General features: G+C 47.1%; 2 protein-coding genes, 1 non-coding gene and 2 pseudogenes across 4 annotated transcripts in view; 1 reads left to right on the top strand and 4 right to left on the bottom strand.

Annotated features, from left to right (window-relative positions):
- Positions 1–14,059, bottom strand: part of cep152 (centrosomal protein 152) — a 110,328-nt gene extending 96,269 nt beyond the window's left edge. For both annotated transcript variants that reach the window (XM_038813447.1, XM_038813448.1), the window contains exons 1-2: positions 13,894–14,059; positions 10,746–10,857 (exon numbers count right to left, since the gene is read on the bottom strand). In XM_038813447.1, coding sequence (XP_038669375.1) covers positions 10,746–10,832 — 87 coding nt within the window. In that variant the 5' untranslated portion in view covers positions 10,833–10,857; positions 13,894–14,059. The remainder of the gene's footprint in view (positions 1–10,745; positions 10,858–13,893) is intronic.
- Positions 14,060–25,232: 11,173 nt separating this feature from the next.
- Positions 25,233–142,306, bottom strand: LOC119974475 (SHC-transforming protein 1-like). Its single transcript, XM_038813391.1, is given in 13 exon segments — positions 25,233–26,648; positions 30,252–30,517; positions 38,172–38,360; positions 41,475–41,547; positions 42,411–42,588; positions 42,788–42,914; positions 43,448–43,499; positions 48,177–48,230; positions 51,458–51,577; positions 53,484–53,547; positions 104,008–104,078; positions 141,440–141,666; positions 141,669–142,306. Coding segments are annotated over 13 exon segments (1,845 nt in total). The 5' UTR covers positions 141,976–142,306; the 3' UTR covers positions 25,233–26,531.
- Positions 78,086–78,173, bottom strand: trnas-gga. The gene is given in 2 exon segments: positions 78,086–78,121; positions 78,137–78,173. It is a non-coding gene; the product is annotated as a tRNA-Ser (tRNA).
- LOC119974476 lies at positions 108,662–109,271 on the bottom strand (annotated as a pseudogene).
- Positions 113,496–114,294, top strand: LOC119974477 (annotated as a pseudogene).
- Positions 142,307–144,179: the final 1,873 nt, after the last annotated feature.

Below are 144,179 nucleotides of genomic sequence, written 5' to 3'. Positions count from 1 at the left end.
AGCACAGATTCACAATGGATTCTGACCAGTCGGGCGAACGGTTAAAAAGGACCGACAGAGGGCAGCACGGTGGCCTAGTGGCACAACTGCCTCACGGCGCTGAGGTCCCAGATTCGATCCCGGCTCTGGGTCACTGTCTGTGTGGAGTTTGCACATTCTCCCCGTGTCTGCGTGGGTTTCGCCCCCACAACCCAAAAACGTGCAGAGTAGGTGGATTGGCCACGCTAAATTGCCCCTTAAATTATTGGGCAATCTAAATTTAAAAAAAAAAAGGACCGACAGAGAAGGGATGCATTCCTGCTTTCCTTGGCAGGGAGGGTGCAGACGATCAAGATGAACGTACTTCCAAGGTACTTCTTTCTGTTCAGATCCATACTGATCTTAATCCCCACAGCCTTTTTCCAAGGGATAGACAAAATTCCTGCCAGCCATGCTAGACACCATCTTTAAGAAGTGGAGACAGGACAGGGGGACGGCAGAGTTCAGCAACTTTTAGAACTATCAAACAGACAGGAGCTCCGTTTCCTACAAATCAACAAGCTTCTCTGCAAGGAGACGATGAGGTATCCATGGGCCCCGAGAGACACACTGCTGTAGGAACTGCTGGACTTGGACAGTATGGAGAAGGGAAACTGTGGGGACATCACAGACGACTGCTAGAAAGGGAGAGAACACAATTGGAGCAAGACGAAAATGGGTGGCCGAAATGGGGACGAACGTAGGGTGGGGACTCTGGAGCGAAGCACTAAAGTAGGGCCAACTTCACCTCCTCCTGCACAAGGCGGAGTCTCATGCAGTTTAAAACCGTGCACAGAGCAGCATCTATCCAGAACCCGAATGAACAGGTTCTTTCCAGAGGTGAAGAATAAATGCGAACAGTGCCAGGAAGGCCCAGCCAATGACACCCACATGGTCTGGGCTTGCCCCAGACTTTATTTGGTTATGGACAGCTTATTCATCAGCCTGTTCCACGACCTGTTCGAAGTCAATAGCGACGAGGAAGAAAGGGGGGGAGCAGCAAGGGTAGACAAGGTCATGTAAAACAGACAAGAACAGGGAAGGGCGGCAAGGAAGGAACTCGGAAGTATCAGGAAGGGACAGTGAAAAAGAGCAAACCTCCCCCCCCGCCCCCGGGCGAAGCTACAGGGACAACTGCAGCAGCCACAAGGCGAAAGATAGAACACAACAATAAAACACCAAGGGCGAAAGAAGGGGCCAGGATGGAGCCAGACTACCAATGGGGGTGGGGGGTGAAATGAAAGGAATATGTATAAACTTGTATATAGAAAATGGCTCATTCTGTAAATCTTATGTATTCTTTGGTATATCTAATTGTTATATTGTTAAAACTAGAAATTTCAAATAAAAACATTTGTAAGTTTTTTTTAAAAATGGAATGTTATAGGTCAGCACGGTGGTACAGTGGTTAGCATTGCTGCCTCAAGGCACCGAGGTCCCAGGTTCGATCCCAGCTCTGGGTCTGTGTCCATGTGAGTTTGCATATTCTCCCCGTGTTTACGTGGGTTTCAGCCCCAAAACCCAAAAGATGTGCAGGGTAGGTGAATTGCCAAGTTAAATTGCCCCTTAATTGGAAAAAAAGAATTGGGTACTCTAAATTTTTTTTTTTTTAAAAAGGAATGTTGTCCAGAGGTTAGGGAGCTGATTATCACTTGAAGCACCTACTCGTGCTCAGTAAGGAGGTTGCATTGCATTTTGGTGGCTATCCCTTGGCTGTTTTAAGAGGGTATTACAACAAGTGCTTGGACTAAATACAGCACTGATTTGGATTTGAAGCCAAGGAACATAGGATTTAGAAGTACATCATTCAGCCCATTAAGAATGCTCAGCCATGGTTGTTCTGGTTGTGGTTTCAACTCCACTTTCCTGTCTGCCCCCTATGTCAAGTGTCAGTGTTTCCCACCCTACCTCCTCCTCTAACCAAAAAGAAAACGACGGTTGTTGGGAAGCGGGGAGAGTTTCATGAAAACAAAATGTCTAACGCTGTCTTGAATAAATGCAAGAACTCAGCCTCAACTGCTCTGTGGAAGACAATTCAACAGAATAACACCCGAGATAAAAAACGTCTCATCTCTACATTTAAAGGGAGACCCGATATTATGTGTTCGTTCCATTCTCTGATAAGGAAATATCCCTTTAACTATCTCTACTTTCACACTGTTTTAATAACTTTGTTCAGGTTTAAAACACTAGTCTTAGACCCACACTTCAACTCATTAAAATTAAATTCAACTATGTTATGATTGCGGTCACCCGAAGGCTCCTTTGCCATGGAGGTTAATGATTAATCCAGTCTCATTGCTCATTATTAGGTCTCAACAGCCTGCTTCCTGGTTGGCTTCAGAACGTACTGATCCAAGAAACCTTCCGGACACTGAACTTTTTCCAAGCTACCTTTACCAAGCTAGGCACTCCACGTGGAAATCAGTGATGCTTTGTGCTGAGTCTTGGATGTGCCTTGCACTTCTAGACAACAACTTCAATGTTATTGTTCATAACTAGCCTTTAGTCTTCTCGTCTGATCTATGCCCACAAGAGCGATTAAGTTGTTGGAATGTCAGGTCTCAAAGATTCTAGTATGATGATCTGCCCGCCTCTAAAAGTGACTTGTGTTAAATGTCCTGGTTAAGGCTAAAATAGCCTCACTTGTTTGTGGACATTTTGAAGTGCATTAGTCCATGCTTTAATGATGGTTTGTCAGTTTCTATAGACTGCAATATTTCAGTTTCTTTTTACAGCTGCTGACATTTGCGTTGCACAGAAAGTACCAGATCAATTGACAGACTTGCAATCCCCTTCATATGTAGCATTGCAGCTCCCTTAAAATTTACAATTTTTGAAACATTCTGGAAAACTCAATTTAGGTCATGAACTGAGACAGTTATGAGGGTGATCTACCACATGAAACCTGTCTAATTCCATAGACTGACAATAGTGCAAGGTCATGGCATGCCAGTAGTCCTGCAATCGTTCGGCCTTTAGCCTCCATGAGGTAGAACATCTGTGATGTTCTTGGAGGATTGACTGCACTCCAAAACGATGGAACCTGCACAATGAATTAGTGAGCCACTGTAGGTTTCACCATTGACTTCCATGGGTGGCAGTCTTTGGGGTACCGGAACAGTGTCATGCGAGAGTTCCTTTAAGAAAAGTGTGTTTTATCAAATGGTTGCAGCGATGTCATTGTGTGGGAGGAGCTGGAATGTGATCCTGCTTTTTATTTTCATTTTGAGCTGGAAGCTCTTTTTGGTTCTGTGTTTTAGTTTTGCTTTCCATTGGAGAGCTGCATTCAAACCAAGCAGATGTATACTGGTCTCTCTCTCTGTATGTTAAACAAGGTGTTCAGATCACTTGATAATTTCATAGAATTTACAGTGCAGAAGGAGGCCATTCGGCCCATCGAGTCTGCACCGGCTCCTGGAAAGAGCACCCTACCCAAGATTAATACCTCCACCCTATCCCCATAACCCAGTAATCCCACCCAACACTAAGGGCAATTTTGGACACTAAGGGCAATTTATCATGGCCAGTCCACCTAACCTGCACATCTTTGGACTGTGGGAGGAAACCGGAGCACCCGGAGAAAACCCACGCACACACGGGGAGGATGTGCAGACTCCGCACAGACAGTGAAGTCCGGTCCCAGGGGAATTCTGGAGGAATGCAACAAAAAAGGGAAAGGAGTTTTAAAGAAACTTGGTGAAAGTTTTTTTTCTTTTTTTGAAGGAAGAATTTTTTGTTTTTTTGTAAAAAAAAAAGATTGAATTAGGAAAGAAGGGTGAAAGGAAAGGAAAAATAATAAGTCAATAAAGGATGGGAAAAGCAGCATCGAGGAAGGGAGGAAACGTGGGCTCGCCATTGAATGAGGACCAGCAAAAGCACTGACAAGATGGCGGATGCCGGACCGCATTGTGGAGCCGCACTACTTACGGTGGAAAAGATGACTGAGGTGATGGAGGTGGAGCTGGAAAAGCAGTTTTCAAAGCACACAAGAGGTTTTGAGGATGGAGATGACGGTCACATTGAAGTCTTTGGTGTAGGAGGCAATTGCCCCGGTGAGGGTAGCTGTGGCAAAGACATCGGCCGAGGTGAGAGAGCAGGGCAAGAAGATGAAGGAAGTGGAGGAGGCCATGTCGCAGCACAGCGACCAGGTCACCTCGATGGGGGACGAGCTGCGGAGGGTGGAGGAGTTCAACAGAGGACTCCGAGCAAAGCTCGAAGACTTGGAGTACCGCTCGAGGCAGCACAATCTGAGAATTGTGGGCTTGCCCGAAGGGACAGAGGGCCCAAGGCCAACAGAGTACTTCGCTAAGAAACTGGTGGAGCTGATGGGGGAGGGTGCAGACCCCTTCCGGTACCAGCTGGACTGAGCTCATTGGTCATTAAGGCCGAAGCCCAAAGTGAATGAGCCACCAAGAGCAGCAATTAACTGCTTCCATAAGTACTGCATGATGGAGAAGGTGTTAAGCTGGGCGAAGCAGAAGTGCGAGATGCAGTGGGATGGTGCTGGAGTTCGGATCTACCAGGACTTGACGATGGAACTGGCAAAAAGACGAGCGGCGTTCGGGCGAGTGAAGGCAGCAGTGTACAAAAAGGGGGTGCGATTTGGTATGGTATACCTGGCGAAGTTGAGGGTGACATATGATGCCAAGGACTTTTATTTTGAGACAGCGAAGGTTGCTGAGGCGTTCGTGAGGGCAGAAGGCTTGGGACAAACGTGAGGAGCGGAGCTGGACAAGAGAATGTGGACTGTGATTGGGGAGCTGAAAAATGCATAAATGCTAGAACTTTCTTTTTACTGACGTGTATTGTAATTTACTTCACTTCACATTGTTACAGAGTTCAAGTTATTGGTTCGGTTGATTGGCATTCTGTGTTGCGACGGTTATATCTTATTTTAGTGAATGGTATGGGTTGGATTGTTGTTTTTGTTTTTTTTTTCCGCTGGGAATGGGTGGGAGGGGATGGTATACCTTGGCGTGGGGAGCCACCCGCGCTAGCTAACTAAAGTTGGCTAGTGATCGGAGGTGAGGTGACAGGAGGGCTGCGGACGTTGGAGCCTGGTTAGCAGGTTTCGATGGGCCTACAAGGCGGGCGAGGAGGGGAGGAAGGGATTGATGTTGGGAGATGTTTTTTCGAGAGGAAATGTAAGGTGGTGTTTTGGGAGCGGGGGGTGGTGGTGTTCGATGTTAATAATGGGTGGGTCAGGTTCATAGGCAGGGCCCGGTGGTACGATGATGGTGGATGAGAAAGGGGGGGGGGGGGGGTGAGAGACCCCCAGTTAGGATAGTCACATGAGGGGGTTAGGAGGTCCGATCAAGAGGTCAAGGGTGCTTGCGCATCAACAGTTTGAAAGCCGATGTAGCAATGCTGCAGGAGACTCACTTGAGGGTGAAGGACCAGGTGAGACTTAAAAGGGCTGGTTTAGTCACGTGTTTCACTCTGGATTTGATAGAATGGCTCGTGGGGTAGCGGTGGCTCATGGGGTAGCAGTAATGGTCAGCAAAAGAGTACGATTCCAGATGGAGGTGGTGGTGGCAGATCAGTGGGGTAGATACGTGATTATGACAGGGGCACTGAAGGGGAGGTTAGTGGCGCTGTTAAGTGTATATGGTCCCAATTGGGAAGATGTGGGATTCGCAAAGAAGGTGTTTGGGGCCATCCCTGACTTGGACACACACAAACTGATAGTTTTGGGGGGGGGGGGGGGGGAGGAGACAGAAGAGAGACGGACGACTGGAACTTGGTGCAGGAGCCAAGTTTGGACAGGTAACAGCCGTGCTCGCTGGTCCCATCAGGGGGGACGAAGGTGTTGGCTGGGCTAATGGTGGAAATGGGAGGGGTGGACCCTTGGAAGTTTCTGCACCCGAGGGAACGGGAGTACACATTTTTCTCAGCAGTCCATGAGGTATACTTGCGGATCGACTTTTTTGTGGTGGGGAAGGCATTGCTGGCTGGGGTTAAGGGGTCGGAATACTTGGCAATTGCAGTGTCAGATCATGCTCTGCAATGGGTGGATATGGTACTGGAGAGGGGGGTAGCACAGATGTTGGGGTGGAAATTAGACGTGGGACTTTTGGGGGACCAAGGGTTCTGTGACAAAATTAAAAAGGTAGTTGAGGAATATGTCGGTTTCAGCTGTATGGGTGAGGTGCCGAAGGCAGTTGACTGGGAGGCTCTAAAGGCAGTGGTGAGGAGTGAGGCCAGGGTGGACAAAGAGGAGAGGTTGGAGCAGCAGAGGGTAATAAACGAGATGTTGGAGGTAGATAGGAGTTATGCAGAAGATGCGGACCCAGCGAAGTTGGAAAAGAGGAAGGAACTACAGATGGGCTTTGACCAACTATGTACCAGGAAGGCGGTGCGTCAACTGAAACGAGCAAGGGGTGCAGTTTACAAACATGAGATAAGGCAGGTCAGGTCAGCTCCGGAGGGAGGCAGCGGTGAGGGAAATTGTTCAGGTGAGGGATAGGGCAGGGAAGTTGGTGTGACTCCGGATCTGATTAACAAGGTCTTTGAGGAATTTTATGAGAGGTTGTACAGGTCAGAGCCACCTGGGGGAGACCGGGAGATGCAGGAATTTCTAGATGGGTTGGAGTACCCGAGGTTAGGGGAGGGGGACAAGGCTACATTAGAAGGAGCGATAGTGGAGCAGAAGATAAAGGATGCGGTTGGAAGGATGCAGTCAGGGAAGGTGGCAGGGCCGGATGGGTTTCCAGTGGAATATTATAAAAAATTCAAGGATAAGCTGGCACCCCTGATGGTGGGGATGTTTGAAGAGGTGATAGGGAAGAGGGTGTTGCTACAAACTTTGGGGCAGGCATCGATTTCCCTGTTGCTAAAAAAAGATAAGGATCCGACAGAGTGTGGGTCGTATAGGCCCATATCACTTCTGAATGTGGACGCAAAAGTATTTGCAAAGGTACTGGCGGGTAGGTTGGAGGAGTGCCTCCCGAAGATGATAGGCGAAGATCACACGGGTTTTGAGAGAGGGAGGCAGTTCTTTTCAAACGTTAGTAGGGTATTGAACGTTGTTATGGCACCGGCAGAGGTGATAGAGCATAAGGTGTCCTTACATGCCGATGACTTGCTGTTATACGTGTCGGAACCGAGTGTGTCGATAGGGGGAATATTGGAGCTGCTTCGAGTGTTTGGGTCTTTCTCAGGGCACAAACTAAATCTAGACAAGAGTGGGTATTTTGTGGTGTCTGGGCCGGGGGTGGAGGTAGGGATGGGTGGCTGCCATTCCGTAGGGCAGGGACTCACTTTAGGTACCTAGGGGTGCAGGTTACCCAGGAGTGGGGGGGGCTCCGCAGGTACAACATTTCTAGTTTGGTGTGGAGAGTGGTGAAAGCTGATCTGTCAAATTGGGATGGTCTCCCTCGGTCACTGGCAGGTCAGGTACAGGTGGTTAAAATGAACGTATTGCTGCGATTTTTGTTTATTTTTCAATGCCTGCCGATTTTCCTGGCAAAGGCTTTTTTCAGAAAGATTGAGGGAAGGATTACTTTGTTCATGTCGGGAGGGGAGGTGGGCAGAGTTAGAAAGGTGCTGCTACAGAGGGGAAGGCAGGCAGGGAGCTTGGGTCTTCCGAACCTGATGTATTACTACTGGGCGGCGAATGTGGAGAAAGTGCGGAGCTGGGTCAGAGGGGTTGATTCCCATTGGGTCAGAATGGAGGAGAGTTTGTGCAGGGGGTCGGGATTGAAAGCACAAGCAACAGCACCGCTCCCAATGGCCCCGGGGAAATACTCAGGGAGCCCAGTAATAATAGCTTCATTGAGAATTTAGAGATAGTTTCGCCAACACTTCGGGTTGGGGGCAGGGTCAAGGGAAATGCCGATTCGGGGAACCACAGATTTGAGCCAGGGAAGTGGGATGGAAATTTTCAGAAATGGGAGGAGAAGTGGATTAAGACACTAAAAGATTTGTTTCTTAGAGGTCGGTTTGCAGGATTGAAGGAGCTGGAAGCGAAGTATAGGCTGGAGCAGGGGGAAATGTTCAGATACATGCAGGTTCGAGATTTTGCCAGAAAGGAGATACAGAGCTTCTCGGTGGAGCCAGCCTCCACATTGTTGGAGGATGTGCTGACGACAGGGGGATTGGAGAAGGGGGTAGTGTCGGCGGTTTACGGAGCTATTTTGGAAGAGGAGAAGGGATCAAAGCAAAGTGGGAGGAACAGTTGGGAGAGGATATGCAGGAGGGGTTCTGGTGTGAGGTGCTCCGGAGAGTGAATGCCTCCACCTCGTGCGCGAGGTTGGGACTGATACAGCTGAAGGTGGTATACAGAGCACACCTCACGAGGGCAAGGATGAGCCGATTCTTTGAAGGAGTAAAAATGTGTATGAATGTTGCTCGGGGGAGGGGGGGGTGCTAATGACATTCATATATTTTGGTCCTGTCCAAAGCTAGAGGATTACTGGAAGGTGGTTTTAGGGTAATTTCTGAAGTGGTGCACGTGAAACTGGACCCGATCCCCAGGAGGCCATATTTGGGGGGTCGGACCAGCCAGAGTTGGAAATGGGTGCAGAGGCAGATGTTGTAGCCTTCACCTCTTTGATCGCCAGAAGGCGGATCCCGATAGGTTGGAGAGCAACCTCTCCACCCTGTGCTCTGGCGTGGGGACCTGCTGGAATTCGTGACTCTTGAGAAGGTTAAGTTTGAACTGAGGGGAAGGATGGAGGGGTTCTACAATTCTTGGGCATTATTAATAATGCACCTTCAAGAACTGTATAACATCGAACAACATTTGGGGCGGGTGGCTGGGAGGGTTGGTGGGAGGGGGGGCTGTATGTGTTAATGTTGACTATGGGTGATCCCCAATTCCTTTTTGTCAATTGTTTATGTGAACATGCGGGCTAATGTTTAGGGTTTTGTGGGAGGATGGGATCGTTGTTATTGATATGGGGATTGACATATTTGTTACGGGTTATTGTTGGGTGTAAATTTGGGAGAAAGCGTGAGAAAGGAGGTGTTTTGGCTTATGGATGTTGTTAAGAAAGTTACTACGGGTTACCTATAGAGTACTGTATCTTTTTGGGGGGGGGTTATCAGTGTTGGTAGTTGGTAAGATGTTTACTGTGGGTGAATAAAATGTTAACTGGATTCATAGAATAAATATAGTTTTGTTTTAAAAATACTTTAGATCTTTGTTGCATCACACCTGTAAAGTAGGCTCTTGTGCTCCCATAACCAAAATCTATGAAAAGTTGTGAACTCCATGATATACTTTGGTGTTCTCTAAACCCTGGCCCATAACAACAGCCAGAGCTCTTTATGGGGAGGGGGTAAAATGTCCTAGCCTTGGGACTCCCTGATCGCCTACTGGAGATGCCTGCTCAGCTGGAGATCAGCCGCACCAACTAAAGCAGTGGTTATCCTATTTTTTTTTTTTACATCTAGAGTACCCAATTCAGTTTTTCCAATTAAGCGGCAATTTAGCGTGGCCAGTCCACCTACCCTGCACATCTTTGGGTTGTGAGGGCGAAACTCACGCAAACACGGAGAGAATGTTCAAACTCCACATGGACAGAGACTCAGAGCCGTGATCGAACCTGGGACCTCGTCGTCGCGAGGCAGCAATGCTCACCACTGCGCCACCATGCTGCCCATGGTTATCCTATTTAGAATTTCTCAAATTGGAAAGTATTAAAATCACCATTAGAGAATCGGAGAATGCTTATACAATACAATCTTTCCAGAAATTGTTTGTGACCAGCAACCAAAAAAGAGGGGTGGGAGCAAGACCGGGGAGGGGAGACCGAAACAAACAAAAGATAAAGAGGAGGGAGAGGGTTGGGGGGAGGGGGGTGAGAAGAGAGACAGGAGAAGGGAAGAGAACACGTACAGAGTGGGAAAGCAGGGCAAAGGAATCAAAGGGTACCAGAGAGAGGAAAACCCAGGGGCGACCACAGCAACAAAGATAGGATGCATCTAGGTGGCCTCAAACAAGCCCCTGGTACGCTTTAATACAATGGAGCCACATGTAAATAGTTACACCGTCGGGTTGTGGTAACCGATGACTGAGGGCCCAATGTTAAACGGCCCCCTATCTGTATACATGTTTCCTGCATACATATACCTGATGACAATGTTTTTCCCTTTTGGTCGGTTTTATGATGTGTTTTCTTTCAGTTTTTTCTTTTTAAACTTTCAATGAACCGATAAAGTTTTTTCTCAAAAGTACCAAATATGGAAGAGCTACAAGATGAATGTTACTTCCAAGACAAAACTAAAAGAACTGTTTTCAAAACTAGCCGAGCAGTTAATAAACAACCACACTAATCTGCACCAAGGTGCTTCGCCTCTGCCAATAGTCCTTTAAAATGTAATTCAGACTATTAGTCCCATTTCTGAAGCAACTTCCCATCCTTCTAATGAAACATTCCTATAATGAAAGTGCTGGATTGCATAGAGTATTTTCTTAATTGCTTATTTGTTAATAAAACAAATTCCGCAGACATATCCCTACTATTATTCTTGTGCGTAATGGGGTCCAGAGCAAGAATCTCATTTAATTAGAGGCTTTTGTCACAACACCAAGATTCAACACCACACCAACAGTTGTCGTACAACACCCAGCTCTAACACACAACCAAGTTTATACAATTTATGCAAAAGGAAATGTCAGCTAAAAGTCATACCAACACGGACAGTTTCAGACCTGTCTAACATTTTTCTATTTCCCAGCCCAAGAATGGAAAGATGGGAGGGAAGGAAACTGGCCTTACCTCTTGCTCTCGTTCATAATCTTCTCTGTCATACTCCTCATCCTCATGTTGGGTTGGCAAAGTCACGCTGTCAAAGTTCATGGACATCTTCAGAGGATTTAGAGAAACAACCCTAACAGAAATATAACAAACTTAATCCTGGATTTCAAATTCAAACTATAATGACATCTGTCTGTGTGGAGTCTGCACGTCCTCCCCATGTGTGCGTGGGTTTCCTCTGGGTGCTCCGGTTTCCTCCCACAGTCCAAAGATGTGCGGGTTAGGTGGACTGGCCATGCTAAATTGCCCGTAGTGTCCTAAAAAGTAAGGTGGGGGGGGGGTTACGGGTATAGGGTGGGTTTGAGTAGGGTGATCATTGCTCGGCACAACATCGAGGGCCGAAGGGCCTGTTCTGTGCTGTACTGTTCTATCTATCTATCACTGACTTCGCAGGAACTACTTAGCTTTCAAAATAATGGTAATATTAACATTTTGAATTGTTACAACTTTAATATTGCAAAATGCAGTAAATTGATAAAATATAGTTTATGGACTCAAACTCCTGTAGCACATTGGTAGTACTTTCACCCCTAGTTCAAGTTCCACATCAGAAGCTGACACTCATTGAGAGAGTATTGCACATTACATCCAAAAGACAGCACCTCCACTATTGATTTGATATTTTTATTCATTCATGGAATGTGGGCATCACTGGCTGAGCATTTCTTTTTTTTTTTTTTTTTCTTTTTTTTTTTATAAATTTAGATTACCCAATTATTTTTTCCAATTAAGGGGCAATTTAGCCTGGCCAATCCACCTACTCTGCACATTTTTGGGTTGTGGGGGCGAAACCCACACAGACACGGGGAGAATGTGCAAACTCCACACAGTCAGTGACCCAGAGCCGGGATCGAACCTGGGACCTCAGCGCCGTGAGGCGGTTGTGCTAACCACTAGGCCACCGTGCTGCCCGGCTGAGCATTTCTTGCCCATCTCAAATTGCCCTTCAATGGAGTGGCAATTTCAGATTGGCCACTGTCTTGGATCTGGAGTCACAAATAGGCCAGACAGACAAGGATGTCAGATTTAGTGAACCAGAAGGGCTTTACAGCAATTGACAATGATTTCAAGGTTGTCATTTGACTTTTAATTGCAGAACTTTGCCAATGAGCACGTTGGAATTTGAGCCCAGGTCCCCTGGGTCTCTGGATTATTAGTCCAATGACAGTACCACTAGACCACCCACCCACCTCCCACCACCAGCCGATGAAGTACTTTGAGGCTCCCTCTGCCTGCCTACTTGAATGGATATAAAAAATTCCATGGCATTAGGTTATCGGAGGTAAGCGAAGGTTACAAGCAGATCAACCATGATCCTTTGAATGGCATAGAATGGCCAAGTGGTCAACTCTTGCACCCAATTTGTATTCAAAGAAGGGCAAAGGATATATCCCAAGTATCCTGGTCAAATATTATCACTTGTTTTACTCGATTATCACAAAAAACAATTATCAGGTCTTTATCACATAGCTTGTGGGAATTTGCTGCGTGCCAGGTTTCCAACATTATAACAATGACACATCAAAAAGAACAGCATAAAGCACCTCGAGATGTCTGGTGGGAAAGTGCTACATAAAGGCAAGCCTTTTGTTTTTTTAATTTTAATATCAATTTGTCAGTGCAAATTTGGTTTCACACAGTGTGAGTCAGATATTAAGGCACACGTGGAATTCAAAGCAAAGAGGAGGAAAACTCTGATTGAATTCCCAAATTGGGTATCCCGCCCTCTCATTGTGCTAAGTACATCCTCCTCCACCAGAGACTCTCCTCCATTGGCCTGACTGATGAGTTCATTCTTCACCTTATTCCCTTTGGTCGACACAAATCATAATAATCAGAGCATCATCAGCCATAGTTTTGCCTACTTTCACATCACGAAACAGGTTCTCCTTAAAAATCCATCATTACCCTTCTTCCTCATTTGATACTTTTTGACATAACATCCGCAGACATGAGATCAGCATGATATCATCTAGCTCCAACTTCCCTCATCATCTCTCAAACCCTCAAATATATTGTCTAAAATTCAGCACTTTATCAGCTGCAGTTTTGTCATTTTAGCTCAAAATACAAATTCTGTATTCCCTTTACAGACTCCATGACCCCTTTCACTGGCCACACCAAGTGGCAAGGATCTGGAATGCACTAGCAGAGGATTATGGAGAAGGCAGGGTCCATTTTGGCTTTTAAACGAGAATTGGAGAATTATCGGTAGCATAATGGTTAGCACAGTTGCTTCACAGCTCCAGGGTCTCAGGTTCGATTCCTGGCTTACTTTGATCTGTGCTTAATCTGTACATTCTCCCCATGTCTGCGTGGGTTTCCTTGGGGTGCTCCAGTTACCTCCCACAGTCCAAAGATGCGCAGGTTAGGTGGATTGGCCATGCTAAATTGCACTTAGTGTCCAAAAAAAGGTGAGGTGGGATAACTGGGTTACAGGGACAGGGTGGAGGTTTGGGCTTAAGTAGGATGTTCTTTCCAAGAACCGGTCCAGACTCGATGGGCAAATGGTCTTCTGCACTGCAAATTCTATGATCTGAAGAGAAAATTAAATTTGGGGAAAAGGAGAGGGGAATGGGACTAGGCGAGATTGTCAAAAATCCAATCAAGGGTTGTGGACTTTGCTGGCACAGCCAGCATTCATTCCCCATCTCTAATTGCCCTCGAGAAGGTGGTGGTTACCCACCTTATTGAACCTCTGTCTCCCCTGTTGTCCAGGATTTTGACCTGTCGACAGTGAAGGAACAGCAATATAATTCCAAGTCAGGGTGGTGTGTGCCTTGGAGGGGAACTTCTCGGTGGTGGTCCCCCTGTGTCTCCTGGCCCTGTTGTTCCAGAGGACAGGGGTTATGGGTTTGGAAGATGCTGCTGAAGGTGTCTTGGTGGGCTAGCAAGTAGAGGATGGGCCGAATGACCATGTTTCGCATTGTAATCATCATTCCATGCAACAGAGTGAATCACAATGCAGTGGAATGGCGCCTAGGTTTAACGATGGACACGGTCACAAATAATAAACTTATTGCCCAGCTGCTTTGGGGGTGGCAACTGCGAAGTTTATTGGTTTTGGGTACAGTTAAAAGTTGTAAAACTGAAAATAGCAGGAACTTACCAAATGTCGAAGCTAATGCCGGAACTTGCGGCCGTTTCATACTGATATTTAACAAGCTGCCCTAGTGAGCGGATTACACAGCGGGAACTGTAACCGGCTCCACTGACTTCAGCTCAGCTTCCCCTCTCCTCCAACCCTGGCCACCATAGGAGCAACCGCCGCTGGCTCAACCTGGCCTTAAAACGTCAGGTGGGTGACGTGCCTTGATTGGCAGGCAGCACGGCCATAGAAAAGCCGGAAATGAGATTCGAATCGGACCGCCCGCCAATCGGAGGACGGTGGGCGGGACATCCGGCGGCAGTCCGGGTTGTCTGTTACTGGAGTGTGGATTATTTTTCCAAACCTGGCGCTCGAGCGCCGCGAAGCGAGGCGGGAAGAGCGCGGCCGCCTCATTGGTTGCCACTCCGTCACGTGCCCCCGTCGCTCGCTCTCAGTGGCTAACGGCCACAGCAGCTGATGACTGACAGGCGGTTGGTCAGAGATTTAATGGGAGAGAGGGCGGACGAGGGGCTTTAAACTGGAGCAAACCCTGCCAACAGAAAAAGCTGGATAAAAGAAAATTACTGCGGATGCTGGAATCTGTATTCCAACAGAAGAGGCTGCACTTATGGACATGTTGAGGAGCACTGGAACAGCGGAAGTTTTAAGGCATTTGCAAACCAATTGCACTGTAGATCTGACAGACTTTTGTCATTTGTTCTGTCAGCAAGGAATGCACATGAGGGACAGAAAAATATCAGGAGTATTTACTCATAGAGTCCCTACATGGTGGCACGGTGACACAGTGGTTAGCACTTCTGCCTTAGCATGGTGGCACAGTGCTCAGCAGGCCTCCAGCGCCGAGCACCCGGGTTCGAACCCGGCCCTGGGTCACTGTCCACGTGGAGTTTGCACATTCTCCCCGTGTCTGTGTGGGTCTCGTCCCCACAATCCAAAAATATGTGCAGGATAGGTGGACTGGCCACTCTTTTGAGACCAACCAACAAAATAGAAGGAAGGAAATAAACTTGGGGACAAAGCAAAAAAGGTTGCTCCTGTTGGGGCACTGCCTGAACATATCAAAGGATTAATGGAAACTTAAAAACATCAAATAAGACTGCAATTAAAGGAGTCAATAAAGCACCCCAACCCCTATGATGCACACTGGGCAAGGAAGGCTTGATGGGTGCCCATGGACACTGCATGCTCCCTTTCTCGGGGCACCCAGCCAGGACTGTAGCCGTGGAAGTGGGGCAGACAGTTTGGTCGGATGACCAAAGAAGGACCTGAAGGCACTGTTGCTAAGTTTGCAGATGATGCAAAGATCTGTGAGGGACAGGTAGTATTGATGAAGCAGGGGGACTTGGACAGGCTAGGAGAATGGGCAAAGAAGTGGTAGATGGAATACAATGTGGAAATGTGTGAGGTTATGCACTTTGGATCGAGGAATGGAAGCATAGACTTTTCTAAATGGGGAAAATGCTTAGGAAATCAGAAGCAAAAAGGGACTTGGGAGTCCTTGTTCACTATCCTCTTAAGGTTAACATGCAGGTTCAGTCAGCAGTTAGGAAGGCAAATGCAATGTTAGCATTCCATGTCGAGAGGGTTAGAATACAAGAGCAAGGATGTACTTCTGAAGCTGTATGAGGCTCTGGTCAGACCCCATCTGGAGTATTGTGAGCAGTTTTGGGCCCCATATCTAAGGAAGGATGTGCTGGCCTTGGAAAGGGTCCAGAGGAGGTTCACAAGAATGATCCCTGGAATGAAGGGCTTGTGATCATAGAATTTACAGTGAAAAAGGAGGCCATTCGGCCATTGAGTCTGCACCGGCTCTTGGAAAGAGCACCCTACTTAACACCTCCACCGTATCCCTGTAATCCTGCAACCCCAGCTAACCTAAGGGCAATTTAGCACGGCCAATCCACCTAACCTGCACCACTTTGGACTGTGGGAGGAGACCGGAGCACTTAGAGGAAACCCGTGCAGACACGGGGAGACTGTGCGGACTCCGCAGAGACAGTGACCCAAGCAACAATCTAACCTGGGACCCTGGAGCTGTGAAGCCATGGTGCTATCCACTATGCTACCGTGCTGCCCTATGAGGGTTGTCATATGAGGAACAGTTGAGGACTCTGGGTCTGTACTCATCGGAGTTTAGAGGGTGAGGATACTGCGAGGCCTGGATAGTGTGAACGCGGAGAGCATGCTTCCACTTCTGGGATAAACTAGAAGAAGAGGACACAATCTCAGACTACAGGGACGATCCTTTAAAACAGAGATCAGGAGAAATTTCTTCAGTCAGAGGGTGGTGAATCTATGCAACTCTTTGCTGCAGAAGGCTGTGGAGGCTAATTCACTGAGTGTCTGTAAGGCAGAGATAGATAAGTTCTTGATTAATAAGGAGATCAGGGATTATGGGGAGAAGGCAGGAAAATGGGGATGAGAAAAATATCAGCCATGATTGAATGGCGAAGCAGACTCGATGGGCCAAGTGGCCTAATTCTGCTCCTATGTCTTATGGTCTTAAGACCCCCTAGGTTGCATGCTGCCTGGACTTTTAAATGGCATGCTTCGCCAGGCCCTGGAGCAGGCTCACAAGGAGGTCCTCCGTCTTCTGTGCCCCTGTCCACACTGAGTACCTATAGATCAGCAGTGTGGGGTTGAAGTTCAAATAAAACCTCAACAAAAGATTTGTCAGAAAACTTAAAAAAACAGTGCAACCTAAAACATGTACAAACATCAATGTAAAATCAATACTTCAATCGAACCATACTGCACAAGCCCGCTCCTCTTCCATCGATATACTACCCGCCTATTTATCCCTCCTACTCTACTCTAATCTCCCCCCCACCCACCCCCCCCCCCCCCCCCCGCTGACGTTCACTCTCCCGCGAAGAAGTCGGTGAATGGTTGCCACCTTCGGGCGAACCCCAGTACAGATCCCCTCAAGGCGAACTTAATTTTTTCCTTACCCAGAAAACTTGACATGTCCGAAAGCCATAGCTCGGTCTTCGGGGGTTTTGAGTCCCTCCATGCCAGCAGTATTCGTCGCCGGGCTATCAGAGAAGCAAAGGCCAGAACATCGGCCTCTTTCTCGCCCTGAACTCCTGGGTCTTCCGAAACCCCAAAAATTGCCACCCCTGGACTCATCGCCACCCTTGTTTTTAGCGCCCGGGACATGATCCCAGCAAATCCCTCCCAGTACCCCCTAAGCTTAGGACATGCCCAAAACATGTGAACGTGGTTTGCTGGTCCTCCCCCGCATCTAGCGCACTTATCCTCTACCCCAAAGAATTTGCTCATCCGAGCTACCGTCATGTGGGCCCGGTGAACGACCTTAAATTGAATCAGGCCGAGCCTGGCACATGCTGCGGTTTACCCTACTCGAGGCTTCTGCCCACAGCCCGTCCTCCATCTCCCCGCCAAGCTCCTCCTCCCATTTGAGTTTCAGTTCCTCCGTCTGGGACTCTTCCCCCTTCATGAGCACCTTATAAATATCTGAGACTACCCTCTCCTCCTTCTCCTCTAGAGACTATTCTGTCTTGGATCCCTATTGGCGGGAGGCGTGGGAAGGATGGGACCTGTCTGCGGACAAAGTCCCGCATCTGTAAGTACCTGAAATAATTTCCCCTTACAAGACCAAATTTCTCCTCCAAGCCCCTCAAACTCGCAAAGCTCCCCTCCAGGAACATATCGCCCACCCTCCTCACCCCCGCCCGCCGCCATGTTCGAAACCCCCCATTTATGTTCCCGGGGGCAAATCGATGGTTATCATATATTGGAGGCAAGACAGACGCAGCCACCTCCCCTACATGCCTCCTCCACTGGCCCCATATCCGCAGGGCCGCCCCCACTACCGGGCTGGTGGTGTATCTGGCCGGCGACAGCAGTAGGGGAGCCGTGACCAGTGCTGCCAAACTGGTGCCCCTGCACGAAGCCGCCTCCACCCGCTCCCAGATAGACCCCGTACCCACCATCCACTTCCTTATCATGGCTATGTTAGCCGCCCAGTAGTAGTTGATCAGACTCGGCAATGCCAGCCCTCCCTCGCTGTGGCTCCTCAAGCATCGCCGCCTTCACCCGCGGGGATTTTCCCGCCCAGACAAAGCTCATGATGATTTTGCCAGTCCTTTTGAAGAAGGACTGTGGGATAAAGATCGGGAGGCACTGGTAGATGAACAGGAATCTAGGGAGGATTGTCATCTTTACAGTTTGCACCCTCCCCGCCAGTGACAGCGGGAGTGCACGATAGCACAGTTGTTTTCATTGTTGCTTCACAGCTCCAGAGACCTGGGCTCGATTCCTGGCTTGGGTTACTGTCTGTGCGGTGTCTGCACGTTCTCCCAGTATCTGCGTGGGTTTCCTCCAGGTGCTCCGGTTTCCTCCCACAAGTCCTGAAAGGCATGCTTGTTAGGTGAATTGAACATTCTGAATTCTCCCTCAGTGTCCCTGAACAGGTGCCGGAGTATGGCGACTAGGGGATTTTCACAGTGACTTCATTGCAGTGTTAATGTAAGCCTACTTGTGACATGAATAAAAGATTATTAAGACCCTGCAGATCTTTAAAACAGGAGCTGCACGTCATAATTCAAGCCGTGCACCTGGCCGAAGAAATGTGTCACCAGGGCACACCATCGTAGAGGGACCTCAACATAAAAGTATCGCTGCAGGGTATGAAAGCAGAAGGTCGCCAACTGATGTGATGGTTAACCAGCGCCTGGCCACCCCCCTAAGCTGGAGACTCAGAACCTCAGCAGCGACCCAGTGCAGTCTCTTGTCCCAGAGGAACTCTACATGCATTCTATGGAACTTTGAGACAAAGTCAGGGGAGGGTATCTATCAGCTGGTTTATGACAAGAACTCGAACCCTGTGAGACAGCACTCCTGCCCAGTGTCTCAAAGAGCAGTGACCTTGGCCTCCAGCTCCTGCCAGTTAGCCGGCCAGGATTCCTCAGCCAGGCAAAGGTAGACTCCCAAGTTGAGGAGGCTGGTCCTGCTCCAAGTGAAAGGCCTGAGCTCCTCTGGGAGGGGGTCCATCTGCCACGGACTGACCAGGAGTCCGGAACATTGGGCCCAGTTGATCCTGGCAGAGCTCGCAGAAGAGTACACAGCCTGGCACTTGTGCATTCTCCGCAGGTCAGCAAGGTTGGTGAACATAAGGAGCACGTCATCAGCGTAAGCCGAGAGAACCACCCCGATGCACAACCCGCGCAGAACCAATCCTGACAACCTCCAAGGGCAGCCCTGATACACTCCTCTCCCAAAGCAAAAGGGTGCCGTCAGAGACTCGTTAACCTTAACGAGACACTCTGCGGCAGTGTATAGAAGTTGGATCCAGGCTGTGAAATGCTTGCAGAGTCCCGAATAAATATTAATGATCCACCCTGTTGAGTGCCTTCTACTGATCAAGGGACAGGAAGGCGCTGGACAGACCAGCCCTCTGGGAATGATGGACCAGGTCCAGACCCAGATGGATGTTGTTGTGGATTGTGCGGCTCACGACCGTGTAGGACTGGTCAGGGTGGATCATGTGGTCCAACCTTGGCAAAGATCTTGTAGCCCATGCTGAGGATGGAGACCGGTCACAGTTTTTAAGGTGGTGGAGAACAGATTACCATATTTGGCAACAGGCTAATGGTGGCCTTGCGCCATGAGAGGTTGTGATCTTTCCCCCAGGACCCCCGCATAGTTGCTCCCCAGGACCTCCCAGAATGCCCTGAAGAACTCCACGGTCAGCCTGTCCAGCTCTGGGGTTTTGTCCCTGGACAGGCTGTTGAGGGCACCAGTAAGCTTCCCCAGGCTTATAGGGGTATCAAGCCTCCCGGCGCCCTCCAGGCTAACCTGCAGTCAGTCCTCCCACAAAACACTGCAAGCATCCTCGCTTGACAAATCTGGGGATAAAGGGCGCTTATAGAAGCTTCAGATTTGGGCCCTAACCCCCTCCGGATCCGAGAAGAGGGGCCCGTCCTCAGCCAGCAGTGTAAGGAGCTGCTGATGGATCCCGCACCTTTTTTCCAGAGAGTAGAAGTAGGGGGAGCTGCAGTCCATGTCTGAGGATCTGGATCCACGACTTCACACAACACACTGTGGGACCCGTCAAATTGCAGGTCCTGCAGGGAGCCCTTCTCTCTGTACACCAGCTGCAGGACCGGGAACTCATCAGACTGACCGAGACGTGACTCCGGGTTGAGTACCTCCTTCTCCAACTCCTCGATCCTGGATTTCTGCCTCTTTATTGATTCCTTTGCATACTCCTGACAGAAAGTACGCAAGTGAGTCTTGCCCACGGCCCACTATAGTCTCAAGGAGGGGAAGCTTCCCTTCTTCCTTCTCCAGCTGGACAAGAAGCGACAAAATGACCCCAGGAATCTGTCTTCCTCCAGCAGCAGAATGTTTAGCGGTAGTACGTGGACTGCGACTAAACACAAAACCGGGCGAGCCCCACCCACACCAAACGGTGGTCCGAGCATGGCACCTGCTGCACAGAGGCCATCGGTACACGAGCAAGTATGCCCTGGAAATGTAGAGGCAGTCAATTCTGGATGCTCCGACACCAAGCCTCACAAAGGTGAAGACGCTGGAGTCAGGATGGAGAGTCCATCAGATGCCCACTAAGTCAAAGAACCCGAACAGGTTCCTTAACTTCACCACTGCACAAGAGCCCTGGGTACCAAAGCAGTGCTTTGTCATGAGGGTGCAATTAAAATCCCACCCCTCGCCCCTACCCCCTCCAGGAAAATGAAATGAAAATGAAATGAAATTTCACTTTCAATGAAAATGCACTTGCCTGTGGCGATGGTGCCAAGATGAGTGGACACTTGCTCGAAGAAAGTTGTCTGCTGCTGGCCAAACTGGGGAGCGCAGACATTCGCAAAGTGAAGTCCCCCCCCCCCCCCCCCCCCCCCCCCACACACACACACACCAACAGTCGGGTGCAGCAACCAGCTTGCCACTGGCTCCTTGTCCCCCAAGATCTCTGGGTGAAAAAGTGGGGCCAACAAGTGGAGCCACCCCACCTAACCGTGTGGTCAGGTTACTCATGTAGAACCCCCATCATCACTCCAAGAGCCATGTGGCTTTGTCTCTCGGGGCGGTGTGGGTTTCTTGCAGGAAGCACGCAGTATACTTCCTGTCCCGGAGGACTGGAACCTGCGGAGAGCATCCCTACTGCCGTTACTGTTGAGGCCGGCTATAGAACATAGAACATTACAGCGCAGTACAGGCCCTTTGGCCCACGATGTTGCACCGTCCTGTGATACCCTTCTAAAGTCCCTCTACACTATTCCCTTATCGTCCATATGCCTATCCAATGACCATTTGAATGCGTTTAGTGTTGGCGAGTCCACTACTGTTGCAGGCAGGGCATTCCACGCCCTTACTACTCTCTGAGTAAAGAACCTACCTCTGACATCTGTCCTATATCTATCTCCCCTCAATTTCACCTCCATGTCAGCAGTAAAGTGCCAGCTTCACCACCACCTTTTTAGTGCTCAGAGGGAGCAGAGGAGCGCGTGCCCCTCCGTTCCCTCTGGAGTCCGGCGAGGAAAGATTTCAGCCAGCGCCACGTCTGCTGCCTCTTTGACGGAGGCACGGGTAGACTTAATGACCAGTGCCATGTCCAACCACCGGTCGAGGGCTAGCTGCACTCTGTTTCGGTGACCGCGGTTGGTATATAGAAAATCCGGAGTCCCCTCGGGGGATGAGTGGCGACTCGGTCAGGCACTAGGGAGTCCACCACCTCGCTACAGGTGGACTCTAAATCTTCCCCCGTGCCCCCCACCAAGCTCCTCCGGGCGATCGCCTTCTGGGACCAAGTCCCCCCACCACATTGGGTGTGGTCGACGCGTCTTTTCTGATCTACACTCTGTCTCGAATTCACACGCATCACCACCGCCCCCCCCTTGTTGACCCGCACTGTAGCAACACCAGGCCCAGTGCACGCTGCTGAGGCATCAATGGGCCTCGGATGAGGTGGAGTGTCTATGGGGCAGACCCATCAACTGGCCCTGGGTCTGCCTCGATCCCACCCCCAGGATCATCGACAGATGGGTTCCTCCCGTGCTGCTCCTCTTGGGGAACTGGGCCACAGGGAGGCAGGCCAGACCCCCATTCCTCTCGGAAAGCCGGACCACCAGACAGATCCAGGAATGATTTCAGGAAAAACTCTGGAATGGAGATGGAATGCCCGGAGGCTTGGGCGGGGGAAAGAGTGAAAACGCATGACTCAGGGGTGGAACAAGCCCTCGGGGGTCCTGCTCACACCCGGTCCAAGGCGTCCTGCTCGGCGGGGGGGGGGGTGGGGGGGGGGGGGTGGGGGGGGGTGGCTGAGACAGCTCAGGGGTGAAATTAGGGGTAAACCTTTTCAGTTTTCTCGTGGGGGCGGGGTGTTATATCGAGGGGCAAGGGTCAGGGCGCCACCCTCTCCGCACTGTGGAGGGGTCACGATGTTTTTCTCACCCCCCTCCAAGGAATGGCGCCACTTATGGGGGTGCCTGCGCCGAGAAAACCTCCATCCTCACATCACGCCCCCTTCCCTCGACACTCTGCCCCCTGGACGCGTCTTTTCGGATCTACACTGTCTCGAATTCACGCGCATCACCACCGCCCCCCCTTGTTGACCCGCACTGTAGCAACACCAGGCCCAGTGCACACTGCTGAGGCTTCAATGGGCCTCGGATGAGGTGGAGTGTCTATGGGGCAAGATTTGTCTGTAGCCCCTGGGCCAGAGTTCCGGGGTGCGGGGTTCTCTAGGGGTCTGGTGTGTCTGGGGCCAATCCCCGCCTTGCCTTCTTATGGGCCTTGCGGCCTTCTGGATGCCCTCCCTCCTCCATGCCGGCAGCTGATTGGTTGGTAGGCATCGGCGTGGTGTCCCGTTGTGGGGATGGGCTTGTAACGTCAGTAGAGGGGGGAAGGGGAGCGGGCAGTGGTGCCAGCTGTGGCCACCTTGGTGTCCATGGTGGCCTTGGAGACAGGGAAATTCTTTTGCACATGCCTCACCTTGCAGGCATGGCACCGTACGCCACAATATACAGAAAGTCTCCCCTTGATGGGAGACTTCGAATTCCCCCTCTATTAGACAAAAGCCTGGCGGCAGAAGGAGTAGATGTGCCTATGGGGGGCATCCTTTAGTCCAAGACGGACCCGCGCCACCTCGGAAAGTACCTCCCCTAGTTGTTGGAGGTGGAGGAGGAGGAGCTCCCCAATAAGGATGTAGGGCGGGACTTTGGACAGTATGACCCTCTCGGTAGTGGCCTCAAAAGGATCCACTGCCTCGTAGGTCCTGCCCACAGTGAACCCCTTTTCAAGGGTGAGGTGGAGCGCCCTCTTGGCCTTCAGGAAAAACACTACCGTCCTGTACATACAAGAGACGGCTATAATGGCTGAGGAGCCAACGACCCCGGCCATTGTATGAATGCATGGCGCTGTGGTGACGGTGGGGTGAGCGTAGCACTTAACCCCCAATTTCCGGGTTAGCAACGGAAGGGTGGCAGGGCTGCGGGAGTAGTGGAGACCGAAGAGGCGACCATCCCCGCATTGGTGACTTTGGACTGCCCTGCCACCGGCCTAGGTGCAGTGGCCATCAAGGCAAGTGCCACGCACACCTGAATATGGGCTTTGTCGTGTTGGTGTAGATTGGAAAATAGACGGGGATAGGTTAGGGCAAGAGCGGGATTGAACAATGTACTCTTCCCCCTAGGAAGGTATGCGGAGGAACGAGGGAAGAGAGAGCAAGGTACACAATGGGAGGAGGAGAATAGTGGCACAGGAGGGTGGGGCACCGTGGATAGATTGGTGCATGAGGTGGGAGATTCCTGTGAAGCTGGACGGTAGGAGGATAGGTGAGCACGAGGTGATTTCAACCTGTGAGGGGGCCCAGCAAAAACACAGTCTGTGCTTCCACCCCAGGAGCACCACACTGATGCAAGTAGGTGCTGGTTTGCGAAGTCTTCAGCCTGAGTAGGGCTCAGCAAAAACACAGTCCGTGCTTCAACCCTGGAACAACAACCCAATGGAATCTGACGTCTTCCCTGCCAAAAGAAGATGCTGGTGTATGGGGTCTTCAGCCTGGAGGGGCTCAGCAAACATACTGTCCACTGGATCTCCTGTTCTGGAACAAGCACACATGATGGAAGAAGTAAAGTTTCATCCTTGCTGAGGGCAGATGTTGATGATTGGAAGAATCATGGTGGGCAGGGCCCTCAGCTCAGGAGGGAACCAGCAAACTTGCAGTCCAAAGGGCTCTGCTCCCACCTCGGTGTTGAAGTCTTCTTCTTCTTGTCCTCCTCTCCTTCCTTCCCTCACCTCTCCTTTCGTCAGGCAGCTCAGCAGCAACCAAACCTGGGACCAGGCAGCAAACTGAGCAGCAGCAACAGAGAAAGAGAACAGCAGCAGCAGCCACTCTCCACAACAGCAACCTCACAACCCCAAAGTCTGCATAGGAGTGCCGGTTTCGGACTGGCCATACTAAATTGCCCTTTAATTGGAAAAAAAGAATTGAGTACTCTAAATTGATTTATTTATTTTTTAAATGTAGAGTACCCAATTATTTTTTTTTTCCAATTAAGGGGCAAATTAGCATGGCCAATCTACCTGCGCTGCACATCTTAGGGTTGTGGAGGTGAGACCCACGCTGACAGGGGGAGAATGTGCAAACTCCATACGGACAGTGACCGGGGGCCGGGTTCGAAGACGGGTCCTCGACCCCGTGAGGAGCCACCGTGCCGCCCATTAAACCCTGTTTATAATGAATCAAGGTGAAATTTCGTTTCATAATCATCAGCCGCTATTGAAATTTCAATTGTACAGAATGTCAGAAGTTATTTTTTACAGGGTGTTGTATATCTGTCCAGATTTGTTACACATTGCAATCATTCCTCAGAGAAGCATGTTTTCAGTAATGTAGCATTCATTAACTGTAGTGAAAGCTATATTTTCCCCCAGCAGAGGGAGACACATTGTTGAGAAATAGGGGAGAAAAATATTTTGAAAATGTAGCTTTCTCTGTGAAGATAGCTTACTGCAGTTTCAGATGGTGACTCATCACAACATTAAAGCCTCAACGCAGCATTTCATATTAATTGTATTCATTTGGGATTATTTCAGAGGATCAATTGCATTTTGGTTCAGCATTTAATATTAAATTTATTATGCCATGAAATTTATCAAAATAATTGGAGTATGGGTGAATTTCCCTTGTTCTAATATATACATTGCATTGGCCCATTTCCAATTTCTTTAATATAAAGTGAGAAAGTTCAAATTTAAAGTGTATAAATAGGCACTCGAGTGGTTGAATAATAAAACAAGGCTGCATACCAATTAGGGCATTGCATTGTAACAAAGCACAAAGCATTATTAGGTAGCAGTGAATAAAATAACCTTTTATTTTACACAGCAGAGCTGCACAAAACTATTTACAAATGATACTGCATTAAAGTCATGCACCATTTAAAAATCTTCAGCATTAAAAATACTTAAGTAACTGATCCGCTTTAATAAACTGTTTCAGTTCGATGGCGTTATCATGCAAAGGAAATATCTTGTCTCCGTTCTTTGAAGTCTGGCACTAAGTCAGACTGTGGCAGACGTGGGAGAAGAACAGTAAAATAAATCTCAGAATCGTGCCATGCTTTGATAAAGGATGAACATAATTGTCACATTTATATTGTACTTCATTATGGAAACCCAGCCAAAATATTAAAAATATTACTCTGCTTCTGGAATTCTAATTTTCTTTCTGTTACCTTTCATAATATACAGCAGGCAATACACATATAGAATTAACAAGCCATGTCCAAAATTATTCACTATATATTATTTACAAAAAGATTTGTCTGGTCCTGCACAGTTTGTTTTCCTAACAGCTTCAGTACACTAATAAGTAACATAACTCAAATGTGAAAAACAAATTTTCATTTGAAATATTTAACTGTTTATTTAATATGTATATATAAATACACATATCAGTGTGTGTATATATACATAATATATTTGTGATAAACCTTTCAACACCTCAAAAGAAAAAATGTAAAGCCCTGTATTGGTAAAGTGCTTTTCAAGCAATAAAAGAAATGGTACTCAAAAATGCAAACTCTATTGGCACAAAGCAAAGTATAGGTAAACTCCATTCCATTTCCTAAAGGTTTTTGCTTCCTAGCATTTTGGTGTAAAGGCAGTGAAACACATTTCAAACAAACAGCAGACCTGTATACAGCAAATTAAACCATTTGGAAAATAAAAGCTTCTTCATTTGCAGCAATATCTCTTTAGAATCAAGGCACATTTTTATGGTCTGCAGTTCATTAGGATTGGCTTTTGCATGTTCTCAATGCCATTTGTGCTTAGAAATAAAGAAAACAAACATTCACACTGTAGATGTGATTACACATTGTTGTTATTTCTTGATTTATGTTCCTCGTTATATACACTGACATGTTAAAGTTATTACTTTCTCACAGCAAACACTTTTAAGTCAGAAGTGCAAAATGATTGTGACCATTGCAGCCTACAATGTTTTCTTTTACATTTTTTGAAAGGAGCTACACAGTCAGTCAGTCCATGGTTTCCCACAAATAAGACAGCTTTCTGAAATATCCTGGCAAGTGCAAATGGCTATATCTGAAAGCAAACTCCTCTGTCCAAGTTCCTCACTGTTTGTTTCAGACAGTCCTTTTAAGATAAATTTCATTTCCTGATGAGATGATTGGCAACTGGTTGTCCGCATGGTAGCCGATCAAATGGCTGACACTATCAAATGTCCGGTCCTTTGTTCTCACCTTTATAGGGGGGAAAAAGGAAAACAAAGCATCTGTAAATAAACTGAATCAAATTGAATGATACATTTCAGTTTCAATAAAGCAACAAATTCTGCAGTGCAAAGAATGTAAAATGGAGTGTTCCATTTTTAGACAATTAAAAACCATAATATAAATATTGGCTACTTTTGGACTGGGGGTCATGGGATAAGTAGGCATTTTAGCTGAATTGACAGCTGTCAGTATGAACTATATTCAATTTAATAAGCAGTTCAATGATTAACGATGATTGGAAGCTTTTACTTTGAAAAGTCTGTGAAGGAAACAATGAACAGCATTATTGCTGTTCACACACAGGAGAAAGCAAGGTAGTTAAATAGGTACCAGAGTTCTTATTACCTTCAATAATTTATTTATATTTTTGGAGATATTCCTTTGCTGGCTGCAATAATTTCTGCAGTCCCTATGATTTCTCTCTGTATTTGGCAATCATCTCTTTCGTCCTATGATAATTTTCTCACTGCATCTGACCTATTCACTGACGCCTTTAATCATTTTTAAACTGCAGGAGTTCACATTGCCTAAATATTTTGCAGTGAGCTCTGTCAGCATAAGACTGCATTAAACAGCATAATTGAAAACAAATGTTTAAAATTCAACCAAACAAGTAGCTCTGCAGAAGAGTCATATGGACTCAGAACGTTAACTCTGTTTGTCTCTCTGCAGATGCTGCCAGACCTGCATTTCTCGATTCTCTCTGGATATCCCCCCCCCCCCCCCCCCGCGTCCCCATTCTCTCTGACGGCAAACGTGGGCTGAAAATCACCCCATTACCTTTTTGTTTCATATAGACACGCCTAAGTAAAGCTTATTCAGAAATCATCAACATGCATCAATCATCAAGACCAATGAAGAAGTTGTGGATAGAGTTTTGCAAACTTGTAGACTAGCTGATTTAAGCATACCCAAATCCTAGCATGATAGCAAACCTTAGTTCAGTTAAAACCACAGGGACCGAACTTTCTCTGTCATTAGGTTTCACATCATTCATAAAAATAAACATAGCTGAATAGTGTACATCAGTAAAAGATGTCAAGAAAACAAGATGTTATTATTTTATGGTAGTATCATGGTTATATTCCTTATGCACTGGAAGACAAGCTGTTGGATTGTAGGTGGCTGCAAGAATCTAAACTAATAGCAAGAAGTGGTTTTGATGTGGTAATGAACCAAGAGGAACTTCAATCAAGATTTTACATAGGCAATAGCAGTTTGAATAGGTTATTTTAGTTCAAAGGGGGGTCATATGCAAATTGTAAAAATAGGCGTAAGCAAGTAAAGTAAAGATATGGCAAATTTACTTTTTGAAACCCACAGAGCTAAAATAAATAATTAAATTTAATCAATACTGGAAAGAAAGCATGATGAATGTAAGAAATTGTCACGTTTTATATTTTTTTGCAGGAATGTTATTAAAACCTGGGCTAAGAAGCAGACAGCATGGCTGATAGAACGGTGATTAAGGTGTCATAAAAGTAAGATAATAATTGATTTACAGGTGAAGTGCTCTGTTAGTACATCTTGAGAACCATTTACTTGTTTACAGATAGCTAGCTATTATGAAATGAAATGAAAATAGCTTATTGTCACGAGTAGGCTTCAATGAAGTTACTGTGAAAAGCCCCTAGTCGCCACATTCCGGCGCCTGTTCGGGGAGGCTGGTACGGGAATCGAACCGTGCTGCTGGCCTGCTTTAAAAGCCAGAGATTTAGCCCAGTGAGCTAAACCAGAATATTGTTTAGATTTGAAGGACCCCTAGCGTGTAGATAATTTATGAGGGGTTTGGTCCTGACCCAAGTCAAGGGACATCTTGTAAGAAGAGACAAAATAATGCCTTATGCTGGTAATGGGAGGAGCCAGGTCTGTCTGAAGATTCAAAACTCTAATTTGAACAGAAGCGTTTCAGTTTAGTCCTGAAAAGTTCACTCTCCAAAGATTCTTCCCAGAGAAAAGCAAGTAAAATCTTGGTTATTAACTTTATTTACAAGTGGTATTTAATCTACATTGGTTTGCTTAATTGGAATATAGTGGCAGGTTTAGGAAGGGGTGGCATGGTAGCATAGTGGTTAGCACTGTTGCTTCACAGCTCCAGAGTCCTAGTCCAGAGTCCTAGGTTCAATTCCGGCTTGGGTCACTGTCTATGTGGAGTCTGCACATTCTCCCCGTGTCTGTGTGGGTTTCCTCCGGATGCTCCAGTTTCCTCCCACAAGTCCCAAAAGAAGTACTTGTTAGGTGAACTGGACATTCTTAATTCTCCCTCTGTGTACCTGAACAGGCACCGGAATGTGGTGACTAGGGCTTTTCACAGTAACTTCATTGCAGTGTTAATGTAAGCCTACTTGTGGCAATAAAGATTATTATTTCCGTAAGTTAAGGTTTCTTCTTTTACTTAAGAACTGTTGTAACTGTTAATTGTATAGCTGTTTCTTTGTTGCTAATGTGGTTAATTCTGCGATTAAATTAAAGTTTGCTTTAGCATAAAAGATACATATTGGTCAGTGTTATCACTCCTGTGGTGCAGTAACATTTCCTCACTTTTACAAATTCAAAATGCTGGGTTCTCTTTCGGGATCCTCACAACTGGGTAAGACAATGGAGCGACCAAAGGAAAAGGACATATTTAAAGGAGATAATGAAGCCTATGTGAGGGGGTGACTGCTTAGACCTCTCAGAAGACAGCAGGCTAGCTGTTCTGATCTACCAGAAAACAGTGTAAACAGTGCCAGACCTGAAGAACCAGCTTCTGTCAGCCTCAGAGGACACCTCAAAAGAAAAAAAAGGCACAGTATGGGAAAATTTACCAATATTCTATAGGTTTCAAAATTTATAAGAATAGTTGCTGAACAGAAATGGGGAAGGTTAGCTCTGAGGGTAGTTGAAGTTACAATCTTTTGGAACTGTTTAAAGGATTGTTGACTGTGTAAAGTTATTCTTGTGTTCTAGTGTAATTTTGTTCATTTCTTAATAAACATTTACTTTGTCATAATATCATCACAAGTAGTTGGGGACACCATTTCCTGATTTTGGAACCTGTCCTCATACTGTAGAAATTGAAAAAAAAAACTTTTAGCAGCTGCTTCAAGTTTCCCTTTGGGATTTGGGCAGATCATCATTTACCATCAGCCATTCCATAACAAGGACAGACAAAGAGAAGTAGTCAGCAACAATTTAATAATTGAAACAATGTTAAGAAAACTTTGATTTAAAACATTTTAAAGATCAGTGGTATGAATTTGGACTGAGATCGTCATAGCTCCAGGAACAGGAGCTAACCCATTATTGAAAGTGGTTAAGGAGTTTCCTTCATCAACAATGGTGAGTGGGAATCGGCAAGAAATTCACAATTCATAATGACAAACTAACTTGCATTTAAATTCAAAATATTTCATTTTTTTGCACAATAGAATTTAGTAAACACGTTTACTCAATAAAACCTCTGCAGTGGTAAGTCTGCCAAAATGAAATTGATATGTATGACATTTAGATAATTACAAACTTCAAGATAATATGTTTTAAAAGAAAGTTTCAAAAAACGCAAGCTGCTTCCGCCCCCTTAAATCTTACCATGCCTTCAGGATCCACCAATAGCAAGTGCTTAGCTTGCCCTCCCTGCAGCCCAGTCAGGACATATTGCTGTGGTGTGGTCATGCTTTCCCGCACCAGGAAGTCACCATCTTTTATCAGCAGCCTCTCGGCTTCCTGTCTGCTCATCCTTCCACGGTACCAGACTTCCTTCGTCAGCTGCTCTCTCATGGAAGACAGGGTAGTGGGCAATGAGACAGCTGCAGGGTTGTTGACTGTTGCACTGCTCTGAGCAACATCAGCGTGTTCTATGGTCACACAATCACAGTTTGGAAAATTATACTGGGCAGTACAAAACGGCAAAAAACAGAACAATTCAAAAAGATTCAATGCAAAGATAAGCATAGGCAGAGGGCAAGTAGCGTAGTTTTAAAAATTTGTTCGTGGGATGTTGGTGTCGCTGGCTAGGTCAGCATTTAAAAAATATATAGCCTATCCCTGAGGGCATTTTAAGAATCGACCATGTTACTGTGAGTCTGGAGTCACACAGTTGGTAGCTGATTTTGGACACATTGCATTGTGACTTTGTTACATCAAGTGTAAAAATGGGCCATCATGTGTTGAACAATATTTATGTATAAAAGGTAAGGATGACAGATTTCATTCCCTAAAGAATATTTGTGAACTGGACAGGCTTTTCTAACTATCGACAATGGTTTCATTGATCATGATTAGACTTTCAATTCCAGATTTTTATTGAATTCAAATTTCACCATCTGCCACTGTGGGATTTGAACCTGTGTAATGAACCCATTACTCTGGGTCTCTGGATTACTATTCCAGTGACAATACCACTACACCACCGCCTCCCCTATATTAAACAGTAGTTTTGGAATGTAGTCTTGGTAGTGGTGTCTGGAACTCGCTGCTGGAGAAGGTGGTGGAAGCAGGGACGATAGCGACGTTTAAGGGGCATCTTGACAAATACATGGGAATAGAGGGATACGGACCCCAGAAGTGCAGAAGATTTTAGTTTAGATAGGCAGTCATGGTTGGCACAGGCTTGGAGGGCCGAAGGACCTGTTCCTGTGCTGTACTTTTCTCTGTTCTTTGTTCTTGTTCTTGTATCTAGAATTCATCACTGCAGTGCTTTTGATGCTCCTTTTCCAACTTCATATACCTTTCTGTGGTGGCACATGATTCTCCAGGAGCCATCAATTCTCTGGAATCCCACTATTTTAAACATTTTCCAGCTGCAAGCCTGGGAAGTGGCATTATTAGAACCTTTAACAATGGTGGCTAAGACAGGAGATCATAGCCAGGTCCGATTGTGGCCTCATCTGACACAGTAACATGTCAGTGATCAGGATGACAGCTACAGCTGGGTTTACCCTCCCCTACCCAAGGATATCCAACAACAACTGAAGCATCTTCAGTAATGCCTTGTTGTGTTAGGCTACTCAGGACAGACCAGCATGCAAAATCTGGGAAGTTTTACAGCTATGTCCCATACTATGTGGTCCAATGGGCCATCATAAAAACACTCAAACAATTATTTTTGGTCAAATTTAGTGTAGGGATTGTTTTGTACTGATTTGAGATGCTAACTTTATGTTAAAGCATTATTCATAGTGGCACAGCGGTTAGCACTGCTGCTTCACAGTGAAGTTACGGTCACAATCAGATAAAGTTCACAGGGACAATAGGCCTACTCCTGTTTATTATGTCCTTACGCATGCTATAAATATGTTCTTTTGCTGCTTGTTAAACAGAAAGTTGTCCTTATTCCTTGATTTTGCTATGGACCACAGATCTAGAGTTGCATTTCAAAGTTAAAGAAGTGATCCTATAGCCGTTAGTGGGGACTGATATCTAACGTGCTCATCTGTTAGAACCATATGCTGACTAAATTGCTAAAAATTAACAGAAGACAATTGACATATAATCATATCGGAGGTAAACCCAACTTTCAGGGGGAAAAAAATCACATTGCTTATTTGCCACAACACAGAACAGTGTTGGTTCAGTTTGCATTAAATGTGTTTTTTTTTTAAATAATTTTTATTCAAGTTTTTCAACAATAAATTTTCTCCCCAGTTAAAGTAGACAAGGTGTGGTTCTACACCGAAACAAGAAAATAACTCCCCCCCCCAAACAGAATAATAAATAATAACAAACAATACAAGAAAGAAGAAAATAACAAGCCCACCGTCGCAAAAACAAACCCCCTTAACCAGCCCCGAACCCACCACCCCGTACCTCCCCCCCCCCACTGACCACCCTCTACCCCTTCACCAGGAAATCAAGAACGGGCTGCCACCGCCGAAAGAACCCCTGTACCGACCCCCTCAGGGCAAACTTAACCTTCTCCAGCATGATGAACCCAGCCATGTCGTTGATCCAGGCCTCCGAACTCGGGGGCCGCCTGTCCCTCCACTGTAACAGAATCCTGCGCCGGGCTACTAGAGACGCAAAGGCCAGAATGCCGGCCTCTTTCGCCTCCTGCACTCCCAGCTCCGAAGCTACCCCAAAAATCGCGAGCCCCCAGCCCGGCCTGACCCTAGACCCGACCACTTCAGACAAAGTCCCCGCCACCCCCTTCCAAAACCCCTCCAAGGCCGGACATGCCCAAAACATATGGGTGTGGTTATTAAATGTGTTTTTTAACTTTTGTTTGCATTTTAAAAAAATGTTGCAAGTAAAACAACAATGCTGCAATGCTAATGATTGAAAATCCCGAACGGCTGGTTTCCAGTTCAGAGGTTTCAGCAAACCCTGGCTTGTAAATGAGGTGCTTCATCTGTACTAAGCAGATGATCTAATTTAATGTCTTAATTTCCATCTGGATCCTGCAGAGCGGGGGTTCTATTAACATAGTTCATTAGAAATGCGATAGTCAGCTTCCTGTGCGGATAGTCATACATCACAAGGACAAACCCATAGACAAGTCACTATGTTACAACACTGCTGCATTTTCAATGCAGCATTCTCCTTCACAGTAAAGTTAATTTGGTTGATAAATATGAATGCAAGTCCTTTTGTTGTAAAATTGTACATTTCAATAAATGTTTAAATATCGTGAAGAAGTCAGCAAATGTGACACTCATTCATTGTCTTCTAATGGTTGTGCACCAGGTAGAAAATTAGCATTTGGAGCATGCTTAATAATTGTATCACAAATGTTAAATTAAGTGTAAGTAATTTTGGTCATGGAAGACTAACCCATTGCTGTGGGTTATATGGATATCAAGAATCACTAACACGAAACAGAAAATGCTGGACAATCTCAGCAGGTCAGGCAGCACATGTGGAGACAGAAGGGAGCTAACGTCTCGAATCAAAGCTAGAGAGAACTGGAAATAGGGTCAGATTTATATTGTTGTGGGGGTGGGGGGGAAATGGAGCAGTGGGGCTGGATGTTGTGCAGAAAAGACAAAGAGAATGCAAATGACTAAGAAGGGTGCTCAGTGATAGTGGCGCATTAAGAGATCAGAATGTGTTAAGGGCAGAGCAGAGATAAGCAGTATGTTAAAGAACAACTTGGAATAAGGAACAGATGGCCCTAGTTGGGGGGTGGGGGAGAAGAGAGACAATAGTGAGGGGAAAACGGATTGATATTTAAAAAAATAATAATTTGATAGAAATAAAAATGGGGTAAAGGTGGAAGAGAGAATTAAGAGTCAAGAATTGCTAGCTGGATGGGTGGCACGGCGGCGCAGTGGTTAGCACTGCTGCATCACAACACTGAGCACCTGGGTTTGATCCCGGCCCAGGGTCACTGTCCATGTGGAGTTTGTACATTCTCCCCGTGAATGCGTGGGTCTCATCCCCACAATTTAAAGATGTGCAGAGTAGATGGACTGACCTCGCCATATATTTTTTTTTAAAATTGCTAGCTGCATCTGAAATCCAATCATTAAAACACTATCCTTCCCATATGTCCAACCCAATATTCGGTTCAATGCTTCCCCAACCATCCGTGAAAAATCCACACCTTTCCCTCTATGTTGGCTGCTGCACCCTATCTGCCTGACATTTACATTAAGTCATAAAAGCACTGATTCAAGTGGGATCATTGTAGTATTCTGAGTATCAGTCAAACGAATATACTACTTGAACTGTGGTATTCAGAATTCTTTCATAGCCCTGGTGCCTTGGAGCAACATCAGGCATCTGACTGGGATGGTGGGAGGTCAGGGTAAGGCGAGGAACTCAGCTCTGTAAGGGTAAATAGGACAATGAAGGCAAATAAGAACATTTTAATTATGTTGAGGGAGGTTTTAGAGATAGGAAAAGTTACAAATCTTAGATGGTTTAGGGGATTATGAGATAGAGAGTGTAAGAGTTCTAGGAGATATGCAGATAGTAGAAGGAGTTCAGAGAGATGGAGAGGATGGAAGAAAAACAAGATATATAGTTGGCTACATCCATCCTAGGTGATCCCACAGTGCTACATTCATCTTCCTCCATACAAATTGAGGCAATAAAATACTGATTAAACTTTCCTGCAATATTTGTCTCTCCTTGTTGACCAGGACTCTTCATCACAGTTCAAAAGACAGTGAGTAATGTAGGCTGGACAATGCATCATTCTTCCTTTAAGTCTCAGCTTCTATCTTACTTCATAGAATTGTAGAATTTAAAGTGCAGGAGGTCATTCGGCCCATTGAGTCTGCACCAGCCCTTGGAAACAGCATCCTACCTTCGCCCAGACCTCCACCGTATCCCCACACCTCCACCCTATCCCAGTAACCCCACCTAACCTTTTTTTGGACACTAAGGGAAATTTAGCATAGCCAATCCACCTAACTTGCATGTCTTTGGACTGTGGGAGGAAACCGGAGCACCCGGGGAGAACGTGCAGACTCCGCACAGACAGTGATGCAAGCCAGGAATTGGACCTGGGACCCTGGAGCTGTGAAGCCACAGTGCTAACCACTGTGTTGCCATGCTCCCTTCTTGAAACATTTCAGGCTGTGTGGTGTAGACAGTGATGTTAGAGAAAGAGTCCTAAGATGTTCATGCAATGACAGTGAAGGAACGGTAATAGCTTTCCAGGTCAGGATGGTGTGTAGCTTGGAGGAGAACTTTTTAAAAATAAATTTAGAGTACCCAATTATTTTTTTCCAATTAGGGGGCAATTTAGTGTGGCCAACCCACCTAACCTGCACATTTTTGGGTTGTGGGGGTGAAACCCACACAGACACGGGGATAATGTGCAAACTCCACACGGACAATGACCCAGGGCCAGGATTCGAATCCAAGTCCGCAGCGGCGTAGGCAGCAGGGCTAACCACTGTGCCACCGTGCCTCCCATCTTAGAGATGTTGTTGCTCCAATGCACTTGCTGTCCTTGTCCTGCAAGGTGGTGAAGGTTACTGGTTCGGAATGTGCTGTTGATGTGCTTGATGAGTTACTGCAGTGCACCTTAGATGGTGCACACAGTTGCCACTGTGTGTTGGTGATGGAGGAGTGAATGCTGAAGGTAGTGAATGAGATGCTAATTAAGCGGGCTGCATTGCCCTGGATAGTGTCAGGTTTCCTGACTGGTGGAGCTGCACTCATCCAGATATGTGGAGAGTATTCCATCACACCCCTAACTTGAGCCTTGCAGATAGTGGACAGGTTTGGGGCAGGTGATGAGTTACTGTTGAGTTTTTCAAGGATTAATTCTTCCCCACATGTTGTGATGGATTAATCAAGTAGGGTGAACCTTTAAAGTTGAAAATATACAACTAGAAAAGTTGATTTTTAGTTCTGACGAGTCTAGGTTTGTATAGTTAATACAAAGGTTAGATTTTCAGACAACTCTCATCAGGCTAACCTACCTCCCTATCGAATTATAACATTGTGAGAGAAGGACCAATTTTGTGTTCCTAATCGACTGATTCTGGGCATTTCCAAAGCAGAACAGTAGGTCTGCCTGGGAACGTCCCGTACCAGCCTCCCCGAACAGGCGCCGGAATGTGGCGACTAGGGGCTTTTCACAGTAACTTCATTTGAAGCCTACTTGTGACAATAAGCGATTTTCATTTCATTTCATTTCAACTTGTTCCCCATGGTTTACCGCCATTGCCAGAATTTTCTGTCGAAAACGGCAGTAGGCAACGAGTATGTCTAAGCAATTGTGTGCATCCATATTCCAATTAATCCATCCATTGTGAGGGGAAATATCAAACACTACATTTCCCATCCTCGAGCCCCTTAGCAATTGTGGAGCCCAGGAATGCGAGTGCACTTCATAATTGCACAGTTCCTCTGGCGGATAGACAGGATTTTATAGTTACAGGACCCCTCAGGGAGTGTAATTGATTGCAGGGCAATTAACTACAATCACTCTACCCTATACACTTAAGAAGAAACTATTTGGTCTTCAGCTTCCAGAAGCTGCCACTCTACCCCACAGATACTTAAAGCCTACATGAGCAATTTTCTAGTTCCTACCCCAATACCAACGCAGGCAGCAATCCATGGCCAAATTACTTAAATAAGGTTAACCCAGGAAAGTCAACCAACAGCAGCAACAATAGGCCTGCCCATCAATATTGCAGTGGGATTCCAGCCGTGTGCTAAATTCCCATGTGACGTGTTCTGCCAAGAGTATCCCTACCAAAATGTTTCTAACCACGAAGTGTCCGCGACTCAAGAATTGTTGAAAGTCTGATTTTCATACCATTGTCAAAGCTAAACACGTGTTTTCTTAACAATACGTCCATTCGTATAATAAATTAATCTATTTCACACACACACCATCCCCCCGTTGCCCATCACTACTGGGCCTTGCATATTCTGTGACACCCTGGGTTTTATTGGTGCTATGTCTGGCCAGCTATTATCGATCATAAGAATAGCTTGGTGAAAACCCCATAAGGTAGAAATTGCCTTCTGTTCAGAGCAGATGAGAGCGGGATTTCAACAGACCGGGGATCAAACTTGCACCCGACCATCCTGCAGCATCATTACCATTCTTATGGCTACATTATAGTCCCTGAAAAGTTCTAAAATAATGGATGTTCTTTTCATAAAAGCTTTAACAGGTCGAACTAAAAAATGATTAGAGCTTATACAAATAAAAGTGGGAAAAAAAATGCCAATGCTGGAGATCGAAGTGCAGGGCAAAACGTCCAATGTTAGCTTGAGTGTTAAAGGGGAAGTCACAAATATGGTGCCCATTGTCCCACCCGCCCTTCCTTTTGGTTGGGAAGGAGCACAGAAGAGGCGGTCAATTCACTCCAACCAGTTTTACGCCTCGTGTCCAAATGGACTATTTTTTCTATACTCAAAGTGCTAGAAGTATACAAGAAATGAGTCAGCATCTGTTAACAATCTTTACTGGTGATGTACTGACCTGTAAGTGGTCAGATCTGCTAACGTGAATGCATCTGAAAACTCAAATAGTGTATGATTGCATTTGAGGCTCACAATAGCCTTTACGAGATGGGAAAGAACATTTTTACTTTTACTGTTTAAGCAAGGTTCAGATACTGTGCCTTTGGGTATTCAAGGTTGAGTGAGGCCAGTGGAGTCCATAAGGTCAATTGTACTGGTAGGTGGAGGGACGGAGGGATAATGGGTTGAACGATTTTTTAAAAAATTCATTCATGGGATGTGAAGATTGCTGTTATGTTCTAAAAGGTCATGGCGCCGAGGTCCCAGGTTCGATCCCGGCTCTGGGTCACTGTCTGTGTGGAGTTTGCACATTCTCCCCGTGCTTGCGTGGGTTTCGCCCCCACAACACAAAGATGTGCAGTGTAGGTGGCTTGGCCACGCAAAATTGCCACTTAATTGGAAAAAATGAATTGGGTACTCAAATTTTTTTTTAATGTTCTAAAAGGTTAAAATTAATAATCTATCCCTGAAGATAAGACAAAATAAAAGAGGCTTCTGAAACTTTGCACCAGTACCAGTGTAACAATAAGCTTCAGTTTTAGATGTAGATTCTTCATCTTCGAATAAACTTACTTTGGTCATATACATCCTTGCGCATGTTGGCAAAGATCTGTCCTGATGCTCCATTGTTGGCAGAAGAGGAGGAGTTCTCCATATTCTGTGTGTTCATGTAAGATGGATCATCAAAAAGGTCAAATCTGCTGGTGGCTTTGATTGGCAGAATGTTTCTATTTGTTTGTGGAAATCTAGTCCATGAATTGCCTGAAATATTAATTATGTAGGATCTTTATATTATCAAATCATTTAAAGTTATGCTCTGGCAAACCAAGTAATCTTCATGTTTGAGTTCCAAACAGTAAGGTTAAGGCAATTTGGAATTTACGTCAGTTGTTTGTATGCAGATAAATGAGTGTCCCGGATAAATTTACTTGGCAGGAAACATCTCTGTTCCTGGAAAACCGCTGGCCATGAGCAATGCCAGAGGAGATCCACTAGTATGTTTTAAAACAAAAGATGTGTGTCTTGTGTGTACCCATTTCCATCACAGCTCAAACAATCAATCACAACTTAGGAGTCTGGAACTTAGCCATGATTAAGTAGCCACCAGAAATGAAAACCACCAGTCGCAAAAGTTTTAAGTTTTAAAAGAGGTAGTAGGCAAACCACCAATAGTAAAGAGAAGAAATAACAACAAGCCAAAGTCGTACAAAAAGAATGATTAACTTTAGCAGCTCTGCAGCATTGTTTGTGTATAAAATGTCTTGAACAGCATTCTGCACTGGTGACCTGTAACCCCCCCCCCCCAAGAAGGTTAGCATACGAGTTTCCAGAGATACTGTCAGCTTAAGAGATTCAAAGTATCAGACAAATACCCTCAGGATTGTGTATATGATTAAGAGTTTTTATAAAGCAAGCCTGGATTTGCTGTTTATTTCACCACACGGAATGCAGTGGCGTGGTGGCACAGTGGTCAGGACTGCTGCCTCATAGCGCCAGGGACCCAGGTTCGATTCCGACCTTGGGTGACTATGTGGAGTTTGCACTTTCTCGCCGTGTCCTCGTGGGTTTCCTCCGGGTGCTCCGGCTTCCTCCCACAGGAGAAAGATATGCAGGTTAGGTCAATTGGCCATACGAAAATTACCCCGTAGCGTCCAAAAATTACGGGGATAGGGCAGGGGTGTGTGGGCCTAGGTAGGGTGGTCGGTGTAAAACCGATGGGCTGAATGGCCTCATTCTGCGTCTTTCGGGACTTGTGAGAGGAAAATGGAGCACCCGGAGGAATCCCACACAGACACGGGGAGAACATGCAGACTCCACACAGACAGTGATCCAAGCCAGGAATCGAACCTGGGACCCTGGAGCTGTGAAGCAACAGTGCTACCCACTGTGCTGCCATGCTGCCCAGCTGAACGCTGACCTAGAGAGCCTCTTGGACGCGTTGGAAGCCAGGAGAAATGTCCTGTTTCCCTGAAGGTGAGCCACAAGACAGCCAGTGCTGCCTGGGATGAGGTGTTGGCAGCTGTCAGCTCGGGGAGTGTGACCATGAGGACTGGCCTGCAGGACAGGAAGACGGTCAACATCCTACATCGAGCAGCGCGAGTAAGTATTCACCAAGGCCCCTGGCACCAACACCCCAAAGGGAGCATCCACCCCCCCCCCCCCCCCCCCCCCCCCCAACCCACCAACCCCCCAGGTGGACCCCAGGACCCTATGGGCACCGGCTGGGAGGAGCTTTGCCCCATCCCCTGGGTGTTTGGATGTTGGTTGTAAGTGTGTGGTGTTGCCTCCCGCAGTGTTCAAGCACAGTGTCCAGGCATCAAGGTGTGATTGGAATGCTAGGCAATGACTTCCACGTGCTACATGACCTGCCCACCCACAGGAATCCACTTGGTATGTGTCAATTGCTCACTTAACCACGTTTGCCAATTCCCCATCAGCAACAGCCTTCAGCCATGCAGCCAGAGGCCTCAGCAATCGGTGGGGGTACAGGTGACCGGTGGAGCAGATGGGCAGGGACAGGGGTTGCCTCCAGAACGGGTACACATGATCCAGGGCTGGTGCCACGAATGCCCCCCCCCCCCCCCCCTCCCCCCGAAGACCAGAAACCAGGGAGTTGGGACAAGGAAGGTGGTTAACGTAAAAAAAAACAAAGAACAGGAGGTTGAACAAGATCCAAAAAATTCAAGTAAAATGCAGAGCAAGTGCTGGGAATTAAAGAGACAGCTGAAAGAACCAGATTTAAAGCCAGCTAGGTAAGAAGCCAAACATCTGAGGTCATCAAAAGTTTGGTGACAACTTCACAGCCTATGAAGCAGTAGTGTTCTGTCGGCATGGTTGGGTGCCTGAGAGATTGTGTGGAAGCTTTAATGCACATGGCAAACCAAGGCAGAGGGATGCAGAAAGGAGAGATTGAAATCCTGGAAGTAGATCCTTGGTGAAGGCATCCGAGAGAAATTGTTGTTTGGAAGAAGATTCCCAAGGTGTGTTTTTTTGAGAGTGGGGTTTGGAAACTCTTGTCTGAAAGTTAGAGTTCCAGTGAGACCAGTGTGACAACATCTGGGGGAATTTGATGAGAAATGCACAGAAGTTGTGCTGGGCTGCATCAGTCACTTTGTTTCAGAGTGTGGTGGGGTCTGACTGTATTCGCCTACTGGTTTACATGGACTGCGTACTTACTGAGAACATTGAAGTATTTTGGTAACCAGCGTAATTCTAATAATTAACTAAAAATAAACTAAAACTTTCAATCTATTGAGCCAAATTGCATCTGGGACCTGAATGTCCAGCAGTAACATCAGCTGGGATTGTAACATGAGGACAGTAGATTTCCTTCCCTAAAGAACATTAGTGAACCAGGCGGGTGTTTATGACAATCACGGTCATGGACACCATTACAGCATGCTTTCAATTCCAGATTTATTCACTGAATTTTAATTCCATCAATTTTCGTCGTGCCTAATCCAGGGACCAGGCGTTGGGAAGGGGGGGGGCTGCTGAGAGCCACGCCCTACACTTCCTGCTGACACCACTCCTCTGCCACCCCCACCTACCATCTCTAAAGTGTGTTGAAGTTACTCTCCAATCTGAGGCCTTTGGTGAGTGGGCAGAAGCCACTGCCTCCCCGGTTTCACTGCTGAGTATGAAAGGGCTGCTGGCCTCCGATTGGCTCGCAGCCCTCAGCAGGTGAGACTTCCAGCCCCAGGGTCCTTAATTCCAGAGGAAGCCCACAGCCGGCCTGTTAAATGCCTGACTGGCACAAGGTACAATGAGCCTTCTCGAAAAGAGAACCAGGGCCGAGAACCCCTTCAGCTCCACAAGATTCCACCCTCTGAAAGCAACGTAGACCAAACTTTAATGGAGAGGTACATGACATACCTGCCATAATGAAGGTTTGTTTGTGCGGATCTGAATAATTTTCGTAAATGGTGATGGACGACGGGCTCGCAGTCTGTAAAACAATGTATTCAGCGTCAAGGGAAATTGTTTCAACACAAGCGTAATGTATAAAAGGGCTGAATATATAACAATACTTCAGTCAGATTCAGTGCCCTCTCAGGCAAGGATGTCACATGACAGGTGAAGCAGGAAACTCAAAATGATGCAAGAAGATAGGAGTAACTGAATCCACAGTCAAGAGGATGGACTTTTAATGATTTTTGAAAGGTGAGTCTTGCCTCCTCACCCTCAGCTCTCCCCCAGTATTTGCCCACTGAAGGCCCATATGTTGGTTGATACCTTCAACGAGACACTTTCTTCAATGTTTTGCTGCACCTTGGACAGAATGCTGAGTGGGCCCTTCTTGACGGCAATGTTCCTTCCCACACATGAAATTATCCCAATCCAGAAAAATGGATTACTGTTCCGGTTGGTTATATATAAGGTCCTGGTTCAGAGGGGCAGATGGGAGTCCTGCCCTGGGACTATAATTTTAATCCTGCAAGTTGCATTTTTGCACTTGACCAGTAACAGCTTCAAAAGAATAAAAAGGAAGTCCAGAAACCGGGGAGTTGGGACAAAAAGTATGTCTCAGGAAGACAGTTAAATTAAATACAAAATCTCATGGAACGAATCTCAGACTCGTGGGGCGGAATTCTCCGGTCTGCCAGCCGGGTTTTCTTGTGCGGCACTCCCTCACCAGCAGCGGGATCCTCCATTCCAGCAGCCAGCCCAAGATATTTCCCATTGCGGCCACCCCAGGTGTTGGGGAAACCCACGGGTGTGGGTGCGCTGCGGGCGGAGTGGACGATCCCGCCGACGGAGAATTCCGCTGCAGATATTTCTGACATCGGCATATTAGCAAAAAACTCTAACCTGTGGAAAGTCTCCATCCTTTTTCAATTGGCTATCATTACTGTAGACTGCAGAGTCCTCTTCTACTTTTACACTCTGCGGGCATCCTTGGGCTGCTGGATTAGTTTGGACTTCATTATAGTACCCATGGTTCTGATCTTCTTCACTTTCCACATTCCATATTGCAAGGCCTGGTCTTCTGCAACGCAAGAGAAGCAGCAAAAATATGATAGCAGCATTTGCAAACCACTTCATCATATCTTCCCACTTCTGGACTGCCATCGGCCAATTCTTTGCAAATTCTTAGTTTGTTTTGCTTATCACTGATTTGGACATTCTTGGCCAAAGATCGCAACACCTGAATATATGTATTAAGTAGGACTTTAAATTGCATTGACCTTTCATTAGGTGTAATAACTACAGGTGAACTCTTCAAGTATTGTTTGAAGCGAAGTTCAAATGCTTTTCCTATGGTATTTATAACATCTTGAGCCAAATCATCAGAGCACTCCAGAATGTGGCAGGCTGGAAAACAAAATGCAAAATGGGTTGGATTTTGCTTGTCAAATGATTGAAACTCACATGAATTCTACACTTCTTTTAAATAAACTCACCGTGAAATGATTGCATTTTACATTATTGTTCAATTATTCCTAAAATGCATCAAGTCGTCAAGTCAGGAATAAAGTATTAATATTTAGTTCATTGCTAATTCTTTATTTGGTATAATAGATAATTGAACATTTTATGAAATAGTTAAGCAATAAATTAGAGTTGCACATATTCACAATGATCAATGTTGTGGGCAGCTCATTATTTCACATAATCATAGCATTCAATTTATAGTCTGTCTTTCTAATGATTCTAGTGATGTATTTTGTTCCCCCATACCCCTTGGAGAAAAAAGGCAAACTGCATCATGTTTTAAAATTGCAAAATTAGACAGCCTATACTTCAAGGATACTAATACAGCGTAATGGCCATAATGAGCATCATTAGATTTGTTGGAACGCAATGTGCAAAAGACACTGCTGACAATCCCAAGAGCTGTTACGTACCTCTTTGATTTACCGGGTCTTTGGCAACATAAGCAACATAATCAGTTGTGTCCTAAAATAGAGAGATTTATGGTTAACGCTTGTAACAAGCATGAGTTCAGCATCATTGTAATAACGCATCTGAAATGTAATGTTAAAACACAGAAGCTGAATGTACTTCCACACTGGTAATGGAGCAGAGAGTTTGGGCATAGAGGAATCAGAGGGGGCTCTATATACACAGTAACACAAATCCCTTACAGATAAAAAAAAGACCACATCTGCTTGAAATCTGAAATAAAAGCACAAGTACTGGAAATATACAGCAGACCTGCCAATGCCTGATGTTTCACATGGGAGCCTCTAACAGATTTGGCATGGTCTGGCAGGCAATTTGTCGCTACATTGCGTGGGTGCATGGCTGTGCAGCAATCTGCAACGTACCGCACAGCGCACCATACAGGCCGCACTAAATGTAGAAGTAGAGGGAACATTACTGACAGAACAGTGTGGGGTTCTACTGACCATGCCAATTCTGATGAAGGACCTGGCCCAATTTATTAATTCAATCCTCTTTCAGATGCTGACTGACCTGCTAAACGTTTCTAGCTTTTTCCATTTTTATCTCGTTTTCAGAATCACCCTTAAAGAAATATTCAAGGATTCCTGCGTGCTGGTAAATAAGTGACTGCAATTTGTATGCCTTTATCTTTGCGGCTGTCGGCCCCACCAATATAAAGTGAGGTAATAAAATTAAAAATAAACAAGACTCCACTGACAAACAAATGCTCCACAAATCACAGAAGCGCCCATCAGATAATCAGAAAGCCACTGCTTTTGAAAGCTTCTAAAATTAATTCGAGCCATTTGCAATTAAAAACAATGACTAACAAGTGAAGTAATATTAGTCAATTGACAGGAAATAAATATCCATGTCTGCAGTGCAAGTAGAGATAATCACTGACAAATCAACAATGAATCATGAAAGAAGTGGCACTTGGGGCCAGAAGTGTTGGTTCAGAACTCAGATGCCTCAGTAAATCAGCAATGTGGTTCTGGCACGTCCTTGGTGATGTTCAATGTTTTTTTCCCTCATTTTCTTTCTATCTTTTCGTGTCAATACAGTAAGTCAAGGTAAAAATACGAGAACAAAATGTTCCTTAAAGCGAGCTTGAATTGCTTTAATAAAATCTCTTAATTTGCCAGTCAAGATATCTATATCAATCTAACTGTAATGATTACTATTCCCACTACAGTAACTTTGGAAACTGAAATCCGCTTTGGGTTGTTTTTATTTTTCAAATTCATTCCCATCTTATATACTGTCCCTGGATAATATTTAAAATTTACCTTAATATCTAAATTCTTAAGTTACAGTTACTGGGTGAGTGGGCTCATCTGTCTATCAAACATCTTGATGGATACCATTATTACTGCTGCTTCGATGACCTGCTGTATTGTAATATGATATGGGAAGGATTCACCTCCTCAGCTAGCATTTTATCCTCCACTCGATCCCAACCAGAATCAACAGACATCCTCGCCAAGGAGTAAGTTCAGGTGTCCAAGCTAAGCACCCAACTCTCCTCTTCAATTTTGGATATGTTTTCAATAGAACGCTAGAGCCCAACCCATCTTGCAAAATATCTCCCAAAAGGCAATGGTCAAATCTCACCCATAGACATTTGAATAGACAGTGACAGTCTCTGCATACAATAAGCAATCTACCATTTATAGGTTTGCCCAATGAAACTCCTGTGAAGTGCATTGGGATGTTTTATTCTGTTAGAGGTGTTGTATAGAGGAACAAGCCGTTGTTGTAGCCAGGATGGCAGAGGGTACCTTAGCATTTGTTTAGCAGAGCATAGAACATAGAAAACACAGCACAAAACAGGCCCTTCGGCCCATGAACAAATTAATCTACACCCCATAATTCTACCGTAATCCATGTACCTATCCAATAGCCGCTTGAAGGTTCCTAATGTTTCTGACTCAACTACTTCCACGCGCAATGCATTCCATGCCCCCACTACTCTCTGGGTAAAGAACCTACCTCTGACATCCCCCCTATATCTTCCACCATTCACATTAAATTTATGTCCCCTAGGGCAGCACGGTGGCACAGTGGTTAGCATTGCTGCCTACGGCGCTAAGGACCCGGGTTCGAATCCCGGCCCTGGGTCACTGTCTGTGTGGGGTTTGCACATTCTCCCTGTGTCTGCGCGGGTTTCGCCCCCACAACCCAAAGATGTACAGGTTAGGTGAATTGGTCATGCTAAATTGCCCCTTAATTGGAAAAAATAATTGGGTACTCTAAATTTAAAAAAATAAAAATTTATGTCCCCTTGTAATGGTTTGTTCCACCCGGGGAAAAAGTCTCTGACTGTCTACTCTATCTATTCCCCTGATCATCTTATAAACCTCTATCAAGTCACCCCTCATCCTTCTCTGTTCCAATGAGAAAAGACCCTCAACCTTTCCTTGTAAGACCTACTCTCCATTCCAGGCAACATCCTGGTAAATCTCCTTTGCACCTTTTCCAAAGCTTCCACATCCTTCCTAAAATGAGGCGACCAGAACCAAATCAGTCACACCGAATTTCGGCGTCAACACCCATTCTCTGCCCCTGCGCCGATCAAGATTTTGGCGTGGAGGCTCGAAGAATCCCGCCCACCGTTTCTGAAACGTGGGTCTCAGCGGTCGGGAACCCGGTAAGACCGCTGCGGACTGTATCTAGCGCCACCACAGTCGGGCAGGAGCTGTACTGCTGGCTGGGGCGGCTTCGGCGAGGGCCCCTAGACTGGTGGGGGGTGACCAGGGTGTGTCCAGGGGGCATGCGTGGCCACGGGCCCGGGTATGCTCATTGGCGAGATTGATGACAGATGGATGTTACCAGAGCACAATTTGTGATTAATTTCACATTTTCTAATAATGCAAACCAGCCAATGCACTGCACCAGAAAACCTGTGCTGTGAGTATCACTAAGTAAATATACCCTCAGCCAGTGAGAAGCCTGTTGAAGAGAACTTATAAAGTGGGCTAACCCCCTCTCCAATTCCCAAATAGAATGTCAATAGTATATCATCCCAGGTCTTGATAATGGGACCATTAAGAAACTTGACGAATGTCGTTAAAGAAAACTCTTTCAAATTGGGAGAGTTTAACTGCAGAATGCTAACCAGACCAGAGCTAGGAGATTCTTCAAAATCTTACTTGGGAAATATCATCAGCAACTCGTCAAGGCTCCTTTGACAGCACCTTTCAAACCTGCAATCTCTTCCACCTGGAAGTCAGCAGTCCCATGGAAACATCACCACCTGCAGGTTCCCTCCAAATCATCCACCATCCTGATTTGGAACAACAATCGCTATTTCTTCACCGTCACTGGGTCAAAGTCCTGTAACTCCTGGCATAGTAGCACTGTGGGTGTACCCACACCTCAGGGCTGCAGCTGTTCAAGGCAGCAACTCCCCACCACACACTCAAGGCCAATTAAGGACAGGCAATAAAAGCCATTCATTTACAGTTAGAGTACAATAAAATCCTCTGCCCTGCTTACAAAGTCCGAAAACACAAAACGGAGGATGTTACATCTTGTGGTTCACAGAAATTGAAGGTAATCACCCTTTAAGATTCAATTGATGGAACTTCATCGAATGTGTCTCTTAGATCATCTCATTTTCCATGTCCAGATACTTTGTTAGTTTGATACACAGATGATATTGCAGTATTGAGTGATATGGACACTCTGGATACATTCGCACGAACTTATAGTTCCCAAATCATATTGGCATAATCAAACAATATAACAGAGGGGCAACATATTTTTGGAGACATTTCTCATTTATATTTTACATGCAGTACAATTCTGATGTACAGCCTGCAATGTACAAAATAAATATGATTGCAGGTACATGGAACAATAGATTTCATGAAAAAGGTGTAATCAGTAGAAATTCTGCCAATTTATTCAACTGGTATTTATGAGTGGTTGTTTCATGAAGTTAATGACAGCAATCTAACCACCACCCATAATTCAGACTCCTGTGCGTCTTTCGCACATTTCCAAATATCAGAAACAATTTTGTTATTCTGCAACATTAGATGTACTGCCAACTATGTTTATTTTTGAACACGACCGGCTAAGCAGTGTGATTTTAAAAAATATATATAATTGACAATATTTTCATGTAATCCAATTTGTCATGGAGGGGGACAGTGTTTAAAGAAAATAATTCTGAAATATTCTACATTAAGAATTAGAAAGTTGGCTCACTAATCTGATGGACTATATCTGGCTCTAGTTTGATTGTAGGGATAGATATGATCATGACCGCCTCATGTTAGTTACTGTACCATGAAGTCTAAGAGATGGATCAGGCAGGTAGATGGGGTGGCAGGGGAAGGTAGCAATACACAAGTTAATAAAAGCAAAATGCTGCAGATGCTGAAAATCGGAAATAAAAACAGAAAATGCTGGAAAAACTCAGCAGGTCTGGCAATATCTGTGGAGAGGAAAACAGAAGTCCGCGTGACTTCTTCCGAGCTATGAACATACAAAATGTTGTCCACTCACTCCATCAAATGGCAAGGTAGGATGGAAAGAGGTCCAATTCCAATTAACTTGTACATAATATCTATTTGCATTCATTAATCACAATATTCCATTCCCAACATCTAATTCAAGACATACATCTCCTTCTGCAAATGTAATGATGCATCAAAATCTGATATGAGATGATGTACTCACTGGATCTCCTCCAGAGGCAAATGAGATTGACTGCATGTGGTGGTTGGCAATGATCTGTAAAAGAAAAGCACTTGCTTATCTAGAACTGGATTTCTGAGATGTATTTTCCAGTTAAAATGACACCTAAACAGAACCTGCACATTCAAGCTAGTGATAGAAAAAAGATTTTGTTTTAAGCTTAGCATTTTGTCAGCATATCAGCAAACGGGGGGGGGGGATCCGACTCCAGGGGGGGCCTCAACAGTGGGCAGGCCGGCGATTGGGGGCTACCGATCGGCGGGCGGGCTAATTCCGGAGAGGGGCCTATGTTCCTCCGCGCCGGGTCCCTGTAGGGCTCTGCCATGTTGCTCGGGGGCCAGCGTGGAGACGGCAACCCATGCACGTGCGCGGACCTGCGCCGTCCATGCTGGTGCCCACATCGGCAGCTGGAGCTGCGTAAAGCACTCCAGTGCCATGCTGGCCCCCTGTGCGGTGCAGGATCGCTGCTCCTAGCGGCCAGATGAAGCCATCGTAAAACGCTCCGGCGTTTACGACGGCATCAACACTTAGCCCCATTATCAGAGAATCCCGCCCCTGGTTCCTTCAGCAGAGAGGAGGAGCTACCAGAGTTTCACTTCAGTAGCAATGATGGGAGGTTAGAAAAATTGAAGGGAATCATAGGGAGAGTGTAAACTGGAGCACCTGAAAGTTTTAGCATTCCCAAACTTTGGGAGGAGTAAATTGGGTGCATTCAAAGAAAGATGGAACCCAGGAATGTTTCAGAAACAATGGGCCCTATTTTAACTCTAAGTGAATTGGGGTTTGAGTGAATAAGAATTGGGTCTGGTCTTTCTCCTGGGCACTTTGCACGTCCTGATCTAAATTTTTATTTCATTTGTGTAAGTATGTTAACGTTTTGGGTATCATCCTTCATTGAATTACACCAGGGTCGGCGCACGATTTAACGGCGGAGTCCTGTTTTGGGCGTGTTTAGCGGGCTGTTTCTCAGCGCCTGCAGCGTCGATAAAACAAAACACTATCAAATGGGACTTGTTTCTTTGGCCTCGGCGAGGGACACCCCTTCAATTTTTAAATGCCACCCCGATCTCCGGACCCCCCTCCGCCTTCCCATGATGACCTCCGGACCCCACCCCAAACACCCAACTTACCTGTTAAGGGGCCCTCAAGCCCTTCCCCCCTCATCCCATCTCATAAGGCCAGATCGCAACATCTTGCAAAATCTGGTAGGTCTCACCACGAGGCGCCCCGAGCGTTGAAAATCCCAGAGATTTAAGGGCCTCGTCACGACGAGGCCGTTCAATCTGGGTCGATGTCTTTGTCCTCCTCTGAGGGCTGTGTGCTTCAATCATTTTCCTGTTTAATTTCAGACCTCTTGCACCTGTAGCTTATTTCCCCCTTATTCCCAAATTTCCCCAAATCCTCCTGCCTTTTTCTTCATTCTTTCAGAACCACAGATATTAGCATATTCTTCTCTTCTTTCAATGCCTTTTCAAAGCTTTGCGAAGATGAATGTTTTATATCAAAAGTTAGGCAGCTTGTAGGTCATCCAACCCACCACAGATCTAATTTATAGACATCTTTTATCTCACTTTTTTCTTTTGCCTTTTCTTTGAGGCATTTTGCATTCTGTCTTGACATGTACAACCAACGTAAATGCTGGCACAAGTAATGAGTTACAAAGTGAAGAATGACTCATCTGCTTGTCTTACATAACAGTCACCTCATGCATCATAACCAGCCACGGTAAGCAAAGCTTGTTTCAGGTTCTTTGTATTCTTTGATGGATGAATAAGTTCTGTACTGTAAACATTGGGGTAGATTCTCCATTGCCCAACGCCGCTATCGGGATTCCCAGTTGGGCGCAGAATGGAGCGTCGAGGGGAATAGGGGTTCCCGTTGAGAAGCTCTGATCCCCCCTCTGCGGCCTCAGCGTGCAACCCGCCACGGTGGTTATTTCCATTTGATTAACGGGCAGGAAGCCAGAGTCTTAAACCCCCGGTTACGCATTGACCCCAGGAAGCCAAGACTACTCCCCACATTCACGGAAAAGGGTCAGTTCCAGGACAGACCTAGAAAAATCTAACGCTTCCTGTTTTTCATAGAATTTACAGTGCAGAAGGAGGCCACTCAGCCCATCGAGTCTGCACCGGCTCCCGGAAAGAGCACCCTACCCAAGGTCAACACCTCCACCCTATCCCCATAACCCAGTAACCCCACCCAACACTAAGGGCAATTTTGGACACTAAGGGCAATTTATCATGGCCAATCCACCTAACCTGCACATCTTTGGACTGTGGGAGGAAACCGGAGTACCCGGAGGAAACCCACGGAGACACGGGGAGGATGTGCAGACTCCGCACAGACAGTGACCCAAGCCGGAATCGAACCTGGGACCCAGGAGCTGTGAAGCAATTGTGCTATCCACAATGCTACCGTGCTGTTTTGATTTAAAAGACAAGAGGAAGAAGAAGGGGGCTTGTTGTAAAGAAGATGTTTCTTTTATAGTGTTGTTGGAAAAAATGGGGCTGATTTCTAACTATACAATAGTTCTAACTATACAACAAATTGGACTTCGCTGCATGCCAGTGAGGCAATCCAATTGTGAGCTAATTAAGTCCCAATCTCGGACATATTTCACTTTTTTTGCCAAGTGACTGTAACAAACAGGAGAAATGTTTGGCTTTCTGTTCTGCATCCTTTTTCTTTGCTGTGCGTTGATCAGTACAAAATTGCGGAACTGTAAACAATATTTTCAATAGGTGCCAATTAGCTTGGCATGTACACACCATAATTAAATAGGCCTCTAAGTGAAAACAGAAATAATGGCAAGCTTGAGACAGAGGTTTTAAGTTACCATGCAACCAACTCAGTATCATGCTCAGTATTCTGGCTATTTTAAGAATTCAACTGAAGCAATCCAAACCAGGGAAGAGGAATTTGATACAGAGCCTGTTTCAGACAAATTGCCATCATAGAGCTAGCATGCCGTCAACGGTGAATATCAGGACAAAATTCTTTCTTGGCAAAACTTTTGCCAGATTGGCTCACACTCACTGACAAGAGTGGCATGGTGTGGGCTTCATTATTCCAGTGCTTTTGCGAGGTGGTCAACCCCCTTTGTAAAATGGCATGGGTAGTCACCAATTTTATGCAAGTGACTCCTGAGATTTCAACAGGGCCGACTGCCCACTGAAGACACATGACCAATACCATGCAGTTTACTTCATCGCCAAGGGTTAAAATCATCTCATAAGATATCCCAGTTCATGAGAAACTCTTACCTGCTTGGAGTGTGGGATCATCAAGTTGAGGCTGTTTGTAGAGATGCTCATGATGATGTTCATTCCTGCAAACTGGAGGTTACTCTTCCCCAAGATAGTAGACAGCCCTTTACTGGGAGGCTGCAAGCACAAACATGGCCGGAGTAAGTTGTCTCCTAAATATTTCTATCTTAAATTGTAGTAAAAGGCAGGAAGGCAAACTCTGCCAAAATGATTGGTGTGCCAAAGTGATTTTTGGGGGATTTTGGAGAGGTAGGTTGCCATGGGAAGAGCCTGAGTGAAGCCAGGCATTTCCTCAGAGGGTGGGAGGGAAAATGAGGAGGCCCCATCAATGTGATGGTTTGCTAAGTAACAATGGGTAAGCCTGGAAAACGGTCAACAATCCTCTTGACCTGGAATTGTACCCAGGTAAAGCAAAGTCACAAACCTTATAAAAGCTGGAAATTAAATATTAATTAACCTGCACCATTGAAATAGTCCATCTAAATAATACAATCATATCAACTTTAGACACAAAAAAATCCTTAAAAAGGAGAAAGGTTTCAACTCTGAAATTCCTTATTTTCTCGAGCCTTTTATCCCTCCTGCAACCAATAGCTTTAGAAAAGTTCACACAACTTCTTGATTTATGAAGTCACCTTTCCTACTCTTTTCAACTTTGTGTCTTGGTCTCCACAGAGTTTATTATTAAGATAAATAATAAAAGGGCTGTAAGTGTTTGCTCAGCAGATGGATATACTGGCGCTCAATCTGGTGGCACAGTGGTTAGCACTGCTGCCTCACAGCTCCAGGGACCTGGGTTTAATTCCAGCCTCGGGTGACTGTCTGTGTGGAGTTTGCACTTCCTCCCCGTGTATGTGTGGATTTCCTCCGGTTTCCTCCCACAGTCCAAAGATGTGCAGGTTAGGTGGATTGGCCATGGTAAATTGCCCCTTAATGTCCAAATAGTTAGGTGGGGTTACTGGGTTATGGGGATAGGGTGGAGGCGTGGGCTTAAGTAGGGTACTCTTTCTAAGGGCACCGCAATGCAGACTCGATGGGTTGAATGGCCTCTTTCTGCACTGTAAATTCTATGGTTTATGATCTATGAAACAAGGTTCAGCTCTAGGACACTTGGCCACTTCGGCTTTGGCCTGGAGAGTTGCACTAGTTTTTGACCAAACTTTCGAAGGACAGTCCAGCGAACCTGGACTTTCTAACCTGGGAATAGATAAGGTAAAATAAACCAATTAACTCCAGACTGAATGACACAGTTGGTTGGACTGTAAATCTGTATTACTAATGGGAATGGAGGCGATTACATACAAGGGCAACCAAAAGGACAGTGACTAATACCAATAGGCCCAATCATTGGAAGAAAATGGGAAACATCAATTTTTAAATGAGTGAATACAGTGATTAATAGATTAGTTTCTCCATCAATATTCTACATTAGAATTGTGAGAAATAAGGGCAGCACGGTGGCCTAGTGGTTAGCACAACCGCCTCACGGCGCTGAGGTCCCAGGTTCGATCCCGGCTCTGGGTCACTGTCCGTGTGGAGTTTGCACATTCTCCCCGTGTCTGCGTGGGTTTCGCCCCCACAACCCAAAAATGTGCAGAGTAGGTGTATTGGCCACGCTAAATTGCCCCTTAATTGGAAAAAATAATTGGGTAATCTAAATATATAAAAAAGAAAAAAAAAAAGAATTGTGAGAAATATTATATAATTTTGTTCAATTGCAAATGAATGAACCGAATATACAAACACACCATAATACAAAATGGCCCATACTTGCATATGCCACATTTAAGAACATAAGAACTAGGAGCAGGAGTAGGCCATCTGGCCCCTCGAGCCTGCGCCGCCATTCAATGAGATCATAGCTGATCTCTTGTGGACTCAGCTAGGCCCGAACACCATGACCCTTAATTCCTTTATTCTTCAAAAAACTATCTATCAATTTTATAAATGATAAATTTGATTAATTTAGCATTGATTTGAAAAGATCATTATCAAAAGGTATCTATGCTACGACTATATTTACCTTTCTTCTCCTCATAGCCCCTTTTGCTCCTGGTACAGCCTCACAAACTCTGCTTATTGCTTCCCTGTGGAATGGAAATTATTACAATTATTGACAAGTGGCATTAACAAAAAACAAAATAAAATTAAGGCAATTTTCAGTCCTGTAAAGATGCAGAAATAATGGCAGTCGGGAGGAGACGAACAGTAAACCCAATAGTACTTCAAGGAAAATCACTTACGCAGGCTAATGAGGTCAATCGAGGAATGTTAAGTGGTGATAAAGTCAGTTTCAAAAATCTGAACTAACAGCTTGATATGATCCAATCAAGTAATCCTAATTAACATCACCTTTCCTTGCAAGGTCGATACCCTACAAAGTAGGTCTTGTTCCTATATTACAGCTTCTGCAAATGAGAGAGTATGAGGGTCAAGAATGACAAGTTTTCCCGTTTATGCTTTCGAGTAACACATTGTTCCCATTTAGTTAAATCACGGCAGAGTCACATAGCGAGTGGGTTTAGCTGCGTGTTTTCGTAGCGCCGAGAAACATAGAACATACAGTGCAGAAGAAGACCATTCGGCCCATTGAGTCTGCACCGACCGACTTAAGCCTTCACTTCCATCCTATCTCCGGAACCCAATAACCCCTCCTTATCTGCACATCTTTGGATTGTGGGAGGAAACCGGAGCACCCGGAGGAAACCCACGCAGACAGGGGAGAACATGCAGACTCCGCACAGACAGAGACCCAGCGAGGAATCAAACCTGGGACCCTGACGCTGTGAAGCCACAGTGCTATCCACTTGTACTACCGTGCTGCAGAAGGCTAAAAAAGACGACTCGCGTTTGATAAGGGCCCTCAATGGGGAACGTGCAGTCAAGACTGCACATAGCCCCATTCTGTACACCGAGGAGCTCCGTTCACCAAAACCCATGACCCATAGTGAGAGATCGAGATACGATTTTTAAATGGCGTCCCAATCTCCTAGGCCCTTGAAGTGAACCGTGACCCCTCCCACCCCAAAGTCCCAGTGCACTATAGGAGGGCCCTGGCCACCCTGCAAACCCCCAACACCCGCACAGGGCACCCACAGCCTGTTTGCACATGCGCAAAAAATCCCAGCATGGCACCTTTGCAGTGCCACGCTGGCAGTGCCCTTGCCAGCTGGCAGTGCCACCTGGGCACCTTGGCAGTGCCAGGCTGGCACTCAGGTGGCAATTCCAGGGTGCCAGGTGGCAGTGCCAGGTTGCTCGGGTGCACTTGGGAGCCTCTGATCCCCTGGGAGACCGCCATGAGTGCCGTTCCGTCTGGTGCCTATTTGTGGAGACCAGTACTGATCGGCAATTGCCCGCGATCACCGGGGTGAGAGAGATCGATCCCATGCCTTGGGTAACTTGGGAAGCCGCATGGTAAAGTGAGACCAGCTTTGTATTGATGGTGGAGAGATTTGTTTTGGGGGGGGGGGGGGGGGGGGGGGGGAGGTGTTCACACAACACATGGAAATTCACCAATTTTGTTAGGTCTTTTGAGGGAATCAGTATTGTTGGGTTTACGCCATGTGTTTTTGGGACTGTGGACCAAGCACAGAGCACATTAGAGTGACAGGCTGCACATGTTCAAAGAGGGTGCGAAGATCTGACCATGGGCCCTGGTGCTAAAAGTTGTTTAGGTGACCGGTGTTTCAGACACATTACAAAATCCCACATGACAGTCTGGAGACGAGGCAGGTCGGCGCCATGGAGCTGAAGTGCTGAGCAAAAGCCCAGAGCAGTTGTTAGCTTCATGCTGCTAAGGAGCTGGTGCTCAGAGAAGCCTTGGAGAGGTGTCAGCTCAGTGAAGCTGAAGATGCAGCTGCTCAGCACAGTTGGGGCACAGGAGGAAGCTGTGGGCGCAGTTGTCACCTCAGTGAAGCTGAAGTGTTGCCTACTTAGCTAACATTTCTCTTACGTGCCCCCTTTGAAATGGCCCAGCCAGCCACTCAGTTTAAGGGCAATTAGGGTTGGGCAACAGATGCTGGCCCAGCCAGCGATGCCCACATCCCAAGATCGAATTTTTAACAAGCTCAGAGTTGGACCAGTGTAAGCAGTGGTGTTCTGCTCGGCAAAGCTAGAGAGCCGGGATCACGCTGGTGTTTAGATGCTAGGGTGCAGCCACTGTGGACCATCCATGAGACGGACAGCATCGTGGATATTACAAATAAAGAGGTAGGCACACCACAGGCCTAGACTCCACAGCCAGAAAGGGGATGGGTGACCCAGCTGGCAGAGCAAGAGGTCTATGCAGGAAGTGCAGTAATCTCCTGCAGCTATTTCCCTGCAAAATAGATATATTGCTTGGATGCTGTTGAAGGGAATGGCCTCACAGGGAAAACAATGGTGGGATTGGACAGAGTCAGCATGGATGTCTGAAAGGGAAATCATGCTTGACAAATCTACTGGAATTCTTTGGATTGATGAGGGGGAAAGCCAGTGGATGTGGTTTATTTGGACTTGCATAAGGCTTTTGGCAAAGTCCCACCTAAGGGGCGGGATTCTCCGACCCTTCGCCGGGTCTGAGAATCCCCGGGGGGCAGCGCGAATCCCGCCCCGACACCGGCTGCCGTATTAACCGCCGCCAACATTCGGGCAGAGGCGGGATTCCCGGCATGCCGGTCAGGGGCCATTGGCAGCGGCCTCCCCCGGCGAATTTCCGGCCCCGATAAGCTGAGCGCCCGTTCATTTTTGGCCAGTCCCACCGGCGTGAATCACTCAACTCACGTACTGGCGGTACCTGGCAGGTAAGTCGGCGGGGGCAGTCCTCGGGGGGGGGGGGGGGGGGGGGGGGGATCCGACCCCAGGGGGCCCCCCACAGTGGCCTGGCCTGCGATCGGGGCCCACCGATCCGCGGGCGGGCTTGTTCCATGGGGGCCCTTCTTCCTTCCGCGCCGGGATAATGTAGGGCTCAGCCATGGCCGGCGCGAGATGAGAACCCCATACTCATACGCCAAAATACGCCGGCCGGTTGCACAGACCCACACCAGCCGTCCTGCGCATGCGCGAGATCACGCCGGCCGTTCGGTGCATGCATGAACCCGTGCCGTCCCTTCGCCGCCGGCTGGAATTCCGCCCTTTCGGGGGCTGTTGACGCCGGAGTGGTTGCTGCCGGTTTTCCCGCTAGCATGGGGACTTAGTCCCTAGAAGGGAGAACCCCGGCTAAGAGATTAGCTTGTATAATTAAAGCACATGGGATTATGGGTAGTGTATTGAGATGGATAGAAAACTGGTTGTCAGACAGGAAACAAAGAGGAATAAAGTGGTCTTTTTCCAAGTGGCAGGCAGTAACGAGTGGGGCACCAGAGCGATCGGTGCCGGGACCCCAGCCGCAGCACGGTAGCATTGTGGATAGCACCATTGGTTCACAGCTCCAGGGTCCCAGGTTCGATTCCGGCTTGGGTCACTGTCTGTGCGGAGTCTGCACATCCTCCCCGTGTGTGCGTGGGTTTCCTCCGGGTGCTCCAGTTTCCTCCCACAGTCCAAAGATGTGCAGGTTAGGTGAATTGGCCATGATAAATTCTCATTAGTGTCCAAAATTGCCCTTAGTGTTGGGTGGGGTTACTGGGTTATGGGGATAGGATGGAGGTGTTGACCTTGGTAGGGTGCTCTTTCCAAGAGCCGGTGCAGACTCGATGGGCTGAATGGCCTCCTTCTGCACTGTAAATTATCAATGAATGGCAGAAGCAGGATAATTTGGAGAAATGCAAGGTTTACCAGACTGATTCCTGGGATAGCAGGAAGGGGATTTATGAGTGGAAATTAATTTGGTTAGGATTGTATTTTTTGAAGTTTAGAAGTATGAGGGGGAATCTCATATAAACCTATAAAGCTCCAACAGGACTAGGCAGGCTGGTGCAAGAAGGATGTTCCCGATGGTGGGTGTGTCCAGAACCAGGATCACATGTCTGAGGAAACGGGGTAAACCATTTAGGACAGAGATGAGGAAAAGTTTCTTTACCCGCAGAGTGGTTGGCCTGTGAAAGTCGATACCTCAGAAAGAAGTTGAGGCCAAAACATTGGATATTTGCAAGAAGCAGTTAGATATAGTACTTTGGGCGAAGGAGGTCAAAGATGGAAGGTGGGATCAGACTATTGAGTTGGATGATCAGCCGTGATCAAATGAATGACGGTGAAAGGGCAGCACGGTGGCGCAGTGGGTTAGTACTGCTGCCTCATGGCTGAGATCCCAGGTTCAATCCCAACCCTGGGTCACAGTCCATGTGGAGTTTATACATTCTCCCCGTGTTTGTGTGGGTTTCGCCCCCACAATCTAAAGATGTGCAGGGTAGGTGGATTTGCCACACTAAATTGCCCCTTAATTGGAAAAAATGAATTGGGTACTCTAAATTTATATTTTTAAAAAATGAATGATAGTGAAGTCTCCAACGGCCAAATGGCCTGCTCATGCTACTATTTTCTCAAAAAAACCTGGAAGTACACACTCAGTTTAACCTCATGTTAATTCTGGATGTTAAGAGTATAAGATTACAAAGGGGTGGCGAGGACGGTGTTGAGGGTGGTAGGATCCAGGGTCAAGCCAGGTTGGGGACTCGCGATTTTTGGGGTTGGGGTGGAGCCGGGAGTGCAGGAGGCAAAAGAGGCCGGTGTGCTGGCCTTTGCGTCCCTAGTAGCCCGGCGGAGGATCTTGCTACAGTGGAAGGATGCAAGACCCCCAAGCGTGGAGACCTGGATCAATGACATGGCGGGTTTTATTAAGCTAGAGAATGGTGTTTTTTCATTGCTTTTCATTGTTTGTTGTTATATTTTCTGTAAAAAATTCCAATAAAAATTATTTAAAAAAAAAAGAGTATAAGATTACTGGTAATTGACTGATGCTTTGTTGAGTTTTGTCTAGTGAAATTTCTTCTATTTGTTTAAAACCGTGGCATCTTTATTTTTATTAACATAGAAACATAGAAAATAGGAGTAGGGCAAGTCCATTCGGCCCTTTGAGCCTGCTCCCTCATTCATTATGATCATGGCTGATCACTCAACTCAGAAACCTGTTCCTGCTTTCCTACATATCCTTTGATCCCTTTAGCCCCAAGAACGATATCTAGCTCCTTCTTGAAAATATACAATGCTTTAGCCTCAACTGCTTTCTGTGGTAGCAAATTCCACAGGCTCACCACTTTGAGTGAAGAAATGGGCTTTAATTTCAAATATTTTACATAGGACTTTGTTGAATGCCTTCTGCAGGACCAAATAAAGCACATCCACTCCGCCCCCCCCCCCCTCGTCAACTCAACCAATTACATTCTTGAAGAGTTCCAATAGATTTGTCAAGCGTGATTTCCCTTTCACAAATCCATGCCAACTCATTGTTCTCTCAGTAATTAAATGAGATGATTTCAAAATGTATCTACTTTTAAAAAATAAATTACTGCTCCCTACCTGGATCCTAACAATTTAACTTTATCTGTAACATTTTGGAAAGAAGTGGCCTTCATATCATTTTTTATGGACCAGGTTTATACCCAAGTTCTAATTAATACAAAGCACTCCATGGGCACTTGAAAGGAGGTAATTGTTTTAAATTTCAATTTGAACCCATTATTATCTTCATTCAACATGAGAAGATTTCCTACACTACAGAACAAACCCCATTTGTAGGTTTGCTAACAAACTATTCACAGAACCAAAAATGTATAATTGAATGAGTGTTATGGGCCAGGGTTTAGAGAACCCCAAAGTGTGTCATGGAGTTCACCTGACCCACAACTTTTACTAGATTGTGGTATGGGGAGCAGAGAGCCCATTCTACAGGTGTGTGGTACAGCAGAAATGGAAAAGTATTTTTTAAAGCAAAACAATGTTTAGTCTATGAACTCAAGTTAATCGTTTTAAAACATACAGTGAACATTTTAGCAACCATCAATTCTAATACAACCCCCAAAGAATACAACACTAAGTAATCCTTGAGCTTTCCTTTTAACATCCATAAGACTTAAAACAAAACCTTTAACAGAAGCACCTCAGGTTTAACTTCACTACTGAGAACAGTTACCACGTTGAAAACAGCAAATGGACACTCATAAACCTGCAGAGATTCACACACATCCTGCTGTGATTGCAGCTTCTCCAAAACTAAAATGAAACCAAACCCACCCTACAGCAAAAAGCCTAAAGCGAAAGTAAAAAGCTGACAGACAGCCAAGCTCCACCCACTCTCTGACATCACTACAGTAATAAACACCCATTTCTTAAAGGTACTCTCACTACAGATATTTATATACACACCCATTTATAAACACCCATTTCTCAAAGGTGCTCTCACGCGACAATGAGAACATTGGGCCCAATAAGCCTACGTTGTTATTTTACAAGTTACTTCATCTAATCTCATACTCCTGTTCATTCCCTGAGCAGAATTTTCCTATCTGAGACCAAGGCCCGTGGCAGGGCAGGAACGTGGAGTGTTTCCCACTGACGGGGTCGGCCATGTCCTTATAATGGTGCAACCCAGTGTTTTGCAGCATATTCCGTGGCAGGATAGGCCCATATATAAAGGCGCCTACATCACTGACCCACAATTGAAGAAATAAGATGGGACTCCTGCAGATAAAGATAGATCTCCGGGTGTACTCCGAGGCTGGAAGAAGGAGTTCCTCAATGAAAGTGAATCTGGAAGATCCACTTATTGATGTTCTCCCCATCCACTGCTGTGGTGTTCCCAGAGTAGCTGGTGGCCTCTGAATGTCACAGGCATTGTTCAGGGGAGTTCCAACATCTGTAGGCTATCTTGTTCCAAATGTCTTTTGCACCCGCGAGTTGTCCCACTCGTGTTGTGGAGAATCGGGTGTGGGCCTTATTCTGTGTCCGATTAGCGGGATGCAAATCAGTTTCAAGCTGGCCTCCAATGGGTCCCCGGAAGATACCGTGGGAAATTCACACCAGCTTGAAACCGATTTTTGCACTTGCACCAAATTCTCCCGACTATCCACAATTGAACCAGCTGGCAGGGCCATGGGAGAATTCCGTCCCCATACCCTATAATCAATCCCATCATAATTTTCCATACTCCCAATTTAGTATTAGCAGCAAATTGTGTATTGATCAATTTGAAGTCCAGATCATTACATATATGTAGTAAATAAAACAGCCCCAAACCAGAACCCTATGGAACACTACTTAATCACTTCTGAAAACCTACCTAATTCCCTTTTCTTAATTAGTTTATGAGATATGGGCATCGCTAACTGCTCTTGCCAATCCCTAAGTGCCTTGGAATTCAGTGGCTTGCTTGGTGATTTCAGAGGGAATTTATGAGTCAACTACATTGCTGTACTTCACATGTAGGCTAGACCAGGTAAGGATAGCAGATTTCCTTTCCTGAAAGATATTAGTGAACCTGGGGCGGGATTCTCTGATCCTGAGGCTAAGTTTTGACGCCGTCGTAAACGCTGTTGAGAAACGCGACGGCGTCAACATGGCCTCAGGAGCAACAATTCTGACCCCTACAGGGGCCAGCACGGCACTGGAGTGACCCACGCCGCTCCAGCTGCCGATCCCTGGCTTCAGATGGGTGGCGCGGGTCGGCGCATGCTCAGTGGAGCCGGCGCCAATGCGCGCATGCGCAGTGGGCCTGGCAGCAATGCACGCATGCGCAGTGGCTCCCTTCTCCGCGCCAGCCCTGATGCAACATGGCATAGGGGTACATGGGCCGGCATGGTACAAAAGAGGCCTCCAGCCCCAAAGGCCGGCCCGCCAATTGGTAGGCCCCGATCGCGGGCCAGGCCACAGCGGAGGCCCCTCCCCCGGGGTTGGACCCCCCCTCCCTCCCCACCAGGCTGCCCCCAGATGCATCCACGCTGAGGTCCTGCCGGGTAAGAGCAGGTGTGGACGGCGCTGGCGGGACTCGGCTTTTTCCAGGGCCAAGAATCGCCGGGGGGGGCCCTCTCCGGCGTTGGGGTGGCATGGCGTGATTCGCGCCGGTCCTTGCGATTCTCCGGCCCGGCCCCAGGGTGAGAGAATCCCACCCCAGATGTTTATTTTTAATGACAATCAGCAATGGTTTCATGGTTGGCATTAGACTTTTAATTACAGCTTTTATTGGATTGAAACTTCACCACCTGCCATGGTGAAATTGGAACCCAGGTCCCCAGGGCATTACCCCTGGATTACTAGTCGAGTGAAAATTAGAGTACCCTTTTTTTTACAATTAAGGGGCAATTTAGCTTGGCCAATCCAACCTACCCTGCACATCTTTGGGTTGTGGGGGTGAGACCCATGCAAACACGGGGAGAATGTGCAAACTCCACACAGACAGTGACCCAGGTCCGGAATCGAACCCGGATCCTCGGCACCGTGAGGCAGCAGTGCTAACCACTGGGCCACCCTGCCGCCCATGTCCAGTGAGAATAATAATGATAATCTTTATTAGTGTCACAGGTAGGCTTACAGTAACACGGCAATGAAGTTACTGTGAAAGTCCCCTAGTTGCCACACTCAGGCGCCTGTTCGGGTACACTGAGGGAGAATTCAGAATGTCCAAATCACCTAACAGCACGTCTTCCAGGACTTGCTGGAGGAAACCGGAAGAAACCCCCGCAGATACGGGAGAAAGTGCAGACTCCGCACAGACAGTGACCCAAGCTAGGAATCGTACCCGGGTCACTGGTGGTGTGAAGCAACAGTGCTAACCACTGTGCTACCGTGCCACCCACGGTACACCACAACGCTATCCCCTTCCTACCAATTGGCCCATAAATAAGCTTTTATTGCTCCTTATTTTTACAAATGTCCCCATACCTTGTGTTGGCCCTCCTCGCTTCAATGTTGGGAAATGTGTCATTTGTCTCCAAGCTTTCATGTTTGTTTCTTTCGTTATTTTGTTTGAAATAAAGTTTCACATTTTCATTCTTTCAATGCACTCCTCTGTGTTACTGGAGAGACCTGATTGTACCTTTCCCAAACTATTTAATTATTTTCTGCTGCTAACCTATCTTTCTAATTTTTTTCTTTTCAATTAATCTGGCAGGGCTTTTTGCTCTGTTCCAGTCCAAGTTCCCTTGCCCTCGACGTTTTTTCATTTCTGTTCTTGGAATTAATCTAATTATATTATAGTTACTGTTTTTCACATGGTCCCCCATTGTAAGACGTGCTGTTAGGTGATTTGGACATTCTGAATTCTCCCTCAGTGTACCTGAACAGGCGCCTGAGTGTGGCAACTAGGGGTCTTTCACAGTAACTTCATTGCCGTGTTAATGTAAGCCTACCTGTGACACTGATAAAGATTATCAACGGGGGACCCCTCTATTTGCTCTGCTGGTGTCTGCAGTGGGGGTAACAACTCTCAGACAGAGATTTTTTGTTCCCATCAGAAGGATAGCACTGGGGTGGTGATACACTTACTCTTGGGATTCCCACCATTCTTATTCAGGGAGAGAATAATTTTAAACTAGGCTGCTACTTTCGCACGGCTCTTCAGTTTCATTACTCTCTTAATACAAAACCAACTGACCCGTTGGTTGCTTCAAGTTCCAAAAGACATTCTAACTTGTAGTTCTAAAGGATGGTCATCAACCTGAAACCTTAACTCTGTTTCTTCCTCCACAGATACTGCCTGACTTGCTGAGCGTTTCCAGCATTTTCTCTTTTTATTGAATGTTACAAGAACAGGAACTGACTGTGTTTCAGTGCATGCACTTATATTTGATATACTGTAAGTATGTGCCACACATTTTATAAATAGATTCAGAGGTACTAAGTGATGTTTGAAAAAGATGTTCTGTATCTACCAGAAACCTGCAATAATCTTCACACACATACACCTACGCGCCCACAGATGCACACCCCTTACAGGTCATATGAGGAAACATGTTATACAACATGTGATAGTCATGCCTTGCAGATGACCCAGCCAATGATGGAACAATACTTTGCTGAACACAGTGACTCACTTTGTGCACGGGAACAAGAATTGAAGCAATCATCGTTCACTTACAATTCTAAGCATGTACCAGAACAAAAATGATTCCAAGTTTGGAATGCTTTTGTGACATAAAAGCAGAATATACAAGAGTCAGTGAAATGGCAAACATTCCATGATTATCTGGTAATTACTAAACCTATTATAATTCCACTGTTCATGAGCTACGAGGTAATGTTACATGCAATATTGTGTATTCCTTTCTTATACATGGTCTCCAAATATAGTGCTTGCATTTAAAACACCTTTCTTGTTAGCATATTTTTCAGCTCTCAGCATTGGCCATAATTTTCCAATTCTCCTTAAATACAGGGGTGGTGCCAGAGGAGTGGAGAATTGCAAATGTTGCACCTTTGTTCAAAAAACGGTGCACGGATAAACCCAGCAACTGCAGGCCAGTCAGTTTAACCTTGGTGGTGGGAAAGCTTTTGGGAGTGACAATCCTGGGGCAAGATTAACAGTCACTTGGACAAACGTGGATTAATTCGGGAAAGCCAGTACAGATGGGGTAAAGGAGTTGATTTGACGGAGTGTTCTGATGAGGTAGCAGAGAGTTGGTGAGAGTATAGCAGAAGATGCGGTTGGTATACATCAACTTCATTGTTTGATGAAGTGCCAGATAATAGCTCGTCAGGAAAGCTGAAGCTCATGGAATAATTGGGAGAGTGGCAGCACGGATACGAAGTGTGCCGAGTGACAGAAAAGCAGAGCAGTGGTGAAGCATTGTGGGGTTCCACAGGGGTCGGCACTAGGAACACTGTTTTTCTTCTTTTAAAATAAATTTAGAGCACCCAATTCATTTTGTCCAATTAAGGGGCAATTTAGCGTGGCCAATCCCCCTACTCTGCACATCTTTAGGTTGTGGGGGTGAAACCCACGCAAACACGGGGAAAATGTGCATACCCCACATGGACAGTGACCCAGAGCCGGGATCGAACCTCGGCACAGACTCGGCACCGCGAGGCAGCAGTGCTAACCACTGTGCCAGCGTGCTGCCCTGGAGCACTGCTTTTCTTGATCTATGTCAATAACTTGGGTTTACAGGGCACAATTTCAACATTTGCAAATTACATAAAATTTGGAAGTACCATGAACTGCAGAAAGTGATAGGCTTCGAGAGGGCATGGACAAGCTGGTGGAATGGGTGGATATAATTGCAGATGAAATTTAAAATAGAGCAGTGCAAAGTGCTCCATTGGAGTGGAAAGAACAAGGAGAGGCACTTTAAAATAAAGGATATAATTGTAAAGGGGCAGCGGGACCGTGGGCCAGGGGTGGGGGATGCAGGGTGCAGGGCAGGTTGAGATTTTAAAAAGCCATTTTAAAAAGCATACTAGATTTTATAGATAAAGAAATAAGAGTACAAAAGCAAAGATGTTTTGCAAGTTTAGAAAACAATGCTTCTGTCTCAACTACAAGAATGTGTCTAATTCTGGATACCACACTTTATGAACAATGTTAGGAGCATTGGAGAGGGTGCAGGAAGGCTTTGTAAGAATGGTTCCAGGGAATCAGACAGCACCAATACGGGTGGCATAAGAAACAACAGTGACACGAGGAAAAGCTGTTTTTCTGAAATGCCGCAAATGATCTGAAATAGAACCATTGAATCCCTGAAGTGCAGAAGGAGGCCATTCGACCCATTGTTCTGCACCAACCCTCTGAAGGAGAACCCTACCTAAGCCCATTCCCCACCCCATCACCACAACCCCAGCCAATCTGCACATCCCTGTACACTAAGAGTATTTTGTATTCCCCTCATGGCCAATCCACCTAACCTGCACATCTTTGGACTGTAGGAGGAAACCGGAGTGCCCGGAGGAAACCCATGCAGACACGGGGAGAACGTGGAGACTCCGCACAGACAGTCACCGAGGCGGGAATTGAACCCGAGTCCCTGACACGGTGAGGCAGTAGTGCTAACCACTGTACCACCATGCCACCCAGAAGGAGGCCATTTGGTCCATCAAGTCTGCACCGACCCTCTGAGAGGGCACCCTCTCTAGGCCCACTCCTCCGCAAATCCGTGATCCCACCTAACCATTGGACACTAAGGGGCAATTTAGCATGGCCAATCTGCCTAATATGCACAGCTTTGGACTGAGGGAGGAAACCGGAGCACTCAGAGGAAACCCACGTAGGCACTGAGAGAACGTGCAAGCTCAACGCAGTCATCCAAAACAAAATTGAACCCAGGCCCCTGGCGCTGTGAGGCAGCAGTGCCACTCTGCCACCGCGCACGACCTGAAAGAGTGGTGGAGGCAGATTCAATCATGGCTTCCAAAAAGGTAATTCTATAAGCACCGAATGAAAGGCTGGAACTTTGGATAGTTGATTTGTTCTTCAGAAAGCTGACAGACATGACAGGCCATATACAAAGAGAACAAAGATCATTACAGCACAGGAACAGGCCCTTCGGCCCACCAAGCCTGCGCAGATCCAGATTCTTTATTTGGACCTACTACTTATTGTCCAAACGTACTGTGTCCCTCCATTCCCCACCCGTTCATGTGTCAATCAAGATACATCTGAAATTTTGCTATCGTGTCTGCCTCCACCACCTCCACTAGCAATGCGTTCCAGGCACCTACTACCCTCTGCATGAAAAACTTTCCCCGCACATCTCCCCTAAACTTTCCCTCTCTCACCTTGAACCTGCGTCCCCTTGTGTTGAGTCTTTCACCCTGGGAAAAAACATCTGACTATTCACCCTGTCTAAACCTCTCGTAATATTGTACACCTCAATCAGAACGCCCCTCAGCCTCTGTCTTTCCAATGAAAACAGTCCGGGTTTATTCAACTTCTCCTCATAGCTAATACCCTCCACACCAGGCAATATCCTGGCAAACCTTCTTTGCACTCTCTCCAAAGAACCCATGACCTTCTGGTAGTGTGGCAACCAGAACGGCGCACAATATTCCAAATGTAGCCTAGCTAAAGTTTTATACAACTGTAACATGACCTGCCAACTCTTGTACTCCGGCCGATGAAGGCAAGCAGGCCGTATGCCTTCTTGACCACGTTATCCACCTGAATTGCCACTTTCATGGAACTATGGACCTGAACACCCAGATCCCCCTGTATGTCAATGTTCCTAAGGTTTCTGCCATTTACTGTATAATTCACCTGAATTTGATCTTCCAAAAATGCATCACCTCACATTTGGCTGGATTGAACTCCATCTACCATTTCTCTGCCCAACTCTCCAATCTATCTATATTCTGCTGTATTCTCTGACAGCTCCCTTCACCGATATTAGTGTCAACTGCAAACTTGCTAATCAGACCATCTACATTTTCCTCCAGATCATTTATATATATTACACCTGTGGTCCGAACACTGGTCCCTATGGAACACCAGAAGTTACAGATCTCCATTCTAAAAAACTCCCTTCCACAGCTACTCTCTGTTGCTAAATTTTTTATCCATCTAGACACCCCGAATCCTATGCAACTTTATCTTTTGTACCAGTCAGCCACGAGGGTCCTTGTCAAACGCCTTGCTAAAGTCCATGTAGACGACATCCACAGCCTTTCCCTCATCAATTCATTTTGTCACCTCCTTCTGCGCTCTAACCACTCTCTGATCCTAAGTGCATACTCTTTAAATAAAAAATCAAGTGAACATGGAGGGTTTTTAGGGCCAAAGTCCCCAGGAGACCCTGTAAAATGCTAACGCATCTTTTAAATTCATCTTGAACTTCATTAGATCTGCAACTTATGGGATGACCCTTTCTATTGAATCTCAGTGCCTCCCTCTGGACACTCAGCTCAAGAGTTAGGCTGTCACTTTGCAGCTACATCAACGTTATAGTGTAACCACTATCTAAGAGAGTTTGAGACTATTAAAAAGCAACAGTATGTGGGTAACATTGCAGTCAACCTTTCTTGACCATCACCAACAGCCCTCAGAACGAAGATGGATGCTGAGGACCCAAAATGCCTGGGAGAGCTAAACTGTCACATGGTGGTTGGGGAGGGAAGGGATGGTCACTGGTATCTTTAGGCAGTCTTTGTCTTCTTCCCAGTCAGGAGAAATCCAAGTGGGAAGATGGACATGGACACAGGGGCCTCAAGCAGGAGGACATGGAAGATTAAGGCTCATAATATTGGTTTATTAAAGATGTTTAGAATATTTTCTTTTAAATTTCTGACCAGCTACAGCTAGACCCCTGGACAGAGTGACAAAGTAGCTCCCTGAAACCCCTATTAGTGTCAAGTGTGGGTGCCTTCCTAATGATGCATTTAGTCTCATCCCCAGAATTTGGAGCCATGGGTCTTGCTACACTTCTGGTGGTAGAGTAATCCATCAGGGATGTAAGTCCCTATTTGTCAATTCACTATGCAGTCTTGTGCATCTATCAGCAGGAATTTGGTCACTCATTGTACTTCAGACCAGGAAGTCAGCAACTCTGTACAAGTTGGTGTCATTACCGCTGACCGGATCACTCAAGGTTTCATTGTCCAAACAGTGATTCACTTATTTAATCCTTGGTTTCAATGACATCAAATAAAATATGATTACTCTTTCTTTGCATCAAGCTATAATCAAATGGGCAGCAGCGAAACAGGCAGGCAGCATGAACAGCTAGAAAACAAATCTTTTCTAATAAAAGTGAAGAGCCTGCAACAATAAAACAGCAGCCCCTTCACGGTGATGCAGTATTATCCGCTATCAATCATCTACAATCTAATCTAAGCTTCGTACCTGCACTGATGCTAGTTTTGTCTGGCTAAAGGGGGCTTATGTATAAAATTTTCCAGCTGTAAGACTTTCCAATTGAAGTATGCAATTTATTATCAGATATCCCTCATCTTCCATGAACTGTGAATAATTCTCAAAAGGAAACCAATTTGAGAGCTGTAAATTAAAATCCAAGAAGTTAACAAAATGCACCTTTCGTACCTTTGTGGTCAACAAAAAGCTTGAATTGATATTATGGCTATTGTTACCTTCATGTAAATTGGAAGCTTAAAAAAAAAATCAATAACAAATTTCCTCCCTCCTTCAGTTCTCTTCCGTACATCACCCACTCTGGGTCATAGCTACTGATCCAGCAACAGCTCATTAATGGAAGCTGATGAAAGTCGAAGGCAATACTCCCACGCCTCCTCTCAATCTTCTTGAAACTCTGCCATAACTAATAGCCACCGAGTCATGACCCTGAGCATCTATTGTAGAACAGAAGCAATTCTCTGTGTGCCTTTTGTGCTCTGTGCCAGTTGTATCAGCAGCGTCTTTTGGGGATATGCAACACAGCATCAACCATTTTTCCTCACAATGGAACACCAACCTACTAACTTCACAGACATATAAAAATAAAGCATTTCTGTAGATGTTGGACTGCAGGGTATTACTATAATGTCCATTTTATTTAGTAAAAAATGAATGTAGATATTTACAAGTGTCCTTTCTGATAATGATGCATCAGACGTGTGCACATTGATGCATCATTTCAACAACAAAAACTTCCTACGTTACATATTACTATAATGTAGTAAAAGACCCTTTGTTATCAGACAAAATTTGACAATGATTTAGAACTGATAAAAACCAAAGCAAAGAGGTTGGTTTTAAGGAGCATCTTAAAGTAAGAAAGCACCATAGAGAAGTAAACATAGTTTGGGAGGCAAAACTGGAGTTTCAGGCCTTGGCAGCTAAAGACATGGCTCCCAATGACCGAGTGACTAAAATTGAGAGTGTTCAACAGATTCGATTTAAAGGAGCACAGATTTCACTGAATCACACAGTGCAGAAGAGGTCTTTCGGCCCATTGGGTCTGCACCGACACGTGAAAAACACCTGAACTACCTACCTAATCCCATTTACCAGCATTTGGCCAATATCCTTGACTGCTATGACGTGCCAAGTACTCATCCAGGTACTTTTTAAAGGATGGGAGGCAACTCGCCTCTACCATCCTCCCAGGCAGTGCATTCCAGACCATCACCAACCTCTCGGTAAATAGCTTTTCCTCACACCCTCCCTAAACCTCCTGCCCCTCACCTTGAACCTGTGTCCCCTGTTGACCCTTCAACTAAGGGGAACAGCCGTTCCCTGTCCATGCCCCTCATAATCTTGTAGACCTCGATCAGGCCACCCCTCAGTCTTCTCTACTCCAATGAAAACAATCCAAGCCTATCCAACCTCTCTTCATAACTTAATGTTCCATTCCAGGCAACGTCCTGGTGAACTGCCTCTGCACCCCCTCCAGTGCAATCACATCCTTCCTATAATGTGGTGACCAGAATTGCACACAGTACTCCAGCTGTGGCCTCACCAAAGTTCTATGTAACGCCATCATGACCTCCCGGCTTTTGTAATCTCCATGCCCCGATTGATAAAGGCAAGTATCCAAAATGCCTTTTTCACCAACCTATTAACCTGCCCTTCTGCCTTCAGAGATCCTTGGATAAACACGACAAGGTCCCTTTGTTCCTCAGAAACTCTGAGTGTCATGCCGTTCATTGAATACTTCCTTGTCACATTACTCCTTCAAAGTGTATCACCTCACACTTTTCAGGGTTAAATTCCATCTGCCACTTAATCCACCCATCTGACCATCCTGTTTATATCTTCCGGTAACCCAAGACACTCAACCTCACTGTTAACCACCCGACCAATCTTTGTGTCATCCACAAACTTACTGATCCTACCCCCACTAAGAAGTCTCACATCACCATGTTAAAGGCCAACAGGATTATTTGAAATCACAAGCTTTTGGAGCGCTGCTCCTTCACCCCGATCCCCCCCCCCCCCCCCCACACATAGTCATCTATCCCCTTTTTTTTAATGAAACATTTTATTGAGGTATTTGTGGTTTTGTAACAATAACAGAAGAAACAGTATAAATACAAATATATATATATTTTTTAAGTATTCTGTATCAGATCACTTAAAATTTTTTTTTTAAGAATACCTAATTATTTGTTTCCAAATAAGGGGCAATTTAGAGTGGCCAATCTACCGATCCTGCACATCTTCTGGGTTGTGGGGGTGAAACCCACGCACACACGAGGAGAATGTGCAAACTCCACACGGACAGTGACCCAGGGCCGGGATTCAAACCCGGGTCCTCAGCACCGTAGGCAGCAATGCTAACCAGTGCGCCACAGTGCTGCCCTACATACAAATATAAACATAGTACAAAGGCCGTCTTCCTCCCTCACAGGTCCCACCTTTCTTACACACTAATCTAAACGAAACAACCCCCCCCCCCCACTCTGCTGACAGTTAAACCTCCATGGGTCCACTCCCCCCTCTGCTGACAGTTAGCGTAGAACAGGACAGCACAGAACAGGCCCTTCGGCCCTCAATGTTGTGCCGAGCAATGATCACCCTACTCAAACCCACGTATCCACCCTATACCCGTAACCCAACAAACCCCCCCCCCCCCAACCTTACTTTTTAGAACACTACGGGCAATTTAGCATGGCCAATCCACCTAACCCGCACATCTTTGGACTGTGGGAGGAAACCGGAGCACCCGGAGGAAACCCACGCAGACACGGGGAGGACGTCGTGCAGACTCCGCACAGACAGTGACCCAGCCGGGAACCGAGCCTGGGACCCTGGAGCTGTGAAGCATTTATGCTAACCACCATGCTACCCTGCTGCCCCCCATGGAGTTAAACCTCCATGGGTCCACTCCCCCCTCTGCTGACAGTTAAACCTCCATGGGTCCACTCCCCCCTCTGCTGACAGTTAAACCTCCATGGGTCCACTCCCCCCTCTGCTGACAGTTAAACCTCCATGGGTCCACTCCCCCCTCTGCTGACAGTTAAACCTCCATGGGTCCACTCCCCGCCCCCCCCCCCCCCCCCCCCCCCCCCCCTCTGCTCCATAAACCCCTTTAGCTCCTTTGCCATTGCTGGCACCCTGTCTGTTCTTGAGCTCAACCAGTCTAGCTCCAGGTCAATGACTGTGTTGAAGTCGTCCCCCCAGACCAGCTTATATGACTCCAGGTCTGGGACCTTCCCCAACATCCTTCTCATAAACTCCACATCATCCCAATTTGGCACATAGACATTCACAAGCACCAGTGGCAGCCCTTCCAGCTTCCCACTTACCATGATGTACCGACCTCCCACATCCACAACTATTCTTCCCTCCTCGAATGACACTCGCTTATTCATCAGGATCGCGACCCCTCTAGTCTTAGAGTCCAGCCCCGAATGAAATCCTGCCTAACCCATCCCTTCCTTTGTCTAGTCTGATCGATTACCCCAAGATACGTCTCCTGTAACATTGCCACGTCTGCCTTCAAACCCCTCAAGTGCGCGACGCGCGTGCTCTCTTAGCCGGCCCATTTAGCCCTCTAACGTTCCACGTGATCAGCCAAGTCAGGGGGCTTCTCGCCCCCCACCTCCGCTGATCAGCCATCACCATTTCTGGGCCAGTCTCCAGCCCGCGCCCCACTCACCTACAGGCCCGCCCCCAGGCAGCCTCCGTTCCCGACCTCCCTTTTGTCCCCCAGCAAAAGTCCCTCCCCTGCCAGCAGAACAGTCGCCCCAGTAACAGCACAGTAAAAACAGCTCCGTTCAACAAGCAGAACATCTGCTCACCCCCCACTGAGCTTCCGTGAGCCAGCCTGCCCAGCTAGCTTGGTAGCCCCGCCCATGGCGCCAAGCATTTTCCCGCCTATTGTTTCCCCCTTCTTCTTGAAGAGAGTCGAATTTACTTGGTTGAATCCCACTCTTCTGCCACATCCGCATTCAGGTTTTGGTAAATGCGCAGGTTGCTGTTCTCCCACTTACAGCTCCATGTCTGCTTGGTGTAGAAAATGCTCCTTATCCAGGAACCTGTGTAGTCTCACCACCATCGCCCTCGGGGAGGGGAGGGGGGGGGGGGGGGGGGGGGGGTCGCCGCCTATATACGGCTTCTTCGCTAGTGTTCTGTGCGCCTTGTCCACCTGCAAGGGTCGGGTGAACGCCCCATCCCCCATTAGCTTCTCGAGCATACCTGCTAGTTATGTCCTTGCATCCGCTCCTTTGAATCCCTCCGGGAGACCAATGATCCTCAAGTTCTGCCGATGGGGCTTATTTTCTAGGTCCTCTACTTTCTCCTGGAGCCTTTTCTGCTGGTCTCTCAGCATCCCCACCTCCACCTCCATTGCTGTTTGGTGCTCCTAGTGCTCGGTCAGTGCCTTCTCCACTTTCTGGATCACCCGATCTTGAGCATCCAATCTCTGTTCCATCTGAGCAATCGATTCCCTAATCGGGTTCCACCATCATACCGGTACCAAAGAAGAATCAGGCAACGTGCCTCAATGACTACCGTCCGGTGGCCCTGACTTCAGTCGTAATGAAGTGCTTCGAGAGATTGATCATGAAGCGCATCACCTCCATACTCCCGGAACGCCTTGATCCACTGCAATGCGCATACCGTTGCAACCGGTCCACATCAGACGCCATTTCCCTGGCCCTACACTCATCCGTAGAACATCGCGAAAACAAGGACTCCTAGATCAGACTCCTATTTATTGATTACAGCTCTGCCTTCAACACCAAAATCCCAGCCAAGCTCATATCAAAACTCCAAAACCTAGGACTTGGCTCTCCACTCTGCAACTGGATCCTCGATTTTCTGACCAACAGACTACAATCAGTAAGAATGAACAACAACACCTCCTCCACAGTAGTTCTCAACACCGGGGCCCCGCAAGGCTGCGTACTTAGCCCCCTACTCTCCACCCTGTACTTTCTGTACTCCATTAATACCGCCGCTGATTTGCTTTCTTTGTACTTGCTAAAAGCCTCTCTTTCCCTTCTCATTGTATCCTGAAAATCTCTGGCCATCTATGGTTCTTTGAGCTTATTACTCCTCCCCATCACCCTAGGGGGAACATGTACCCTCCCCATTTCCTTTTTGAATGCCCCCCCTGCTCATCTGTAGATTTCCCCATAAGTAGCTGTTCTCAGTCTCCCTGACCAGATCCTACCTTATTTTAGTAAAATCTGTTCTCCCCCAAACCAAAACTTTTGGGTTTTTTTGCAACTAGTAGTCTATTTGGATGGTTGCACAGCCAGAGGAGATTATGGAGGGAGGGATCAAGGGTCCAGATTCTCTGTTCTGGGGCCAAATTGCACCTGCCGGCGCAGAATCACTCCTGATCTCCACTGGCTATGTAAGTCTCTTTCCTTTACCACGCTAATGTTTGCATGGGGAGAGCTCACTGGATCCCATTGGAATCCCAGTATTTGCCTGCCATATTGTGCAGGTGGCCCAATATCAAGGTCCGACGGTGGGTCTGCCTCCCCCCCACAATGGGTGGGGACATCTTGGTTTAATGGGTGATAAAGAAGCACCATCTTTGGCTGGGACGAGGGTTGTGACCCTGGATGATTGTATGTCATGATGAGCCTCCCTGCTCAACGCAACATTGACCTTTACTTGACTGTATGTCAGTGCTTCGTGATTTTATCTAGATTCATTTACTTGTGTAAATTCAACCCGTCTCCAGAACAATTGGGCAGTTTGTTTTGAACCGTAATCCCATATTTTGAAAAAAAATTAATTCATTTGTTAATTTTATAACTTTTATTGTGGGCTGAAATCTCCCACAAGTAAATTTTGTAAAGACTCAAACCATTGCCTTTGGCCCCGCCTGAAATTTCATCTTCTAGCCAACAACTCGATCCCTCTCCATGGAAACTGTCTGAGGCTGAAGTTCACAACCTTGGTGTCAGGGTTGATATCGCGATGAACCTCTGGTCACACATTTGTGCCATCACCTAAGACTGCCTGTTTTCACCTCTAGCGTCCTCGTACTTTACCCCTGCTTCAGTTCATCATCTGCTGAAACCTAAACAACGCCTTTGTTACATACAAACTCGCAGTAGGCCACTCAGCCCCTCGAGCTTGCACCACCATTCAACAAGGTCATGGCTGCTCTGATTGTAATTGCACATTCCTGCCTACCCCCCTACCTTAAAAATATTCAAATGTTCCATTGAGGAAGCTGGTTTCCTGAGGGGCTGGTTTCACTGAGGGGCTGGTTGAGCACAGGGCTAAGTAGCTGGCTATTAAAGCCGACCAAGGCAGGCCAGCAGCACAGTTCAATTCCCGTACCAGCCTCCCCGAACAGGCACCGGAATGTGGCGACTAGGGGCTTTTCACAGTAACTTCATTTGAAGCTTACTTGTGACAATAAGCGATTTTCATTTTTTCATTTCAGGAAGCGACATGCAAAGACTCACGACTCTTTGAAAGAATAGATTTTTCCTCATCTCTGTTTAAAAATAAATGAATGACCCTTTACTTTAAACAGTAACAGTTCCAGATTCTCCCACATCCACTTTGTCAAGACCCCTCAAGATTTTATATGGTTTGATCAATTTTCCTCTTACTCTTCAAAATTCCCGTGAAATTTTTTTTATTTAAAAAAAATTAATTTAGAGTACCCAATTCATTTTTTTTCCAATTAAGGGGCAATTTAGTGTGGCCAATCCACCTAGACTGCACGTCTTTGAGTTGTGGGGGCGAAACCCACTCAAACAGGGGAGAATATGCAAACTCCACACGGACAGTGACCCAGGGCCAGGATCGACCAAGAGCCAGGATCAAACCTGGGACCTCGGCGCCGTGAGGCAGCAGGGCTAACCCACTGTGCCACCGTGCTGCCCTAAAATTCCGGTGAATAAGAGCCTAACCTGTCCAACCTTTCTTCATAAGAAAACCTGCCCATTCCTTGTATTAGTCCAGTTAACCTTCTCTGAACTGTTTCTAACGCGTTTACATCTTTCCTTAAATAAGGAGACCAGTACTGTACACAATGGCTAACTGACAGAAGACAAAGAGTTGGGATAAGAGGGGCATTTTCAGGATAGCAACCTGTAATTAGTGGAGTCCCACAGGGATCAGAGCTGGGCCACAATTATTTACAATATATATTAATGACTTGGACGATGGAAGTGAATGTTTTATTGCCAAGTTTGTGAATGACACAAAGATAGATGGGAAGGCAAGTGGTGAGGATGACACAAAGGGCTGGATTCTTCGGCCGTGCCCACTGCAAGATGGCCATGGACGGGATGAGGACCATATAAAGGTCCGTTGACCTCGGGCAGGAATTTCCGGTTGCCGGGCAGGAGCGGCCGAAGAATTCCACCCAAAGAGTCTACAGAGGGATATAGACAGGTTAGGAGTAGACAAAAACTTGGCAGATGGAATATAATGTCGGAAAATGTGAATTTATGCACTTTGGTAGAAGAATAAAGGAGCTGAACATTACTTAATGGAGAAAGACTGCAGAAAACTGCAGCACAGAACGATTTGGGAGTCCTCATGTATAAATCACAAAAAGCTAGCATGTACGTTCAGCAGGTAATAGGGAAGGCAAATGGAATATTGGCTTTTATTTCAAAGGGAATGGTTTATAAAAATAGGGAAGTCTTGTTAAAACTATGCAGGGCACTAGTTAGACTATACCTGAAATACTGTGAACAGTTTTGGTCCCCTGATCCAGGGAAAGATATATTGGATTGGAGGTAGTCCAGAGAAGGTTTTCTTAACAGGAAAGGTTAAGTGGATTGGGACTGTACTCATTGGAGAAGAATGAGCAGCGGTCTTATTGAGGGATATAGGTTCTCAGGGTGCTCGACAGGGTAGATGCTGAGAGGTTGTTTTCCCTTGTGGATGAGTCTAGAACCAGAGGGTGTAATTTCAGAATAAGGGGTCGTCTATTTAAAGGCAGAGATGAGGAGGAATTTATTTTCTCAGAGGGTAGTAAATCTGTGACATTCTTTACCACAGGAGAGCTTTCGAGGCTGTCGTTAAGTATGTTCAAGGCAGGGCAGCACGGTGGCCTAGTGGTTAGCACAACCGCCTCACAGCGCTGAGGTCCCAGGTTCGATCCCGGCTCTGGGTCACTGTCTGTGTGGAGTTTGCACATTCTCCCCGTGTCTGCGTGGGTTTCACCCCCACAACCCAAAGATGTGCAGAGTAGGTGGATTGGCCACGCTAAATTGCCCCTTAATTGGAAAAAATAATTGGGTAATCTAAATTTATAAAAAAAAAGTATGTTCAAGGCTGAGATAGGCAGATTTTTGATCAGCAAGGGAATCAAGGGTTATGGGGATAAGTGAGTTAAGGATTATATCAGATCAGTCATGATCTCATTGAGTGGAAAAGCAGACAAGATGGGTCTTATGGTCTAACTCTTCTGACTGATCCTTCCGCCAAAACAACCGAGCTCCCGAACAAATAAATGCGCAGATTTGTTACCGGTCTTTAAAATAGTCACACAACTAATAATCACACAATTAAAGCAGCTTGAAGGGCAGCCGGGTGGCGCAGTGGGTTAGCCCTGCTGCCTCACGGCGCTGAGGTCCCAGGTTCGATCCCGGCTCTGGGTCACTGTCCGTGTGGAGTTTGCACATTCTCCCCGTGTTTGCGTGGGTTTCGCCCCCACAACCCAAAGATGTGCAGGGTAGGTGGATTGGCCACGCTAAATTGCCCCTTAATTGGAAAAAAATGAATTGGGTACTCTAAATTGTAAAAAAAAAACGCAGCTTGCAAACTACAATGAACAGGGGGGGAGAAAGTTTAAATTTTATATGGTGTAATTAAAAATAGAAATTGCAGCATATAAGAAAATCAAATGTGAGGTTATTATAGCCATATAGTCTTAGTCACAGCTATTGCCATTATAAGTTACATTTATTCTGAACTCCCTTCAATGACTTTTAACCTTGATTTAGGGAGAGAGATAAAACTGTCACTGTTCAAATGGCCTCCGTATATTACAGCTTTCACAGTCCTGAAGTGTAATGCGGCTTTCGTGTGAACCCTATAATGTAGCTCTTAACATACAAGTTTAAATCATTTCACCAAATAATGGGTTTGCTGAGCAAAACGTAACACCTCCATAATCTACTTGAAAATAGATAGCCAAGGGGCAGCACAGTGGCGCAGTGGTTAGAACTGCTGTCTCACAGCATCGAGGTCCCAGGTTCGATCCTGGCTCTGGGTCACTGTCCGTGTGGCGTTTGCACATTCTCCCCATGTTTGCGTGGGTTTCGCCCCCACAACCCAAAGATAGAACATAGAACAGTACAGCACAGAACAGGCCCTTCGGCCCTCGATGTTGTGCCGAGCAATGATAACCCTACTCAAACCCACGTACCCACCCTATACCTGTAACCCAACAACCCCCCCCCCCAACCTTACTTTTTAGGACACTACGGGCAATTTAGCATGGCCAATCCACCTAACCCGCACATCTTTGGACTGTGGGAGGAAACCGGAGCACCCGGAGGAAACCCACGCACACACAGGGAGGACGTGCAGACTCCGCACAGACAGTGACCCAGCCGGGAATCGAACCTGGGACCCTGGAGCTGTGAAGCATTTATGCTAACCACCATGCTACCGTGCTGCATATGGAGCACATGGAGCATATGGACCATATACATATGGTCTCTTCCCCCTAAAGCCCCAACATCTATTCAACAGCTATAATCCGAAGACATTGAAATGAAAAATGAAAATCGCTTATTGTCACGAGTAGGCTTCAATGAAGTTACTGTGAAAAGACCCTAGTCGCCACATTCTGGCGCCTGTCCGGGGAGGCTGGTACAGGAATGCTGCTGGCCTGTTTGAAAAGCCAGCGATTTAGCCGAGTGGGCTAAACCAGCCCCTAAAATGGAAGGGGGGCTTCCTTCGAGCCGGAATTGAACCAGCGACCTAAGGATGTCAGTTTTAATCATCTCCAGTCCTCCGCTCTACCAGCTGAGCTATCGAAGGAGAGGCCACTTTGGCTTCCTCAAAGGAGTTGGGCAACAGAGCACTAAATATATGACCCATCCATCACCACCTGTATATTAATTTTCATACTGAACACCCTTTGGATAAGAGTCGCAGGAGACATTGTGTCCCGAGGTATGACCAATGTCAATAGCAACAGTAGGCCATTCAGCCCCTCGAACCTGTCCCGCCACTCAATTAGATCATGGCTGATGCTGTGGCCTATCAAGTACCTGCCTTTGGCCCATATCCCTTAATATTTTTACTTAACAAAAATCTTAGACTTAAAATTAACAACTGTTCCAGCTTCAACTGCTGTTTGTGGGAGAGAATTCCAAACCTCTAAGACCCTTTGAGTGAAGAGGTTCTTTCTAGCATCTCTCCTGAATGGTCTGGACCATGCCCCCTAGTTTTAGAATCTCCAGCCAGTGGAAATCTTTATCCACCGTGCCTTTCCATGGTAAGATCTTTAATACCACGATCAGAGATCACCCCCTGGTCTTCTAAATTCTAGCGAAAACCGGTCTAATGAGTGTTCTGCCCCCATTCTGTAATTCAGCACAGTATAAAAACACAGAAAGAGGCCTTTCGGCCCATCACACTAGTAAGAAGTCTTACAACACCAGGTCAAAGTCCAACATGTTTGCCTCAAACACCAGCCCCCGGAGCACCGCTCCCCCCCCAGGTACATTCCTCACCTGAGGAAGGAGCAGTGCTCCGAAAGCTAGTGTCTGAAACAAACATGTTGGACCCCAACCTGGTGTTGTAAGACTTCTTACTGTGCTCACCCCAGTCCAACGCCGGCATCTTCACATCATCACACTAGCGCCAGCCTTTTGAAAGGGTATCCACTCCAGTTTGTCCCACACAGCCGCAAGCGTCTCCTTTCTCCAATACACTCAGATGTGTAAGGTAGGTGGATTGGCCACGCTAAATTGCCCCTTAATTGAAAAAAATGGATTGGGTACATAGAACATATAATGCAGAAGGAGGCCATTCGGCCCATCTCATCTGCACCGACCCACTTAAGCCCTCACTTCCACCCTATCCCAAGAACCCCTCTTAACTTTTTTGGACACAAATGGCAATTTAGCATGGCCAATCCACCTAACCCGCACATCTTTGGTCTGTGGGAGGAAACCCACGCAGACACGGGGAGAATGTGCAGACTCTGCACAGACAGTGACCCAGCGGAGAATCGAACCTGGGACCCTGGCAACTGTGAAGCCACAGTGCTAGCCAGTTGTGCTACGTGCTGCCCTCTGGTACTCTAAATTTATTTAAAAAAAGAAAGAAAATAGATAGCCCAGTCTCCTCAACCTGTCTTGCCAGTCGGGAAGAGCATGGGCCTCGCATCTGACATGCGTGGGCGACTTGAAAGCTACATTTTGGGGAATAGTGCTCAAAATAACACTCACTGAATTAGACAAATATTCCAAAATCACTGTTTAATGATTTATGTCCAATTACTTTGCAGTGGTGACACTACAGTTAAGGCTGAGTATAGCACCAAAATGATCTGCAGAACACAAAGCTGAAATAGTTTGCACTGAAGAACAGCAAGCAACATGTGAATTACAATGTTGCACCACAGCCGTCTCTGTAGCAGGTTACACGGCAGCGTAACAAATCTTAGTATACCCAGAGTAAACATGGTGAGCGTAGTTTGCATTGTAAACGCCAATTTTTACCTGCAAATTTTTAAAATGTATGTCGCTGCACGTTCTTATTTTGTAATTGGCTCACCAATCATATCATCTCCCCAATCGCAGCTTTCCTTCACAAGAATGATCTTCATAAAAGATCCATCATAAAAACTCCCCAAATCATATTGCCACTAAAAAGACTGATACAGGTTAGCACTGTTGCCTCACCGCAAGAGACCTGGGCTCAATTCCGGCCTCGGGTGACCGCTTGTGTAGTTTGCACATTCTCCTCGTGTCTGTGTGGGTTTCCTCCGGGTGCTCCAGTTTCCTCCCACAGTCCAAAGACGTGCAGGTTAGGTGGGGTTATGGGGGTAGGGCGGGAGAATGGCCTAGCTAAGGTACTCTTTCAGAAGGTTGGTGCAGACTCGATGGGCCGAATGACCTCCATCTGCAGTGTAGTGATTCTATGGTACAGGTGACATGATATTCCTCCATTTCATATCCCCAAAAAATAAAAATCTCATTCACACTTTTAAAAATATAGTTTTGTAAACACGTAGTCCAGGGAAAGAAGAATAGATTGCGAACTTAGCCATCTGACCTTAACAACTCACCAGCAACTTTTGATTATACAGTCTGATGTCCTCTGCTTGACCCAGACCCAATCTCAAGATAACTCCGTCGCAATACAACATGGCCCAGATTGAGCCACTTTACTCCAGTGAGCAACGCAATAAAAGCTCTTGCACATAGAAACCCAATCAGTACCAACTGATGGTGCCCTCTGAATTACTAAGTAACTAAGTAAGCTAGCAGGGTGCTCCCAGGCCACATGAATATTTTACTTGCTCCCGGAGCTGAATCCTGTCTTAAGTGGTCCAAAGTCTTAAGTACTCAAAGTCACTGAAAAACTGGTGGATGAACTATTTTAAAGAATGAACCTATTGTACTGTTACATATCGTATCTATTGTCATCATTTGGCTTTGTGATGATTATATTTCCTAGTTACGTAATTGCCACATCAAAGCAGATTCTTAAAATCACCAGTGCAGTAAAGAGTAACAAGGGATGGCACAATGAAGTTTCTGCACCCATTAACTATTCTCCTGTTGCTCAGCAGAATGAGGTGGCCCATCTGGGTAAATGTTCTACTGGCATTGCTCAGGCGAAAATGAGCTCAATAGTGATTTGAAATATCTGCTTTGATTTGTGAAAAACATGTAACAAGCAGCATTGGCGGACTTCTAGCGATTCGATTCCAGTAACTTATTTGTTCCATTAGGCTGGAACATATTGGAAATGGCATCAGTCTCCAAGGACGCACATGTGGAAACTTCGGTGTAAAATATAAACGCTGTCCTTGGATTTAAAAAAAAAAAAATCTTTAAAAATTCTCCGCAAAGACAAAGGAATCACTATAAAAATGTATGCCAGTACAGTGAGGAGGATCAAAGGCTCTTTTAAAAGACTTGGATGTAAAAGTTCACTTATGTAACACATCACTCGGTACAGTGGGCTGCTTTTAGAAGAGAAGTCAAACGCTGAATTCATAGAAATACTGAGATCTGAATTTGGATTGAGCAGGATCACTGTTTTTAAAAAGATAGGAAAAACACAATTTAAAAACACACAAAATGTAAAATAGCACAACTTACAATTATATTGTTATATAAATTTGGTATGTATTAAAAAAAAGTCAAACTATTCCTCATGATAAAGATGTAAAAAATATTGTTATCATAATATCTTTGGGGTGGCACAGCGGCACAGTGGTTAGCACTGCTGCGTCACAGCTCCAGGGGTGCTGGATTCAATTCCGGCCTCAGGTGACTGTCTATGTGGAATTTGCACATTCTCCCCATGTCTCGTGGGCTTCCTCTGGGTGCTCCGGTTTCCTCCCACAGTCCGAAGGTGTGCAGGTTAGGTGGATTGGCCATTCTGAATTGCCCCTTAGAGTCCAAAAGGTTAGACTGGGTTATGGGGCTAGGTGGAGGCATGGCCTTAAGTCGGGTCCTTGTTCCAATGGCTTGTGCAGACTTGAAGGGCCGAATGGCCTCCGTCCGCACTGTAAATTCTATGATATGTAATTATCGTGTTTCTGATACAAGTTTGAATTAGATTTAAAGGGGGCAGGAGTTGGCAAAGAAATCATGGGCGGGATTCTCTAATAATGGGGCTATGCCCCCACGCCGGCGTGAAAACTGGCTACACCGACTCCGGCATCAATGGCCCCCTAAAGTGAGGAATTCTCACCTTCCTAGGGGGCTAGGTTAGCGCCGGAGTGGTCCCCGCAGCTCCAGCCGGTGTGGAATAGCCCGTGCGAGTTCGCGCATGCGTGGAACGGCCGGCGTATTTCCGCACATGCGCAGGGGTTCCCTTCTCTGCGCCGGCCCCCGGGCAATATGGCGGAGCACTATAGGGGCCCGGCACGGAGTAAAGTAGGCCCCCACGGAACCAGCCCGCTGGCCGATCGGTAGGCCCCGATCACGGGCCAGGCCATCGTGGCCCCCCCCCGGTCGGATCCCCCCGTCCCCCGTCCAGGATGGCCCCCGCACACTCACCTTCCAGGTCCCGCCACGTGGAAGCTGAGTAATCCACGCCTGCGGGACTCAGCCAAACTGGTCGGTCACTCGGCCCATCGGGGAAAGGAGAATCGCCGGGGGGAGGCCGCTGTCAACGGCCCCCGACCAGCGTGGCGGCGATCCTGCAGCCGCCTGAATAATGGTGCCGGAGAATGGGGAAGCCAGCGTCGGGGCGGGAGAATCACGCCCCTCCGGGGATTCTCTAACCCGCCGCCGGGTCGGAGAATCCCGGCCAATGTTTTTCACAGCTTCGGGATATTTACAAACCTTTATTAGCTAATAAAGTAGCTTGAAGGACAGTCATAGCTGTAAGCAGGGAAACAGTGGTTATTTTTCACACAGCAAGGTCCCACCAACAACTACAAGGTAAACGATCAGTCAATCTGTTTAGTGATGTTGGTTGAGAGCCAATTATTGACCAACACACCAGAAAATTTCCTTGTTCTTTTTCAAATTGTGCCGGAGATGACAGATGAGGCCTAAGCTTAAATGCTTCATCTGAAAGACAACGGGCGGGATTCTCCGTAGCCCTTCGTAACGCGGGTTGCCTGCGAAAAAAATCGGTGTTAATCACTCCGGCGCCGGGGCCTTCTTTAAGGCCGCTATTCTCCGTTCCCGGAGGGGCTAGCAGCTGACTGACGCGATACGCGTCAGTTTCACCAGCTGCGGAAGTGGTGAGACCCGGCGTTTTTTGGAGGATAAGGAGGAGAGAGACGGGGGGGGGGTGTGTGTGTTCCGGCATTTGGGGGGGGGGGTGTGTTCTGGCATTTTGGGGGGGGGGGGGGGTGTGTTCCGGCATTTTGGGGGGGGGGGGGTGTGTGTTCCGGCATTTTGGGGGGGGGGGGGGTGTGTGTTCCGGCGTTTGGGGGGGGGGGGGGTGTGTGTGTTCCGGCATTTGGGGGGGGTGTGTTCCGGCATTTGGGGGGGGGGGGGGTGTGTGTTCCGGCATTTGGGGGGGTGGGGTGTGTGTGTTCCGGCATTTGGGGGGGTGGGGGTGTGTGTTCCGGCATTTGGGGGGGGGGGTGTGTTCCGGCATTTGGGGGGGGTGGGGGTGTGTGTTCCGGCATTTGGGGGGGTGGGGGTGTGTGTTCCGGCATTTGGGGGGGGGGGGGGTGTGTGTGTTCCGGCATTTTGGGGGGGGGGGGGGTGTGTGTGTTCCGGCATTTGGGGGGGGGGGGTGTGTGTTCCGGCATTTGGGGGGGGGGGGTGTGTGTTCCGGCATTTGGGGGGGGGTGTTTGGGGGCAGCGGCGGGCAGAGAGGGGGGGGGCGACGGATGCCCGGGGCCAACGCACCGTCGCCCCCCCCCTCTGTCCGCCACTGCCCCCTACCCCAACCCCCCCCTCACCACCCCTACCTCAACCCCCCCTCACCACCCCTACCTCAACCCCCCCCCTCACCACCCCTACCTCAACCCCCCCCTCACCACCCCTACCTCAACCCCCCCCCTCACCACCCCTACCTCAACCCCCCCCTCACCACCCCTACCTCAACCCCCCCTCACCACCCCTACCTCCCTCCCTCCCCACCACCCCTACCTCCCTCCCTCCCCACCACCCCTACCTCCCTCCCCACCACCCCTACCTCCCTCCCCACCACCCCTACCTCCCTCCCCACCACCCCTACCTCCCTCCCCACCACCCCTACCTCCCCACCACCCCTACCTCCCTCCCCACCACACCTACCCCCCTCCCCACCACACCTACCCCCCTCCCCACCACACCTACCCCCCTCCAACGTCGGGTCCCCCCCCCTCAACGCCGGGTCTCCCCCCCTCAACGCCGGGTCCCCCCCCCCTCAATGCCGGTACCCACACCCCGTCCCCCTCCCTCTGAAGGCCGGTGCCCACACCCCACCCTCTCTCCTCCTCCCCCCCCTCTCTCCTCCTCCCCCCCCCTCTCTCCTCCCTCCCCCCCCTCTCTCCTCTCCCCCCCCCTTCCTTCCTCTGTTAGTGGGGGGGGGGGGGGTGCGGCGTTAGTGGGGGTGTGGGGGTGCGGCGTTGGAGGGGGGTAGGGGTGGTGAAGGGGATAGGGGTGGTGAAGGGAGGGGGTTGGGGTAGGGGCAGCTGCGTGTAGAGGGGGGGCGACGGTGCGTTGGCCCCGGGCATCCGTCGCCCCCCTCCTCTGCATGCCGCTGCCCCTACCCCAACCCCCTCCCCTCACCACCCCTACCCCCTTCACCACACCTACCCCACTCCAACGCCGCACCCACCCCCCCACTAACGCCGCACCCCCCCCCCCCACTAACGGAGGAAGGAAGGGGGGGAGGAGGAAGGAAGGGGGGGAGGAGGAAGGAAGGGGGGGAGGAGGAGAGAGGGGGGGGGTGTGGGTACCGGCCTTCAGAGGGAGGGGGACGGGGTGTGGGTTGCGGCGTTGAGGGTGGGGGGTTGCGGCGTTGAGGGGGGGGGACCCGGCGTTGAGGGGGGGGGGGGTTGCGGCGTTGCGAGAGATGGGGGGCGGCGTTGGAGGGGGGTAGGGGTGGTGGGGAGGGGGGTAGGGGCGTTGGAGGGAGGTAGGGGTGGTGAGGGGGGGGTGGTTAGGGTAGGGGGCAGCGGCGTACAGGGGGGGGGGCGACGGTGCGTTGGCCCCGGGCATCCGTCGCCCCCCCCTCTCTGCCCGCCGCTGCCCCCCCCTCTCTGCCCGCCGCTGCCCCCCCCTCTCTGCCCGCCGCTGCCCCCCCCTCTCTGCCCGCCGCTGCCCCCAAACCCCCCCGATGCCGCAACCCACCCCCCCCCCGATGGCCGCAACCCACCCCCCCGATGGCCGCAACCCACTCCCCCGATGGCCGCAACCCCCCCCATGCCGCAACCCCCCCCCCATGCCGCAACCCACCCCCCCCCAATGCCGCAACCCACCCCCCCCCCCAATGCCGCAACCCACCCCCCCCAATGCCGCAACCCACCCCCCCCCCCAATGCCGCAACCCACCCCCCCCCAATGCCGCAACCCACCCCCCCCTCCCCCAATGCCGCAACCCACCCACCCCCGACACTGAACGGCGTCAACCATCATCAATGGTTGACGCCGTTTTAAACCAACTTTGATTTGCGCCGACGTGACCCGTGGCCACGTCGGCGGGACTTCGGCCCATCCGGGCCGGAGATTTAAGGTCAGTTCAAAAATAAGGAAATCCCGCCGGCGCCAGCTGTTTTCACAGGCCGCCGACGGGATTTGCACAACGCCGGTTTTTTTCCGGCGGGAGAATTACGAAACCTGCGGGAGCGGAAATGACGCCGCTTCCCGCCAATTCTCCGACCCTGCGTGGGGTCGGAGAATCCCGCCCAACACTTCCAAAAAGGTGCAGCATACTCAATGTTTCATTGAAATGTTGGCATCGATTAGATGCTCCAGTCTCTGCAGTGGAGTTTGTGCCCACAACGTTCTGACTCAAAGCCAACAGTGCAAAAAGGGTCCACCGCCCTCTTTCACCATAGTCTTTGGGGGATTCTTCAGACTTGGGGAGGGGGAGGAGGATTGTTATAACTCACGTGAGTCTTATGGGATAGGGATGATTGACTACACTGTGGATCTTGTAGAATACAAGTTCCCGATAAGGGGGCAGGGAACCCTTAAAAATACTTGGCCAGGGCAGCATGGCGGCGCAGTGGTTAGCATTGCTGCCTCACGGCGCCGAGGTCCCAGGTTCGATCCTGGATCTGGGTCACCGTCCGTGCAGAGTTTGCAGATTCTCCCCGTGTTTGCGTGGGTTTCGCCCCGCCAACTCAAAGATGTGCAGGGTAGTTGGATTGGCCACGCTAAATTGGTCCTTAATTTGAAAAAGTGAATTGGGTACTCCAAATTTATTTTTAAAAACTACTTGGCCAATAAGACACCAACTAGAGAAGACCCAGCACGGAACTACTGGAGATGTATACAATAGTAATTGTAAAATAAGGTACGTTTTTGCTTTGACCTAATCGGTGCAGACTCTTCGTTGCCCTTGCAAAATGAGTTAAATATAATAGTCTTTGTTATTGTCACAAGTAGGCTTACATTAGCACTGCAATGAAGTTACTGTAAAAATCCCCCAATCGCCATATTCTGGCGCCTGTTCGGGTACGCCGAGGGAGAATTCAGAATGTCCAATTCACCAAACAGCAATTTGCACACAAGTGAAACAAACCCAGTGTGGTGTCATCAGGGGCTGTGGGCTGGAATTCGGTACTTTTCTCATAATATTCCCCAGTTTAGTTTCTTGATCGAATTTCCCTCCAACAAGATGGCCACAGGAAGTCTGAGGGAAAACCCCTATTAGGAATTAGTGCACCGAGGGTCAGCTGTGTAGCTGTACCAGACTATTAGAGAGAGAGGAAAACTTTTTTTCATATTTGTTCACGGGATGTGGGCGTAGCTGGCCGGGCCAATATTTGTTCCCCATCTCAGAGGGCATTTAAGTGTCAACCAAGCTGCTGTGGGTCTGGAGTCACATGTAGGCCAGACCAGGTAAGGATGACAGATTTCCTTCCCTAAAGCAGTGTTTTTCAAACTTTTTTTCCGGGGACCCATTTTTACCAACCGGCTAACCTTCGGGACCCAACCTGGCCGACCTTCGCGACCCACGCCAGCCGGCCTTCGCGACCCACGACGGCTGACCTTTGCGGCCCACGCGGCCGACCTTCGCTGCCCATGATGGCTGACCTTCGTGGCCCACACTGGCCGACCTGTGCAACCCACCATTTTCTCTGACCTTGTTTGTTGCCAACAAAGATGGAGAAAATGGTTTTGGGTTCCTTTGTCCCCAATGGTCCCTTTGGCCCCCCCCAACTTGAAAAAAAAGGCTCCTCTCTCTCTAATAGTTATTAAAAGCCAGCTGCTGAGCACAGATTTGCATGATTGGGAGCATATTTTTTAATTGAACTCAAGTTCCACCATCTGCCATGGTGAGATTTGAACACAGGTTCCCGGAGCATTACCTGGGGTTTCTGGATTAGTAGTCAAGTGACAATACCACTACGCCACCGCCTTGGTTATTCAGTTTTAAATAGGGATATATGGTGTGTAAAGCTTGGTTCAAAGAGGCGCTTGGTGTTTATTTCCTTTTTTCTGTTTTGCTGAGTATCTGAAGATCTTTAAATAAACATTCTTTTTTTTTGTATTTTGATAACTGTGTCAGCTTTTGAACTATGTGAATTCCAGCCCGCCTATCATAATCCCCTGCCCCTTGCAGCATCACACCAGATAAAATGTGATAGATGATAAATTATTGAACAGAAGGAGCAACAAAATGGAAGACATACCCTCATCAGGTGTCAAAATGGCCAAGTGAAGTCCGAGATCCAGGGGTATTAGTAAACCTGGTACCTTTGCCCAATTACAATGGGCAACAGCCAAAAATGAATGCAAAATGCTTGGAACCAAGCAAAACCACATATCCTGTTACAAGTTAAAGGAAGTCATGTTTAAACTGCGCAGTACACTATTCAGACCACATTCTGAGTACTGTGTCCAGTTGAAGTCATCGAGGCACAAAGGAGACATTCAAGGAGTCATGAGACTAAGTTAACAGAAAAATCTGCTTTGAAAGAGAATTCAGTTAGAGGACAGTAAAATGATACAGAAACGATAAAGGGGGAGGGGGTGAATTCTCTGCTCTCCCTGTGGCATTTTTCTGGCAGTGGGGAGGTGGTGCACCATTCGTCGGTGGCAGGGCCCTCTGGCCCCACTGCTGTCAATGGGATTTCCCATTGACTCCACTCCAGGGGCATGGGGGCGCCATCGGCAGCACCAACCGGTGAATTCCGCCCAAAGTGTGACACTATTTTGGTAACCACACTTTCGGAAGGCTTCAGGAAAGGGCACAAAAGTGATTTACTGGGTTAGTCCCTGGGATGAGGGATTAAAGTTACATGTATGGACTGCAGAAACTGGCACGGTTCTCCTGTGAACAGAAAAATCCAAGAGGAAATTTATAGAGGCGGTTAGAAATTATGAAGGTGGCAGCACGGTGGCGCAGTGGGTTAGGCCTGCTGCCTCACGGCGCCGGGATTGCAGGTTCAATCCCGCCTCTGGGTCACTGTCTGTGTGGAGTTTGCATATTCTCCCCATGTTTGCGTGGGTTTTGCCCCCACAACCCAAAAATGTGCAAGCTAGGTGGATTGGCCACGCTAAATTGCCCCTTAATTGGAAAAATAAAATGAATTGGGCACTCTAAATTTTTTTTTAAATGATGATGGCTTTAGACAGGAGTAAATAAGGGGAAACTGCTTCCATTAGTTGAACATTTGAACAAAAGAGCATAAATTTAAAATTAGCAAAAGAACCAGAGGCAACATGAAGAAAAGCTTTGTTATGCATTGAGCGAGTGCATTAGGAGCGCATAGCCTAATAGATAGGTTAGCAGATACAGGGCTGAATTCTTCCACCCCACCCACTAGAAGATCGCCATGGGCGAGACGCGGACAATGGAAGGGTTCCTTGACCTTGGGCGGGATTCTCCCGTCACCGGGCGGGTGTGGACAGAGAATCCCGCCCACAGATTCAATGGTAGCCTCGGAAAGGAATTAGATAAATAATTGAAGGCTGTGGTACGTTATATTAAGGGTATCGGGGTACCTAGGTGGGATGTACCTTATACGGTAGTATGAGTGGTAGAACCTGCCTGCTGGTTCTGCCCAGCAGGCGGAGCATAAGAGTCTGTGTTTCACCCACAGCAGTCATTCTATACCGGAGCTGCTGGGGTAACTACTTGTTCATTAAAGCCTTCAATTGGACTACAATCTCGCTTCAGATTGATCGTGCATCAATGGCAAAACAAATTCAAAGACATAGGAAAAGAGCTGGGAAGTGGATCTAACGGAACTGCTCCCTGGAAGAGATGGCCCAGACTCGCTGGCCTAATGGCCTCTTCCTGTGTTGTACTGTTCGATAAATCGACTACTTCAGTTCAAACCATTAATTGAACTAATGCACATTTGTTCTACAAACCCAAAGATGAATTTTGGACCGATACCAGGACGCTTGTCATGCAAAGAGAAATTTTAACATGTTAGATAGAATTTCTGGGTTGCATAGTTCAGATAAAAGCTTGGAATCCATCAATTTAAAAAAAAAAAATTTAGAGTATCCAATTAATTTTTTCCAATTAAGGGGCAATTTAGCATGGCCAATCCACCTAGCCTGCACATCTTTTTTCGGTTGTGGGGGCAAAACCTCAGGGAGAATGTGCAAACTCCACACGGACAGTGACCCAGAGCTGGGATTGAACCTGGGACCACGGCGCCATGAGGCAGCAGGGCTAACCCACTGTGCCACCCTGCTGCTCCTGGAATCCATCCATAACCAACTGCATGTTGTGGCAGAGGATGGTGGCGTTATGATTGGTGTATAAAATTATGAGGGATACACATAGAGTAGATTGAAATAAACATTTCCCCTTAGCAGAGGGGCCAATAAGCAGGGCGCATAGATTTAAGGTCAGGGGCAGGAGATTTAATGGGGATATGAGGAAAAACCTTTCACCCAGAGGATGGTGGGAATCTGGATCTCGTTGCCTGAAAGGGTGGCAAAGACGGGAACCCTCACAACATTTAAGAAGTAATCAGATGAGCGCTTGAAATGCCACAGCATACAGCCCTCCAGACCAAGTGCTGGAAAATGGGACTACAGTAGATAGATGCTTGATGGCTGGCACAGACAGGATAGGCCGAGGGGGCCTCTTTCCCTGCTGTAAAAACTCTGATTGACCCAGCTGCATTCCTCATTTACTTTTATATCGTAACTGGGTGGATGAGGAGGAACTGGCTTATTTATTTAGAAGCAGAGGGGCTCTGATTTACCAATTTCTGGGTGTTCTTGACGATTCAATTTTTAGTCATGCTACAGGAGATACACGAGTAATACACATAAATTTGTATTAAATCTCCTTTTGGCTTTGTTAGGCAGCAGTTCTGCATCAGGAGGATGGTTTCTGATGTTAAATGTGGTCTCACGCAGCTTAAACACAATAATGCCGATGTACTGCAAACGTAATTTTAAAAAAAAATTTGGCGTACCCAATTATTTTTTTCCCAATTAAGGGGCAATTTAGCGTGGCCAATCCACCTACCCTGCACATCTTTGAGTCCAGGCACCCACCACCCTCTGTGTGAAAGATTTTCCCCCTTTCACCTTGAACCCTTGCCCCCTTTTAATTGAGTCTTCCACTCTGGGAAAAAGCTTCTGACTATTCACCCTGTCTGTACCTCTTGTCATTTTGCAGACCTCAATCAGGTCTCCCCTCAGCCTCCACCTTTCCAATGAAAACAATTCGAGTTTATTCAACCTCTTCTCATACCTACCCCCCTCCAGACCAGGCAACATCCTAGCAACCTTCTTTGCACCCACATCCTTTAGGTAGTGTGGCGATCAGAACTGCATGCAATAATCCAAATGCGGCCTAACCAAGGTTTTACAAACTGTAACATGACCTGCCAACTTTTGTACTCAATGCCCCGGCCGATGTGAAGGCTCTCAGATCTCTCTGAGGGATGTGTAAACACTCATTATTATGAGGGAGGAAGTTGTTAGGTGTGTTAAAAAGCATTACGGTAGACAAATCCTCAGGCCCAGATGGCATCTATCCCAGATTACTGAGGGAGACAAGAGATAAAATCGCTGGACCTCTGACAGAAATCTTTGTGTCCTCATTGGCCACAGGTGAGATCGTGAAGGATTGGAGGATAGCCAATGTTGTACCGTTATTTAAGAAGGGTTGCAAGGATAATCCGGGTAATTATAGGCCAGTGAGCTTGACGTCAGTGATAGTGAAATTGTCGGAAATGATTCTCAGATAGGATCTATGCTCATTTGGAAGGAAGTGAATGGCCTTATTAGCGACAGACAGCATGGTTTTGTATGAGGGAGGTCATGTCTCTCTAATTTGATTGAATTTTTTGAGGTGACAAAAATGATTGATGAGGGAAGGGCTGTGGATATTGTCCACACGGACTTTAGTAAAGCATTTGATAAGGTCCCTCATGGCAGGCTGGTGCAAAACATTAGATAACATGGGGTCAGGAGTGAACTAGCTGGATGGATCCAGAACTGGATTGGTCATAGAAGACAGAGGGTAGCAATGGAAGGGCGTTTTTCCGAATGGAGGTCTTTAACTAGTGATGTTCCGCAGGGATCAGTTCTGGGATCTCTGCTCTTTGTAATATAGATATAAATGACTTGGAAAACATAGATGGTCTGATTAGCAAGTTTGCGGATGATACTAAGATTGCAGAAGTTGCGGATAGTGAGGAGTTGCAGATATAGATAGCTTGCAAAATTGGGCAGAGAAATGGCAGATGGAGTTTAACCCGGACAAATGCGAGGTGATGCATTTTGGTAGATCCAATTCAGGTGGGAGCTATAAAATAAATAATAATAATCACTTATTGTCACAAGTAGGCTTCAATGAAGTTACTGTGAAAAGCCCCTAGTCGTCACATTCTGGCACCTCTTCGGGGAGGCTGGTACGGGAATTGAATCCGCGCTGCTGGCCTTGTATTACAAGCCAGCTGTTTAGCCCACTGTGCTAAACCACCCCCCAAATTGCAAAACCATCAGGAGCATAGAGACACAGAGATCTGGGCACGATGGTCCACAAATCCTTAAAAGTGGCAGCACAGGTGGAAATGGTGGTAAAGAAAGCATATGGCATGCTTGCCTTCATGGGGCAGGGCATCAAGTATAAAAGCTCAAATTATGTTACAATTATGTAGAACGATGGTTAGGCCACATTTGGAATACTGTGTCTAATTCTGGTCACCGCACTACCAGAAGGACGTGAAGGCTTTGGAGAGAGTACACAAAAGTTTTACCAGGGTGTTGCCTGGTATGGAGGGTATTAGCTATGAGGACAGATTGAATAAACTGGGATTGTCCTCCCTAGAGACACAGAGGCTGAGGAGCGACCTGATAGATGTGTATAAAATTATTAGGGGTATAGAAAGGGTGAACAGTTGGAGGCTTTTTCCCAGGGTTTTCTGGCTCTTGTCCTCCTTCGATTTCTCCTTTTTTCTTGGTTATTTGTACAATTATTAAAAAGGTCTTTGCACACACTTAGGATTCATCAATGAAAATCCACAAAATCCAAGGGTCCATTGAAATTTTCAATCTCCAGATTCAAACCCCCTACATCGCCCAGTCAAAAGGGGCCATCTTGTCCAGGTAGCATTTACACATTAGCAAGTAACTAAATGTCTTACTTATCGTCCCAATTGTGTTATAGTTAAAGAAAATGGTTTCTTACGCTATTAATTTTGGCCCTTCATTTTTCATGGTGATTACTCCAAATTTGCACTGTAAAGGTCAGGAGTGATGGAATCTCTAGAGAATAAGGTAAATGGCTATTTTGGCTATTCCTGTGGGGGGGGGGGGGGGGGGGGGGGGGGAAGAGTTATCAAAGAAATTCAAGCACATTAGTTAGAGCTGCAGACGTTGACCCAAGCAACTGATTGGAAAGCATTGATCCAAATAGTGTGAAGAAATCAGAGCAATCCAATTGGCTCACTTTGTGATAGATGCAGGTTCCAGAGGTAGCTCATTATTGATTTCAATGAATGGAAATAGATATTGAATATTCCATTCATAAAACGCAAACTGAATCACAACCAGTAACTGAGACAATAGGCATTTCTGGCTTGTGATATATATCCGGTGTTAGGAATTATTTTCATCTGTGACACACAATAGGCAAGGATTCAGGAATCAGAAGTCACATTGAGAACCCTCGCCTCAACTAAAATGGGGGCAATTTAAATTTTTTTAAAAAGATACAATTTGGGGATATATTCAGTAAGTGGAACAGTAAGTTTCTTTCTCCTGATTACATTTTCAACAGCTCGTAGGCTGGGAATGACTCATTCCATTAATTATAATGGGACGCAATTGTAATCATCTATTAATATAAATTGAATATCCTTCAGTTAGACGCGTGACAGCTTTGAAGGTTGACCGGCCTCCAATCATATTCTATAATTATTCTCCAATGTCCTATTACTTCAATAAGTTATCACAATGAAACGAGTACGCACCACATTGTGACTAGAGTTTCATTTTTAGCAATGTAATTTAGTCAGTTGGCTATCTGTATGTACTGCTGGAAATGTGCCTGGCCTGACCAGTACATATAGGACAACACATCTGGCTGAACCCATGTGAATCTCAAACTGAAGCTAAGTGTTGTCCAGCGTTGGATCAGACAAGACAATTGTCCTTTTGTTTGCCTACACAGATGATAGTCAAATCCTGTTTTGAAATCATATCTCAACAACAAACCCTTTGCCAATTTTTTTTTTAAGGAAAAGGTTTCCAGTAATTTCCTTAAATCTAATCCAATGAAATCATTGTACAGTAATGAAGTGCTGGATTGTTTTCCTGCAATGACGGGCTCGAAAACTAATCCGTTCAACCCTTTACACTGAGCTTCGAAGAAAGTTTTAAGGATCCTTCTGCACTTTGGAAGTCACTGTAATAGTAACAGAAGTTAACACAAATTATTTTAATGCCAAATAGTATTTTTCAATGCACGGTACAAAAATGCAATTTCAAACATAGATTACCATTTTAGACTTCGACGGAATGAGGACGGTCCTGTGTGTATTTAAAGTGAATACACTGAGGATGCTGGGGTTCCGAGAAAAAAACAGAAACTGCTGGAAAAACTCTGGCAACATCCATGGAGAGAGAAACAGAGGCCGCAATCTGCCAACCTCATCGTGACAGACTTGGGACGCGGCATGGCCGTTATGCTTCACGGAAAATGGCCTCTTTGTGCCTCATGTGATCGCCCATTGTGGGCGGGATCCAGATTTGCATATTCAAGTGTGCAGTCAGGCTCACTTGAATATACTCTCACTGGAGTTACCCAAGGCGCGGGATCTCACCCCGTGCCTCGGAGACCCTGAGCAAGCACCGTTTAACACTGGGTCTCCACCAACGTGGGACCAGGCATACTGGCACATGGGTGGGGGGGGGGGTAAATCTCCCCGGCGGTCAGGGAACCCCGCGTGGTTGGACTCTGGCAGGGTGGTACCCTGACAACCCCGATGCCACGTGGGCATCCTGACAGTGCCACCCATGTGCCAGGCTGGCAGTGCCCATTGGCATCTTGCCTTTGCTGGGGATCAGGCCTAAGGGTGCCCTGCCCTTATGAGGCAGGGTACGGGGGGGGGGGGGGGGGGGGGGGCTTGAGGACACACATTGGTAAGTTGGGCAGTTTGGGGTTTGGGGTTTGGGAGGGTCTGGAGACAGTGGCCCGATCTCTTCATGCACTGGCGAACAGAGCTCGTTAGTGCAGGAAATGGGACTTAGTGCCTCCTCGGTGGGGTGTTCCTCACTGAGGCCCAGAAATGAAGCAGAGTCCCACTTAATAGTGGTGTTGTTCCTGGCCCTTTTGAGCACCAGGAGACGCCTGGCTAAACACACCCAACGTGGGACTTGTTACATTTCTATTAAATCGCGCCCAAAGCTGATATTTCAAGTCTGATATGACTTCGGAACTCTGTTTCTTTCTCTGCCAGATGCTGCCAGACCTACTGAGATTTTCCAAATCCTCGGTGTAATGGCTGTAATAAAATTAGAAATACATCTATCAAGATACATTTGTAATTTTGCCATTTGGTACAGAAGAAAGTCATATTTCTTATTAATGGTCTGTAAAATCTTACTCTCATCTGTTCCTCCATTTCCGCTCTTAAAAATATTCTAGAAGCTGCATTTTACACCATTTGTCAGTGCTACTGTCTTTAAATATACGTGATTAAATCCGTACAGAAAGCAATTAACATTGCAATCTTTCACTTGCTGTCTTAATATGTTTATAGAAAAATGCAAAATGAGATTAAAGTCAAGAGAAAAAGTGAAACCATTAGTAACTTGGTTCAGCTGTACTTAAAACCATCAAGAGTTCAGATGCCAAATGTACTGTCTGGTGTAGGGTCACACACACACAGAAAGACCATTCTGCAGTGACCAGCAAAGTAGACCTATTTTTCCAATGTTTCACTGGTAGTCAATGGGTTAGAACAGTAAATATACTTCTTTCAACGGCTGTTTATGTCACACTGGAATGAGGATACTACAACCTGGGATTTCACTCATTATTCCTGAAAAAATATGCAACGTATGTGGTTGCAAAAACTCTTAGAATAGCAATCTTAGGAATACAGAAAGCTATAATTTTGCAAAATTGGCACTATTTTTAAGTAAAATAGGAGAAGAATCAGCCATCCTTTTACCAGAGTGGCAATCTCAAAGCAGCACAATCAGAAGACGTGGAATAATGAAGAACAGTCTTTCACTCGAATCCTGGCTTCATTTATGAGGCAAAGCCAGATTATATGGTAAGCGCCGTATGCAAATAGGTGTATAGAACTTGATGCTAAACTCAGGAAAAGTGGAATATTGCATCATCTGCTATTTCCAAATTTCTGTACCATGAAAAGGGACAAAGGATTTACTGCAGTAAAAGGAATTTCACAACATCCATGCATTAAGTGTAGAACAGAAATTTATCAGATACTATTCAAAATTTAATTACAATAATGCACACAGAAAATTAAGATTTAAGCATTCTTACATCCTTGTGGAAGGAAACTGGAGCATCCGGAGGAAACCCACGCAGACACGGGGAGAGTGTGCGAACTCCACACAGTCACCCAGGGCCGGAATTGAACCCAGGTCCCTGGTGCTGTAGGCAGCAGTTCTACAGTCCCGCCAGAATTCTTGGGAAACATGGGTTCAAACCTCATATGGCAGCTAGGGAGTTTAACTACAAATAATTAAATAAGGCTGGATATTCTTTTCAAGCTAGCACCATTAATGGTGACTATGTAACTAATAACTAACAAGTTATTGTAAAGACTCATTTTGTTCATGAATGTCCTTAAAGGAAGGGAACCTGCCATTCTTACAGTCTGGCCTCTTTGTAGTTACAGACCCATGGCAATGTGGTTCACTCTTAAGTGCTCTCCGAAATGGCCGAGCAAGCCACTCAATTGTATTGCAGAAGGTGGCTCTCCGCTGTCTTCTCGGGGACAGTTAGAGATGGGCAATAAACAATGGCCTTGCAGCAACACACACACCACATGGATGAAAGTAAACTCCTCGGAGGCTGTGATCAAAACTCAAGGTCGGAGCACACATTGTGTGACTGATTAAAAGTACTTCTGACCTGACTGTGTTTGATTCAGAGAATGGACATTCGCTGGAATAATCACAATGCCGGACTCCATAGTTATATTTGTGAAGGCAATGACTGGGGCTAGTTTAGCTCACTGGGCTAAATCGCTGGCTTTTAAAGCAGACCAAGCAGGCCAGTTCGATTCCCGTACCAGCCTCCCCGGACAGGCGCCGGAATGTGGTGACTAGGGGCTTTTCACAGTAACTTCATTGAAGTCTACTCGTGACAATAAGCGATTTTCATTTCATTTTCAATGTTTCCATTAGAATAAATTTTCGGACTGCAATAATAATTTACTGGCCGTCAACTTTCGTGCTTGTGAGCACAGTGGTATTTCATTTCCTCGCAAATTAAATATTTAGATTAGATAATAAGTAATCAGCCATAGTTCACAAAGGATCATCCATCATCCTCTATTATAGAGAGATAATAGGACTTGAAGGAAACCACTCCAGTAGTGTGGGATAGACAAGCTCCCACAAACCACCACAGCCGGAATGGGGATTGAACCTGCTCTGTGGACGTCATTCTGCATCACACTCTATCCAACAGAGTGAACCCACTATATTTAAACTAACTGCGATTTCATAAACAGCCTTTGGCAAATATATATACCGCTCAAAAATGATGTCAGAAACAATAACTGCCAACTTCCTTCGGAAACAAATTAAATCTGAGCAACTAAGGTCCTGTCAAAAGCTGTATAAAATGTTGAACCGGAAACTGGTGAAATGCAATTTCCAGTGAATTACTGTGACTGCCCAGTAGTGTTTGATCCGCTGTCACATTAAGGAAGCGGGCTAATTTGTTCTACTTCTCCCAGCAACATGCTTTTTCACCTAAAACGAACTAAATAGCTCTTTCCTGAGTAGCACATTGTAAGTTATGGGGGAGGGGATAGAACCTATGCTCATTTTGTACCAGGAAGGAAGTTTGGACACGACGACACCGAATTTCCGCTCGTCTGGGCTGTCCATTTTATATTTAACCTGGCAGAAAATCAAATAAGAAGAGGTCTAAATTAACCAGTGAAACAAAAGCCTTTGGGCCTGACCAGGTTATGAGATGTTAAATTTATCAACCGGTATCTTGTGCACACAACGCCGAATGCAGAAGTTCAACCTCAGAAAATATATTATTGCATTAATGCCAAAAAGCAGCTTTGAAAAATGTGGTCAAATTTAAGCTCATTGAAAAATGGTATTTTAATATGTTTTGTTATGATGATTTTCTTGCAAATTTAGATTGCCGTGGAGAGACTGGGTTAAACTTTATGGGGTTCCATGGTCCCCACTATCCTGGCGAAAATATTGGTGGGAAGCCTGCCCGAAGCTGCTCTGCAATAATTAAGTAAATAAAGTCCCCAATTCCTTTTTTCTTCCAATTAAGGGGCAATTTAGCGTGGCCAATCCATCTACCCTGCACATCTTTGGGTTGTGGGGATGAAACCCACGCAGACACGGGGCGAATGTGCAAACTCCACACGGACAGTGACCCGGGGCCGGGATCGAACCCGGGTCCTCGGCACCGCAAGGCAGCAGTGCTAACCACTATGCCGCCCTCCTTTCATTAATTTAACGCCGGGCATAACGTCAATTGCTTTAAGACTTCTGGCTCCATCCCGGGAAGAAGTCCCGCCTTGAGAGGTGCTGGCCATTCTGATTGGTTGGCAGCTCTGTAGACCGAGCAGAAGCACAGCTTCTGGCAACAGCTGGGGTTATGGGCAGCCCCACTAAACACAGGATCCCAGATAAATCTTATCGGTAGTCTTGGAATGATTGGATTCATGAGGTCAGTGGGGAGGATTAAGAGGTGGTGGGTGGAATGACCTTTGGGAAGGAAGAGCCTCTGAAGGGCTCAGTGGACCTGCAAAAGGAGGTCCTCCCATTTTCCCGACACCAGCCTTGCAATTATATATTAGGGGCTGGTTTAGCACACTGGGCTAAACAGCTGGCTTGTAATGTAGAACAAGGCCAACAGAGCGGGATCAATTCCCGTACCGGCCTCCCTGAACAGGCGCCGGAATGTGGGGACTAGGGACTTTTCACAGTAACTTCATTGAAGCCTACTTGTGACAATAAGCGATTATTATATTTGCCGCGCTTCCCACGGGGCGTGGGCCTCTCCAGGCTGCAAATAAAACCAGTGCTGGCTGGATAAGGTCCTTAAGGTGACCGTTAATTGGCCCAATGGCAGGCAGGTGGACTGCCTGACATCTCCCCACCTTCTGTAAAATTGCAGATAGGTTAGGTAGGCACAGGCGGATAAGCAGAGAGAAAGCCAACCACTAGATTCAGTGCGTCATTCAAACCAGCCCGTGGGGGGGCCAGAAAATCCAGCCCACTTGTTTGGAAAAGTGCATTTTAGGTAACTGTGAAATAAAACTATTCAATCGGCCGGCAATATTATAATGATGAAACCTTAAGGAATGGTCCACACATACAGTTGTTAGCTTTCCTTCCTTGGGGTTACTTTGATGTGGGACCAGCGGAGTTGTTCTTGCAGTTAACCCACTGGCATGACAGGCCAAATGGCCTCCTTCTGTGACGTAACTATTCTATGATTCCCTCCCCAAATTTTACAGTTCTGCAATTTTTTTTAAAAATCGACACAGTGGGTCAGGTAGTTGCAATGACAACCACGCACAAGTAGTTTGATGTGGAGAAATGGGAGTGACACATCTTGTTAGGAAGGACATGGTGAGACAGTATAAAAGAAAGGGTACAATTCTAAATGGGGAGGAGAAGGACCTTGGTGTATAAGTGCACAAGTCATTAGAGGTTCCACGACAGATTGAGACGTAATTTAATAAAGCCTACCGGTCGGAACCGAGTGTGTCGATAGGGGGAATACTGGAGCTGCTTCGGGTGTTTGGGTCTTTCTCGGGGTACAAATTAAATCTTGACAAGAGTGAGTATTTGGTGGTGTCTCGGCCAGGGGTGGGGGCAGGGGTGGGGGGGCTGCCATTCCATAGGGCAGGGACTCACCTTAGATACCTGGGGGTGCACAGGCGGTTAAAATGAACATGCTGCTGCGATTTCTGTTTATTTTTCAATGCCTGTCGACTTTCCTGCCAAAGGCTTTTTTCAGAGAGATTGAGGGAAGGATTATTTTGTTCATATGGGGAGGGACGGTGGCCAGAATTAGAAAGATGCTGCTACAGAGGGAAGGCAGGCAGGGGGTTTGGGTCTTCCGAACCTGATGTGTTACTACTGGGCGGCGAATGTGGAGAAGGTGCTGAGCTGGGTCAGAGGAGTTGATTCCCAGTGGGTCAGAATGGAGGAGAGTTTATGCAGGGGGTCGGGATTGAAGGCGCTAGCAACAGCGCCGCTCCCGATGGCCCCGGGGAAATACTCAGTGAGTCCGGTAATAATAGCTTCCTTGAGAATTTGGAGGCAGTTTCGCCAACACTTCGGGTTGGGGGCAGGGTCAAGGGAAATGCCGATTCGGGGGGACCACAGATTTGGGCCAGTGAAGTGGGATGGAAATTTTCGGAAATGGGAGGAGAAGGGGATTAAAACACTAAAAGATTTGTTTCTTGGGGGTCGGTTTGCAGGATTGAAGGAGTTGGAAGCGAAGTATGGGCTGGAGCAGGGGGAAATGTTTAGATACATGCAGGTTCGAGATTTTGCCAGAAAGGAGATACAGAGCTTCCCGGTGGAGCCGGCCTCCACATTGAAGGAGGAGGTGCTGACCACAGGGGGACTGGAGAAGGGGCCTCACAAGGGCGAGGATGAGCCGATTCTTTGAAGGGGTAGAGATGTGTGTGAACATTGCAGGGGGGGGGGGGGGGGGGGGGGCGCTAATCATGTTCATATGTTTTGGTCCTGTCCAAAGCTGGAGGATTACTGGAAGGAGGTTTATAGGGTAATCTCTGAAGTGGTGTACGTGAACCCGGGCCCTCAGGAGGCCATATTCGGGGTGTCGGACCAGCCGGGGTTGAAAACAGGTGCGGAGGCAGATGTTGTAGCTTTCGCCTCGTTGATCACCCAAAGGTGGATCCTGATGGGATGGAGAGCAACCTCTCCACCCTGTGCCCTGGCGTGGCAGGGGGACCTGTTGGAATTCTTGACTCTTGAGAAGGTTAAGTCTGAACTGAGGGGAAGGATGGAGTGGTTCTACAATTCATGGGCATTATTCATAATGCACTTTCAAGAGCTGGATACACATTGAACATTCGTTGGGGGTGGGGGGGGGGGGGTGGTAGGGAGGTTTGGGGAGAAGGGGACTGTGTGTGTTGATGGTGACTATGGGTGATCCCTAATTCCTTTTTTTCATTTGTTTATGTTAACATGTGGGCAGTTGTTTGGGGGTTGGTGGGAGGATGGGATCGTTGTTACTGAAATGGGGATTGACAGTATAGATACATAGAAGGAGCAGGAGGAGGCCTTTTGGCCCTTCGAGCCTGCTTCCCATTCACCACGACCATGGCTGATCATCCAACTCAATAGCCTAATCCTGCTTTCTCCCCATAGCCTTTGATCCCATTCTCCCCAAATGCTATATCTAGCCGTCTCTTGAATATATTCAAAGTTTTAGCATCAACTACTTCCTGTGGTGGCGAATTCCACAGGCTCACCACTCTTTGTGTGAAGAAGTGTCTTCTTATCTCTGTCCGAAATGGTTTACCCTGAATCCTCAGACTGTGACCCCTGAACACACCCATCATTGGGAACAACTTCCCTGCATCTACCCTGTCGAGTCCTGTTAGAATTTTATAAGTCTCTATGAGATCCCGCCCCCCTCTCATTCTTCTGAACTCCAGCAAGAACAGTCCCAACCTAGTCAATCTCTCCTCATCCCTGGAATCTGTCTGGTAAACCTTCGCTGCATTCCCTCGAGAGCAAGAACATCCTTCCTCAGAGAAGAAGACCAAAACTGCACACAATATTCCAAGTATGGCCTCACCAAGGCCCTGTACAATTGCAGCAACACATCTCTGCTTCTATACACAAAACCTCTCGCAATGAAGGCCAACATGCCATTAGCCTTCTTTACCGCCTGCTGCACCTGCAGGCTTACCTTCAGCGAACGGTGCACAAGGACACCCAGGTCCCGCTGCACACTCACCTCTCCCAATTTACAACCATTCAGGTAGTAATCTGCCTTCCTATATTTGCTTCCAAAGTGAATAACCTCGCACTTATCCAAATTATACTGCATCTGCCATTGGTTTGCCCACTCGCCCAACCTGTCCAGATATTGCTGTAGGATCTCTGCATCCTCGTCACAATTCACCCTCCCACCTAATTTGGTATCAGCTGCAAACTTTGAGATGTTACATTTCGTTCCTTCATCCAAATCATTAACATATATTGTGACTAGCTGGGGTCCCAGCACCGATCCCTGTGGTACCCCACTGGTTACTGCCTGCCAATTTGAAAAGGACCCATTAATCCCTACTCTTTGTTTCCTCTCTGCCAACCAGTTCTCTATCCACCTCAATACATTTCCCCCAATCCCATGCGCTTTAATTTTGCACAATAATCTCTTATGTGGGACTTTGTCAAACACCTTCTAAAAGTCCAAATATAACACATCGACTGGCTCCCCCTTGTCGACTGTACTGGTTACCTGTTCAAATAATTATTTGTTACTGATTATTGTTTATTGATGGTGGGTGCAAATTTGGGAGAAAATGTGAAAAAGAAGGAGAATAAAAATACTTTAAAAAAAATAAAGCCTACAACATCCCTGGCTTTATTAATAGGTGCATAGAGCGCACAATATGAAGGAATTAGAGAGAGTGCAGAAGAGATTTATGAGACTAGTTCCAGGGATGAGAAACTTCAAATTATGAAGGGAGATTGGAAAAATTGGGACCGTTTTCCTTGAAGAAGAGAAGGCCGATTGATAAGAGTTATTCAAAACCATGAGGGGGCCCAGTCAAAGTTAATCGGGGACAACAGTTCCCACCCATGAGAGGGGTTAAGGAATGGGTTAAGAGACATTCCAATTAGATGTCTATTGATGTGAAGTATCCAATAATTGACACTGATATGTAAAGGGGTTGCAGGTGGCTCTTGTGGCATGTGTTCTGGTGATAGAGTTTTGTATAGGAAAATAAAAGTATTTGTGAAAAGGAGCAGAACTCTTGACTCTTTACTCAACAGCAGCCAGTAGATAACAAAAGGATCGTGAACCAACAGGCACAGATTTGTAGAAAGTGTTACGAGAAGAAACCTTTTCCAAACAATGAGCGGTTAGGGTCGAGCACAGAGGTTAGCTATGCTGCCTCACATCACTGGCGACCCAGGTTCATTTCTGACCTTGGGTGACTGTCTGTGTGGAATTTGTACTTCCTCCCAGTGGGTTTCCTCCAGGTGCTCCGGTTTCCTCCCACAGTCCAAGAATATGCAGGTTAGGTGTGGTTACAGGGATAGGGCAGGGGTGTGAGCCTAGGTGGGTTCTCTTTCAGAGGGGTCAGTGCAGTCTCAATGGGCTGAATGGCCTTCTTCTGCAACGTAGGGATTCTATAGGATTCTATGGAACGTCTGGGATTGCGGTGGAGGCAGGTTCAATCGAGGTACTCAAGAGGGAATTTGAAAAGAAACGACAATGTGCAAGGTCATGGGGACAAGGCAGGAGAATGACATGGAGTGAAATGATCATTTCATAGATCATAGAATTTACAGTGCAGAAGGAAGCCATTCGGCCCATCGAGTCTGCACCGATTCTTGGAAAGAGCACTCCACTTAAGCCCAGACCTCCACCCTATCCTATCCCCGTAACCCAGTAACCCCACCACCCTTTTTGGACACAAAAGGCAATTTAGCACAGCCAATCCACCTAACACACAGATCTTTGGACTGTGGGAGGAAACCGGAGCACCCGGAGGAAACCCACACAGACACGGGTTTAAAAAAAATAAATTTAGAGTATCCAATTCATTTTTTCCAATTAAGGGGCAATTCAGCGTGGCCAATCCACCTAGCCTGCCCATCTTTGGGTTGTGGGGGCGAAACCCACGAAAACACGGGAAGAATGGGCAAACTCCACACGGACAGTGACCCAGAACCTGGATTCGAACCTGAGACCTCGGCGCTGCGAGGCAACAGGGCCACAGACAGTGTTAACCACTATGCTACCGCACTACCCATTTTGGAGAGCCAGTATAGGCACGACGGGCCAAATGGCCTTCTTCTGCGCTGTAACTTAATTTTGCGACTCCATGACAAATTGGCATAATGTTAGTTTGCCAATAGCACTGGAAATATCCATCGAGAAACCTGTAGGCGGAACCATCCCCAACCTAACGCACAAATCTGCACACGGAACCACAAATATGCTTACGATACCGAATGCAGCTGGTTCATGCTTTCCTTAAAAAATGGCAAACTTTATAATGACATTCAAAAGTTTCTTGATTTGTAATTACCATGAAACAAAAAAACAAAACAGTGTTAAGGTATATACAGATCGCTCTTCTCCAGCATGACATTTTTTCCATTGATGCTTACCTCGTGACTTGAGTTCTTGTATTGAAATCAACTGACCTCATTGACTGCAATACTTCGACACAGCCCATATACTGAAACAAGAAAGAGGAAAATCAGCAAGAGAGCAAAAACCGTAACATTTTTAACACAAAGTCATCGAGAGCACAATATATGTACATATATATAGAACATAGAACAGTACAGCACAGAACAGGCCCTTCGGCCCTCGATGTTGTGCCGAGCAATGATCACCCTACTTAAACCCACGTAACCCGTATACCCGTAACCCAACAATCCCCCCATTAACCTTACACTACGGGCAATTGAGCATGGCCAATCCACCTAACCCGCACATCTTTGGACTGTGGGAGGAAACCGGAGCACCCGGAGGAAACCCACGCACACACGGGGAGGACGTGCAGACTCCGCACAGACAGTGACCCAGCCGGGAATCGAACCTGGGACCCTGGAGCTATGAAGCATTGATGCTAACCACCATGCTACCGTGAGGCCCCCTCACGGTATACACACACCGGTATTCTCCCGCCATTGGGATTCTGTGTTCGCGCTGCCTACACACCCCTGGCTGTGGGTTTCCCAACGGCGTTGGGAGGCTTCAATGGAAAATCCCATTGACAAGCGGCAAAAGTAGAGAATCCGGCCTTCAGCGAATGGCGTACTGTCGAGAATCACTCAGCTGAGGGACGGCAGACTCCTGCCCATAATAACATATATTAGAGTGAAACAATACAGAAGGTTGGTATAACAGTGATAGGACTCGGGACTGCTGCAGGTGCAGCAGGTGGTAAAAAAGGCAAATGGTATGTTGACCATCATAGCGAGGGGATTCGAGTACAGGAGCAATTATACAGGGCCTTGGTGAGGCCACACCTGGAATAGTGTGTGCAATTGTAGTCTCCTTTTCGGAGGAAGGATGTTCTTGCTATAGAGGGAGCACAGCGCAGGTTTTCTCGACTGATTCCTGAGATGCGGCGGACTGACGTATGAGGAGAGGTCGAGTCAATTAGGATTATATTCACTGGAATTGAGAAAGATCACATAAAAAAAACGATAAAATTATAATGGGACTGGACAGGGTAGATGCAGGAAAGATGTTCCCAATGATGGGGGAGTCCAAAACCAGGGGTCACAGTCTGAAGATACGGGTTAGATCATTTAGGACTGGGATGAGGAGAAACCTCTTCACCCAGAGTGTTATGAGCCTGTGGAGTTCTCTACCACATAGAGCAGTTGAGGCCAAATAATTTTATGTTTTCGAAGAGGAGTGTCACAAGTAGGCTTACATTAACACTGCAATGAAGTTACTGTGAAAAGCCCCTAGTCGCCACACTCTTGCGCCTGTTCGGGTACACAGAGGGAGAATTCAGAATGTCCAATTCGCCGAACAAGCACGTCTTTCGACACTTGTGGGAGGAAACCAGAGCACCCGGAGGAAACCCACGCAGACAGGGGGAGAACGTGCAGACTCCGCACAGACAGTGACCCAAGCCGGGAATCGAACCAGTGTCCCTGGCACTGTGAAGCAACCGTGATAACTACTGTGCCGCCCGGGCTAAAGGGATCAAAGGTTATGGCGGGTGGTGGTGGTGGTTGGGGGTGGTTGGAGGGGGGGGGGGGGCAGACAGGCTACTGAGTTGGATGATCAGCCATGATCATAATAAATGGCGGAGCAGGCTCAATGGGCGGAATGGCCCATTTCTGCTCCTACTTTCTATGTTTCTGTAGCTTGTAACCCGTTCCTGGAGCTCTTCATGGGGGCCAAAATTGAAGCTTCTCCGAAACAGGGAAGACAAACTGAAAGCGATAAATTCACTAAAGTGATGTGGACTCCCGAACAGGTGGTTAAAAAGCAGCATGTGTAGAATTCAGGAATAGGTTGGTGTTTGCCCTCTTCGCTGGGCAAAAAGAGTGCCTAATGCAGGCAACAGTGCATCGACTGCCCTTCTTCCCAAGGGACAATCCCACAGGGGAATAAAGCAGCCAAGAGAAATTGTCAGAATCCCATCACTTGAAATCTTCAAAACACATCTCTATATTATTTCCACTTATCATTTCGGAAGGCCATGCCTGGTTTAGCGCTACCCATTTAAATATTGTCAGGAAATGAGATGAGTCTGTGATGCCAACACAAACAAAGCAGAAGCAGTGAAGACACTTCAAAGTGCTTTGAGACATCCTGAGGTCATAGAAAGGTTTAAACATATGCATATTATTTATTTCTTCTTACCAAAGGTCGGGTGATCTTCAGTCCTGGTGGAACAGGGTGCTCAGCTACTTACATGTGAAGTTCAGTGACTTCTGACTGAGTTTAGACCCTGCAGCATAGGGATCATAAGACAGAGGAGCAGAATTAGGCCACTCGGCCCATCGAATCTGCTCCATCATTCAGTCATGGCTGCTATTTTTCTCACCCCCCACTCTCCTGCTGTTTCCTCATAACTCCGATCTCCTTATTAATCAAGAACTTATCTATCTCTGTCTTGAAGACACTCAGTGATTTGACCTCCACAGCCTTCTGCGACAAAGAGTTCCACAGATTCACCACCCTCTGGCTGAAGACATTCCTTCCCATCTCTGTTTTAAAGGATCACCCCTTTAGTCTGAAATTATGACCTCTGGTTCTAGTTTTTCCCACAAGTGGAAACATCCTCGCCACGTCCACTTTATCCAAGCTTCACAGTATCCTGTAAGTTTCAATAAGATCTCCCCTCATCCTTCTAAACTCCGAGTACAGACCCAGAGTCCTCCACTGTTCCTCATACGACCTATAATTGTAATGCTTCAATGTAGTAAGTTTGATGAGTTGTAATGGTCTGAAAGGTTGAAGGATTTACCTCTCACAAAGTCACTTAGTTCGGCCAGGTGGAATTCCAGAAATCACCCTCGTTCATAACGTTGGAGATTCAATAGTCTTTAGGAAGAACAGCATTTTATATTGAAAAGACACGATGGAGTATAAGTTGGACACAGACTGAAGGAGGCATCAGACCTGCTCTGCTTGGACTTTCCAGAGTGGGTGCGGCCTAGTAAGCAATCATCACTGAAAAGGCAGCAAGTGTTTATCTATTTATTTTTAAGGTTGACATGGAGCCAGGAGATTCAAGAGTGCTCCTCCTGGCTCCACATGGACCGCTACCAATTCAAGATTGGCTGCCCCATTGTCACCACCCTCTTGTGGGACTTGCCCAAGGGCTGGTATAGGTGAGGCAAGAGGCCTACAATTTCTCTGCTTCAAACAGATGAGCTGCATTTGGAGGTGTGGCCAATCTATTGAAAGTAAACGGTTACTCAATCCAGGCCAGCCTTAGGCCTCCTGTTTGGAGCACGCTCTGGACCTGAAAACTGGCCATAACCAATTTCTCTGCCAGAGTTTTCTAGTTAAGTGTCAACTCAGCCTTGACTCTATTATCTGTGAAGGCCAATGACTACATGTAGGAGGTTGCCAGGGTGTGAACATCCAAATTTCATACAGTGTTTGCTGTACCATACTAGAAGGTTTGGTGCATCCAAGCCCACCTAATCATCTGCTGACGAGGAGGAATACTTGGGGTGCATTATAATGCCTTGGCACTTAGCTGAAGGGGATTGTATGAGGGGTGGCATCAGGGGTTGAAGAGGTTGCGACTATCAGTCCAGAAATTGAGACGGCCTGGTTAGAATTCTGCTGCTTGAAGATTGCCAAGTTCTTTTGATTCTGAAATCAGTTTTCTTCAGCGTAAGCAAAACATTAGCTAAACAGGGGTTTGGGAGGGCTCCGCAGTCATAACGTGCTGCAGGCTGGCTCAATAACCTCTCCTCACTGGGGAGGATATCCCACCCTCAGGAGCTACCCTCAGAAAGTAATAGAAAGATCACCGATGAATGGTAGCGATTAGTGGATTATACCTTACTTCTCTTCTACTGCATTTGGAGGTCATTTCAGTTCAGTGGGCTACACAGCTGGTTTGTGGTGCAGATCAAGGCCAGCAGCGCAGGTTCAATTCCCCTACCCGACGAGGTTATTCACGAAGGCCCCGCCTTCTCAACCTTGCCCTTCATCTGAGGTGAGGTGATCCTCAGGTTAAATCACCACCAGTCAGCTCTCCCCCTCAAAAGGGGAAAGAAGCCTATGGTCACCAGGGACTGTGGGGACTTTACTGCATTGAAAATAATTTTGTATACAATGTGTGGCTTCTTCAGCAAATATTCTTTGCAAGAATTATACCTTCCACATTTCGTGCACACACACACAGACTCTCAAACTAGATTTTTACTTTTTTTTCTGGTCAATAGCTGGAGGTGTTTTATTTTCTGTTATAGATTCTATCAGTAAGTGAGTATTATACAGGTCACTGTCTCGTGCGAGCAGGGGTCTGGGGTCCTGATGGTTTCCAGCGATCTCGTCCCACCCCAGTGGGACCAGCACCATGGGTGGGATGGGGAGTGTGGAGTTTGCCACATTGCCAGGTCACTCCTTCATGGAGATGGTCATCAGCCCTTGTTGGTGTGGGTGAGAGGACTGTTTCCCACCTCAGGATGTGGTCAGCGGCGCCGAAGGTCCGCTCACACCCACACAGAGTCTCCGATTGTCCATCTCTTAGTTGAAAACCAGCCCCATCCACCTGCCTGGTGCGGTGCGGACCAACTCCCTCGGGGCTGCTCTGCTCCCCCGTCCTCAGTTGCTGTGTACCAGGGTTAATGTAGAGGATCAAGGAGCTCCATGGCGAAATGGCTCCAGTCACCATGGCTTTGATCAGCAGCGCGGTCCAACTGCCTAACAGCAAAACAGGCACAAAGGACTCCATGAGGAAAGCTTTGTAGACACTGAGACCGAAGAGAACCGCAATGGGCAGACGATAGTGCCTCGGGAGGTCGTAACGAGAGAACATCCAGACCAGTTCTGCAATGGTGATATAATGAACCAAACTGATGTTGGAGTTGAAGCTCATCTGAATGTACTTCCAGTCAAACTCGATCCCTCTGGCACCAACCCACAGGGGGATACATCTGGACATGTTGAGCTCCACAGTGGACCAGCCCATGGCCGCCACCATTATCTTGTATTCACCGTTACCAGCATTCTTCACCAAGTGAAGTCCCTCCAAATCGGCCAGGTCCACCGTCAATTTCATGAATTCCTTACAGAGCTGTACAAAGAGATGTGTAGCACCAGCCTGGACACAGCTCCAGAAAGTATTGTACTCAGACAGCCCCGTGCACTTGTAGGCGATGAACTACGGGAAGTAGGCCAGGGCAAAACAGTTGCCAAAGTGGAATAGAGTCATGGTGAGGAAACTCGGCGGCAGTTTCCCTGCCCCCACTGTCTAACCTGGCCAGGCTCTGAACCGGACGTTGTTCTCAACTAGATCTTTACATAGCTGTACAGTGAAAGAGTGATAATGCCATCCTTTTCTATATTTCACTCCTCAGCTCTCTCCGCTTCCACTGGAAATTAACCACCAAATTCTCCTGATAATATAATCGGGAAATTAACACATTGGGCGAGTTTCTCCCCTATCCGGCGGGGCGGGGGGGGGGGGGGGGGGGGGGAACCACTCCGGCGTCAGGCCGCCCCAAAGGTGCCGAAGTCTCCGCACCTTTAGGGGCCAAGCCCTAACCTTGAGGGGCTAGGCCCGCGCCGGAGTGGTTGGCACCCCGCCGGCCGGCGGGAACGGCCTTTGGTGCCACGCCAGCCGGGGCCGAAGGGACTTCGCCGGCCTTCGGAAGTCCACACATGCGCCGGAGCGTCAGCGGCTGCTGATGTCATCCCCACGCATGCGCAGGGGAGGGGGTCACTTCCGCGTCCGCCATCGTGAAGACTATGGCGAACGTGGAAGGAAAAGAGTGCCCCCACGGCACAGACCCGCCCACCGATCGGTGGGCCCCGATCGCGGGCCAGGCCACCGTGGGGGCACCCCCCGGGGCCAGATCCCCCCCCCCAGGACCCTGGAGCCGCCCGCCCGCGCCGCCTGGTCCCGCCGGTAAGGTAGGTGTTTTGATTCACGCTGGCGGGACCGTCATAACAGCGGCAGGACTTCGGCCCATCCCGGGCCGGAGAATCGCCGGGGGTGGGGTCCCGCTGACAGGCGCGGCGCGATTCCCACCCCCGCCGAATCTTTGGTGCTGGAGACTTCGGGAGACGGCGGGGGTGGGATTCACGCCGGCCCCTGGCGATTCTCCGACCCGGCGGGGGGTGAGAGAATCCCGCCCAATATGTCTACCCTATTAAAAGTGGCCCATTCCCTTGTGTTGAATTAACTACAGACCACAAGCTCTGGAAACCAATGATGCTTCCAAATGAGCCATTCCCAGACTCCGTCACTGTGAGCAATCGGAATACTACTGCAACAGGTCCAGGTCATTCAATTACCTTATTTCCTCCCACTATACAGTCACCCAGAAGCAGACTAAAGACAAAAGGACACGGAATTTATTCCACAATTGGTCGAACATCGTCACACTCCAAACAAAAGATATTTTTGCATTTGAAACAAGAGTGAACTCGAGATTACTAACAAACAAGAGACTCAGCAAAACCTGGCCTGCCCTACAAACTGATTAGCATCAAGCTTCTCATGTTTACAGGGGGGAAACAGCATTTCGTATGTGACTCATTCTTTTGAGGTTATACGAGTAAATACATCCTTCTTTCTTAAGCTTTAATTTTAGGAGGCAACCCTGACAAAGAGCATATAAAAATCAATATTGTTCTGATAATTTATTCTGAAAGAATGCTGATCTCATCTCTGACTCACCCAGGCCAAATGGCATAATTGGAGGATATTTACATCAAGCACCTTACTGAGATCAGGAAGTGTCTGCATATTCATTGTAAGCAGTCTGCCTCATGCCGTAAGGGGAATGATTGTACCGCAAGTCATGCAACGCAGAGGTTGAGAGTTCAATTCCCAAATATGTCAAGTTCTGAAATTATTTTGGAAAAAATTAATTTTGCAGGTTGCGATCGGAAGGAAAAGGCGACCATGGAAATGTCTGGATCGTTGAAGCAATCTCAGAGGAATTTGACAGTTGGCCTTCAATAGGGTTTGGGAAAGGTGAGGAATGACTCAATTATCACGCTTCCAAAGCACTGCTCCGGAAGTTACTACAGCAGTTTAAGAAAGTCAATTGCATTGTTCTTGAAATGCTGGCAGTTCATTACTTGCAGACAATATTCTCCAGAGGAGATATTATTTTAAAATCACCCCTTGCCCAGTATGGCCTACACACGATTCCAGTCTCACGTGTAGTTTTATTTTGAAAAAAATATTTTTATTGGTCTTCGCATTTTTATGTTTCACATTCAAGTTCGTACTTTGAATTTACAAGTTTCATCACTGTGCAGTGTTGGTCAGAGAAACCAATGAAAAGTAAGAAATGTAAAAATTGCAAGTGAGGGATAAGCCAAAGAAGATCGAGAAGAAGAGAACGAAAAGAATTTAAACAAACAAAGATCATTATACATATTCATATGCCCCCCCCCAAACGGCTGTGGGCCCTCTTTGGCCACTTTGCCTTAGTTGGACTGCCCCGTGTTGGCCTTAGCTTGTCTTGCTCGGCGTGTTGTTGCTCCCTCTGCCGTTTATGGACAGGGCATCCAACGCCCTAGTCTTTGACTCCCTAATCGCCCGCTGAAGAAGCCTGTTCGGCTGGCGATCGGCAGCACCACCCAGAGCTGCAGACTGGTTGTCCAACGTGTTGGAATTCCTCCAACTGGAGAAGATAAAATTTGCCATCCATGGGTTGGAAGAGGCTTCCATAATCAAGCTCTGTTCGTAGCCAGCAATCAAGAGTTGCCGGGGGGGGGGAGAACGGCACAGACAAGCCACGGATCGTAAAGAAAGAGGAGAGTGAGGAAGGGAGTGTGGGGGGGGGGGGGGATAGCCCATTAAAAAGAATGCGGGTCAGAAACAAGCCTGAGGGGGCAGCACAGTGGCGCAGTGGTTAGTGCTGCTGCCTCACGGCGCCGAAGTCCCAGGTTCGATCCTGGCTCTGGCTTGCTGTTCGTGTGGAGTTTGCACATTCTCCCCATATTTGCGTGGGTTTCACCCCCACAACCCAAAAGATGTGCAGGGCTAGTGGATTGGCCACGCTAAATTGCTCCTTAATTGGACGAAATGAATTGGGTACTCTACATTTTAAAAAAGAGAAACGAGCCGGAGAATAAGTAGGAAAAAGCAGAGGGAGCACGAGGTGTAGTCGACTTTGAAATACTCTCTGAAGTGGAAAGCCACATTTCTGTAAACATAATGGTTACTCAGCAGCAACAAGGGATGGGCAATCATTCGCAATCTTTATCACCCGTATCCCGAGAAGTATGGAAATGATCTAGACCATGCTGATTTACATCTCCCTTCATTGCTTAAATTCTAGATGGATAAAATGATACTGAATGGAAGATTTGCAAAATGTATGCATCAGCCTCATTTGCTGAATTAACAGATTATACAACACAATATGATCTAAGTGACCCTGTAATTGCATACACTTGGTCACTTTAACTATCAGGACAATTGCCAATTGCAGCTATTTCCCCCTTTTCTCTTACTGATATTGAGGAGACGGGGAGGGGGCAGTTCTCTGCCCGCGTTCGCGCAATCCGCTATGTCAGGAGAATAGCAGGAGGGCCCCAAAACAGGATTCACACTAGGCGCCAAATAGTTTACCATACTTCTGACCCACTCCAGCTGGCGTGACCTTTTCTGGGCGAGATCCTGATCACATGATCACACCTCATTTTCATTCATTTATATCTCATTAGCGAGATTCAAGTAGAGTACAGCGGCAGCCCGGGATTCACCCGCCGTTCCCCGCGGGAAGTCACGTGGGTGGCATTTTAGTACTGCAGGGCCAAAAGCCGGAACCAGGCTCCACGGACACCAAGGGGGAGCAAGGAGGCAAGTGGCCTTCTCCACTTACCCCATGCAGCTCAAGGGCACCGTTGCTGCTGGCCATGTGCTGCCGGTGGGGGTGGGTGGGGGGGGGGGGGGATCCTTCAAGGGAGCTGGGGGGGGGGGGGGGGGGTTGGACGCGGCAGCATACGGGTATGTGAAGTATTGACGACATCTTTGTTTCTTGTGAACATCCAAAACAGGACAGAGCCATACTGCAGCTTGCCCCTTGAAAGTCCATTTGAGCCTCCTTGAAGTTCCAGTGGGCTCTGTGGTTTCAGTGTTGCATTGGGACTTATTTTCTATCTTTGTACTTGGTTGTTTACATTCACCATTTTTGTGAGGGCCACGAAGAATCCAGCACGAGTTGAAGGATAGAAAGAAATAACGTTTATTTACAATAACATATATATACAACAACAACAGCAGCAGCAGCAGCAGCAACTTCTGTTGCTCCTCACTCTCCTGTAGCCGGTTCCAAACTGGCCAGCTGTATTTATGCAGGGAATCTGCTAAGGATTTCTCCACTCCCCTCATTGGGGAAGCTCATACTCCCAAAGGATTGTGGGATTGCCATTAGTCACACCGGCGTTGTGAGTAGGGCAGATTGCCGCCGTCGCCTCGCCATGGCCAGCAGTGAGAAGCCCCGGGTTTACCTGGACATCGCCGCCCACGGCAACACGCTGGGCCGCGTTGTTATTGAGCTCAGGGCTGATGTGGTCCCAAAAACGGCAGAACATTTCCGTGCCTTGTGCACTGATGAGAAGGGATTTGGTTACAAGGGCTCGATATTCCACAGAATCATTCCTGATTTCATGTGGAGGGTGGTGACTTCACCAAGCATAACGGCACTGGTGGGAAGTCCATCTATGGTGAAAAGTTTAAGGGTGAGAATTTCAAGCTTCAGCACACAGGGGCTGGTATCCTGTCCATGGCCAATGAAATGAAAAATGAAAATGAAAATCGCTTATTGTCACGAGTAGGCTTCAATGAAGTTATTGTGAAAAGCCCCTAGTCGCCACATTCCGGCGCCTGTCCGGGGAGGCTGGTACGGGAATCAAACCGTGCTGCTGGCCTGCTTGGTCTGCTTTAAAAGCCAGCGATTTAGCCGAGTGAGCTAAACCAGCAGTTCAGCTGCCTGGACGGCTCTGGCAGTGGATTGGAACCCCCCCCCCCCCCCCCCCCCCCCCCCCGCCTCCCACAAGAGGGTCTGCCACTTTGTTGTGGTGCTGGACCAAACACAAATGGCTCCCAGTTCTTTATCTGCACTGCACATACTCCATGGTTAAATGGAAAGCATGTTGTATTTGGTAAAGTCGTAGAAGGCTACGACATGGTAAAGAAGATGGAGAAATTAGGCAGCGGTGATGGCAAAACTAGTAGTACTGTTGGCATCATTAATTGTGGGCAGATATGAATGTAATTCTGATTAAATATATCTTGATTGATTAAAAAAAAAGGGATTGCCATTAGTCCCCAGTCAGTGGTAAGCAGGCAGGTTTTAACACCCATTGACTGTGACAAGCCTCCAGCTTGACAGCGATCTCTGGGAAGAATTAGCCTTTTTTGTCATGATAGCACTTGAAGGTCCCTGAACCTGAAGTGCCTCCTCAAAAGAACAGGTGTCTGGTCTGAGAGAAATTTCTCTCGACTGGATGTCCTCCAACCGTTGATGCCTGAACAGCATGCCTGCACTGCAGGTGAATCGGCACCTTAGAGGCAGCTGGAAACACCCAGAGATCAAAAAGCAGGGGTTCACCGTGGAGGAGCCTCTCACGGCCAAAGAGCAACTATCTGGATGGGTGGAAGAGAGCTGAGCACAACTTCCCTGATGTTGCTGGCAGTGGCCTCGGGGTTCCTGATCTGGGTGGGAATGGGCCAGCACATGTGTCTCGCTGGATGGCACTCTTGAGAGAAGGCGGTGGAGGATGGTTGCAACACAGATCCCCCCGTTAGGTTTAAAGGCACAGTGCGAGCTCTGGCAGCTCAGGTGCCTGGAGCATGATGGCATGGCTGCAATGAGATCTCCGGTTGTCCAAGGCTGGGTATCGGCTGCGTTTAGTTGTATCTCCCCTCGTTGACTCTGTTAGATCTTGTGTCCTCTCACAGTCCAGCAAGTCAGGCCACTATAACCACATGGCCACCATCATTAGGTCTCTGCACTCTCAGCTACATCACTCTCCAAGTCAGGGTCAGAGGAAGACTCCCTCAATGGCAAGGGCTATGGGCCAGGCCATTTGCCTGGTTGCCGAGGACACAAGCACAGTGATGGATAGTCAGCTGACAGGATCATGAGGACATGGGGTTTGAGGGATGGGTGACCTTACTGACTGTCGGTCTCTCTCTCTTTCTCCACATCCTACCAGATAAAAGATTAATTTGGGGTTCGATCCAGCTGAGATGGCTGTTGTCCTGATTGTCGCAGTCGAGGCAGGCAGTTGTTAACTGCATCAATCCCAATGCATGCTGGAGCCTGCACCCCTTAAGATCCTGTGACAACCTCACAGGCTGAGGTAGGGACCAGAAGGGTACACCGACAACAAACTAGAATGTCGACGACTCGATGGCCCTTCAATGAGCTGACGGGCACCATTTGCCGCAGAAGACTGCATCTCACTAGGGAGACAGTGCCGCACCTCCTCCACCTCCTGTCGGACCTGGCACCGCAGGGAGGAGGAAGACACCTGCTCCTGGCAGCAGTGAAGGTCATGGGTGCCCTCCATTTCTATGTGTCATTCCAGGGCTCAGGCAGTGACCTGGGTGGCATTTCGCAGTCATCAGCCCGCAGCTGCATATGGGAGGTCATGGATGCTCTATATGCCTGGGCATCCGACTACCTTAACGTAGACCTGGAGCAGGCCCAAATGCCAGGGCTACAGGATTTGCCACCATCGCCTGGATGCCCCAGATCCAGGGGTGATCGATGGCACACGTCGCCCTGTGAGCCCCGTGGCATCAGGGAGTGCCCTTCATTAACAGGAAGGGGCTCCATTCCCTGAAAGTCCAAATTGTGTACAACCACCGCTTCAGGATCATGCACATGTGCAAACGCATTCCTGGAAGCATTCATGACAGTTACATCTTGGGGCACTCGGATGAGTGATAAGGATGAGGATCACACCAGGCTCATAGTGGGGAAAGGGATAGCCACTGAAGTCATGGTTGATGATGCCTTTACAGTCCCATTACAGTGAGGCTCAGCCGCCACCTGTGCGGTCATTGAGCGGTCCTTCAGGCTGCTGAAAATACGGTTCCGTTGCCTGGACAGCTCTGGTAGTAGATTGCAACACACCCCACCCCCCACGAGGGTCTCCCACTTTGTTGTGATCTGCTGTTCCCTCCACAACCTGGCACAGCAGCGCAGCGACATGCAGGCCGAGAATAAGGAGGAACATGCAGCCTCATCTGAGGAAGAGGAGGACAAGGAGGGACGGAGGATGAGCCCAAGGAGGTCCCGGAGGATGGAATCCCAGAGGATGGGTCCAACATGCCAGGAAGACCAGGAAGGCCCTCAACCTCCAGATTGGCATGACAGGAGGTGCTGTGTCTGCCAGCTCAACATCTCCCACCCACACATCACCCTCTTCCCCCTTCCCCGATCACCCTCTTCCCGATTACTCTGTTACCTCTTGCTCGAACTCCCCCTCCAAGGGTTGACCGTGGGTGGCACGGTAGCACAGTGGTTAGCACGGTTGCTTCACGGCACCAGGGTCCCAGGTTCGATTCCCGGCTTGGGTCACTGTCTGTGCGGAGTCTGCACATTCTCCCCGTGTCTGCGTGTGATTCCCCTGGGTGCTCCGGTTTCCTCCCACAAGTCCCGAAAAACGTGCTTGTCAGGTAATTTGGACATTCTGAATTCTCCCTTTGTGTACCCGAACAGGCACTGGAGTGTGGTGACTAGGGGCTTTTCACAGTAACTTCATTGCTGTCTTAATGTAATCCTACTTGTGACAGTAAAGATTGTTATTATTATTTTTTGACATCACACCAGGTTGATGGGCCTGTGTTGGCACTGTTAGCGGGTCACTATTCAAGGCAGGACGTGATAACGACTTGCTATGGGGAAACCTCCCCAGGTTCTGATTAAGTTTCAGAAGAACTGGCGACTACCCTAGTCTCCTTGGTGGATGCAGCCGGGATGGGATGGGCTACAATTATCCAATAGAAGTCACTGATATATAAAGGGGTTACAGTGGCGCTATTTGTTGGTGGAGATTTGTGTGTGAAGTTGGATGAAAGAAATAAAGGTGTCTTCGTGGAGAAAGAGAACTCTTGTCTCCTTTACTCTACAGCAACCCAGAAGCTTAAACATTGGCCAAGATGACACACATTGCCGGCACCATCTCTGACAAGTGAAGCCTTTGGGACTCCTCCAATCGGCATTGGAGTTACAAGAATGTTGCTGACACCCCCTCCTAAATCTCACGGGTAGTGAGGTTCTGAGGCACAATTTGGGAGGTCAGATGTTAGGAGGGTGCAAATGTGAGCAAGTAGATTGCGGGGCGGGCGGAGGGAGGAATCCAGGGCCGGCAGGTGGAACTGATGCCAGGAGGAGAGAGGGCACTGCTGCCCCACTGCGCCGAGGACTCGGGTTTGATCCCAGCTCCGGGTCACTGTCCGTGTGGAGTTTGCACGTTCTCCCCGTGTTTGCGTGGGTTTCAGTCCCACAACCCAAAGATGTGCAGGGTAGGTGGATTAGCCACTCTAAATTGCCCCTTAATTGGGAAATCTAAAAAAAAGGGATTCAGAAGGAATTTCTTCACCCAAAGAATCGTGAGACTCACTACCACAACAAGTGGCTGAAGCAATGACAGAGTATATCCGAGGGGAGACGGAAATAGAGCGCATACAATAGATTTAGATGAGAAAAGATGAGAGGCATCTCAAATGCAGCATGGATACCAGAATGGACTGGTTGGGCTGAATGGCCTTTGTGTGCCAGGCATCCTGACCTAATCCTTTGTGAAAAAGATGCTGCGCTGCTATCCAGGGTTTGGGGTGTTGGGGGGTAAAATATTGACTGGGACCAGGTGTACACTGGAAGAAAGATTGAAAATTGTGGCTTTAAAGTGCTACTCCTTGAAGACTGCATTTCCAACTTCTCTGGATGCACTCTATTCATTACCGAGAGCTACCCAAAGTACTTCACTACATTAATTTCTGACTCAAAGGAGGTAATGTTAACCTAACTCAATAGGTGGGAAACCCCTGGGACCAGTTTTGCACTCCAGTGGGCGGGCAGTGGTGTACTGGTATTGTCGCTGGACTAGTAACCCAGAAACCCACAGTAATGCTCTGGGAATCCGGGTTCGAATCCCACCACGGCAGACGGTGAAATTTGAGTTCAGTACAAATCTGAAATTAAAAGTCTAATGACGACCATGAAACGGTTGTTGATTGTTGTAAAAACCCATCTGGTTCACTAATGTCCTTCAAGGAAGAAAGTCTGCCATTCTTACCTGGCCTGGCCTACATGTGACTCCAGACCCATAGCAATGTGGTTGACTCGAATGTCCTCTGGGATGGGCAATAAATGCTGGCCCCGCCAGTGACGCCCACATCCCATGAACGAATAATAAATATCCTCAGTATCACATGTTGATTTCAATGGAATGAAATTCTGCAGTGTGTAAAACAGATGTTCCACCCAACCCCCTTGACCTTCCTGCCTGTTGAATTAGGTTGGAAGTTTGCATAGGTGGTCAATTCATGGGACTAGTAATGCTCTGGGGACACAGGTTCAAGTCCCACCATGGCAACTGGTGGAATCATCAAATGTTGTAAAAACCAATTTAGTTCACTAATGTCCTTCAGGGAAGGAAATCTGCCATCTTTACAAGGTCTGGCCTATATGTGACTCCAAACCCACAGCAATGTGATTGACTCTTTTTAAAAATAAATTTAGAGTACCCATTTCATTTTTCCCCCCCCAATTAAGGGGAAATTTAGCGTGTTCAATCCACCTACCCTGCACATCTTTGGGTTGTGGGTGCGGAACACACGCAAACATGGGGAGAATGTGCAAACTCCACACGGACAGTGGCCCAGAGCCGGGATCGAATCCAGGTCCTCAGCGCCGTGTGGCAGCAGTGCTAACCACTGCGCCACCGTGCTGCCCTTAGTGTGGTTGACTTTTAGATGTCCCCTCTGAAAAGGCCTAGCAAACCACTCAGTTCGAGGGAATGAGGGATGAGCAACAAGTGCTGGCCCTTGACAACGATGCCCACATCGCATGAAAGAACAAAGAAAGAAAAAGTGTTTCCAGAATCTCTTCTTTGTAGTGATATTTGAAACGAGAATTAGCAAGAACCTCTTAATACTTTGCCTTTGCTGCTGCTTTTCAAAATTCAGAACATACTTTGGTGTGACTCATTCACATGTTCAATATTTAAAAGACTAATCTCTGCAATGAAAGAGAAATATTCATAACATTTAATTCTTCCAAAAGCAGTTATTTTTAGATTTAGGTTTGTGTCTAAAATTCTTCAGACGTCTAATGCCAGATCAGCTAAACAGAACGATCTCCTGAAGTAGCAGGAATCAGCCGGATGTGAGCAGAGGGTTAAATGGTCATTGTTACCCACGTGTTGATTAAAAAGATCAATTTACTAAAGGCCTACAAATATCAAACATGTCAGGATCTTCTAACCTAATCTAAAATCAGTGAGGATTTTGTCTTTCTAATTTGCAGTTTGAACCTTCCTGAAGGTCAACATGATGAAACTTACATGTGGTTTATCCATTTCTCTCTGCAGGAAGTAAGTCAAATGCACCCTTGGTTGAAAGACGTCAGAGAATTGGAACCAACAATCAGGGTTGAAATTTGTAGCACTCTATTCCGTCCAATGAAGTGCAGCAGGGATTCCAGCTGACACGTGGCATCTGGAACTCATGGTTGCAAAGTTGCTAATCCCAGGGTCAGAGATTTCCAAACAGAGGGACCTGCAATTTTTGGTGCCACTGGGGCACTTACCGCAGTGGGAAGCCAGGTTGCTGGAACAGGATCTTGCTGCAACATTAAGGGGCATTATGCTGGACAAAGGTGCCACACCAAACTAACAAATCCAAACTTTGTGTTTGGTGACAAGTATTTCAAACATTTGTGGACCCAATTTCTGCTCGGATCGGATTCTGGCATGCTATGCACTTGCACCATTGTTGGTATGGATGAGTTTTTGCTGGGTACTATCCGGCCTGTTGCATCAATTGCTAGGATGCTCACCTGGGAAGGACATGGCCCTAAATGACCACAGCTCCAATTTCTGATCGTGCAGGTACAAGCATTGAAAACTGCAGGCAGGCATGGGCAAAACTTTTTTTAAATATAAATTTAGAGTACCCAATTAATTTTTTACAATTAAGGGACAATTTTAGCATGTTCAATCCACCTACGTTGCACATCTTTGGGTTGTGGGGACGAAACCCACGCAAACACGGGGAGAATGTGCAAACTCCACACGGACAGTGATCCAGAGCCAGGATTGAACCTGGGACCTCGGCGCCGTGAGACTGCAGTGCTACCACTGCGCCACCGTGCTGCCCTAGGCATGGGCAAAACTGCACAGCACATCCACACCCTGTCTCACAAAACAACTTTATTAGAATGGAACGGTGGACTGAAAACGACAAGCCATTGACATCTATCATAATGAAGCGCTTAGAGAGTTTGTCATGAGACACATCAACTCCATACTCCCGGGATGCCTAGATCCACTGCAATTCGCATACTGCCAAAACCGGTTGACAGCAGACGCTATCTTCCTGGCCCTACACTCATCCCTGGAGCATCACGACAACAAGGACTCCTACGTCAGACTCCTATTCATTGACTACAAACCCGCCTTCAATACCATAATCCCAGCCAAGCTCATATCAAAACTCCAAAACCTAGGACCTGTCTCCTCCCTCTGCAACTGGATCTTGACTTCCTGACCCATAGACCACAAACAGTAACGATAAACAACAACACCTCCGCCACAATAGTCCCCAATACCGGAGCCCCGCAAAGCCGCTTACTTAGCTCCCTATTAAACTCCGTATGCACAGCCGACAGTGTGGCAAAATCCAGCTCAAACTCCATCTACAAGTTTGTTGATGACACAACCGTAGTGGGGTGGATCTCAAATGATGAGTTGCGGCAGCACAGTAGTGTAGTGGTTAGCACTGTTGCCTTACGGCGCCGAGGTCTCAGGTTCGATCCTGGCCCTGGGTCACTGTTCGTGTGGAGTTTACACATTCTCCCCGTGTTTGCGTGGGTTTGGCCCCCACAACCCAAAGATGTGCAGGGTAGGTGAAATGGCCACGCTAAATTGCCCCTTAATTGGAAGAAATGAATTGGGTACTCAACTTTTTAAAATATAAATTTAGACTACCCAATTATTTTTTTCTGGCACCTACTGGCATGGTGCAATGACAACAATTTCTCCCTCAATATCAGCAAAACTAAGGAGCTGATCATTGACTTCAGGAAGCAAAGTGTCATACGCACCCCTGTCTGTATCAATGGTGCCGAGGTGGAGATGATTGACAGCTTCAAATTCCAAGGTGTGCACATCCAGCAGAGGGCAGCAGAGCAGAGCTTCTGATTGGCTGTTCCGGGGAGATTTGCATACGTGCAGTGCGGTCAGCGTAAGCTGAAGGTGGTTTGTGAAGGGGCTGTTCTCGAGTGACAGCTTTACCCGAAACACTACTTACGTAGTGTCTCCCACCCATCCTCCTCCTCTAACCAAAAAAAAAAAGCTCTGTCCGTTGGATTGCTAAACTAACAAGTTTTTTATTTTTTTATTTTTCAGTAGTTGGGAAGTTAGTTCAGTGGGAATGGAGGCTAGGGCAGTTGAATGTTCCTCCTGCAGAATGTGGGAGGAAAGGGTCACCTCTCGTGTCCCTTCTGACTACATCTGCGGGAAGTGCACCCAACTCCAGCTCCTCGAGAGCCGCATTAGGGACCTGGAGCTGGAGCTGGATGAACTTCGGATCATTCGGGAGGCGGAGGAGGTTATTGAGAGGAGTTATAGGGAGGTAGTCACACCTCAGGTAAAAGAAGAAAGTAGATGGGTTACCGTCAGGGGAGGCAGAGGGAACCGGCAGGCAGTGCAGGGATCCCCTGTGGTCGTTCCCCTCTATAACAAGTATACCGTTTTGGATACTGTTGCGGGGGACGACTTACCAGGGGTAAGCAATAGGGCGCAGGTCTCTGGCACAGAGTCTGTCCCTGTTGCTCAGAAGGGAAGGGAGAAGAGGAACAGAGCACTTGTCATTGGGGACTCCATAGTTAGAGGAACAGACAGGAGGTTCTGTGGGAACGAAAGAGACTCACGGTTGGTGTGTTGCCTCCCAGGTGCCAGGGTTCGTGATGTCTCTGATCGTGTTTTTGGGATCCTTAAGGGGGAGGGGGAGCAGCCCCAAGTCGTGGTCCACATAGGTACCAACGACATAGGTAGGAAGAGAGATGGGGATTTGAGACAGAAATTCAGGGAGCTAGGGTGGAAGCTGAGAGCTAGAACAAACAGAGTTGTTATCTCTGGGTTGTTACCCGTGCCACGTGCTAGCGAAGTAAGAAATAAGGAGAGAGAGGAGTTGAACACGTGGCTACAGGGATGGTGCAGGAGGGAGGGTTTTGGTTTCCTGGATAATTGGGGCTCATTCTGGGGTAGGTGGGACCTCTACAAACAGGATGGTCTTCACTTGAACCAGAGGGGTACCAATATCCTGGGAGGGAGATTTGCTAGTGCTCTTCGGGGGGGTTTAAACTAATTCAGCAGGGGGATGGGAACCTAAATTGTAGACCCAGTGTACAGGATGTTGAGAGTAGTGAGGTCAGGGATAGGGTTAAAAGTTCGAAAGAGGGCACCGGCAAGCAGGACGCTGGTTTGAAGTGTGTCTACTTCAACGCCAGGAGCATCCGGAATAAGGTGGGTGAGCTTGCAGCATGGGTTGGTACCTGGGATCTCGATGTTGTGGCGATTTCGGAGACATGGGTAGAGCAGGGACAGGAATGGTTGTTGCAGGTTCCAGGATTTAGATGTTTCTGTAAGAACAGAGAAGATGGTAAAAGAGGAGGGGGTGTGGCATTGTTAATCAAGGAAAGTATTACGGCGGTAGAAAGGACGCTTGAGGACTCGTCTACTGAGGCAGTATGGGCCGAGGTTAGGAACAGTAGAGGAGAGGTCACCCTGTTGGGAGTTGTCTATAGACCTCCGAATAGTCCCAGAGATGTAGAGGAAAGGATTGCAAAGATGATTCTTGACAGGAGCGAGAGTAACAGGGTAGTTGTTATGGGGGACTTTAACTTTCCAAATATTGACTGGAAATACTATAGTTCGAGTACTATAGATGGGTCAGTTTTTGTGCAGTGTGTGCAGGAGGGTTTTCTGACACAGTATGTAGACAGGCCAACAAGGGGCGAGGCCACATTGGATTTGGTACTGGGTAATGAACCCGGCCAGGTGTTAGATTTAGATGTAGGTGAGCACTTTGGTGATAGTGATCACAACTCGGTTATGTTTACTTTAGCAATGGGCAGGGATAGGTATATACCGCAAGGCAAGAATTATAGCTGGGGGAAAGGCAATTATGATGCTATTCGACAAGATTTAGGATGTATAGGATGGGGAAGGAAACTGCAGGGGATGGGTACAATCGAAATGTGGAGCTTTTTCAAGGAACAGCTACTGCGTGTCCTTGATAAGTACGTACCTGTCAGGCAGGGAGGAAGTTGTCGAGCAAGGGAGCCGTGGTTTACTAAGGAAGTTGAAGCACTTGTCAAGAGGAAGAAGAAGGCTTATGTTAGGATGAGACATGAAGGCTCAGTTAGGGCACTTGAGAGTTACAAGTTAGCCAGGAAGGACCTAAAGGGAGAGTTAAGAAGAGCGAGGAGAGGACACGAAAAGTCGTTGGCGGATAGGATCAAGGAAAACCCTAAGGCTTTCTATAGGTATATCAGGAACAAAAGAATGACTCGAGTAAGATTAGGGCCAATCAAGGATAGTAGTGGAAAGTTGTGTGTGGAATCAGAGGAGATAGGGGAAGCATTAAATGGATATTTTTCGTCAGTGTTTACACTGGAGAAAGACAATGTTGTCGAGGAGAACACTCAGGTTCAGTCGACCAGGCTAGATGGAATTGAGGTTCACAAGGAGGAGGTGTTAGCAATTTTAGAAAATGTCAAAATAGACAAGTCCCCTGGGCCAGATGGGATTTATCCTAGGATTCTCTGGGAAGCCAGGGAGGAGATTGCTGAGCCTTTGTCCTTGATCTTTATGTCGTCTTTGTCGACAGGAATAGTGCCGGAAGACTGGAGGATAGCAAATGTTGTCCCCTTGTTCAAGAAGGGGAGTAGAGACAACCCTGGTAATTATAGACCTGTGAGCCTTACTTCAGTTGTGGGTAAAATGTTGGAAAAGGTTATAAGAGATAGGGTTTATAATCATCTTGAAAAGAACAAGTTGATCAGCGATACTCAACACGGTTTTGTGAAGGGTAGGTCATGTCTCACAAACCTTATTGAGTTTTTTGAGAAGGTGACCAAACAGGTGGATCAGGGTAAAGCTGTTGATGTGGTGTATATGGATTTCAGTAAGGCGTTTGATAAGGTTCCCCACGGTAGGCTATTGCAGAAAATAAGGAAGTATGGAATTGAAGGTGATTTAGCGGTTTGGATCAGTAATTGGCTAGCTGAAAGAAGACAGAGGGTGGTGGTTGATGGCAAATGTTCATCCTGGAGTTCAGTTACTAGTGGTGTACCGCAAGGATCTGTTTTGGGGCCACTGCTGTTTGTCATTTTTATAAATGACCTGGAAGAGGGTGTAGAAGGATGGGTTAGTAAATTTGCAGATGACACGAAGGTCGGTGGAGTTGTGGATAGTGCTGAAGGATGTTATAGGATACAGAGGGACATAGATAAGCTGCAGAGCTGGGCTGAGAGGTGGCAGATGGAGTTTAATGCGGAAAAGTGTGAGGTGGTTCACTTTGGAAGGAGTAACAGGAATGCAGAGTACTGGGCTAATGGCAAGATTCTTGGTAGTGTAGATGAACAGAGAGATCTCGGCATCCAGGTACATAAATCCCTGAAAGTTGCCACCCAAGTTAATAGGGCTGTTAAGAAGGCATATGGTGTGCTAGCCTTTATAAGCAGGGGGATTGAGTTACGGAACCACAAGGTCATGCTGCAGCTGTACATAACTCTGGTGCGGCCACACCTGGAGTACTGCGTGCAGTTCTGGTCACCACATTATAGGAAGGATGTGGAAGCTTTGGAAAGGGTTCAGAGGAGATTTACTAGGATGTTGCCTGGTATGGAAGGAAGGTCTTACGAGGAAAGGCTCAGGGAATTGAGGTTGTTTTCGTTAGAGAGGAGAAGGCTGAGAGGTGACTTAATAGAGACATATAAGATAGTCAGAGGGTTAGATAGGGTGGACAGTGAGAGTCTTTTTCCTCGGATGGTGATGACCAACACGAGGGGACATAGCTTTAAATTGAGGGGTGAGAGATATAGGACAGATGTCAGAGGCAGTTTCTTTACTCAGAGAGTAGTAGGGGTGTGGAACGCCCTGCCTGCAATAGTAGTAGACTCGCCAACTTTAAGGGCATTTAAGTGGTCACTGGATAGACATATGGATGAAAATGGAATAGTGTAGGTCAGATAGGCTTCAGATGGTTTCACAGGTCGGCGCAACATCGAGGGCCGAAGGGCCCGTACTGCGCTGTAATGTTCTATGTTCTATGTTCTATAACCAACAATCTGTCTTGGTCCATCCTCGTCGACGCTACAACCGAGTGATCACAACAGTGCCTGTACTTCCTCAGGAAATTCGGCATGTCCACATTGATTCTTACCAATTTTTACAGATGCACCATAGAAAACATCCTATCTGGCTGCATCATAGCATAGTATGGCAACTGCTCGGCCCAAGACCCTAAGAAAAGAGAGTCGTGGACACAGCCCAGTCCATCACACAATCCCGCCTCCCATCCACTGACTTTGTCTACACCTCCTACTGCCTTGGGAAAGCGGGGAGCACAATCAAAGACCCCTCCCCCCAGGTTATTCTCTTCCAACCTCTTCCATTGGGCAGAAAATACTGAAGTCTGAGAACGCGCACTAACAGATTCAAAAACAGCTTCTTCCCCACTGTTACTAGACTTCTGAATCTCCCTCTTATGTACCGAACTAATCTCTCCACGCATCTTCTCTACTGTGCAGCACTATTCTCCATATGCTTCACCTGATGTCTATGTATTTACAATATGCATTTATCGTATGTCCTACATTTTTCATGTATGGAATGATCTGCCTGGACTGTGCGCAGAACAATACTTTTCACTGTACCTCAGTACAGTGACAATAAATCTAACTGATAGTGCAAAGAATCATTAAATGGCTAAGATCACTCCCCTTAACACAATTAACAAACTAATGCGGGACTCTAGTGTAACAAATGAGTTTGCATGAGCCAGGCAAAACATCTGTAACCAACAAAGAAAGTGCTTATCTCCCAATCTGCACACTATTTTGTGGATGCTATAAGCCATCTCCACACTGTCTACAAGCCAACTTCACCCCATCATCAGACCTCAAATCCACCTTCTGTTCCCGTGACACAACTCCTATGAAATTGCAGAGCTTCCCAACCGGCGCCCTAGACTAACTGATATTGCAAATGGTTCCCTCCCCTTCCTCAGGTGTCATCCCCTTCCTTTCAAAACCACTGACATCGCCACCTCTCCAAAGAAAACCCAAGTTACTTGCAAACTATCAACCAATCACCAGCAACCCTTTCCCCTTCAAAGACCTTGCAAATTTCTTGCTTTCTATGTTTAGGTTCCCCCAATGATGTTTCCATTCTTACTGCTGCGCCCAAACCATCCAAAGTTACAAGTGGCATTCTCTGTAACTGACTATGGTGTTCTGAACCGCTCTGGAACCATTCGCATAGACAACAATTACAACATCCTTTTCCAACAACACTCTTCCATTCTCCAGCTCACTGGGATTGCTCACAGTCTCCGGTGATAGGCAGGCATGCCCAGTACTGTCTTAGCTTTGTGCCCCGACACTGTTCCCTTTGAGGTGCCAGATGGATCAATCCTTGGCTCCCTTCTGTTCCTCCCCTGCCTGCAACTTGGCAATGTTATCCACATATATGTGCTATGCTTATATGTGGCTAACAATGATCTCTTGCTCCATACTTCTCTTGTTCATCCACTGTGTCAGTGTTTCCAGGTTTTGTGCCTGACATCCAAGCTTGGAGAGATGTAGTAATTTCATCCAGTTTAACACTGGAAAGACTGATTTTGATTTGTTTATTGTCACATGTACCGAGGTACAGTGAAAAGTATTTTTCTGCGAGCAGCTCAAACAGATCATCTAGTACAGGGGTGGGCAAACTTTTCCGTGCAAGGGCCACATTCAGAAATTCACAATTCAGAAAGGGCCGCATAGTATATTAAGTAAAATAATTACTTCACCCGGTTATGATTCTGGGTGCCTCATATAGAACATAGAACAGTACAGCACAGAACAGGCCCTTCGGCCCTCGACGTTGTGCCGAGCAATGATCACCCTACTCAAGTCAACGTATCCACCCTATACCAGTAAGTAACCCAACAGCCCCCCCACCCCACCATTAACCTTAAAAAAAAATTAAAAAAAAAAAAAAATTTTTTTTTTTTAAAAACAAAATTTTTTTTTTTTTTTTTAATGACTTGGTGGGCCGCAGAAATACCTTTGGCGGGCCGCATGCGGCCCGCGGGCCGTAGTTTGCCCACCCCTGATCTAGTACATGAAAATAAAATAAAATAAAATGAAAGTACATAATAGGGCAACACAAGGTACACAATGTAACTGCATAGACACGGGCATTGGGAGAAGCGGACAGGGGTGTAGTATTAATCAGGTCAGTCCATAAGAGGGTTGTTTAGGAGTCTGGTAACAGTGGGGAAGAAGATGATGCAGTCATCTTCACTCTTGGTCACACAGCCATACCTTTGCCATTATTCCATCTTTCTCCCCAGCCAGTGCTTCAGGATGAGCCACATTCTTTGCAATTTCAGCACCCTGTTTGACCCTGAACTGGGCTTCCAGCCTCAGATCCTCTCCCATCACAAACTCACCTATTTCCACATTCAACACAATCGGCTTTAAAGCCTCATGTTATATGCAGCTGAAAGTCACCTCCTGACTCAAAACTGCACCAGCTCTTCAGGCCACTCTTGCAAAAAGCATCTCATCCAAATTCTCTTGTATACAATCCTGCATCAAGTCCCACTCAATTATTACTTCACTGACCTACATTTACTCCTTAATTTCTTAACCTTAGTGTTTAAATCCCTTCATGCTTGGTTCCTCCCCATCTCTAAACCACCCCCCCCCCCCGACACTGGCCTTTTGTGCATCTATCCAAGCCACCTTACTCTACTATTGCAGTCTATAATTTCAGCTGCCATGGGCTCATGCTCTGAAATAATCAGCGTCAATCCATCTGCCTCACCACCTCTATCCTCCTTTAAGACCATGTTTCTAAGAGTTATAAGAGGTCGCCAGCACAGAAAAGACCCCCTCGGCCCATTGCGTCTGCCCCAGTCAAAAACAACCACCTAACTTTCTTTGACTTGGCGTCAAATTATTTTTATCCATGCCTTACCTGGTGACATGAATCAATGCATGTTGCGAGTGTCGGATAAATGTAGAAATTCCCCCTCTTGCATTTAAACGTGATCCACATTGGCCCAGTTAGAGAACAAACTAGATAAAACCAGGCTCAGGAAATGACTTCAGGCTGGTTCAAGCGGTAAGTGCATGTACAGTTAATAAAACTGGCCAAAAGTCAATTCAATTCTAACAATCAATGCCTTTCATTGAGAACTGATGTACCGGTAAGTTTTAGTCTTAGTCTGCTCGGCAGGCATGGGAGGGTCGACGGAATACAAAAATACACAGGACGAAACGACAGCTAAGGGAGGAAGTGGCCAAGGAGAATAGCACAAGAAAAACAGAATAATACTTCAGTTCTCATTTCAGCAAGTAAAAAAGACACTTTCTGCTTTTTACTTCACGGACTGACAGGGGAGAATTTATGATGTCAAAGTACGATCTGTTTTAAGTTTGGAGTTTAAGCTTGGATCAGGAGTTGCCCATGCATCTTTTCCTATTTTGAACGCATTCAATGCACTAATATTTCAATCAGCCTCAAAACAGTTCTAAACCAGAATGGGAAGTGAATTTACCCAATTTGAAAAGAAAAAGAGTTCCATAACTGAAGTTTTTTACAAGGTTCATATGTTCGCAAACGTGCCAGATTATACAGGAATCTATGCTTGGGAAACTAGACAAGCACGTCACCAAATTCATGAGATGGTGGTAATCCAGTTTCAGAGGGAGATGTTACAGATGCTTACACCGATGGGACAGGAATTTTAATACTAAAATGGAAGAAGCAAATGGAATCAGCTGCAGATGTACAATCCATTATGATGTGAACCATTTTCCTCCACCACCCGTGGCTCTTCATGCTGTGGGTGAATTGAGCATCATTCCCAATTTATCAGTTCTCGTTCACCTATCCACTTTGGGATCCTATAAGATATCCGTTGAGATTCCGGGATCCTAACCGGGGGAATTGCCTTCAGTGTGTAAAAGGAGGATTTCAAACATGTGGCAAACACAAGGGCACAATCAAATAGATGACGAAAACATTTGTCTTCTCATTCTCAAGGCCTCCTGGACTTGAGTTCAACAACTTTGGATCATGACCTCTGCCTCCATCTTGTTCTGCATATGTCTGTTTTATTGGCTTGTTTCTTTCTTTTTCCCTTTATGTTTCATTCGGGTGGTTGTGACATAGACATTCTGGCTCAACCTTTGCCTCTTTGCAATACCCATTACCCTATTCTTTGGCATCTGTAGCATGAAGTATTTTGTTAGTCTTGTCTCTCTTGTCTCCATCCAATCACAGACCTTCCTTTTTCTTCTGCCTGCCCTCCCCCATCCCATTGGCTTAAAAACTCTTATCTTTCTTCAGTTCTGATGAGAAGGTCATCGAGTTAAAACGTTAACTGTTCCTCTCCACAGATGCTTCCTGATCTGCCGTGGGGTTTTTTTTTGTGTTTTTAATCACAATGAGCAAGGGCCAAGTTGGATCAGGGCCTGAAGAATGATAAGAACACAACCAAACACATCTGCTGTTTCCAGCTGGAGTGTTTAAAGGAACGTTGCAAAGGGTGAGAATTCAATGTTAGAGAAGAACAATTCAGTACATTTTGGAATCAGTACTGGCGCAGCATCATCAATTGGAGAACACTACAGGCTAATCCCCTCAGCAACATTGCCAATACGTAAAAACGCACCCCATCTCAACATTGCCGAAGATCAAAAGCCTTCTTTTTTTTATTACTTCATCTGAGTTACAAACCCAGGGCTCAGGGTGTGGATCAGAGGCAAACCCCTAATCCAGCTCCTTGCCTGCTCCAAAAACCAATTCAAATTGAATCCAATTCATGGTCCCCGCAAGAGAGACATACAAGATCTGAGCCAAAAGGGTCAAACTACGCTCGATCTTAGCCAAAAGGCCGTGAAGCGATGATCAAAAGCCTTCTTAAGAGATCATGCCATTCGTTAACTAAAAATGTTGCTATGGCTCTGGGCATAGTCAGTATTGAACGACTTGGGGTAATATTTATAGAACTATACTTTGTTCTAAATATTTAAAAACAGCAGTGGCATTCATGTGCGGAAGACCTCAATTTAAAACGGAATGTTTAGTTCTGCTCTTATTTGTGTATATGTCAACTGCACTTTAAGATGTTTCTAAAGCATTATGACCATTATAATCAGTGTTACTGGTTTGTAATAACTGACCAAGTCAAATTTCACTTCATTATATGGGACTCTAGCGGATGGCTCACAGTTTATATTTGTCCATTTTTCTGTGAAAACCAAACGTGAATGGTTTTCATTTTAATATTCTTCTGTGCTTCTCACTGTGTCCTACCAGGCGCCCCACATAAACTGCAGATTTATTGCCTGCTTCATAGTGCTGCTCTGGTCTGCCAAGGTAAGAGGCAAGGGACTTCATTGATGTCTCCTAGATTGGGTCATGGACCTATTTTCAGCTACTGTACTATTTTCTGCAGTAACTGCTCTGGTTCATTCTGAAGGTGACATTTGCAGTATGTCTCCACCATGTCTTTGGATTTATAACACAACTGACAATTGGGAAGGATCATGAGGCTTTTACGATCCAAAGAATTATGAAAAAAATATATGATCAATGATCGAAGTCAACCCCATTTCCTCGGACCTGGCCAGTTGTCTGCTTACAACTCTTCCCCTTGTCCACATTGGAGAGATACAATTAATTGGTCATAACACAACATATCAATGAAGGCGGCACGGCGGCGCAGTGGTTACCACTACTGCCTCACGGCGCTGAGGACCCGGGTTCGGCCTTGGCCCTGGGTCACTGCCCGTGTGGAATTTGCACATTCTCCCCGTGTCTGCGTGGGTCTCACCCCCATAACCCAAAGATGTGCCGGGCAGGTGGATTGGCCACGCTAAATTGCCCCTTAATTGGAAAATAAATTTATTAAAAATTTTAAATAACGCACGGGTGATGTATCTCCATTCTAACCGTCTAAAATCATTCATTGTATGTTGGATATGCTGCAAAATGCAGTAATGATCGTGTGCGTAGGCCTTGTGCAAAGTTTCTACACACAAAAATTTGCCCCATGATGTTCAAAATAAACAGATGCCTAGTAATAGCTTATTCTTAATATGCAAATGAAAAATAAACTACTGCATGCCGGCCTGAAAGAATGGCTGAAGTGCTAAATATATATTCAGTATCATGAATGATAGATGAAGCGGCAGAGGCAGTGGCTCAGTGGACCTAATCTACTTCCTATGAGACTTTGCAGAGTTTTGTGACATGTTGGGCAGAATGCCAGAAATATCGGCGTGTACATACAGCTTCAGGATGAATCATACTTCCAAATGACCAGGGTAAATCTTACTTTCTAAACCCACATTAGAAGCAGACACTGGAATAAGACCAGAATGTAACACTTGTTGCTGACCTATAGATTAAACATGTACTGAATGTTGAAAAGGTATCATTTACAAGGCGACAAAGGGATTATAATTGCTGAATGAGGACAATGTGGGTCAGATAAATGTACTCCCAATACAGTCCAACACTGTTGGCCTACATTTTCTGCCTGGGCAAGCATTAGTGTTGGGAATGTATCAGGATGGGAAGCCTCGGTCGAAAGCTATCTCCACACTTCCTTCATCCCGTCACCTTGCTCCAAACTCCACTCATTCTGCCACAACAACTCACTTTAAAATTGCTCTCTGGTTTCATTTCACCTCAACCTAGTTACTCCCTCTGGTTTTAAATACTCTTGTTTACCCTCTGCTTTTGGGGGTGCCTGGCTAACTCTTGATCCCAGCTCATTCTACTCTGCCCTTGGAGGGGGGTTCATTTCGTAACCCTTTCCAGTCAACATATGTCATACTTTGTAAATACATAAATAACATTGCATACACCATGACGAAAATTGACACCGAGGTAAAAATGTCATTCAGTACTGATCGATTGTATCTGGTGGACACCTATCATTCAATAATTATAGGTGACCAAAATGGTCATGTGGTCAACTGCTGAGAGGCAATGCAAGGGGGCTCGGGAATCCAGATGTCAAAAGCAAATTCTGTACATGGACTAAAACATAAACAAGGGGATGCAGAGAATGCGGGCGGTACGGTGTTACGACACACTCGGCTAGTGCACGGTCAATTCCAGCCCCACATGCCCCCGAGTCACAACACAAGCCAATTAGCCAATAATTCTTATTAAAAATAACCCAAAGTCTTTGACCCTTGGCTGTCCAATAATTACAGTCACCAGGTTTGCAAATGTAAACACGATTACTTTTTATTTATAACAAGAACTTATCATGAAATAGGCAGTAATTACTGCTGGTTAACGACAAGCTAATACTTAATACCTACTTTCCCCCACACTCTAGTGAGTGGGGTATTAGTGGGGGCACTGGTGAATATGTACGTGCCCAACTGGGGTGACATGGATTTCATGTTAGGGTCTATCCTGGACTTTTAGATTCTCATCAATTGGTAATGGGTGGGGACTTTAATTGTGTACTGGAGCCCAGGACGGACAGATTGAGTTCTAAATCAATGGTAAGGTCAGGGATGGCAAGGGAGTTGGGAGTGTTTATGGATCAGATGGGGGTGGTGAACGCATGGAGGCTTGGACACCCGGGGGAAGAGGGAATACTCCTTCTTCTCACAAGACCAGCGGGTGTACTCCCGGATTGATTTTTCAGTTGTGGAAAAGGTGGTGTTGACTGGTGTGGTGGGAGCAAAATATATGGGAATAGTGATTTTGGACCACGCACTACACTACCTAGATGTTAGGCTTAGGCTGGGGAGGGTCCAGAGACCAGGGTGGAGGCTGGATTCAGCACTGTTGGCGGACAATGAGTTCTGTGGTCACGTGGCACTGGCGACTAAGAACTACGTTGATCTAATTCAAAATAGGGAGGCCTCTGCAGCCACTTTCTAGAAGGCATTGAAGGCAGTGGTCCTGTGGGTTGATAGGGTTGATAAGGGATAGGGTTGAGAGGGAGGAGAGGCAGAGGGTGTTGGAAGGCATTGTGAAGGTGGTCCGGAGGGACTCGGTGGCCACAACTAGGGAGTTGCTGGCGGAGAGGAAGAAGCTTCAGGGGCAGTTTGATCAGCTGACAACAGGGATGGTGGTGGGTCAGCTGCGATGGCTACGGAAGGGAGGAGATGCAGTATGAGTGGGGGGGGGGGGGGGGGGGGAGTCATCTGCTTGTTTATCAGCTGCGACAGCGATGAAGGAAATTGTGCAGGTGTGGGCAGCGAGGGGGCGGGGGGTCTGACCCAGAGAAAATAAATCGGTGGAGTGGCGATACCTGTTCGAGACCCTGGGAAGGTTTGGGTTCGGACCGAGGTTTGTGGCTTGGGTATGGGTACGGTATGCGTCACCCATGGCAAATGAGAGAACGGACAAGATAAACTCGGGGAATTTTGGGCTGCATAGGGAAACAAGTCAGGGATGCCCACTGCCGCCGTTGTTGTTTGCATCGGTAATTGAGCCTTTAGCAATTGTGCTCTGGGCTTTGGAGGAGTGGCAGGAAATTGTGACGGTAGGTAGGAAGCATAGGGTGTCTTCGTATGCTTACGGTGTACATGGCGAACTCGCTGGACAGTATGGGGAGAATTATGGACGTGTTGGGGAAATTTGGGGCCTTTTCCGGGTACAAATTGAATGTTGGGAAAAGTGACATTTTCCCGGTGAATGCTCTGGGGTGGAGTGCAATCCTGGGGGAACTGACATTTAGAGTGGCTGGTGTTAGATTTCGGTACCTGTAGGTTCAGGTGCGCATGGTTGGGTTACTATGCACAAGTGGAATTTGATGGGGTTGGCAGAGGGGGTAAAACGGGACATTGGCAGGGAGGGCACAGGTGGTAACGGTGAATGTGCTGTCAAGATTCCTGTTTATCTTTCCGTCCCTCACTATTTTTCTCCCCAAGGTCTTTTTCCGAATGGTGGACAAATTGATTTTGGAGTCTGTTTCAACAGGCAAGACACCAAGGGTCAGTGGGGCCCTGCTGCAAAGATAAAGGTGGGGGGGGGGGCTGCTGCTCTCCGAATCTGCTACATTATTACTGGGTGGCGATCGCTAAGAGGATGAGACGATGGGTCAAGTTGGATTTGTGTAAGGGGACGAACTTGAGGGCCCTGGTGACAGCCCCATTGCCGTTTTCCCCAGGGACATACACAAGCAGCCCAGTGGTGAAATCTTTCATTAAGATTTGGAATCAGCTGGGGAGGCACTTTAAACAATGTCAGTATTGACCCCACTATGTGGGAACAATAAGTTTGCACTGGGGGGGGGGGGGGAGAAGAGAATTGGGGATGTCTATGGGTGATGGGATCGGCTTTAGTGAAAGGGAACAGCGGAAGTGGGAGGAAGAGTGTGGGATGGAGATGCGGTGGGGAATTTGGAATGGAACAATGCACCAAGTCAGCTCAACCACCTCCTGTGCGAGGATGAGCCATGCAGTTTTGGGTGGTATATAGGGCCCATATGACTCGGTCCCGGATGAGTGAGTTCTTTCCGGGAAGAGAAGATGCGTGCGAGGATGGTGGGAGGGGGCCAGCTAACCATGTTCACATGTTTTGGGGGTGTACAAAGTTGGATAGATTTTGGGATGCAGTGTTTGAGAGCCGGGGATTTGGGGGTCAAGATAACGCTGGACCCTATCGTGGCGATCTTTGGGGTGTTGGAGGCGCCGGGGCTGCAGTTGGTGAAGAGGACCAATGTCATGGCATTCGCCTCTCTGCTTGCCCGGTGACGGAGACTTTTCAATTGGAGGTCGGCAGCATTGCCGGGGGTTGCGGTGGGGTTGGGGGTCTCAAATGTAAAAAGGATTAAAAGTACCTGCTTCTTATACAGGCTTCTTGCCTTAAAGTGAGATGTCCATTAATCATCCACAGATCAAAAATGTAACGGCAAAATAAAAGAAAGGGGAAAATAAGGGAATAAACAGGGAACAAACAGGAGGGTTGGGGGTGGGCTGAATGGCCACCTTATGTACTGCAGGGTTCTATAGAATGACTGGTGTGGGAGGAATCTCCCATATAGTTGCCTCACAAATATAAATTGATAACCCCATGCACAGGCTAGTTTGCACAATGTTTACAGCGAAAAGAAATTACCTCACAAACGTTTACACTTGACATTCCTTCGACGGTTTATATAAAACAAATGCATATTTGCCTTCCACGTCTCATGTTGCTCAGAAAAAGGGACTATAAACAGCAGGTCAACCACATTTTGAGACCTAAATATTTCCAGGAGGTGCGGGCAATTGTAGCCGACTACCTCGCCTTCAGCCAATAGCAAGCTGCAAGCTGAAGCACATTGAGACTTCCAACAGAAGCATTGCTTGGCACACTGACTGAAAGAATTAGCAACAAATATTAGCAATTTGTTGGGCTCTTGTTTTCATTTCTAAGCAGCAGACTTTGCAGACTGTTTGTATTTTTGTTTTTTTATGATGGTTATGTCCTTTACTGGTTCAGTTGCAAGTGACTGAAATTTTAGTCATAAAACTAAACCAAATACAAGGGTGCCTCAAAATTTCCATAATTTACTCGCTGTGAAACCAGGAAGTGTGATGTACAAAATGTACACTTGTTGTGCAGAATTTCTATAATCCACTCCTCTTAGTTCAATGTTACTGAATTCAGAAGATATTCATTTGGTAGTATAGAACTTGAATATTGCTGAAAAAGGACACTTTGTCAAACTTTTTCATCTTGCACTCATCATACCAATGTCAGGGGAATATTGTATGAGAACAAAGTGCTGCTTGCTTGGCAAGTGCATTCTCCATGGCAACATCTGTTTCCCCTGACATTGGTATTCCAACAATTGTCCTGTGGAGTGCACGATGAAAAACTTTGACAAAATGCTTTTTTTGCCAATACTCAAATTCAAAAGGTCTGATTATCATCTAACTCCAATTTTGACTTTAATTTATTATTTATGTTGTTTGATACATTGTTTAGTTCGAAAAACAACTGTGAATTATCTGGAATGTATTGTAGAATAGGGCTAGCTAACGCATTGATCACAAAATCTCACACTATACGCAGTTTTATCAAAAAAGTGTTACATAATCTACAATATTGCAACAGATTTAAGACCCTTTATTGTCTTAACAATTGGACACAGTAATCTTAAAGTCTCAAGTCAGAGTTTAATCGATTGGTGAAGAAAGTTAAAAGCACACATATAAAACATCTTTTGGTTGCCCCCTCTCCCCACTGTTGTTCGCACTAGCTATAGAGCCGCTGGCAATTGCGCTGAGAGCCTCAAGGGGCTGGAAGGGGTCGGTCCGGGGAGAGTGGAACAGAGTCTCGCTTTACGCAGACAACCTGCTCCTGTATGTATCTGACCCAGTAGAGGGGATGGAAGAAATCATGAGGATTCTGGGGGAATTTGGCCGGTTTTCGGGGTACAAACTAAATATGGGGAAAAGCGAGATGTTTGCGATCCAGGCAAGGGGACAGGAGAGGCGACTGGGGGAACAGCCATTTAGAGTGGTAGGTGGAAGCTTCAGGTGTCTAGGCATCAAAGTGGCGCGGGAATGGGAACGGTTGCACAAATTTAATCTGGCCCATCTGGTAGACCAAATGAAGGACAATTTTCGGAGGTGGGACGCGCTCCCGTTGTCATTAGCTGGGAAGGTCCAGACGGTGAAGATGACGGTCCTTCCGCGATTCCTGCTTGTGTTCCAGTGTCTCCCCATCTTTATTCCGCGGACCTTTTTTAAACGGGTTAACAAAGTGATCACTGGCTTTGTATGGGCGGGCAAGACCCCGCGAGTAAAAAAGGGGATGCTTGAGCGGAGCCGGGGAGAGGGTGGGCTGGCGCTGCCAAACTTCAGTACCTATTATTGGGCGGTGAATATAGCCATGATCAGGAAGTGGGTGGTGGGGGGAGAGTCGGTATGGGAGTGTATGGAGGCGACCTCATGCAAGGGCACCAGTTTGGGGGCATTGATAACGGCGCCTCAGCCATTCCCGCCGGCACAGTACTCCACCAGCCCCTTGGTGGTGGCATCCCTGAGAGTCTGGGGTCAATGGAGGAAGTACGTGGGAGGGGAGGGAGCATCGGTCTGGTCTCCAATCTGCAATAATCACCAGTTTGCCCCGGGAAGGATGGATGAGGGGTTTTGGGATGGCAGAGGGCAGGAATTGGGAGGATGGGTGATATGTTCATAGAAGGGAGCTTTCCTAGCTTGAGGGAGCTGGAGGAGCAATTTGGATTCGCGAGGGTAAACAAATTCAGGTACCTGTAGGTGTGGGACTTCCTACGTAGGCAGGTCTCAACCTTCCCACTCCTAACACCAAGGGAAATTCAGGATAGGGTAGTTTCCAGAGTGTGGGTGGGAGAAGGGGAGTTCTCCCAACATCTATAAGGAGCTCATGGGGTCAGAGGACACGCAGACTGAGGAGCTGAAGCGCAAGTGGGAATAGGAGTTAGGAGGAGAGATAGAGGATGGTCTCTGGGCGGATGTGTTGAGTAGAGTCAACACGTCCACAACATGTGCCAGGCTCAGCCTGATACAGTTTAAGGTCATTCACTGGGTTCACATGACAGTGGCCCGGATGAATAGGTTCTTTGATGTAGATGACAGGTATGCAAGGTCTGCGGGGGGGGGGGGGGGGGGGGGGGGGGGGGGGGGGGGGGGCGCAAACCATGTCCACATGTTTTGGACATGCCCAAAGCTCAGGGGATTCTGGCAGTGGTTTGCAGATGTCATGTCCACGGTGTTAAAAACAAGGGTGGCGCTGGGTCTGGAGGTGGTGATTTTCAGGAGGAGAAAGGGGCAGATGTTCTGGCCTTTGCTTCCCTGGTATCCCGGAGACGGATACTATTGCCATGAAGGGACTCAATGCCCCCAAAGTCGGAGACCTGGCTATCGGACATGGCTAGCTTTCTGTTTGGAGAAAATCAAGTTCGCCTGGAAAGGGTCACTGTTAGGGTTCACCCGGAGGTGGCAACCGTTCGTCGACTTCTTTGCAGAAAACTAATCGTCAGCAGATTTGGGGGGGGGGGGGGGGGAAGGTTAGTTTAGCTTAGAGTAGGGGGTTAATAAAGACCTCTAAGGGAGGAAGCATGCTTTTTGCACTATGTTTATAGACTCATGCGCATTGTTTATTTTGTTGTTGTAAAACCAAAACATACCTCAATAAAATGTTTATTAAAAAAGATAATAAAACATCTTTCATACCCTCAGGATATTCAAAAAACATTTGACTGCCAATGGAGGGCATTGGAAGTTTCAAAATAAGGGGTCTCCCATTTAAGACCGAAATGAGGAGGAATTTCCTCTGAGGATCACCAATCTTAAAGTTTCTACCCCAGAGAGCAGCGGAATCTGGGTCAATAAATAAAGATTTTTGGATCTTAAATGGGCCTGAGGATTATAGGTAGCGGGCAAGAAGGTGGAGTCAAGGCTTTAATCAGACCTGCCATGACCTTATTGAATAGTCATAGATTATCATAGAATTTACAGTGCAGAAGGAGGCCATTCGGCCCATCGAGTCTGCACCGGCTCTTGGAAAGAGCACCCTACCCAAGGTCAACACCTCCACCCTACCCCCATAACCCAGTAACCCCACCCAACACTAAGGGCAATTTTGGACACTAAGGGCAATTTAGCGCGGCCAATCCACCCTAACCTGCACGTCTTTGGACTGTGGGAGGAAACCGGAGCCCCCGGAGGAATCCCACGCACACACGGGGAGAACGTGCAGACTCCTCACAGACAGTGACCCAAGCCGGGAATGGAACCTGGGACCCTGGAGCTGTGAAGCAATTGTGCTATCCACAGTGCTACCGTGCTGCACACCTGTTCTGGTGCACACGCGGTGACACACGTGCACCACACACACATCTGTAGCCAAGACTGGGGGGGGGGGGGGGGGAGAAAAATAAAAATAGAATTTAGGTGACAAAGCTCAAGATTGACACCAGCAACTCGGGAGGAATCTGGGTCAATTTAAGTTTCCTTTTTTCAGACGTTAACTGCCATCTTTCCTTCTACTCCCCCCCCCCCCCCCACAGACACGGAGCTCGTGAAAACCATTCTTCGTCCCCCCCTCCCCGCCCCACACACCCCAAGCTTTTTTTTCCTCCTCTCCTCATTCATTTCTGTACATTAACAAAATTAAAATGTCGCCCCCTCGATAGATTAGGTTGGTCAGGGGGGGCGGCTGATTTTTGTTAAACTTTTGTGGAAGGGGGAGGACATCTATTCATCACAAGCGCTTCTTTCTTTCCCTCTTCACCCCCCACCCCCACATCCTGTAATTGTGTGTCAGGAGGCAGGCTTGAGGGGGCAAATGGTCTTCTCCTGCCCTAATGTTATTCAAGTGTATCTGGATGTGGGAACCAATTTGCACACAGAAGGCGTCCATAGCTGCAATATGATAACGACGAGATAATCTGTTTTTGTGATGTTGATTGGGGATAGATATTCGTCAGGACACCAGGGGATAACAGGATACCTCTTCCTCAAAGTAGTGTCATGGGATCCTTTCGAAACACAGCGGTTCTCGGTTGAACGTTTGATCTAAAAGCACTTGCAACCGTGCAGCGCCCTCTCAGCACCGCACAGGAATGCCAGCCTAGATTCTTTTGTATTTTGGGGTCCTGAAGTAGGAACTGAATCCACTACCCAATGACCCAAGAGGCAAGAGTGCTACCACTGGCTGCCAAAGTTGAGCAAAGTGATCAGATTTCAATCCCCTTTCATGCTCACGATCCATGAAGAAATATCCGGCCCGTCTTTTGTACACACTCTGACCAATGTATCTTTTTCAATGTTGCATGAAATCGGCGAAGAGCTAATAATTAACGACACCAAATGTGCCTCCAAGTGTGACAGGAAGTGTAGCATAAAAAGTGTAATGGTGCATCTCCTGACAGCCCACACAGGTACTCGTCCTTAATAGAACAGATTTAGCACCTGTCTATAAATAGCGGTTAACACTCTGCTACACTGGCCACAACTTCAGTCTGTACATTTGTCAATTTCCCTTCTTATTAACATTTGTCAATTTCCCTTCTTATTAACAAAACGTGTTTGTTACACAATGGTGAATCGTCCTAAACCAGATCAGCTATATTATGTCTTTAACATTAAGAATTATTGCGCCGACACCAAGAAATTGAAGGGAATAAAAACTCCGGCGAGTACAGAAGTAATGAAATAAACCCTTCATTTTATCCTTGAATTACACACAGGCGACCCGTTGAGACTCGCCAGCAGCCAGTGTTGACAGGAAACATATGGATAAACAGCATGAAGCTTCCAAAGTCTAAAACTAATCAATATTGTGGCTTGGAATATTCTATTAGGATGTCTGTTCCGAGGGAGCACATAAATGCAACATTGTCTGTTCCCAAGGAGAAAATAAATGCAACATTGTCTGTTCCGAGGGAGAAAATAAATGCAACATTGTCCATGGTCTGTACACTCTATAAGTTTACTAAATGTTCTCAGACTGTTAGTTCTCTTAAATCGTGGCAATGCGGTATAGAGTGAGATTACAAAAGGCGAAATTGATTTCGTTGTGCTGTACTGCTTGATTGAAATGTTTTTAAAAGTGCTGGAAAAACTGTCTCACAGCATCCCCTGGAGAGGGAAAGATTTCAAGTCCCATGTGTCGTGGTGGGTGACTCTTCCTACTGCTTGAATGCACCGATTGATTTTTTTAAATTAAGCAATTTTAAATTGTTAAATCACAGCTTGAGATAAAATATTCAGATATCAGATGCCCGGATTTGCACAGTGCAAAAGATTCGTGCATTTTAAATTAGCTTAAAGCTGCTTTCTATTATAATGAATCCACTCAGAGTTAAATGATGTTAAACTTTAAAATGTTAAACAGGGGGGGGGGGGGGGGGGGGGGGTTAAAAAGAAACTTACTTACTCTGACTGTGTACAGTGCTCCAGAACCCAGAACATCGCCCCGGAGATTGGCCTCGCTCGCGGGTTGTCCCCCTCCGATCTGCATTGTGTTTGTGGCCACCTTGTGGATGTCCTGTTTGGGGTGAGAGGGTGCAGAGAGGCAGCTGGTTAGGTGGGGAGCGGAGGGAGAGAGACTCGGAGCATTGTTGGTCAGTTTCATCCTGGGAATCTCCCTGGCGCCCAGGGTGAAGCTTTGAGGCCAAGCAGGCTGGCCGGGTTGGACAGTTTCAGGTTGGTCATCTTGGGGATGAAGGCGGACAGAGTGGTCGAGATGTCCTCCGCCTTGGAGGGAGGTTCATCCGCTGGGGAGCCGGGCGGAGAGCAAGGGGACGAGGCGGTGGACGAGTTCTTGACCCCGAGTGGAGCACTGGATGGAGGTTCGTCTAATGATGTTAAAGAATCGTTTCTGAAACGGTTGTACTTTGCCCTGTGAATCATGCCCGGCTGCCTGAAGAGTCCTGTGTGTCCAGTGAAACTACAGCCAATACGTTCTCTCATAGCCCACTGCTGTGATCAATCCTGTTCGAATTCAAAAAGTACCCATAGACTAGATATGGCCAAAATCGCGATGGTTTCACTGGATCATATCCTGTTTCCCATTGCTAGCACAATTACTTTTTTAATATATAAAAAAAAAGAGGCTGGTTTAATGCACCCTCGGCTGTTCGTTCTTCCCCCGTACTGGCAGAGACATCAAACTGCAATGATGTGACTTTGGATCACACTGCTCTCAATGTGAGAGCTCTCGGAGGAAACGAGTCTTCAAACGCTGCTGGAGCCGAGTCAGCCTGTCGCCGGATGACAAACCCGGCTGACTTCTCCTCTCTCCATCCCCCTCCCTCTCCACCACTCCCTCCCCTCCTCCACCACCCGCTCCCTAAATCCAGCCGACCATACGATCACCTTGAAACGGCTACAACAACAAAAAGCCGGCCCTGAACGACGCAAAGAGCCAAGCCTGCTTTGAATTCTCCACCCCCCCCCCCAATATGGTTTCAGCGAATTCACAGTGGGACGTGTTCTGCACCGTCCTCCCCCCCACCCTACCCCACGATTCTTCGCCTTCTCAAGATCTATTCAACAAACTTGGCTTTCGCAGCTTCATCCCCGCTTCCTCCTCAAACATGGCTTAAATCCCCGCTTTAAACAACATTGCCCAGTCCCCGCCACACACTGTATCCGACCTCGCACAATGGTTACATTAGTGACACTTGGCTGGAAGTTCCAGGCCGGGAGACACAGCGTTAAAAAGGGCTGCGCGTGGAGTGGACAAGGGGAGTTGGTGCAATTTTTATGAATGAACTTTTATGAATGAGTGCCCCCCCCCCCCCCCCAACATGTTAATAAATCTATGAATGAAGTGTCGATTGCTATAATTGACTGACAATCCCCGGGGTGGTTTCCTTTTCCTCCAATCAGCAAACAAAAAAGCTCTCTGACTCACACACCGCAAATACCCTAAACGGGGAGCACTCGATATATGCCCCGCATTTCACCAGGGCCAATCCTAGCCAGAAATAGCAAGCGAAACAATGGGGGGGGGGGGGGGGGGAGTTCAGGAAACGAAGGGTGACGCTGAAAATTGGGATGGGAGTCTTGAGTGAATTCCCACTGGGTGAATGAAGAGAATTGAGGGGCAGACACGTAGAAATATGGGACTGCTCCCGTGGGAAGATGTGATGCATCTATCTTCCCCTCGGAGCTCCTTCTACTGAGTGCTGCTGTTTCAATCTGCTGGCAACTTCCTGAGCCTCCCAGATTCACTCTGAAGACTTAATGAAAAGGGCAAGGCGGCCAAGCACACAGGAAGCCAGGAATTGAGTGGGCTGACAGACAGGAAAGGGAAAATTACTCCCGCACTGTCCGCTTAACCCTCGACTTTCGCTAAATATTGATGCTGAACCCATATCCGGAGGGGGGGGGGGGGGGGGGGGGGGCGTTATGCTTCCACCTGACTCTCCCTGCTGTGAATCACAACAGCAGTGACGCACAGTAAGGGGAAATGATACCCTGCTACCTGCTACATCGCAATCAATTATTACAGCATCAAAACGCCCCCCTCCCCCCCCCCCCCGCTGATCAGAGGGCACTTTTAAACGCTGGGGAATTCTCATTTCGGGCCCCCAACCACCTCCTTTACAACAGGGAAATTGCAAGAACCAAATATTATCTTAACCGCTGGTTGAAATGCCTCTTTAAAACCCAGGCTCACAAGAGTCCAATCGCATTTTAAAAAAAAGTGCCAAACAAAAAAGTAACCTTAGCAGGTTACACAGACTGGAGGGCAGTCCGTGAAGAATGCCTCCGAGAAGGTTCTTCAAGCGCTTGACCAGCCACTTGAGTGCTTCTGTCAAGCAGCGAATTGCCACCCATGCGACGTTGGTTGTCCCATCTCTCCCCCCCCCCCCCCCCCCCCGGCTATGTCAGATTGCAGAAAATAAGCTTCCTCTACTTTGTCCCAATAGGCCTTTAGCCTTTCAGCCAAGAACAGCGCTCTCTGCTGGAGTAACATTTCCCCCTTCCCACACAGCCATTGTGGGTCTGCACTCACTTACTGGCCCAGCTCATTTTGGACTTTGCAGCTGATGTTAACAAAAAAACAATCGAATTTCCAGGTAGGTGGAATTCAAATCCATGCCAACCCCCCCCCCCCCCCCCCCCCCCCAACATGCAGCCTCTACATTTGCCGTTTCTTTCGAATT

Source organism: Scyliorhinus canicula, chromosome 12 (genome assembly GCF_902713615.1).
Source record: "Scyliorhinus canicula chromosome 12, sScyCan1.1, whole genome shotgun sequence".
In the NCBI taxonomy this organism is placed as follows: Eukaryota; Metazoa; Chordata; class Chondrichthyes; order Carcharhiniformes; family Scyliorhinidae; genus Scyliorhinus; species Scyliorhinus canicula.
The sequence above is the reverse complement of the archived record's forward strand: the minus strand, read 5'-3'. Positions and strand labels throughout refer to the sequence as shown.